We start from the raw sequence: 116949 nt of genomic DNA, 5'->3' as shown, positions 1-116949 counted from the left end.
GGCAGCTGATGTAGCGTTCTCATGTTGTCATGGTTACAGTGAGACCGTGCTGCTATCTCGCAATGATACAGAAATCTTTAACAAATCCGTGGATCCAGACTATAAGCCACATCACTGCCAAAATCTAATCAGGTGGTCCTTTGTGTTCTTTCTGACCTTCCCTGAAAATTTCATCTAAATCTGTTACTCTGTTTTTGAGTAATGTTGTGCACAGACATACTAACAGACTAACAGACGGACAAATGTATGCCGCTCGTCACAAAGCTACGCCATGTTCTTTGGCTGAGTAAATATATATGGCACAAGAGTAACTCCTTGTAACACTCTAGCAATAATATCAAAAAGTTCTGTAACACCATCAAGATCAGTAAGCTCATATAGCATTATTCTTGTCAGTTTTCCTTTTTTTGACTCCTGAGACAAATGCCTGATACTTTAACAATTCAGTACATTTCCTTTTTTGTATATTAATTTTACCTTCAAGAGCTGATGAGAGCTTGAATAAAGGAAAAAATCAAATAGAAGTTCAAGTAAGTTTAGGATAAACTACGTAGATAACACTCTACTTCTTCATTTTTCTGACTTTTCCTTTCTGTCTTTCACATGCTTACACTTAAACTCATATATCCACTTGCTCTGGGCTGTAAGATTCATAAGGTGCTGTTTTGTAATTACAACAACCCATCAACAAAGCAATAGCAGTATTTATTACATCTGTTTCCACAGAGAAATAACATGATGTCACTCAATTTTCTTTAATAAATACAACACAAGACATATGCAGGACAAAAACAAAACAACAAAAAATATAGCATGTGTACACGGTTACAAAAGTTACAGTTAATAACCTTGACTCGAAACAAAAAGCAAAAATTCACAGAGGTCCATCTGCCTCAACAGACAACAATCAACTGAAGCAAAGTGATATAAAAAAAAAAAGGAAAAAAGTGTTTTGTTATAAATGTCTTTTTTTTTTTTTTACTTTGTGAAAGGCACTCTCATTAGCACTTTTTTTTTTTTTTTTTAACTGAACCCTTCCTTCTGGAGCAGTGAGGTGCCTCTTTAGCAGGGTAAAGGAATCGATTTACAGCAGCTCATAATCAAGCAGCTCTCTTTGAAACCACACTATGAGGTTTCTCACTCAGAAACAGCAAAATAAAGAAGCAGAAAAAGACAAAAAAAAAAACATTTTCATGATTAGAATACAATCCACATCATTGTAATCAACAAAGAAATTAGTGGTTCCCTTTTTGGTTTGTTTTAGTCTCTTCATCCCTGCAGTCTTCCAGATGTACCAGCCACCTTCGTTTAGGAAGATCCACTCTATTAATCTGCACGGTTTAGTACGGTTTTTAACATTCAAATGTGTCCTTCCCTTCGAGGAGATGCAACTTCTTTTGGGTCGCTCCTCAGCTCATGATCAACATTAGCCGTTTCTGAATAAAAACAGTCCTGAGGTATGTGAATCAGCTCGTACAGACGTCATGTCATTTGGTAACTTCATCTGCATGAAATCTATGAAGTTTCTTTCACACAGGTAGAACACTGTCAGAGTCAACTGGATGAGCTGCGGCCGTCTGATTGATGGATGCTGTGTTGGTGTAGAAACTCGGAGGCGAGGAGACGTCCAGGCTGGAGGAGAGGATGTTGTACGGCAGCTCCACAGACTGACGGATGCTCTCTTCGTATGTCGGAGGAGGCTGCAGGAATTGCAGAAAAACGAGACAGGTTATTGAACAGATCAGCCTTTTAAAAATATACACTACAGTTCAAGAGGTTGTGGTCAACCAGACAATTTCATGTTTTCCATGAAAACTCATACTTTTATTCATGTGCTAACATAATTACACAAGGGTTTTCTAATCATCAATGAGCCTTTCAACACCATTAGCTAACACAATGTAGCATTAGAACACAGGAGTGATGGTTGCTGGAAATGTTCCTCTGTACCCCTATGGAGATATTCCATTAAAAATCAGCCGTTTCCAACTGGAATAGTCATTTACCACATTAGCAATGTCTAGAATGGATTTTTGATAATTGTTATCTTTCTTTCAAAAATAAGGATATTTCTAAGTGACCCTAAACTTTTGAATGGTAGTGTATATTACTCTCAAATCCTTGAACTGAATGGTTGGCATGAAGACTCATTTAGCCCAGAAAAAAAACAAGATTTAACCCTCTGAACTCCAAGCAGTTTCTGGGTGTTTTTTTTCTGCTCCTGTCAAATTTTTGGCTGCAATATAAAATCCTGCACCTCTGTGAATACAGCACAACTATGACAAGAAGTAAAGACAACTCAAAATTGTGTTTTTTTTAGTTTAGTAGTAGTAGTTTAGTATAACATTATAACAAAGTTACAATGCCATAAACCATAAAAAAAGAAAAAAATAATTTTGATTTGCCTTTTTTACACAATTAACTTGCAGCTCTGAGCTTTGTGGAGTGTTTAAGCAGCTTTCAGCTTATTGTTTTAGTTTTCAGATGTACAACTTAATTGTTCTGGGTTTTTTTTTTTAGCAAGTAGCTGCTTGAAATGAACTGCAGACAGACATAGTTAGCAACTTGCTGGTGAGTCCAGAACATTTCTGTGGTTCTGCTCATGGTTTTTTCCCCTGTTTTTCCTTGCCATTGTCGCCTTTGGGCTTGCTCTGGGGGTTCAGGCATATGGGTTCTGTAAAGCGTCTTGAGACTGTAATTGGTGTTATATAAATAAAATTGAATTGAATTGAAATTGAAAATTGAATTTCTCTGGAACATTTAGCAGCTGAAGAGCAAAATATTTGATATTTGAAGTGAGGATCAAAACAGCAAAAAGGAAAGTGAATACTTGACTCTGAATTATTGCTGAATTAAAACTATGTAAAGGAATGCTTTGCTCGCATGTTTACCAAAACTTCATAATTATAATCAGAAATACTTTTTTGATCCCTGAGGGGGAAATTGTTTACGTTACAGTTGTTTCCATTCAAAGTTAGAAATACAGTCAAGGAAATATTTTCTTCAATTTCTTGTTCATTTTAACGCCTGGTACCACTAAAGGTATATTGCCTGAAGAATACAATGAACACAACAAAAAAATGCAGCTGATTATATAACACTTTATGTCCTATTTGACATCCATCCATTATCTATACACCGCTTAATCCTCATTAGGGTTGCGGGGGGGCTGGAGCCCGACTCTGCTGACTTGGAGTGAAGGCAGAGGACACCCCAGACAGGTCACCAGTCTGTCGCAGGGCTACATATACAAACAAACAATCACACACACATTCACACCTATGCGCAATCTAGAATAATCAATTAACCTCAGCATATTTTTGGACTGTGGGAGGAAGCTGGAGTACCCGGAGAAAACCCACGCATGCACAGGGAGAACATGCAAACTCCATGCAGAAAGATCCCGAAAGGCCAGGAATGACTGGGTTTTCCAACAAGGCAATGCTCCTTGCCGTGTGTCAGTTAAAGCCTGGATGGAGGACCAGAATATTTGAACCATACCTTGGCCTGCTCAATCACCAGATCTAATTCCAATTGAAAACATGTGGAAAATCATCAAATGCAAAATGGAGCCCAAAAACTAATTAAATTTGTTTGAATTTGTGCAACAGGAATGGACTGCTGTGACAACAGAACAATGTCAGAAGCTGTGGAGAGCATGCTAAGATGCATGGCTGCAATCATCAAAAACAATGGTTATACAATCAAGTCGTAACTCCTGTGTGTGTCTTGTGACTGAAACAGACAGAAAAGAAAACATGGAATGCCTAAAAGCACTGCTTTTGGCAGTACAATGTCATAGCAATCGATGTAAAAACTGAATTGATTTTGGTTATTATGTGATTGTCAGCAGACAGCTGACGTCGTGTTCACTTGTCATAGTTGCAGTAACAGCATGCCACAGTCTCGCAATGATACCGAAATCTTTAACAAATCCTTGGATCCAGACCATAAGTTGCATCATTGCCAAAATCTAATCACTTCATCCTGTGTCATTTCGGACCTTCCCTGAAAATTTCACCCAAATCCGTCCATTTTTGAGTAATGTTGCACACAGAGAGACAGACAGACAGACAGACAAACCTACGGCGATCGTCACATAACTCCGCCGCGTTCCTTAGCAGAGTAATTGTGATGATAGTGATGGAAACTAAGGCCATACTTGGCCCTGCCACTCAGAAATTTAAACTGTGTCACTTTTAAAAAGTGGCTCATTTATGTCAACCAAGATAATTTTGTCATTCCTTGGCTGAGTAATAAGATGGTAGCCTCCAGGGAAATGGTTAAAGAAAGACAGGAAATCAGGATTTGAGTTTCATTTGGTAACGAGACACAAATAGATGACATATAGTGGATTCACTACCAACTTCACAACCCTTTGGGCTTTTGAGGAGCATTTCCTGACTTTGCTAAAGTCCAGCCAAATTTTTTGTTGTTATAAAACAATATGAGACAGTTCTAGTAATGTTTTCAGATGGATTTTTTTTTAGTTCCCAGAATGTTCTTCTTAAAGGCAGGATAAAGTTCTCTAGAGACATTTTAAAAACTTCCTTCCTTTGTTCTATGGAAGAATGTTCTACAATGCGTTGCCTCAACAACGTCTTCAAAACATCCTCAGAATACTTCAGGGAAAATGTTCTACTTTTGTTAATATGTAATATTACAGGAGCATTTCATGAGCAAAATTCTGTCATCTTAGGCCTCATAACATCGTGAAAACATTTTTTAAATGTTCTTTGTTGTGCTGGACTTTAATCTGACAACTTCCTCCAAACATCCAAAATCATCTGAATGTTCCACACATTAAAACATTATGCCTTTGTTAAATTTCAGTTTGATTATTTTAATTGAGAAATGGCCTTAAAACATCCTTTGAACATTAAGATATTTTCTTTAAAACATTATTGGAATTCATAGGTAATGTTAGCTAATGTTTTGTGATGCTGGGAGAGCCCATCTGTCTCATATGAGGGTGTGAAGTCTTTTGAAACATTAAAATAAGCAGCACACTTTAAGGCAGAAATACTGAAAGTGACATTCACAAAGTTCTTTGTGAAAATTACACGTTGGCAGACAGATAATGTTATTTGTGGTTGGTATTACGTTAAGAACATCCTGAGGCATGAAAGGCTTTGAATTTATCCCAGAGAAAAAGTAGAACTTGTTTGTATTTACATTACCAATTAATCTGTCCCCTCCTCTGCTGCTTCTTTTCAAATACATTATCTTTCTGATCACATCTGGCAGATTCACACTTCCCTGACTGAGTCCTCTTATCTTTTAATTGCTTGGGGACCCTCAGGTGACAAGAGCAACCCTAAAACCCCTGATACCTACACCTGACACACATCAGGCTGCAGAGTTTTACAACCACCTTGCCTCCGGCCGCAGGACCGACGAGGAAATCAAAAAGCCATCATCTGAAGAGTTCAACTGAGGGGTAGACGCTTTTCAGCGACTAGTAATGGGATGACTGGACAGTAGTGTGTGTGAATGTGTTTCCATATGTGTGTAGAAGATGGGCAGTCATGCTAGGGAGTGTTTAATTAAGGAAAAGGAGGGAAGGTCAGAGAAGAGAAAACAGTAGAAGACTTTGTGCAAGAATGCACAAAGCTGCATTCTTGCCCACTGTTTGCACTCAAGATGCAGGCTTTAATTATGTTTGATGTGCCTTTTTCTCATTACCTTGTTTGCTCAAGCGTTGTGTGAACCAAGAGCTCAGCGAAAGATCAACACGGTAAAACCTTGAAGCGCGGCCGACAGCACAATCCAACGGCAGGCATCAGATGAGCTGATAGCGCAGCCGGTTTATTGCTCTCTGAATCTAATCTTTGAACAGGGTCTTGTTACAATATTGTATGACAGCACAGTAATAATAGAAAGACTATTGTTATCTTAGTTTATTGTGGAGCTACAAATGATAGGCCTCAGTAATAAGCAGATGTGTTTGAGCGTCAACATTCTTTGAAACTATAAAAGGAGTAAAATATCTTCCCTGTTTCCAACCACCTGAAGTGCTTCATTGTCAAAGCGTCTGTACCAGTTGCTGTGACACACTGTTAATCCCTGATATAGCCTACCTCAGTCACAACGGGTCCATTGAGGCCGAAGCGGTCAGCAATCATCATGTGGATCTGCCTCTGGCGGTCCTTCTTTCGGACGCTCTCGTAGGAAGGGAGCCTCGGCAGGGGGGGATCCATGGTGGGGAGGCTGTAGCTGGAGGGCAGGCCGACGTAGAACAGCTGATGGACACATGACACAAACCAGAAAGGATCAAACATAAACCACTGAAACAAAAAAAAACAGTGAGCTGCAGACTTCAGAGGTGAGGGATAGACCAATTATCAGCTTGGCTGATTATCGTGGCCGATATCTGGCATTTTCACCATTATCAGTACAAGGTGGTCCTCGACTTAAGTCGGGATTTCGTTCCTACGGCGCAACGTAATGCGATTTGTGCGAAAAATCGAAACTCAAATACATAAATAGTGTTATATCTAATTTCACTTCCATGGAGATGGCTTTCCTTTTCTTTGAACCACTGCCATCAGAAGAATCTGACTTATGCTTGGGAGCCACAATGAAGGGCGAAAAGTTTAAAAACAAACAACACAAATGAAAGAAAGCAAATGTAGCACAATTCATTGTGGCATACAACCGGCGAATGTAAACAAAGCCGTCTTCCTCGTATAGCGCAGCTTGACGATGTATTCATCCGCTCCGCTCGTCAACTAGTTCACGTGCAAAATTTGTTTTAACGTCACAAACGCCATACATCAGAATGATGGAACAAGACTTTCTTAATAAATTTATGGGAGATAGCGACCCAACCACAAAACGCCATAGGTTGAGGACGCTGTAAACCGAGGACCTGATGTATCTATATTCTTATTAACCAATTACTGATAAACTAAATACTTCAGGTGTGATGCAGCCTCCTCTCTCTGTCTGTCTCTGTGGTCTTAGACTGTGGTCTTTACATTTAATGTGTCCAAATATTGGTTATTGGCCTTTCTTGATCATCAATAAACTCCCCATATCAGTCAATCCCTACCATCCAGTCAACTGTTTTGTACAGAATGTGTTAAAAGATGCCGTCTTCATCCTCTGCAGCAGCGGAGGAGAAAACTGATGCTTCGTCCGGCTTGATAACACATAATGCCGACGCACAGCTGGACTCTCACCTGAGTGTCGCTGTCATTGGCGATGTGAGTCTGTTCGAGACAAGCTGATCCCACCAGCGTCTGCCTGCTGCTGTAGTACTGAGGAGGTGCATCCTGCAAAACAAACGGGACTGATTGTAAAAGAAGACGAACCAGACATCAACTAAACTGTTTCTGTGTTACAAGAGTTATCAGTTTACATCCTAACCAGGTGATCTGTCTGCAATTAGTCAGAAATGCACTAATTTCAGCCTAATTGACCAATTTTCATGCCTTGTTTAATCACTGTGGGCACTGGCTGCTTTAGTCGTACCATAAATTATCTAATCAATAAGGCGACCACCCTCCGATTTCCGTGCCTCCTCCCAACTCCCACCCCCCTGTAAAACAAGCCCCATCAGTGTCTCACTGTATGAGGTGCAGGAATCCTGAAAAAAGGCCGCCAGGAAAACTAAGTAATTGCCTTGGGTCTAAATGAGTCTCCTTTGTGTGAAGAACAATGTGATGTCCTACTGTGTCATCAGGGTCCCTTAGCAACAATCCGCACCGTGTGATCTTTTCAGCGTCTCTCTATTCCCCTTGTAGCTGCAGCAGGTACCTCTTAACGAGCACACTCCAATACACACTACAGCCTTGTTTGTCATTTGGGTCGGCATTACAACAAAGTCAATTTGTTGCCCGACTGAAGTTTAAATCCAGCAAGAAGCTGCTTATACTGAGGAGGTTTCTTCTACCTTGGAGGCAGCAGGAAGCTACACTGGGTCAAATTTAAATAATTGATTTATCATTTTCCCAGGCCAGTTCCAACAATGACATCACTCACACTTTGGATGACGCACTCCAACGACCTTTGCCATAACCCTCACATCATTTCAGAGGCAGACGGCCAAAAAGGTGATGTCAAGGTTCACTTTCTCTCACTGGTTTGTACTTTTAAGAAACGTCCTCAGGAAAGCAAGGAAGAAAAGGAGAGTTGTGCTTTTGTTGCCTGCCATTGACTCAACCAGTGTGAAAAAGCACAACCGTGTAAAATCAGCGTTGAAGTCGGGGGAGGAACCCAGCGGCAGTGCGCTTTTTTTTTCTCACCACCGCAACCTAAAGGAGATCCATTGTCCCTCTTGTGTCCCCAACACCCACAGTGGGGTCTGAGCACTATTCATGGAGCAAACTGAAGCAGGGAAAGGTATGCGACTATGAAGTTGAAGACATGAAAAGTCCCACAGAAACACAATGGAGGAGAGTTTGTGTGCGTTTCCCTCATGGGGGGAATGATCTCCACTTTCTCTCACTACTTTCTCAACACAATTAAATGCAGGAACCATAAAAACTATCTCATAACTACTCTGTTTACAGTCTGTCACGTGTAGTTTATTGCCCTGACCTGGCAGTACAGTATGCCAGCCAGCGTTGTCTTATCAGTTGTAACTGGAGGTCAGCATGTCCAGTTTGTACCAGCGCAACGGTCTGTTCTTTCCTTAAATGGGAGAACAGAACTTCTACATTAAAACCACAGAGCTTCCTGGCTGTTACAGGAGCAGAGCTATGAGTTGTGTATCTGCAATCCAAAGATAACACTCGAACCTCACTCCTGGGACTAATGGTGGTGAGACAAGAGTCAGGAAGAGGAAACAGACAGAATGGGCATCCAATGATAAGTTACCACTCTGGACTGTTTACATTTCCTCTTCACCTCATCCTGCATCACCGCCTGCAGCCTTACAGTAGCAGCTATGTGGAATAGATGGAGAGATATGCACTGTTAGAGGTGGAGCAGCTATAAAAAAAATGACTGATAGTGATGTGAAATGTCAAAACTCAAAAAAACTCAAAAAGACCTCAAAAAACACGTACAAAAAAATCAGGCCGGCTTGCTCCACTTGCCAAAATTTGATTTGCAGTGATTTAATTATATCGAGGCATCAATATGCGTGCTGAGTGCTAATTGTGTCCAATTCCATTAGAGTTAGTGTGGCACTCTGAGATATTTCTGGAGGGCAGCTAGTTCAGCTGATGCAAATCCATTTGCCGGACCATGATCATATCAAGTTTATTCTAGTCCTTTTTCCACAGCCATGCAAATTCATTCTGACACTTCTTAATGGCGCTGCAATGGGTGGCGTCTCTAAGCATGCAGGTCACTTTTTTAAAAAAAAAAAAACTCAGCACAAAAGACACTTTTTGTTTTTCTCTCTATAAGGGACTTACCATATCTGCATGTGGCCCCTGATAGGAGCGCAGCTTGCAGCACTGAGGATCCTTGCGGTAAATAATGGACAGCAGCACCACAATAACCACAAAGAACACCAGAGAAGAAACTGTTTGAAAGCAGGAGAGACGGACAAAGTCACTTCATCACACCTAATCAGGCACTTTGTCTCTTCTCAAGTTGTCCACTTAAGCAGAACAACTTAATTTGTAAAAGAACAACGTCACACACATACTTTTCATTGTGTAAACGTTTGGTTAAGTTTTTTTTTTTTTTTTAATGGGATAGGAGTAGTTTTGATTGACAGTTTATCTCTGTTATTTGAACACTTGAAGGTGTAATTTCCTTCTTTTGCTTTAACTGTCAAGAACAAACCTGATAATTTTAATTAACTGTACGCATGAAAAAATGTATCTACAACCCTTATCACAGTGCTGCAGTATGAACAGATGAAAGGCAAAAATACCCAGCAAGCAGTATTCAGACAGATGTTTCTCTCTGAATAATATAGTTAAAATTATATTTTTCCCTGACAGTTTTAAGGTTTTACTTACAGGAGGCAGCCAGCACTGTGAGCTGGTCCGAGGTCAGCTGTGAGGAGGGGATGTCTGGACTTGTAGTTGTGGACATTTCCTCTGTGCAAACTGTTAATGTTCCCTTCAGAAATCCTCCAGAGCTCACCAGCCTCAGCGCGAAGGCTCTCATCATCTTAGAACTGCAAGAAAAGGAGCCCAGCTCTGCCGCTCCTCTTCATTGTCTGACAGTCCACATGCGCTCTGCAAGTCTAAACTCTCTCCACTCGGTAAACGGCGCATAAAAAGGCGCACTGACGCCCCTCTCCAAGCGGCGTGACGTCGCAGCAGGGTTTGGTTTGTGGACTTGGCACCGGCCGGACGCACACTTATCACCGAGGCTAATTGACATGGATTTTTTTAATTGGTTCCCTCCATGTGCAGAAGAGAGTCCAGACGCAGAGAGGCTTCATAAAACAGCTATGTCAGGCTCGATATGTGTACAGAAACTACAAGCAGACAGCCGCTGCTTCCTCCACCGTCTAATTAATGGCATCCAGAGCATGAGGTTAACTCACTGGATGCCTGAACTGGAGTCCCGTTACCCTGGAGACTGCAGGGGTCCCGTCCGGAGAGCGTTTCTATGCACACAAAGAGCCAAAATGTAGCATTAGTATTCATGGATGGCAACTATGAGAAACATGACTTTAAAAAACTGTTGCACATTTTAAATATTTTGGTTTCCCTATCCTAAAATTTGGAGAAAGGTGTGATCAAATGATCTGATGAATTCAGATCTAAGCTGGGGGAAAAAAAACACGGTGAAAAATTGGAGCCAAGGGTGCCAAAAAATTAGTTAAAAAATAGCAATTTACTGTGATCTTTAAAAACAGTACAAACAATTTATAAAAATAACTGGAAATATTTGTAAAAGTATAATATTGTAGCTGTTTTTTGACACTTCAAAGTCTTTACTGTTGTTTTATATTAGATATGCAAATTCACACTATTTTTGTAATTTTGCTGATATTTTCAGGTATTAACAAAAATGTAAAACATGAATGTTTGGCAGTATTATTATTTTTTAAAATAGTGTACATTTAGTGGTGTAAAAGTAAAAAGTAGTGTAAATTATATTGCTATTTCGTGGATTCAGATAACGTTACAAAAATTAAACAAACATTAAAAAAAATACATGACTATCTGACAGCAAGGGCGCCAGAAAAATATTTTAAAAAGTAAAAAATTTGTAGCATTCTGTAACATTCAATCACAGCAAATATCTGTGAAATAAATAAATTTTACCTGATTTATTTACAGCTCTGGGTCATCAATCTTGTTTTACAATAGACATGTAAATTCAGTCTATTTTTATAATTTTATTGTTATTTCATGAATTCAAATGATGCTTTTAAAAAAACAAATCAAAACAAAAACAAACAAAAAACATTTTAAAAAATAAATATCTGGCAGCAGTGGTGCCAGAAAAATATTTATAAAAAGTTCAAAAATACATGTGAAATAATTATATTTTACCTGAAATAATTATACTTTAACTTATTTAAATACAGTAAAACTGTATAATTTTACAGTCATACATTATCATGCATTTGTAAACTGTTTGGTGCAAACATCATCAGTTTTTATATGTTTTTGTCATTGAAGTTAATAATTTTTCTATGATTTTACTAGATATCAATTTAATAAAACACAGGCAATCAGTAAACTAACAGCGATACATTAATGAGCATTTTTGAATCCTGAATATATATAGTTGTTCTTTAAATAATAGCAAATACCTGGAAAAAACTGTATATTTGCTGATTTAAATATCTTTTAAAAATAGTATCAGTTAAAGTCCAACATTTAATAAGAATGACTTACTACTTATAAAAACACTGATTCTTGATGTAGACATTATTTACAGTTTTGGTCTGTTTTTGTTGTTTGTTTTTTCATTAAACACATAAATAATACTTATTTCTGAGATATTATTATGTGTAATTTTTTTTAAATTAATAAAATAACAGTAAATTGTTCAAAGAAATTATAGTTACATTTATTCACAATCTATCCTACACTGAACAAACATATGAAAACATCATGCAAATGATCCTCAAATCATAAAAAAAAAAAAGTTCAAATGGTACTGCTAGTCACAAAGTGGTTAGTTTAGACAACTGTGCACAAAAGGTCTCCGAGCTGTTAAACTGGTGACAAATTCTCAACCATTGAGTTAATCAGCACCCTGACAGGTGAGGCTTTTTAGAACAATGATCTAACAGTGTGACCAGCACACAGACTTTCCTTTGACCAGTAACTTCAAAATGCCAGCTTAAAATGCAGCTTTGTTTATATGATAAGAATGAGACAGACAAGAACTGACTGTTAGCTGCTGTTTGTCAGTTAGGTTCATTGCCCTTACTTGTATATCCACAACTCCAACATTTGTGATCTTAGATATCATTTCAGACAGAAAGGTGCAACAGGAAATCTGCCACATGATGCTCTGGATGTCTGACAACACAATCCTGTCCCCAGAAATGTCGTCCAACTTCTCCAAACCCTTTGGAAGGAATAAAGCAACACTCCACAAGCAGCATCGACGACCTCATTAACTCTCTGAGTCGCCCATGTGTGACTCGTTACTGACTTGTGATTTCTGGTCTAAGACCTCACTGTCTGTTATCTTTTCCAGAACATTCTTTCATTGTTTCATGATGTCCACTCTGTTGTAATATGGAGCAACTTTAAGTCCTTTTAGAGTAATCTTAACTAATATAGAGCAACTTTAACTAATGTAGAGTAACTTTTACTGATCTTGAGCAACTCTAACTCATTAAGGGCAACTTTAACTGATAATATCAACTTTAACTAATTTAGGGCAACTTTAATTCATGCACATTACTGTTCAAAAGTTTGGAGGATAGAAATATTGTTATTTTTGAAAGAAACATTTTTTTTCCCAACAAAGATAACATTAAATTAATCAGAAATCCAGTCTATTGTTAATGTGGTAAATGACTATTCTAGCTGGAAACAGCTGATTTTTAATGGAATATCTCCATAGGGGTACAGAGGAACATTTCCAGCAACCATCACTCCTGTGTTCTAATGCTACATTATGTTAGCTAATGGTGTTGAAAGGCTCATTGATGATTTGAAAACCCTTGTGCAGTTATGTTAGCACATGAATGAAAGTGTGAGTTTTCATGGAAAGCATTAAATTGTCTGGGAGACCCCGACCTTTTGAATAGCAGTGTAAAAACAGGGAATAATGTGCAAGAGCTCTAAGTCAGTCATATGCGCTATATCTGGCTTTATATAATCATATATCATAAAGCTAGCAGAGAGAAATTAACTCTGCATACTGAGTATTACCAATTGTTAAAAGACGAATGTAACTATAATTTGGTCTGATGAGAAACAAAACTTCAGCAAAATTATCAGGCCTGAACACAGGTGAGAAGCATAGAGCAGGGTCATATAGAGCATTTTATGAAGTTACACTGAAAAACAAAAACAAAACTGTTGTACCCCAACAGCTGGGGTGTGGAAAAAAAAAATACTGGAAAATTAGGTTAAAATTGAGTTCTCATAAAAATAATGTTTTTGTTTTACATGATGCATTACATAAATATGATAAAAGCTGTATTTCGAATAAAGTATAAGAGACTACAAGGGAATGTTTCATGATAAAAACAAGTTTTGTTGACATATAGGAAATTACACAATTCCTGCAAAACTAAAGAGGCCTGTTACATTAGAAGAGATCAAGGAGTTTGCTGAGGTGAACAAATTCCATGATATCAACACATTCTGTCATTTGTCATAAAAAAATGCTGATACAATCACGGTGTGGATCTTTTCTGGAGACAAACTTTATGTTGGGTCTTCCTCTAATTTGCCATCCATCTGTCTTGCATATGCCACTTATCGATAGGTCTGTAGAAGTAGGCTACATGGGGAATTGCAGAACTGAAGCAAAAATAAAATTTATAAAGCCCACTATAAGAGAATGTCACCTTGTAAGGATTGAATATGAAGGTATATTACATTTTTGCTTCCCAAAACATATACATGAAGGGCAAATACTATGGAGCAGAGATGGGCAAGATCCTTGGATTTTTAGCATGAGAAGGTGAAAACAATCACCAAGGAGGGATGAAAAACACATTATTTGTTTTAACTAAATTATCTTGGGGCTTGGTTGGGAACCTCCACCTTAAATGATGGACCCTTTTCATGACCTTTACCAAGAGGAGGTGACCAAATAGCATGATCCCAACACAGCAGAAAGATGCAGTAAAAATGAGCAAATATTGTACTTTAATTGTGTTATATGATATTAAAGCCAATAGAACTGCATTGTGGATAAATTCTGCAGACAAACTCTCAGTTGGTTTATCCTATAGGTCCATTCAAGAATCTAGGTCTGTAAAATTGCAGAATTGCAGCAAAAATGGAGACATTTACTGTAATAGGATTTAGATGTTTAGGTACTAAATAAAAGGAGCACTACATTTTTCCCTGTGTTATTATGATCTGTGGAACTGAGTTGACTAGGATTTGTGAGTTCTTCAACTTGAGGAATTCTTAGCCTGAAAAGGTGAAAACGTTTTCAAGTAGGGACCAAAGGCACCTTATTCCTTGGATCAAAGCCATCTGGCCTTCAGTTGGGAACCTCCAGGAAAGATGTACTGAAAGCAAGCAGATATTGTACTTTAACTAGATTGTATATGATATTAAAGCCAATAGAACTGCAGTGTGGATGAATTCTGCAGACAAACTTTCGGTTGGTTTATCCTATAGGTCTGTTCAAGAACCCAGGTCTGCAAAGTTGCAGCAAAAAATTAAGGATTTAAATTTTTAGGGGCTAAATAAACGGAACACTACATTTTTGCTTGTGTTATTATGACCTTTAATTTGAAGGCTCAACAGCACCTTATTTTCTTGGAACAAAATCATCTTGGGTTTGGTTGGGAATTGCCACCTTAAATGTTTGGCCTTTAAATCGCCAAGAGATGGTGACCAACTTCTTTGATCTCAACACAGCAGAAAGATACACTTAATATGAGAAAATATTGTATTTTAACTTTGTTGTATATGATATTAAAGCAAACATGACTGCATTGTAGGTAAATTTTGCAGACAAACTTTTGGTGGGTTTATCCTATAGGTCTGTTGAAGCCCCTAGGTCTGTACCTACTTGCATATATAGAAAATTGCAGAATTGCAGCAAAATAAAGACATTTAGTGTAACAGGATTTAGATTTTTAGGGGCTAAATAAAAGGAACACAACATTTGGGCTTGTGTTATTATGACATTTAATTTGAGGGATCAACAGTGCATTATTTCTCGGAACAAAACCGTCTTGGGGCTCGTTTGGGAACTTCCACCTTACATGTTCGGCTATTACATGGTCTTAACCAAGAGAAGGTGACCGAATTCTTTGATTCCAACACAATGGAAAGATGCACTGAAAATGAGAAAATATTATACTTTAACTGTGTCGTATATGATATAAATCGCAGAGTGGATTTTCTTTAGAGCCGAACTTTCCACCAACCTGAGGACGAGGATGTGAGCGACCCCACGCGGGCGCGCAGTTCAGAATGCGCCCTGCACGCGCTCAGGAGTACCGGAGTCGGAAAAATGGTGGCCAGTGCTCGAGTGCAGAAGCTCCTCCGACGGTACAAACTAGCGATCGCGGCCGCGTTAACTATCCTCCTGATCCAAGGGCTTGTAGTATGGAGTCTGAGAAGTCTGGAGGAAGGCGAGGCGGAGGTAAGGAACGGTCTCTGCCGTTACTTCTGCCATGACAGTGTTTTCGCCTGGGTTTTAATTGTAGAGCTAGCCGTTAGCGCTTAGCTTAGCTTTCTGTGTGTTATTATACAGCGGCGGTAGCTGGTGTTAGCCGTTAGCAGTTGGAGAAGAGCGCTACTCCGAAACATTTTAGTCCAACCAGACCAGCCCCGTCCTGCCTGTCGATCTGTCTGTCTGTCACTGGCCACAACACCTCTGACAAAATCCACTGAGCTACATGTTCACAACTAACCAATTAGTGCTACTGATGGGATTAGTTCACTGCTAGTCAACTTGTTTAAGAAGCAGCAGTGGCGATTGTCACTGTTTCATTTGGAGAAAATGTGATGAAGTAGGAAACAGAAAAGCTACACATCCACGAAAAGGAGAATGTGAGTATATGAGAGGACAGGAAGTATTACAACTTTGTGAAAGCACTTATTAAATAGTTCATCATATTGAGCTGGACTATTTAATTTAGAAATCCAGGATCAGCTCTGCCTCATTTTTTTCTGTGTTGTTCTTATTTATATCCAGCAGTGGCCTTTAACAGTGTGAACCTAATGTCTCTGTGACCTTCACTGTGCTTTGAATCATACCAAAACACCCAGGGAGAATATCCCAGCAGTAAAGGCTAAAGTTAACCAGCAAGCTGCCTTCCACTACATACCACTGAAACAATTTATTTAACAGTTGCCAAGTCCTCTGTGGGAATTTTATCTCTGCGTCTCCCTCGCACACCTGGAGCGCAGTACCTTGAGGCAGCGCCTGCTCCAGTTTTGCCTCTAAGTAAGGTGAGGTGAGCTGCTAACAGATGTGACCTGTGAATCACTACACGAATCATTTTTGAGGCACACCAATGCTGATGGAGCCACAGGAATGCAAGCTGAAACCTGAGGCGGGAACGGCAGTGCTGCCTCTGTATCGTGATGTGACAAGCGTGCTGCATAATATTCCCTTCAACGTGGAGAGGTTGAAAATCTGCGCCTGGAGGGTTTGAGGCAGGCAGCAGATGTACAGTGGCTTAAGTGGGGAAAAGATGTTTGACCCTTGCCTCAGAGACAGTGATTATATTCTGTAGACAGCAGCCTCCCTGGAAATTATGTGCTGCAACCCTCAAGGCAACGAGTAAACTCAAATTATAACTCTCAAGTCTCTGGCCCTTTTTTTATTCAGTTGATATAACCGAAGCCACCCAAATAAGGTAATCTGTTTCCTTTAAGTGTGTGGTTAAGAGAACTGGGACATGGCAGGAAATGTGACATGTGATTCATCATTTTGCAGAAGTGATTTAAAGAGTCATTTTGATTCATATCACCTGTTTGCAGTAGAAGCCCCTAGGCTTTCTGTTGCCTCATCAGGTGTATTCAAGCTTAAACTTGCCTCAGCACAGATACAGAGAAATGTCTGGAGGGTAGTGCGGTTAACTGTAGCTCATCTGAGACTATGAAGGAGCAGAAGCGTAGACCTTTAAAATGTCAACTGCACATAGTACTTGCTGTCCAGTGGCTCGGACAAAATCATATTGGTTGTAACGAAGAAGATGTGCAGCAGGATTTAGTCCCAATGTGGGGAACAAACCAAACTAAATAACTACACAGATTGCTCACTCTAATAAAAACAATCACATTTCCACATTATTTTTTTCTTCGTCTTCATTCCCTGCTTCAGAAATGTGACAGTACCGCTCAGTGCACATGGCAGTCTGATATGCAACTGTGTTGGCAGACATCTTTGCAAATGTCAGCATGAGGTCTGTGTGTTTGCAGACTCACAGATGTAGAATCAAATTTCAGACTTGAGAATGCATACTAATAGTCATTTCACCTCTGAACAGTTCCTCCACACTCGGCGATCTCCACGTTATCGTGCATCTGCTCTAATCAGTGGCTTGCTGTGCTTGTGTGAACACAGTCACACGTGTTACATTAAAGCCTTCGCGCAGAAGAGTGAGACGATTGTGAGGACAGAAGAGGACGACTCTGTCATCCTTGTATCACCCTCTGCTTACCCGCGTTCTCCTGCAGAGCTGAGTGCTTGCTGCTGCCTCCCGCTTCAGCAGATGGCAACGCTGATATGGTTTCACTCGACTTTAATTGGAAAGTAAAGAGGCTGCCTTGCTTGCCTTTGAATCAATACATTTTTGACATGATGGTGTTAATTAAAAGCTGTGAAAATGACTGATAAGGCAAATTGAACCATTAGCTCCTACTGCATGCTTGGCTTCTGCATGAGAACATTTCCCCTGGCAGCCGCAAACTAAACAGTTTCCTTATGGATGTTAGCTGACAAAATGCTCAGTGATCCCTGTGTTTTTAATAATGTTGCATCACTAAAAAGACGTTGTTTGATGTTACAAACAAAAGTTTGTATCATTAATTCCAAAAATTTAAACAGTTTTCTTGCTACAGTTTCCATTTGAGGAGAAAGTCAGAATAGCCATCGCATTCAAGTAAAATGACGTTCACCGTACTCATGCTTAACAGAACTACAGAGACAACACTCCTATTTTCTTTTTTAAGCAGGCCTTTTTCAGCACAGATTGGGTTTACACGCACAAAAAATAGGGTTGTTGGGAGAAGTCACTTTGGGACAGGCACCTGATTACTAATACATATATTAATACATACATGCACTGCAATTACTTGTCAAGCCCGAAACAGGTGCAGATGGTCAGCAAAGAGTTTTCTTCCTACCACTTATTCCTACTTACTAAGTTCATGTGCAGTTGTAGTTGAACTTCGGGTATTTTGGCGAAAAGAGCAAAGCTGTCAAATTGACACTTCTACATGTGGAGTCTTTCCAATGCACAACCAAGTGAAACCAAATTTGTAATGTTAAGAGATTGGATTTCTTCAGCAGAAGCCAAACTGAGTGTCTCTTTAGCCCTGTCTGAAAGAGTGAGAAACGTCAAATTTATACAGAAAGATAACCAGGTTGCTTAAGTGCACTCCTTGAAAGAGTTGCACTGCGCTGACTGGTATGTTTCTGCGCTTCACAATGCCTCTTACTGTAATGGCTTTAAGAGCACAGTTGGCAATCAGTACTTGACTTTGCTGTATTGGTTGGCAGCTAGTGTATTGGCCGTGCATTATCTGGCTCCTTGTCCAACCACGCAGTCCTTTCTGTTCCCACCATCTCTGGGCTGTCGGCATGCCAGCGGTGTGAAGCGAGCAAACCCACATTCTGCAGTATCGTCTGACAGAGGCGGGGAGCTCTCAGCCCACTCGCTGTTCCTCTTCCTCTTCTCCAAGTGCATATTTTGAAGGGCCTTTTGTGTGATCCAGTAATCTACTGTGCCAAAGCTGTGATGCTGTTTGGCTAGAAGACTTAAAAATGGCTTAAAAGTGTTTTTTTCAAAGCCTGCCTTCCATTTTTGGAGGTGTGATTTGTACTCCGTTGAAACTCATTCTCTCTGTGCTCCTGCTTTGAAAGCAAATGTTATGCTTGAGAAACGAAGAAACACAGATTTGTGTGATGGTGGCTCATAATTTGGTCATTTTATATTAATACAGTACCTTTGTGTGCAAAAACAGCAACATAAAACCAATATTTACATACATTTTAGGTGGTGGCACAATACTCAGACTGATGTATATTTGAAATTGTGACACGATTTTCCTGTTGGAGAGAAAACACAGCTCAGCACATCCCTTGGAGCACATCTTGCCATTATAGTGCTCATTTTCAGTGAAGCAATTTATGTGAAAAATACTTTATGGACTTTCAGTTTAGGGATGTTACAGCCAAAGATTCCAACAATGGGATACTTGAGTGATTTTATTACACAAAGCGGTAATAAGAGGAGCATGTCTTGACATTTTAGGGAGTCTAGAAAGTCTCAAAGGGCATTTTTTTTTTTTTTTTAAAAAGCTGCAACTGACACACACTCTAATACACACAATATAAAGCACAGAGTGAAGATAGTATGTTGTGATGTTGCTTTTAATCATAGTAATTGCAGTAATCATAACAAGGAAAAAAATATGATTATTCCCATTTTGAAATAAAGAGGTTGTACACATATGTCTGTTAAGTTTAGTATTGTGCAGTTTCAGTTTCAGATAACTGGCCTATCACAGAAAAACCATGAGTTTATCTCATCTTTCCACTACAATGCCAACAAATTTGCCACATTGTACACAAAAACAAACATACTAAGTAGGTGCCTGATAACGATTTGTCTGATTTTTAAGCTCCACTGCTCTGTGTGTATGCAGTGTTTGTGAACATGTGACCTTACGTGTACTTGTGTATGCATTTTTTTTTTTGTGCAATCTTTGCCAGAGGGAGCAGACGGAGGTTTGTTGAGGTCTGAGCAGTGAATCACTGGATTCATAATGTGTGACTATCCACTTTTTGCAGATTAGCTCCACAAAAAGGCAGAGGCTCAGCTAAAAATAACCCACATGAGAGACATGAAAAAAACAAAAGCATGTAAACACATCCTTCCCTCTGGGACTGTCTCTGCTGTTGTCTTAGTGGAAGTCTTTGTTTACCTTATGTCATTTTTGGATTATGAATCAGCGCCTCCTCTCAGTAGTGTTTGTCCAAGATGTTCTTATGGAACGACTGGCAACAGATATGGGTTTACAATGCATGACTGTCTGCTTCTCTGCTCTCTTTCCTCAGAGAAAAACGAGACGATCTAAGCTGCCTGACCACAACAGTCAGGACCCCAAGAGAGACGGTGCACTCTGGGAGAAACAAAATTCTTTATCGGGGAAGAACAAGGGCAGATGGAGCGCCAGGTTGGAGAAGATGGGGGGCACAGCAGCCAGCGCATTGAGGAGAGGGAACAGCCGCCGAGGAGGAAAGCCCAGCATCAGGCTGAAGAGTCCCCAAGCTCGGGGGATGACGGGGGCGGGACTAGATGGTGTTGTCCTCCATGATCTGTCCAGCAGCCGTAACTTCAGTGATGCCCGCGGCGGCGCAGATGGGGCAGCTAAGTTACCAGCTGTTGCGATACCAGGGGAGCCGGGCAGTGTGGACGGAGCGCACCAAGCCCCCAACAGTGACTTTGTACCGAAATGTGATATCATAGGCAAGGACGCGCTGTCTGCCCTCCATCGTGCCGGGTCACAGCAGTGCAGACAGGAGATCGCCAACATCGTGTGCCAGCATCAGGCCGGGCAACTCATGCCAGACGCGCTTCCTCAGTTCTGCCCACAGCTCGGTGAGAACGCTTTAAAATTTCCACAGAAATTTAATCAATTCATTTCTCATTGCCAAATTATTTTGACTATTCCATTAAATTTCTTTCTTGTGTTACCTAAAGCTACCTCAGGCAGTTTTAATATGTGTCTTGATCCGTGTTTTGATACATCAAGTAAAATATTGTTTGAATGCAAAGCTAAAAACTGAAACATTTTTTTAGGATGAGCAGTAACAAGTGAATTCATCCTTTTTTTTCTTCACATAATTTTGATATCACCCACATCAGATAGTATAGGCAGTCAGTCATCTCTGACTTTATAAATGGGAACTTGTGTATAACTGTAGTATAGTGCAGGAGTTGCTCGGGGCTAAAACACTCAACCTACGCCTTTGGCTTGGTTTTGCATTTCAAGCAACACAGTTGGCAGCATTTATGTGTGGGAAGCTTTGTTGAATGGAAAGATAAATGAACAAACATGAACCTTCTTTTCAATCCTATATAGTTTAAACCTAAATGTATTATCTTATAAGCTGTTGAAGCTGTTTTCCTTTTCTAAATCCATCCTTAATGTCCTCTTCGTCCAGGTATATCACATCCGGTTCAGGCCGTTGGTGAGCTGGACAACAGCCTGTCCAAGGTGGAGAACCCTGTCAGGGTGGCTTTTGTTCTGATGGTCCACGGTCGTGCTGTACGGCAGCTCAAGCGTCTCATCAAAGCCATATACCACCGTGATCACTATTACTACATCCACGTGGACAAGGTAATCAGACTCTCCAGTCTCTCCACTCACATACAGAAGCCACGTCCTTGTTATGCTGACTGAACAGGATTGCCACTAATGCTTTGGCTAAACACTGAGCAGAGTATTTGGAACCTTGTTGGGTACTGGATGTAGTCTCCTGATTAAGTGGTTAATCAATATGCTGTCAAATTAATTGGAGTTACTTTCTTAAGAAGAAAAGCACTAAATCAACAGCTGCCCAGCATTAATCTTTTATTTTTGGCAGTGGGAGGAACAGATTAGCTGTGAACACCCACATGCTTTTACAGCTTTGAACTTACATGAACTAATGAAGGCTATTAGTCCTGATGTATTTAACAATTACTGAATATTTACTTGGAGTTAAATCCAATCTAACTGACAAAAAAGGCACTGTCAAAGAAGTTGTCAGTGTGACATCATTTTGTTAAAACTGATTGCCACAAAGTGTACATTTTGTAAACAGCAGTTTGCATGTCACAACTCAACCACCAAAATGGCACAACATCTATGCACAGTAGGCTAGCTTGTCTGAGTTATGTATTTCTCAATTATTCTTATGCCGCCATCATGAGCTGCTATCAATATGGTCACTTGCACGCTGGTCTACTTCAGGTCTGTTATCATTTCAGTTTAAAATATTGCAGTTAAGCATTTAATATTCTGCAAGTTCTAGCTTTTTTTGTTTATTTACAATTGATTTAGGCTATAAAAAAAAAGGCCAGCAGGTAGAGTGAACTCATTGTACTCTGGTGATTTAGTTAATCTAGAGATAAAGGGCAGGTTTGTTTCCCCGCGATCAATCGATTATTTGAAGAGTAGACAGGATTTCAGTAGAGCTCTGGGCTACACTGAACTCAAAAATGGTTTTACCGGTTAAGTCTTCATGCATTATGAGGGTTAAATTTATTCCACGGGTCTCACAGTGTGGTAAAGGGGATTAGCCTGGATTGAGTAAAGGGTGGTTGTTCTTAGGGGCTGGATTTACTGGAAGAGGAGTCTGCTATCATGTGCAGCTGGAAGGAAAAAGACAAATGTACGACTGGTGATTGTGAGTTAAAGACCTCAGGTGTGCTGAGCAAAGACAGCAGAGAAGCAGGTGCCTGTTGTCAGTGCACCTGTGTAGCCGGAAAGGTTGTCGAGTCGTGGGGAGCTGCTCTGTTCTTCTGCCAAGGGATGGTGGAGCAGCTCACTGGAGGCAGTGATGAATAAAAAGTCAGTGGGACAAATCACACACAGACCAAACCAACCTCATCCATCTCTGAGGCTAAAGCCTGTTTGAGAGATGAGGGTCAGGTTGTACTGGACTCTGTCTACCAGCTCCTCTGCACTCCCTCACACAAGCTTCTTTTATCTCTCCTGTCTACAAATGAGGAGTGAGTTTAGATTACGCATTTTCTCTGCTCTTTTCTAATTAATGAATACAACCAGGGTGGGCCTAGATTCTTGGAAAAAGTCCTTATACCAAATTGTCCACTCATTTTGCTCTGTAATAAATACACAGGACAGAATCAGTACACACCGTTTGTGCTTCACCAAACACCATTGGACTTTATGGCCCTGAACAATTAATTTTCAAGTTTCTGTTTTTCTTAAACTGCCCATTTATCGCTTCAGAAACTTTACTAGCTGTGTTTATTTGGCAACAGGCTGCTTGTTAATTAGTTGGTAATTAATCTAATTTAACTCCAAGGGCAGACGCTTGCAGTCGTCACAGATGCTTATTCGCATGATTTTAATGTCTTTGCATAAAGCTGGACTTCAACTGTGCTGCGCTGTAACTTTTTTCATCTCATCCTCTATTCCGTCCTAATGTTTAATCCCTGCTCTGCAGTTCACTCCAGACTATCTTTTAAGCTTAGTTCTTTTATTTTTGTCGTGAGTCACTCAAAGAAGGAAAAACAGGCAAAAACAACAGACTTTAGATTTTTGTCCCTCTATCATCATAATGATCCACAGTACAAAGCACCATGTGGCTGCTGTTCTTCTCAGATCAAACGCTCTTTCAACATGAGCCAGCTTTATGCGATGGTTTTGGCACAGTGGCAAGATCTGCGGGAACAAAGCTAAAACTAGATTATGCTTTCGATGCAGAAACAACTCTTCCACATTTAGCTGTTTAACTGACCTTTAACTTCAAAATCCCACAGCGATCCGGCTACATGCATCGAGAGGTCCTGCAGATAGCCCAGCAGTTCCCAAATATACGAGCCACTCCCTGGAGGATGGTCACCATCTGGGGAGGAGCCAGCCTTCTGAAGGCCTACCTACGCAGCATGCAGGACCTGCTCTCCATGCTGGATTGGAAATGGGATTTTTTCATCAATCTCAGTGCCACGGACTTCCCCACTAGGTTGGTTAACAGTGAAAACTCCTCAGTTATCCAACACAAAAAATGTTGTTTTTTTACTAGTTGTATTTAAGCTTTGTTGCTGGTTTGTAACTATTGAAATGTTACGCATGTTTTGTTTGAACCACTTAATCTTAACTAAACTTACTTCATGTGTTTTTTTGTCCTTGCTTCTTACAAATTTTTGGAGCTGAATAGAGATTTGTGTCTCTTTCTGACCTACAATCACAGTGACTTTTACAGAAACAGTAGAAAGTGGCAGCTATAGCTTTGCAGGATAAAAAGAGCAGTCTCATAGCAGCATTAGATTGTTAGACTGTTTTGATCACTGAATCACAGAGTTGGCAGTAAATGGTCTTCTTTCTTGCTCTTTGAACCTCTATCAAAGCAGCTGCTCGTCTACCTGAACCTTCCCAGAGGGTAATAGCTTGGATGCAAACAGACAAGCCTGCGCTTTCTAAATCCTCCCTAAAGCAGCTAATTTCAGTCAGCACTTTACCCAAACTAGTGTTTTATTCCCTAAACTCTTCAGGACATCTTTTTTTTCTCTCTTGGCCTCACCTTTCTTCCTTTCACTTCTCACTAAAATGCCCTCCTGCAGGACCAATGATGAACTGGTGGCGTTCCTGTCGCTGCACAGAGACAAAAACTTTCTCAAGTCCCATGGGAGAGAGAATGCACGGTGAGCTCTAAGATAAACAACCTGCCAAAACCCGCATGTGGATGGCATTTGGTTAAATTCAATCTGACGCTTGTTAATGTTTAGTCCAAACTTTTGAAGATGTGTTTTCCAGCAATGAATTCACATTTAGCAGAAATTTGCAGTGGCAGTGCAAAATGATGGATTGACAAAACATGACTCTGTAAATCCTGTAGAGATAAATCAGTCTGCATTGGCAATGGCACCACATGTGGTTTATATTAGTGCAGACACACATAATAAAGAGATCTGTTCGAGCTATTCATGTGCCGTTGTTAAACACAGTGAGGCAGCTCAGACAAAAATAATGTGTTTGATCCTTTATTTTGATGAATGCTGCAAATAGCGCCACAGTGTCTTTTCTATCCGTCACTTGCAACGTGTCTTCTGTGCTCAAGGTTCATTAAGAAGCAGGGTCTTGACCGTCTCTTCCACGAGTGCGACAACCACATGTGGCGTCTTGGCGAGCGCAACATCCCAGAAGGCTTAGAGGTCTCAGGTGGCTCTGATTGGTTTGCTCTCACCCGCCGCTTCGTGGAGTACGTCATCAACTCCCAGGATGACCTGGTGTCGGGGCTGAAGCAGTTCTATTCCTACGCTCTGCTCCCTGCTGAGGTAAGCGAGCCTTAGGCGTTGTGTTTATCTCCTGCTGTTGTGACAGACAGTTTCATATACAAGTCTGTCTGCGGCTCGTCCTCCCCTGCCAAGTCAGAAGAGCCTAGCAGCGAAGATAATGTAATACTTTAAGCTTTGCGGCACAGTGTGCAGCAGAAGTGCCAGATGAGAGGAGGGTTCACTACAGTTTATCTGACTGTGTAGTTTAGCCTCAAAGAAGGAGCCGCGGTCTGTTCAATGCAATAGAGCTGTGACCTTTTGTAATTTACAGTCTGTGGTTAGAAACTGTTTGTGCATGTCAGTGACAGTTTACAGTGACTTGACTTTGAAACAACACATCCTTTGTTTTATTGCACAGCTTAGAAGAAATATTGTACTTAGCCCTGTCCTTTCTTCCCAGTCCTTCTTCCACACAGTGCTTGGAAACAGCCATATGTGTGACACCCTGGTGGACAATAACCTGCGAGTCACCAACTGGAACCGTAAGCTGGGCTGTAAATGCCAGTATAAACACATTGTTGACTGGTGTGGCTGCTCTCCCAATGATTTTAAACCACAAGACCTCATTCGGATCCAGGTCAGTGCGCCAGAGGAGGGCAGTGTAGCACAACAACTTATCTGTTTCACTCTATTTTTTTGGCTTGGTTTATAGAATCCCAGTCTCCCATGTTTTATCACCACTCGTCTGATTCAGCTCTTTTCCTTTCTCATTCGCAGCAATTAACTCGTCCAACATTCTTTGCCCGTAAGTTTGAGTCAGCAGTGAACCAGGAGGCCATAGACATCCTGGACACTCACCTGTATGGCCAGTATGCTCCAGGAACTGTTGCTATCAAGGCATATTGGGAGAGTCTGTTTGAACAGTTGGATGGTGTGGGCTCTCTCAGTGACGTGGCTCTCACTGCATACACTTCTTTCTTTCGCCTTGGCCTGAAAAGTCTGGTGACTACTCAGAGCAATGTAGAGGCCTGCAGGTGAACTGTCTGTTTATTATTATTTTTTTTTAATACTGTAACTGATACAGCAGCTTTATGACATTGCTTATTTTGTGTCATTTATTTTCTCACTGCAGGTTTGAACCAGTCGGCTTCCCTCTCTCCATACATTTGTACTTTTATGATGAGCGTTTCCAAGGGTACCTGGTTCGTCAAGAAGTCCAGGCTGTTGGGTCAAAAGCAAGGGAGACGATAGAGATGTGGGCAGTGCCTCAAGCAACACTTGTCCTTGAGACAAACCTTAAAGAATATGAAAGACTCAAGAACCTGGAAGTAAGCACTCTTTAAGCTGGAGCCTTTTCTTTTCTGCACAAACTCACTTTTTTGAACAAGATCAAGGTACCCCAAGAAAGCTGCTATATGAGAAGATCCTCTGCCTGATATGTTAAAATTGGGGTTGCATTATCAGGGCATAATCTGACCAACTCTGAACTTTGAAGTTTAATTAGTTTTAAAAATATATTTTAATATTGTAAGGAAAGCATTTTCACTCATCTCAAATAAAATATGAAAGTCAAAGACACGGGTGTCATATACACTTTTATTCTGCTGGTTTATGTTATAAAAACCATTATTTCAGGACTAACACAGATTGTGTGTGTGGGTTGTTTTTTTTTTCTTTCTCCATAACAGATCGGTACAGATTGGGATCCCAAGGAAAGGATTTTCCGTAACTTTGGTGGGGTGATTGGCCCTTTGGATGAACCACTGGCAGTCCAGAAGTGGGCTCGTGGTCCAAATCTCACAGCCACTATTGTGTGGATCGACCCAGCTCTGGTGGTCGCAGCATCTTATGACATTACTGTGGATGTGGATGCAGAGTACACCCAGTACAAACCGCCATTGCAGCACCCTCTGCGGCCTGGTACATGGACAGTACGGGTGTTAAAACAATGGGAGCGTATTGCAGAAGTTCGCTTCCTTGTCATGCCATTAACCTTCAACAATAAAGAGCCACTACGCAAAGGTGAGACAGCACTGATGTATCAGAACTTGATTTTCAACTAGTTTTCATTTGGCACTAGTAAGAATAAGACTGGTGCTGTTCTTTGTTTTTCTTACTGTGAGAAAGTCCCATGAAACAACCAAATCAACAAGGTACTACATTGTCCCTCAGTGCTTGTTGGGGCTTTCAGGTTCAGTTTAGGTGTGACCAGCAATTATTGTCAGCACTAGGAAGGTATGAAAACTAAACATGTCACCTAGTGCAGTTATGTTCCTAAACTGAGGTTTATGGCAAAATAAGTCATTGCAGTTATTGGGATTAGTATTGGCTGAAGTCTTCATAACTGTAGGTCTAATACTTACGATTTGCTAAATCTGAAAAGTTTTGTTGATTGTTTGGAAACTAATTTCTTCCCGTGACTTGTCTTTATCTGCAAATATCAATGTTCCTTCCAGAGGAGGACAACTGGCTCCATGCAGGACCTCCCAGTAACTTATACCTGGAGCAGAGCTTCCAGCAGCTGAACTCTGTGCTGAAGCTTCCTCCCCAGGAGCCCGCCATGCAGCTGGCCCAGCGTAACGCCCAGCTGGTGGGTCAACCACTAGAAACATGGGTAGACAGCCTCGTGGGGATGTACTGGGTTATAGGTGACCTGTGCACCATGCAGACTTCCTCTTGCCTGGCCTTGGCGTCTTGCTCCAAGACTGCCTGGAGCTCCCTGTCCCCAGACCCGAAGTCCGAACTGGGCCCAGTCAAAAGTGATGGGCGGATCAGGTAGCCCCAAGAGAAGAGGAGCTTTGGACTCTATCACATACACAGGAAGACTGCAGGCGAGCTGGACCTACATTGGAGACTTCTAGAAGAACCTGTGTGAACCAGATGTCGTCTGTGAGGTCGGCTAAGAGATCAAGGGCACATAAACATCCACAAGGCATCTTCCTGTACCGAGGAGTCTAACATCCTCAGTGAAATGGTAAAACAGACTTGAGGGTATGACTGCTGGAAATTTGCACATGTGTACTGTGAGCGCATAAATCCTTGTGTCATTGTTTGCTGATTGGGTACATGAATGCCAGATATATTGTTGTTTTCAGCTGGCACACAGGCTTCCAGTCGGGGTCTGTCTGGGTCGGAGTCTGTTACTAAGCCTCCGCACATGTTTGAACTCTGTTTGCAGTTTTCCTCTGCTTTGAAAGAATCAGGAAGCAGGTGTCAAAACTCAGCAGCAGGCTCTGTGCTGTGTTCTATCTTCATTTCAAGGGAGAGTGGAACGTCTGAATCATATTATTGTGCTTATTTTGAAGCATTATTTTGTAAGCATGTGGAACAGACAGATGAAGTGCACTTTACTGTAAGACTGTGACACACAGGTCACTTGGTTACAGTGTGAGGAGTAGATTGTTAATAAGTCATGGATGAGGTCACATCTCTTTGTCGATTACCAGTAGGCAAATACCTGCACCTCAGTCCCTATTGCACAGACACATCAGTAAATACTTGGGCTGTAACTTGGGTAAGCAAAGAAGGTGAGGGTCTTAGGTATAGAGTCTTATTTTGTATTCTGTTTACTGTGACGTATCACTTTTGAACATGTCATTGTTTTATGCATTTGTTGTGTCTCTTAGTTTCCTGAACTGGCTGTAAAGTGTTAAATAGTTTTTCTGTTGTTGCAGAAAAGCCACTCGGTGTTGTTTTTCTGGTCAGAGGATGTGCCTAGACAGCTATCAACAGTACGGATTAAAAAGTCCTCTGAAATATTTGACAAAACAACCTCAACTCAAAACATGCACAGTTTCTTGATAACTGGGCAAACATCACTTGCTGATAGTGATGTGCAACATGCTTTAAAACTCCATAACAAAGAGAAAGCGGACCTTGAGCTGAGATTGTTTTATTTGTGCTGTATCCACCGTAAAGAATCAACTCTCACGCTGAGAGTATATGAATTTTGTGTTGTATTTGACTCTACTCTGAGTACAGCCAGTTTAGCAAGGTTAAGAAAATGTGGATACAAATTTAAAGGAAAAGTTTTGGAAAATATATTTTTTCACTTTTTTGCAGTTGGATGGCAAGGTTGAAACCATTCTCATGTTAGCTTAGCCTGGCATTTAGAAGAAAAATCCACCCACTAGCACCTTTAAACCTCACTTGTTTGGTTTATCTTCACAAAAATGAAGCAAATGAAATAAATAATTTTTTGTGGGTTGATGGGTCAGGACTGTTGACTCCCAGGTCTCATAACCTCCCATAAAATGATAATTGGTCGGTTTTATTAATGGTAAAAAATGTTGTACAGACTAAACAAGATGAAACTTGTTTAGTGAGCCTTACAGGTAGTGCAGGTGGATATTGTTACCTTTACTACAGATCTTGCTCTTCTACACTTAGTACTATGCTAAACTAACCAGCACTTGGTGGTTGCTTTTTTCCCCACAAGTTACATGTGTGACAGTGGTATCGATCTTCTCTTGGCAAGAAAGCAAATATATTTCCTAAAATGCCAAACTTCTCCTTTAAATGCAAGGCTTTTCGATTGCAGACTATTATACCTCCTGTGTATCTGTTCATATGCAATATTGTCTCGCCCTGTGTGTTTGTGTGATCTGTTTGCCCTCACAGGTCAATTATTGTTTAATTTCTTAAGGTTCAATTCATTTAAACTTTTTGCGTCCACCAACCAAAAACAGTACACTGCATGTTTGTGTTCATATTTTAGTGTGATCCAGAGAATCTAAGCTGCCTTCATGTCAAAAAGATGAATTGTTTACTACGGGATAATAGCTTCCAGAGATGTGCAATTAATGCCTTGAATAGTGAAACCCCCAAATCTGTGTTTTAGTTTGTATTTTTACTTATTTTTATGTTCTTAAATAACAGTTGGCCACCATATGAGTTTTCAAGTGACCTTGTTTAGGTTGCACAGGACAGTTGCTTCAGTGAAGCCCTAGTTTAATTGGGATGAGAGAGCAGAATAATGGGTGTAACAGATGTTATTTTTCTATCCTGTCTGAGACGAATTATGTATGTTGTCCGTTCATCTCTTAGCACTCTAAACTATTAGAACTGCTGTCTAATTGTGTTACAGTCAACAGTCCACCTGTTGGGTGTCATTTGAAGCAGACCTTCTGTGTTTTGGGAGGATGGGAGGTTGAGGTTTCCGTCCGTGCTGCTGTGATAAGCGGCAGCAGTCTGGCTGGTGAGTCATCCAGGGGCTCTGTGGCTCTTATCTGAGTCGGGGGCTTTAGCCTGTCACTGTAAAAGCCTCTGGTAAAGCTCATCGCGTGGACATCCTGACTGATGACTCAATAAAAACACTTAGATTAAGGTTTTATTTACTTTTCTCTTTCTTGTCTTTGCCATGTTTGCATTTGAATCTAGTTTAATTACAGTGCTTATTCTTGGGTTTTTTGAATTGCAAATTAACAGCTTTTGACACATTTAGAAAGGTTTTCACTTTAAAAGCAGATGATGGGATGTATTTACGAGGGGGAGAGGCGCTCTCCAAGGTGCTGACCGCCTCTTTCTCTTCCTTGTAGAAAAGCTCGACATGGTTCACTTCATAAATACTGTAAGCTACATTTTCATGTTAGTCTCTGACAAGAACATATAAATATGTAGGTTTCTGCATGCTCACCTTCACAGAGGTTTGGCACCATATATAAACCACACAGAAAAAACAGATGCGTGGATGGAGGAGTGGAGGTAGGGGCTGCACACAAGAGGTGGAGAGGGAAGTTTTAAGGTTTACTTCATCTACAGAATCTCGCCTGTCTGTAGCCTAAAATCTGTAGAGATTTAAACTGAACAGGATGTATGACATCTGTGAAACAAAGAAGCAGGAGGACATGATGATGGTTTCCTCGGACAGCGCGTATGGGTCGTCAGCGGTGGACTCGGACACAGAGGATGGACAGACGCCAACATCCACCAGCTTCCCGTATAACGAAGAGCTAACACATAAGGTACATTCATGACTCTATTTATCATTCGGGAAACTGTTGCAGAAAACTTTGTAAAAGTAATTTTTATATATGAACGTGTGTATGGTTTAAGTAAGTCAATGTGCCTTATTTAGTAACTGTAGTCCATGCACTGAAGTTCCACAAATATTCAAAAAAGAAAAAAAAATATTTGAATTGAAACCCACAATTTGTAAAATTATGTAAGAAATTGTTACAACCCATTGCCCCGAAATTATAAGTTAAATTGTCCTATTTCAAAGGTCTGTTTTTAAAAAATATTTTAACGTGTCAAGGTGTATTTAATAATTATGCATTTGTGGGAACCACTGCTGTAAACCAATAATATGAAAGTACAGTCTAATTTAATCCAGTGCATTGTCTCTGTTATAAAATGGGCACCTCAGTTAGCAAAACGATTGACACAAATGACAGCTGTTTCAGAACTGTTTTTCAAAAAGAATGAGACAGCAGTGCATTAATTTTGCTGTATATGGATAAACAGTATTTTTAGATTGTGGAGATTTCTGCCCATCAGCAGAGGTTTAAAGGTGTTTCTCTAAAAAATTTTCTCCGTATTTTGTTGACATTTTCACTTTAAAATCCTTGCCTGAAGCTGTTTTATTGCTGTTATTGATACGCCACATAATCCTGTCTCTGTGTGACCACATGCCAAGTCATTCCTCCCTTAGATGCACAAATACACTTGTACACATAACACAGTAAGAGAATACATTAATTATCTGGTAGAAGAAGTTGGCAGACAAAAGAAGTTGGTTTTATGAGAACAAATCTGCAGTTAACATGCAAGATTTGGTTTTGCTTATTTTCCTTATTGTTAAGGAAGTAAAGTTTTGCTTTTTGTAAGACTCAGATTGTGGCTTTTACTGCTACTCTCATAATGCGATCCCTCTCTATGTTTCAAGAGCCTCAATAATTCAATTACTGAATATTCGTGACTCGAGTATTGCATTGTGACGAGCAGAGAACAAGTTCCTGCTTCAACACTAATTAAATTCATGGTTGTTTTTGTCATTTTGCCCAGTTTTAGCCTGCCAGAAACTACAGCGCACACTAGATACTGAAGTCTCCAACTCTTTGCAGGCTGAAATGAGCCAGTTGGATCCCAGCTTCTTAAATATCCTGTAAAATTTTAAGTCCTACATGAAAATGTGCAACAAAAAACTGCTTCAAGGGGAAACTAGAGAATACACGCTGTAACATGCAAAAACCAGCAGTTCAGTCTGTTTTTCAACTGCTCAGAAGAAAAATAGGATGATGTGCTCGACTGAGTTTTTGGATGGAGGTTCTGTGACGGCTTAATGTACAGTTGTCAGCATGTACAAACAGTTGCAGCATAATTACATTGTCATCTACTGGTTGGGAAAGATGATGTTTTTAGGCGGATACAGACAGAAATTCTGAATGAATGCTGTTAAAAATATAAAATGTGTAAACATGGAATAGCAAAGAATTAAAATTCATTTGACGAACATGAGGAAAAGTACCAAAAATAAAACATCCTGGTTATGTTGGATCCTTTATAATTATACTGTAAATGAGAGTCTTGGATTATGGCACATCCCTGATAAACTCATCATCTCATGTTGCCATGGAGACATCATCTGCATCTCCACCCCTCTTGCCACGGCAAACCCCCACCTCCATCCAGACATGCCATCCGCTCCCATGTGCTTTGTGGAGACAGGCTTCCTCTGTGTTGTTATTCTCCTCTAGCAACAGTCCTGATGATGTTTACATGTCAACATCAAAATTTGATGTAAGAGGCATGAAATAGTAATATGTTGATTTCACATTGTCCAACTAAACACTGCACAACTTCCCTTTCCCACAGAACCTCGCCTCCAGTTTGCATCATTTGTATTTTAACAACAATTTCTGCTTGTTCTTACTCCCACTGTGGAGCAACGTCAGCAGTCGACCTCCACAAATACTTCTTTTAATATCTGTTGCTTGGAAATAAAAAGCCTCATTTGCAAGGATTGTTCATATTCTGCATGTTAAGTTTGATCAGTCACTGTCTATTTGCTGGATTTTTGAAGCTTTTTCTGTATTTGCAGTGTGGAGATTTATGCTTTACTCAGCGTTTTAGAAGGCTGCATCCTCAAAGAGCGAGTGAGCAAAATCCACCACGATAGCCTCATCCTGTATATCTGCTCAAACTGTCACCGAGTTGGGTTTTTAACGGGAGAGCAAATCGAATGTGCAGAACATGAATGTCAGCGATTAAAGTAAACGCAGTGCAAGCGGCAGAGAGCTGCAGGCTGTCACTCTACACACTATGTGGGCTCTTTGAGACTGCAGATAAGAGGCAGGCAGCAGAGTTGGGCCTGCAAATGGAGGCAGAGTTATGTGTGCGCCGGGGAGGAGGGTGTTGAGGTGATAAATGTCAACAAAAGAGGCAAACATCTGCTGCCAAGGAGCTCCAGGCTGGGTACACCACAGCCCCCAGTCACACAGTGAGAGATCCGTGGCAACAGGGCCAGTCGAAGCTCACATCCAGAGCTGAGGTGGCAAATCAGCTGATCCCTGCTGGAGGCACGGATGACCCTCAGTCATGAGCGCCGATGGTTGTCACACCAGCACTGACTGTTGTTTTCATTTGGACGCCACCCCAAAATGTATTTTACTTACTGTTACCTCACTTATATGCTGAATGTGCATAGCTTTGGAGGCTGATGAAAGTGTGCAGCTAAGCATTCATTTCAGCAAATTCTGTGATACAACAACTATTTTGGAAGCCATTTGTGGTCCAACTTCAGTAATATGATGTGCAAACCTCCAGGTTACATACAGTGAGAACAGGGTTGACTATAACAGTTTACCATAATCAGGATTATGTGATTGGATTACAAAAATCCAACAATGAATAATTATATTCAGCCCTGAACATATTTCAGAAATTTATAATCGCATTGTATTTACATTGTTTACACCTTTAAAATATGAAAATTTCAAAATGATACTGATTTTTATGATACTGCAAATCCAAGTTTGTTACTTCTTTCAGGCTGCAAATATTGTTCATGACTTACCCTAATATTTGTTTTTGTTTTATGGCACATGTAAATCTGCCTAGAGCTTGCTGTCCTCAAAAACTGAGTGACTGTGCAAGAAAGAGACTAGTGAGGGAGGCCACCAAGACACCTGAGACTCCTCTGAGGGTCTAACAGGCTTTAGATGCTAAGGATTCACTGTTGCTAGTTCCTGACCAATCAAAGCCTTAAAGCAGAGTGGCAAAGAGAAACCCGCTGTTGAAAAAATTCTCATATTAAATCTCGACTACAGTTCACTAGAAGGCACATGGAAGACTCTGAAGTAAACATGAAGGAGGTTGTTTGATCTGATAAAACCAAAATTGAGCTTTTTGACCATCAGACCAGACACTATGTTTGGCATACAGCAAACACTGCACATCATCACAAACACACCATCACCCACCAAAGCAAAGTGGTGGCAGCATCATGATGTGAAGCACGATGGTGGCAGCATCATGATATAAAGCACGGTAATGGCAACATCATGATGTGAAGCACGGTGGTGGCAGCATCATGATATAAAGCACGGTAATGGCAACATCATGATGTGAAGCATGGTGGTGGCAGCATCATGATGTGAAACATGGTGGCAGCATCATGATGTGAAACATGGTGGCAGCATCATGATGTGAAACATGGTGGTGACGGCATCATGATGTGAAGCATGGTGGTGGAGGCATCATGATGTGAAACATGGTGGTGGTGGCATCATGATGTGAAACATGGTGGTGGAGGCATCATGATGTGAAACATGGTGGTGGTGGCATCATGATGTGAAGCATGGTGGTGGAGGCATCATGACGTGAAGCATTGTGGTAGCAGCATTTTGATGTGAAGCATGGTGGTGGCAGTATCATGATGTGAAGCATTGTGGTAGCAGCATTATGATGTGAAGCATGGTGGTGGCAGTATCATGATGTGAAGCATTGTGGTAGCAGCATTATGATGTGAAGCATGGTGGTGGCAGTATCATGAAGGGAAGCATGGTGGTGGCAGCATCATGATGTGAAACATGGTGGTGGCAGCATCATGATGGGAAGCATGGTGGTGGCAGCATCATGATGGGAAGCATGGTGGTGGCAGCATCATGATGGGAAGCATGGTGGTGGCATGCAGGTAAAATGATTGGAGCAGTGCATCCTGAAGGACAGCCTGATGCTGCCTGCAAGAGAACTGTGATTTGGGAGAAGATTTGTGAATTGGGTAAAATTACAGTGTTCAGAAGAGCAAGACAGGCAGCATATAGTACTTGAGTTAACGTACTTTCCACCACTGCTGGTGAACGTGTGAGTGGTGGAAGAAGTTATAAGTGCTTGTGTATATAAGCAAAAGTAACAATAACAAAACCACAGTGTAAAAATACAAGTTAAAAATACTGCATTCAAATGTTTACATATGTAGGAGTGCTAAAGTATTGACATCGAAATGTGCTTAAAGTACCATTTCAGAGTCACAGTATAAGTGGTTTAAAATTGCTGATGTATTTGTCATTTTAATCTTGCTTGTGGCAAACGTAAAGCTGATTTTAATACAGCTTTGTCTTCATCTTACAATAACACATAATGTAGTTGGTGATTACATTTTTAGCATTAATTAGAATATGCAGATAAATCAAAGTTATCAAATATTTGCAGTGGAAGGACAGATGTACCATTTCACTCTGGATTGTTGAGGAGGAAGCATCAAAAACAAGCCACATAGAAGTCTACTTGAGACTTAGTTGTTTTACACCACTGAAATTGAGAAGCAGAAGAGAGATGGTGGGGGTCCGTCTCCTCCCGAAGGTACAAGAACATCAGTCCAAAATATCATAGGATTTCAGGCCTAAATCCAGGCACACTTTCCCTTTATCGCTCCCAGGTCACCCATCCACATTGTCCTTCTCTCTTGAAGATACTGATCCGACCTCCAGCTGTCACAAAGCATCACAGAGGACAGAGCTATAAACTGAGCAGCAGATGAACACATACAGTAGCCTACACTATGTCCAGGCCTCAGGCAGCAGTGGATCGCTGATGTCGCCTCCCTTTCTTTGTGCTCCTCTCTGCAGACGATCCTAGTGGGCGACAGTGGAGTGGGCAAGACCTCTTTGGTGGTTCAGTACGACCAGGGCAAGTTCATCGCAGGGTCCTTCACCGCCACCGTCGGCATTGGCTTCACTGTGAGTCCACACGCTTCCTCTCCTCCACACACCCTGGATTTGTTTGGGCTCACTCATCTTTCTCCCTTTGCTCACACTTTCCCCTCATCTGTTTTCTCTCCCTCACTCCCTCTCATTATGCTGTTGATTTCACCCGGGTAAGAAGGACATGTCACCATGATGGGCTGTTTGTGCAGAAGTTGTGACATAACAGCTGAGCAAATCTTCTCTGTTTCCGCGCCGTGGAGTGTTTGACTTCCTCAGTGTGTCAGTGAAGTGAATCAGTGCTGCTCTCCAGTGTGGGATGTTGCATTTTCTCACGGCATTCATTACAATCCGTAACACTCTGATTGGGGGGGAGGGTTGCTTGATAGAGGGTATGTTATTATTATGCTTAATGATGCCAATGCTATGATTAAATTACTGTGAAGAGACCACAACTAATGAATGTCATGGCAGTGGGCTGTTTGCTGCTGGATATGTGCAACAAAGCCATTTTAAACAAGACTGATTTTATGCTTTGTGACAAGTTTTGGGTGAGGTTTAGGGTGTGTGGCCAGTGGAGGCCAAAACAGGAGAGATGCAAAACCCCATTTTGATTTTTTCTGCTGCTACCCTGATAACTTTGGGTGTGTGTCATTGGTATTAGTGCAGCAAAGAGGAGCCAGAAATCTGTGTGAAGGTATAAAATTGACTTTGCCATTTCATATTAGCATAAGTTTGCATAAGTGCATGATTCAAGGTTCAAAAACCCTGCAGCAAAATGCACTGTGAAAAAAAGAAGTGCTGTATATGTCTGATGGGTTTAAAGTCAATGGGAAGACGGCGCCAGCAAAAATGCCTTCATAATGTTTCTATTGGTGTCTTCAGGTGTCACTTGGATAGCGTCTGGTGGAGATGATCAAAATGAAGTTCCTTGAATGCACACAAGGGCGTAATTTCTCCTGCCTTCATCCTCGCTGTTTCATGAGTTGTGCTTAGCCAGCTGGAATACATTTTCACCTTCTATATTTAAGGCTTTTTCTGCCTCTTTGCTCATTCTGAGATACTTAAGATGTAACTCCTACTCACTGCTTCCTTACAATAAATAATAAAGCAGAAAAACAGGCAGATACAAGAACACACAGCATATCTGGGAGTTAATTTGCTGTTGTGTGTGAGTGACAGTTTGGTTGATATCATCTGAAATGCTGAATTGACTCACCTTGTTCACAGCGCATCTTTGAGCTCGAACATCTCTGTGACCCTTCTCAGGATGAAATCACTCACTCAGCTTCATACACAAATACATGTTGTGCCATTATTCATGCCAGAGGGTGAGATGTTGCCTGCAGATGCCGCTGACAGGGAGTGATGAGTTCATGTATGAACAAGCAATTGCATGGCGGTTATATAACATAAATGATCTCTGACCATGTCTCATTGCTCTTGTCTCCGCACAGAGTGGAGACGCTCATTCTGTTGAATTGGACACTAGGGGGAGACAAACACTGCAGCATTTTCAGACTTACTTGGGGAAAGGACTCTGTGAAACCATTTTAGACATGTATGACATGCTAATTAAATGGTGGTATTTATAGAATCATCTCAACAAAAGAGTCTTGGATGGTTGTTAATTTGTCTGTTGTGAAGAGGGATAATTTAGGAAAATGGGTTGATGAGGAAAATAACCAAGGATTGGAAACACTTTATGATGATATAAAATGGTTTTGAGGGCATCTCAGCAAGATAGAATTAAAGGACGCGTAATTTGTGGCAAAAGATGTTTGGTTAAGGTTTGCGCATAGATTGTGGAACATCTTTACGCACGGATGTTGTGTTTTGTTTTTACCTCGATGAACAGTTTATCCGTATTTATGATCAAATTAATGTCATTTATTATTGAAATTGATGGGTCATAGCTCATGGTGCTGCCACCTGTCCGGGTGTGTGACTCTTTGATGAACCTCTCAATGAGCACCACCTGTGGCAGATGAATCAGCCGTAAGCGCCACTGACCCCTGCAGCCACCGAGGGGACGGTGTCACCACGAAAGACGCGCACTTGCTCTTCCACTCCTAAGAAAATTCATGCCGGAGCTGTCGACGTCCTTGCACAGCTACTCAGTTAATCATCTGCCCACGCCAGGATGCACCGCTCCGCTCTGCAGATTCAGAGAAATGTTTCCGCCTGTTTGTCATTACTGCTTTCTTGACTGCTGGATGTAGACGCCGAGTCGCCGCCGAAGCCGCCGCTGCTGCTTCCGTTCAAGTTTTGATCATCGCCTCAGTCTTTTGACAGTGTCAGCAAGGTGTGATTTCAGATTTTTCTCCTTGGAAAGCGCCCGGTGATAATTTTTGTGTCCACGACCAACGCAGTATGCGAGCAGAGGGGCTGGAGGTTGGCGGACACCGGGACTGAGTGCTCGGCGGAGATCTCAGACACCGTGCGCGTCTTTCTTGGACACATCTCGGGAGATAACTGAGTGTTGGGCTCTCACAGTTTTTCTTGGCATTGCAATGTCCACGAGAAAGGCATCGTTGACGGACAAGCAGACTAAAAACGGCACATCAAAATATGTGTTGGAGAGATGCGCTTCTATTAACGAGTATTATGATATTGCTTTCAAGGTGTGTATTTCCTTTTTCGTCTTGTGTGTTGGGTTTCTTTTTGTTCTTTGTGGTTCTTCTGGTGGAACAGGTGTGTAAAATTGACACTGTAGGTTTGGCACTGAATCCAACTGGGTGTTCCTGCAGCAGCAACAACATGGTTATTGACTCTTCACATCTGGAGAATGTGCAGCGCTCCCTGCTAATCTCAAGTGAAAACCATTAAGTACCAGTTGATTGGTGTGTCTTTATTCATTCTGCTTGTTAAACAGGCCATGTTCACTGTTTGTACACTGACAACAAAGCCAGTCATCGACCTGATGGTTTAATTTTATCACTGTCAAGTCTCTCTGAGCCTGTAAATCTCTTTGTCTGCCTTGACTGATGCAAATATTTGCCATGGGTGGAACTTGTTGCTCCTTGCAAACCTTTCAGTTGAATATTTGTTTTTTTTTAAAAAGCTGCACATGCACACATCTAACTGTTGATTAAAGACACACTGACAAATGGAAAAGTTACATAGAAGTTTTAATTGTATTATTACCTCCATTTCCACTTCATGTTTTATGCAGCTATAGGACTCTGAGCTGTAATATTTTCATCACATGCTGCTGAATTGATTGTGTAATTGCACATCCTGTTGTTGTAATTGTATTGATTAGTTTTGGAGAAGGGATGCATGCTGAAAAACGATGAGAGTAAAATTACAGAGTTGGCTGCAAACATCTTGAATCCCCTCTCCAGTGCTGGCAGAGTGTCACATGTTGGTGGCAGATAAGTCGACAGTGGATCACAACACTGTCTGTACTGAACTTTAGCTGTATTTGCCACCATTTCTTTTAAAAAACAGAGCCGACATATAACAGCTTACCAAAGAGACAATATGGTCATCAAATATTATGATCCCATTTGTGAAATATTCTGTTCTTGTTTGCAAAATGATTTATGCAACACATCTGTCAGTTTTCTTTATATCTTCAGGGTGTTTTTAATGTTTATCCACCTTCATGTATAGAGTCAGTCTTGTCTCTGACCAGCTGTAACCTGTTCTTCTCTGGTGTTGGGTTTGCTCCAGGTGATGCTGCTGGGAGATTCGGCCGTGGGGAAGACGTGCGTGTTGGTGCGCTTTAAAGACGGGGCATTTCTGGGAGGCAACTTTATAGCCACCGTTGGAATAGACTTTAGGGTGAGAGAGATGCTGCAGAGCCGTCCTAGTCTCACTGAATGAGTCATTGTGATGTTCATTATTTCTGTGTGAGCCATTAATGGCTTGTTGTTTGTGTCATATTCCTGCCGAGGAAATATTTTACATTTGAAAAACAACCTAATGATATTTACAAAACACCAAGAGATCCATTTGCACAGAGTGACATTGGGCCAATTATCACATAATTTCCACGATGAACACTTCATCATTCCGCGATGATGGCACCCGATGTACGAATCCTCTCACCAATCAGTCAAGTTCACAGACCACTTGTGCTGCTAGGCGCTGTGGATGGCCTCATAAATGTCTTGGCAGATTCCTGCCCACGTCTCTGTCTCCTAGAAAGATTGGCTGCAGCTCTGTTCAGTCCTGGAGGAGTCACCCTGCTGACAGACATCCACCTCATATGTGCACACACACATACCCACACAGTGACTGTTGCTGAATTTTAAGCAAATGTCTACTGTATATCTCCCTTTTACTGGTGCAAACAGGCTGTCGGGAACAAGTGGACACGCTCCCCCCTCAACCTTCCCTTTTCCTCCAATCAAAGCAAAACACTCACGCTAATGACAAGTCAAGTAAGAGTGCCTGGTTTGAGGAGGAAATTGTGTTGCATTAGCCAAAGTGAGGCAGTGCGTTCGTTGAATGGCAGTGACGGAACATAATGGATGTCTGACAGATATATGGACACTCTCTATTCAGTGGCATGAACATTCCACTTTCTCTCCACTTAAGCTAAAGCAACAGGTTACACAACAGCTAGAACAAATTCATAAAATGCATTTAAAAGACAAGTAACACTGAATCACACATGCATTCATTAAAAAAAACCATGATGGATTCAGTGTCACACTGTTCATTCAGAATGGCTGGTGATAATGGAAGCAATTACCCTTTGTGTTTGTTTATGAAAAGGAGGCGAAAGCTTCAGAGTAATCTGAGATAACAGTTGAGTCAATATGCTGAGGTTGTTGTCTGTGCATAGATAGGCAGGCAGGCTGTTGTGGCAGCTTGTAACATGGCCGGTCTATTTTCAGCATGCTTCCTTGTAGCAGTTACTCAGCATGCAGGCTCCTCTCGCGTCATAATTGGGGGAAAAATGGAAACCCATGGCAACTAATGCAGGGGTTGAACCATGTCCATTCTGCCAAGGCGGAGGATTCAGCAGGTGGCAGCTCGAGCTGCCAGTGATGGCTTGGTACATGTCGCAGTGGTTTCTGTTGTTACTGTGCAGGTTTTTCTGCATTTCTTTGAAGGCCTGTTTGCGCTTTTGTGGCGGAAGGGCAGGGGCTGTTTGTCATGACCTGTCACTAATGCAAAGTTATGAAATGATTCAGGAAGTGCATTCGCTAGTTTCACTTCCTCTCCCTGTTTGGTGGTTTCTGCTGTGCAAAGTTGAAATATAATTGTGACCTGGTTTGTTGCTGCATGTGGCAATAACAAAAAAAACCCCAAAACAGTCCATGAAACAGTTCACATGGCACATGGATGTTACCTTACTGTTACTTTCACCATTCTCTTATACCCTCAGATTTTTTTTTGTTTTGTTTTCCTCTTTCTGCACATACAACAGTCACATGATTGAGTCTTTTTTTTAGCTCAGGTTCCTAAACTATTTCAGACGTATCTTTGCTCCAGGAAATCAGAGGGCACCCCTACAGGGCTGCAGGAAATTAACGGGGGAGTCAGTTGTTATGCTGCCAGTCGTCTTTCTCACTGTTGTATAATTAAGTCTAATCCCAGGACCTTGTTGTTGTGTGGGTGTTGCAAATTACTTTCTCCACCAGCATTCAAAGACACTTTTAGTTGCTTTGTGTCTTTTGCCACACACTGAGTCTCTGAGCTTTTTTAGTCTGCTGTGATGTTCATCATTCTTGTCTGTGCCATTTTCACAGCACTCCAGCCTCTGAAGCATATGGTGAATTGTCTCTCACAGCTCTTCTTGTTTCCATAGAATAAAGTGGTAGATGTCGACAACTTTAAAGTCAAACTCCAGGTGAGTGCATGCGCCTTTTTTTTTAAGACAATGCCTACATTTTAGATCAATGTCATGTTTCTGGCAGCTGTTGGTTAAAATTGTCTGTGAGGTAATTTTATAAAATGGTTAATCCAGATAGGGCTGTACAGTGGCGTAGTGGTTAGCGCTTTCGCCTTGCAGCGAGAAGGTCCCTGGTTCGCGTCCCGGCTTTCCCGGGATCTTTCTGCATGGAGTTTGCATGTTCTCCCTGTGCATGCGTGGGTTCTCTCCGGGTACTCCGGCTTCCTCCCACAGTCCAAAAACATGCTGAGGTTAATTGATTACTCTAAATTGCCCATAGGTGTGAATGCGAGAGTGATTGTGTGTCCTTGTATGTAGCCCTGTGACAGACTGGTGACCTGTCTAGGGTGTCCCCTGCCTTCGCCCGAGTCAGCTGGGATAGACTCCAGCACCCCCCGCGACCCTAGTGAGGATTAAGCGGTGTATAGATAATGGATGGATGGTTAATCCAGATATGCTTTAAATTTCACCACCATCGTCGCCGTTGCCAATCCAGTTATAGCCTGATATTGTGGCAGCATGAAGTACTCTGCAGGGTTATGTGCCAACAGCATGCTGTTAATCTAAGGCACATACACATCTATCATCATGACCTGTTCATTCAACACTGAGTGGGAGATGACAAAATTAGATTCCTCTGTTAGCTTGAGTAAATCCTCAGCTTCTCCTGCCTTGCACGAGCCTTGCACCTGAAAAAATCCTATGATTAATTCCAAGACCGACGCTGCCACCATGAGTCGATGCTGTCCTGCAGAGAGAAGTTACTACAGGAAATCTGCAGATGTAAGAACAGGGTTGCAGCAGAAGGATAGGATGTAATAAATTCAGTTTTCTAATTTCCTGGATCAATTAATTTATGCACTGACACTGTTAGTTGGCTAGTTAGGCTACTTTTTTTTTTTTTAAACTAGGCTGACTGTTTCTATTCTATACGGTACAGATTTAAGGAACAAATTGATTGATTTTTTTTGTGCAGGGGGAAATGGTAAGAAAGCAAGTAAGCTAGCTGTTTGACTGATTTGTAGCTGTTTTGTTAGAAATAGCCTGATAGCTACTGTGTGGCATAATTTTTTAAATATGTTTAAGCAAAAGTTTAACAAGTCATATTCGGGTGCTTGTGGCCTAATTTTTGTTTTATAGGGTGGCATAATGCTACACAGTGACTGAGAATGTTGCTGTTAAGCTAGGCTAAGTAGCAAAACTAGCAGAACTGTTATGTGTGATAACAAACTGAATTACCAAGATTTAAGTTCATTTTGATTTCTACGTTTCATTTACAGGAAACAACTGAAGCATTAAAAAAAACAAAACAAAGAACACTAACTTTTTACTGTAGTGGCAAATATTGAGCTTTTTTGGTTTGCTTAGAAATAGCCTGATAGCTAGTGTGTGACAAAACTTTTTTATATGTTTAAGCAAAAGTCAACAAGTCATATTCTTGTGTTAAGTAAATTTTGACTAACTTTGTAGCGTCATTTTGGTTTTATAGGGTGGGATAACGCTACACCGTGACTGAGGATGTTACTGCTAAGCTAGGCTAAGTAGCAGAACTAGCAGGACTATTATTTATGTGTGATAAACTGAATTGCCAAGATTTAAGTTCATTTCAATTACAGGAAACAACTGAAGCATTAGAAAACAAAACAAAGAACAGTCACATTTTACTGTAGCAGCAAGCTTTAGGCTAACTAAATTTAGCTTTTTTTGGTTTACCTATTTAGTTTCTTGTCTGTTATTAGTAATAGAAGAGGGGTAAAAAGGGTGAACAATCCCAATTCGGGTTGTACCTAGATTTTGACTAAATGTGATGCATAATTGGAGCTTTATAGGGCAGAATAATGCAGGATTTTTTTCAAAGTGATTCAAGATGTTCAGTTTTCTGAAGTAGCCACTAAGCTAAGCTAAAGGCTGAACTAGCAAGGCTAATTGTTAATGTAGGATGACAAAATGAAGTAGTTCATTAAACTTAATATTTTATATATTTATTTATTCATTCATTCAAATAACAGGAAACCAATCGAGTGTTAAAAACAAAACAAACACATCAAGAACAAAGACTTTAGCAGCAAGTTTCAGTCTAATTAAATGTAGCTCTTTTGGTTTGCATTTTTGGTTTGTTTTTTGCCTGTTATTAATATTATATTTAAAAACAGTAGTCATTATGATGTCAAGAACATTTTTGACTAAATATGTACCTTAATTTTGGCTTTATAGGGCAAATAAATGCAGGATTTGCTACTGGGTGATTCAAGAAGCTCAGTTTTCTGAACTAGAAGCTAAGCTAGGCCAGCTAGCTTAATTAGCAAGATGTAGGTTCAATACTTTGTATATCTTTTAATTACATGAAAAGAAAACAAAAAATGTATTTATTTAGTTTTTTGTATGTTAGTATTAAACACACAAAAATGTGAACACGTCAGATTCTGGCATGAATTAAATGTTGACTAAAATAAGTTGCTGCGCTTCAGCCTTGTAGAGCTGTATAATTTTATGTTTCTGCTTTAGTATTGTGGATTTACTGATCGTTCAGGATGTTTTTCCATGTTGACTGCTGTGTAATTATGTGGTTTGCTGTGCAGATCTGGGATACAGCCGGCCAAGAGAGATTCCGCAGTGTAACGCACGCCTACTACAGAGATGCCCAGGGTAACCTTTGCTTTTTATATTCCACTTCCTCATGCTCCCTGTGTGGGAAGGTCTAGTGTAGGTAAAGGAGCAACCTGGTTCAAACATATACTCTTTATTTATGTGAACAGAAAGCATGTCTTCATGTATGAATGAGTGACACCTGCGCTTCTGTTTCCTTTTACAGCTTTACTTTTGCTTTATGATATCACCAGCAAGCCATCGTTTGACAATATCAGGGTAAGACTGTTTTTAAATTACATTTCTACTTTCACTCTACCTCTTTGCGTCAGCTCTCTTCATTTTCACTTCCTCCTTCTAAACCCTCACAGGCTTATACTTTGTCTATTTACATGCAAAGTATAATGGAGGCCGCTAACATTTTCTCACAGACCTTTTTAGAAATGACATGATGTCGTCGTTTGCTTGGCTACACAGCCACTAGTTTCTGTAATGAAAAGCAATAAAAGTGTTGCAGGATAAGAGTGACTTGGTGTCATTGTGATTTATTGGAGGACTTTAATAATGCACACCTCAGGGGAGAAAAAGAAAAATGCCTTCAAGTGGTGGTATTTGTTTTGTTAATCCACCAATCCCTCCTTCTCATCCCCTCCTCTATCCATCCGTCTTCTCTTCTTTTGAAGGCTTGGCTGACTGAAATACACGAGTATGCCCAGAAGGATGTGGTCATCATGTTGCTCGGCAACAAGGTGAGCATAGCTTCCTTTTTGTCGTTACATAAAAGATCGGGAGGATAACTGGTCCCTTAGCACAATTTTTAACACTCTTATCGCGCTCCGGCAGACGTGAATGCTTAAAAGCCAGAAAATTCTTCAACTGTGCTACATGTGCAAGACTGCAAAGTCTCCCTTGCTTACTTTGACATTTACAAGTGAAACATTAAACATTATCTTAATTGTGTTTGTGTGTCTTCACAGAATTGTGATTTTAATGCGTGCATTTGTATGTGAAAATAGAGTTGGTCTGTTTAAAGAAGTGCTGCTTTTGAATGCACACATGTATGTATTATTTTTAATCCATCACCTCGTTTTATTTCATCATTCTGACTGGGAAGAATAAATTCAAAACACTGTCTCGCTAACTGCTGTTTATTTGCTTCAAGCCCTCGATGCATGAGACATTTTCTGTACAGTGCTGCTGGTGATGAAGAGAGAAATGTTCATGTCTCATTGCAACCAGCAGTCACTGCTAATATATCTAAAAGCTCCCTCTGGTGGCTGAGAGAGGACTCACTTGTCTCAGGGGTCGTAGATGTCACGTAGCAGCAGCTCAGATCATTTGCTGTGAACGCAGCAGGCCTGGCAGCATCCGTCTGTGGGAGTGCTGCTCTTCTGCTTTAGGTGGAGTTTCTGACATCTCATAAGTATGAAGGAGCTGTGGGTCTGCAGCTGGCGGCAGATAACAGGATGTGCAGGCCTGACACAGTGGTGCATCACAGTAGCTAATGGCATGTCCAATCTGTGACCCCTCGCCTCTGCTTTGTCTTCCTGCTGCTGTCTTACAGTCAGACATGGCTGCAGAGAGGGTTGTGAAGACGGAGGAAGGAGAGAAGCTGGCGAAGGTAATGGAGGATGTCGTCAAGTCGTTATTTTCTCCACAATAGACACTCCTTGCGCTTCTAATGTTTTTCCATCTTAGGAATATGGAGTACCGTTTATGGAGACCAGTGCGAAGACGGGAGTCAATGTGGATCTGGCTTTTCACGCTATTGCAAAGTAAGTCTTTAAACTGTTGCACTTGATTTTTTTATATTAACAATGGATGAAATGAGGGCTGCACAGTGGTGTAGTGGTTAGCACTGTCGCCTTGCAGCTAGAAGATCCCCAGTTTGCGTCCCGGCTTTCCCGGGATCTTTCTGCATGGAGTTTGCATGTTCTTCCTGTGCATGTGTGGGTTTTCTCCAGGTACTCCGGCTTCCTCCCACAGTCCATAAACATGCTCAGGTTAATTGGTAACTCTAAATTGTCCATAGGTGTGAATGCAAGTGTGATTGTTTGTCTCTATATGTAGCCCTGCGACAGACTGGTGACCTGTCTAGGGTGTCTCCTGCCTTCACTGCCTTCAATCAGCTGGGATAGACTCCAGCCCCCCTTAATGAGGATGGAACAGTGTATAGATAATGGATGGATGAAATGACCAGAAGAAATGTAAAAGGAGTCAACTGTAACGATGAACCCACATTAGGCTACACAGCTGCCATCCAACTCTATAGTTCCTCTCAGGACTGCTGAGTATCTTTCAGCTGATAGTTTGCAGTTTTACTGTTTTGACACTCATAACCGTGTTGTACTAAAACTTGTTTCTGTGACAACAATTTCAGATTATGATACACTGCCAGTCAAAAGTTTGGACACACCTTCTCATTTAATACTTTTTATTTATTTGTACAGTATTATTTTTCTACATTGTAGATTCATACTGAAGATGAACACTTTTTTGTTTACAACATAATTCCTTATGTGTTCTTTTATAGTTTTGATGTCTTCAGTATTAATCTACAATGTAGAAAATAATTAAATAAAAATCATTGAATGAGAGGGTGTGTCCAAACTTTTGACTGGTAGTGTATATCATTGGTATTCACAACTTGTTGCACTGCCCTCAATAAAGATCAGTTAGTACAGGTTTAAGAGATGCTACGATTTCTCATATCTTGAACATTTTATGCTTTATTTGCAATGCTATTCCGTGTTCCATAAAACATTTGATAATTGGATATGGATTTTTTTTAGGAGAGAGTGATCATTCATAAAACGTAGGCTTTGTGTACTTTTGATTTGCTGCTAGGAGAAATAATGCTACACATTAAATTATATTTTTTAACTGCCGGGGTTAGAGTTTGGTGTTTAAAAAAAACAAAAAAAAAAAAAAAATCTGAACTTGATTAACATGCATGGAGCAAATTCCTGCAGCCAAAATTTAGAGGAAAGTCTTTTCAGAAGAGTGTTCACTTTTATTGCAGTTACCCATGGTTTTAGAATAATGTTTATTAATCAGATATGAGTGGAATGTCAGAGTGTGCCTTGTAGTGTAATTTATGTTGTACTGTGATTGAAAGTACTGATGCAGTAGGTTACAGGCAGAAATGGGCTTAGCTTACTCAAATGTGTCTTTCCCACCCAATCAAAAGTTCAGTCAATGTAAAAATAGCACAGAAAATATCAGTAAGTTTTTAACTGGGTGCGCAGGCTGCAGCCCATCTCCAAATTCACCCACTGCATAGTGTTTCCCAGAACATGCAAAACAAGTAAAAGGACAAACAGGGTCCCACAGTTCCAGGGAAATCACTCACTCAAACTCATTAACTGCTCAAGTTTATGTATGAATCGGAGCGAATGTTCTATGTGTGCGTTCAGCTTTAAGTTTTAGCTTTTATCATGCTTATTTATGTCAAAACGCATCTGCCCTCAAACCAGCAACACTCTGATGACTCATCCACTTCACTAACCTTCTGCCCAAGTTGCCCACCTCGTATTTCCACCTGCCCACCATCATCTAGCAGCCAGAACTGGCTCTGATGTGTCACAATATGTGCATCCCACAAAAGACTGCATGAAAATGTTAAATGCAATCAACTACAGGAGAGAAAAGCCTGAAAGAGTAAGATGTGATGTTTTCACTTTTGGAGACATTATGAGTCATCTGTACATCTTTATTCAATTCCTCATAGCTTTTTTTTTTTTTTAATGCGAAACCGAATTCATGCAGATTTTACTTGGGGATAATATAAAGAAGTCATTTTCTCATTTCTACAGTCGTCCACAAGTGATTCTCACAGCAAACATTTTACACTTCAATAGCTGCGTCTCCCTTTCAAAAAAAAAAAAAACTCTCTCCAGTGAGATTTATCAATAAATTGCATTAAATCGTGCAACTTTCTCCATTTTGTAATAGAAAAGTTAAAAGCAAATGAATTCAATTTAGTATGGCTCAGGCCCCTGGAGTAATAAACGTTGAGAATCGAGCTAGGGGAGTTTGTGTTTTAATCTGCTTTGTGCACACAGACGCCTTCTTGTAAACACTGAGTTTAGTCTGGTGTTATTTTCTGGATTGTGTATTTTTATACTTTTCTCTGACTTTGCGTTGATGCTATCAAGCCCCCGTCTCACTCCTGCAGCTAATACACGCTAATTGTTTTTAGCTAATTTGGTGTTTGTTCCTGTTGTCTTGTTATAATGGGATTGTGCGACTGAGGCTCCCTGTGGATCCCAAACATCAACTGTGTAATTTGTGTTTTTGACTGACTGCCTTCTGCACACACCTTTTTTACTGAACAGCAGAAGCTGCTTATAAAGCACCTTCCCAGAGCTGCAGAACAAGCAAGAGGAGCACTCAGAGTGCACCAAAGCTGTTCATTCTGCCATATGGCATCATCACAAATGCAGCATTTTTTAAAATGCAGCATTTCTTAGTTATTGATTATCAGAAATCACGACAACATAGAATGTAGCCATTGTAATATAGATGTACCCACAAATAAATGACCTTGCACTGAGCACAGGTGTGTAATGCATGTGTACATTATGTACGGATACCGTATCGCATGACCTAAATATGTAACAGGCTGCGGGAATTGATGGGACTCGGAAACACCCCCACAATTTAGTCAACTGTTCCTTGTATAATTTCCAACGGATAAGTCCACAGCAGTTGATTTGTAGAGATCTCAATCATGTGATGTCAACAGGCAGCTGACGTGATGTTCACTTGTTGTCATAGTTACAGTGACGCCATGCCGCTATCTCCCAGTGATACAGAAATCTTTTTAAAATTTGTGGATCCAGACTATAAGCTGCATCACTGCCAAACTCTAATCATTTGGTTCTTGTGTCATTTCTGACCTTCCCTGAATATTTTATCCAAATCCGTTAGTCCGTTCTTGAGTAATATTGTGAACGGACACACAGACGGACAAACCAACGGTGATTGTCGCATAACTCCGCCGAGGCTCTGCCCTTACTGCCTAAAATGACACTGAAAAAGAAATTGAGACATTACATGGCATGAGAGCTTAAAAGAACAGTACACGCACAACTATAAGCTGCAGCCAAAGACAAAAACTAAACCTTCAACTGAGATGCCATTTTGATTTCCGTGACAAAGGAATGGAATCTAAGTATTACTACGAACTAGTAATGATGTAGGGGATATATTATCTTCGTGTGGTGGCAGGTTTAAGTGGAAGTAAATGATATCATGCCAGCAGCATTTTGATAAAATCTATGAACACGGCAGTTCTGCTTTTTTTTTTTCCCTCTTCCTTTCTCATATTTCTTGATTTGCTCGCCCTGTCTGTGCTCCATCCCACTCATCCACCCCCTCTCTATCTAACTTCCAGTGTCTCCCTCTCTTTCTCTGCCAGGGAGCTGAAGCACAGAGCAACGCAGCAGCCCAATGAGCCCAAGTTCCAGATTCATGACTACATTGAGTCTCAGAAGCACAAGACCGGCTGCTGTGGCCTCATGTAGCTGATGCTGAACACCGGGCAGAGAGAGACACGCATAGAAAAAGAAAGATAGGGGTGGGGGGAATGAGGTAAAATCGTCTGCTGTCTCTTTTATGAAAGCCAATCCCAGCACCAAACCCTGAGAAGCAGACGCCCTCGTCTTCTCCACTGAGCTTTTTTGGCTGAATGAAATCTGGACTGACTGCCATCCCTTAATCTGAAATGTGAATTTAAATCTTTTATGTCATGCGTAGAAATGTTTGTGGTCTTTGTGGTGACAGTTGTATCAAACTACAAGTCAGGAGCTACAATCTGAAATGCTATACCCATCTGCAGGGACTAAAAAAAAAATTTGAAAATGTTTTAAAAAAAGACACATTTATTGTTCTACTCTTGATGAACTGCAGGTTTCTATGAGCCATCAGTATGACCGTCGACATGGATATAGCATTTTGCCATGCAGCTCTTAGTTTGTTTCATCCTAGTTTTACCAGGCTGTGAAATGAACCCCTTTTGGCCTTACAGTCTTTAATCCTTGAGAATTTAGTGTGTTTGAGAAGTGGACTTGAGTCTCACAGTCAGATTGTAGCTAAAATGATCCCGTCTGTTCACGTGTACTGCTGTTAGATAGAATAAAGCCAACGTTTTGAGGGCGCTCACCCACTGTGTGTCTGTCTGTACATTCAATTCAGGGCAAGTGAAACTTCATCCAAAGTACTGTACATGTAACTGTGCTGGAGGATCATCCTGCTGTTGCAACAGGCTACATTCAAAGAGATTATTTTTTACTGCCTTCATGTCTCTGCTTATAGATTCCTCGGCATGCCCTTTTTACCGTTACCTTACAATTCACACTGCAACAGCACAGCACTCCCAGACATTCCTTTAATGATGGATGTTGTTGTCTAGACTGTACCTGAGCTGTATTTGTTCACGCACCGCATTGTGCAACTTGTTCTTTGTACAATGTTCATTATGAATGTTTGCTTGTCAAACTTGCTCAATGTCATGTTTGTCCTTCTTCACAGTGATCACAAAGTGCCACGAAAAAGTGCTTTGTTATCATACTATATATATAAAAAAAGGTATATTTTGTAATGTACGTGGTGTCGTTTTATTGTCTTGTCTGTGTTTATCTGTGTGTGTTGGGGTTTTTAGAGGAGAAGGGAGGGAGTCGGTGATGGGTGACAGGATGCGCTGAGGTTAATAAGCCACTGTGTGGCAGCAGCTGCCCTGTTTATTCTCCAGTGTGAACCACTTGAAAAAGTAAAGTGCTGTATCAATTAGACGAGTAATAAATGTTGATGCTGCACTTTAGAGTGTATTTTATGCCATTATATAAGCACTCTGCTGTTGATAAGGATGCAGAATGTCTCTATCATGGGGTTTTTGTTCATACTGTGCTTGCAGTGAGGTTGCATTAATGTGCTGGGGGAAGTTGGAGGACATAATATACTTTGAGCATATTCATGATTCACTGTACACCTGAACACTGCTCGCCTTCTCTCCCACTCACGTCCATCTACAGTATGAGTCACTCTGCAGACTCACTGAGGAGTCTGTGCTCTTTCTGTCCTTCACTGTGAAAAAAAAACAAAAAAACATTCATTATTTGGATAAACTGAACTCCTGCTGTCTGTGTTCCACAGTGGGGAGATTCTCTTTCTGTCTTATCAGGTCTGGAAGTCTTCTCAGCTCACAACTCAAACCCTGCACAAGGTTTTAGCAGCTTCCTATCAGGATTTATTTTGACTGTGGTGTCGTTCATATCTTTGAGGGGCCAGATGGGCTGTGGGGTGACTGGATCCAGAAGACTGTGGAGTTTAAAACTGACGGTGATAAGAATCGTTGATGGGAAGGCAGATAACCAGAAGTGAATCTCTAGTTAGATGAAAGGAGGAATAAAAATGAATTCAATTTGATTTGATCATAAATACGTCCATAATTAACCACAACAAAGTCCTACTTCATTGCTGGAGCTAATTAAATTGGGGAAAATCACATTATTTCAGGCAGTATGCTTATGTAGGAATCAAGAATGTTGCAACTAAATAAACAATTAAAAATGTATTCTACAATTTTATTAATTAGATTAAAGAAACTGAACAGGATGATTTTTTTTTCTTTTTAAAAGCAAGAGAATGGAAAAAATAAGAAAAACAGCAAACATGCACTGGGATAAATGGTGTTTTTATGGCAGATTAGAGAAAATCTGCCAGGAAAAATAAATCATATAATATGTAAAAAATAAATAAATAAATAAATAAATAAAAGTTTTAGACTGTTTTTTAAATGAATTAACTGTCAGGTGACAGAGTTTCCAAGTTATTTGAAATGTAAAAGTAACTAAGAAAAATAACACCAAACAAATGTTGAGTTACATAAAAAAAACATGCCAAAACTGTAAATAATGTCAACATGAAGAAAATGTAATTCATTCTTTTTGCAATGTTTGGAGGTAAAATTACCTTTTTAAAAAAAATTTATGTAAATCAGAGAAGAAAAAAGTTATTTAACAGATATTTGTCATTATTTAAAATAAGAATTTTGCAGAATAAGGACTGAAAAATCATAAATTTTTAAAAACTTGTATTACAGATTTTTCCTGTTTTGTTAAATTACAGATCATATTTAGTAAAATCAATTTAAAAATACTGTCTGTAAATAACAACAAAATATGCATGAAAATACAAACAGTAGTTTCTTTTTTACAATGTGTAACTGTAAAATTTGTTTTAATATATTGTATTTAACTCAGAGAAGAAAAAGCTATTTAACAGATATTTGTCATTATTTATAATAAAAATTATGTATAGTAAGGACTGAAAAATCATATATATATTTAAAAGCTGTTATATTACTGATTTTTCCTGTTTTGTTAACTTACAGATAACATTCAGTAAAATCATAGAAAAACATATATGCTGTCTGTAAATAACAACAAATGTACAAAACTACAAATAGTAATTTGTTATTTTACCATGTGTAGCTGTTAAATTTGTTTTATTTTACTGTATTGAAATCAGGGAAGAATAAAGCTATTTAAACTACAAATTATGCATAGCAAGGATTGAAAAATCGTATACATTTTTTTAAAAACTCTTAGATTACAGATTTTCCTGTTTTATTAAATTACAGATAATATTTAGTAAAATCAGAGAAAAAATTATATGCTGTCTGTAAATAACAAAAAACATACGAAAATACAAATAGTAATTTATTATTTTGCAATGTGTAACTTTAAAATTTGTTTTATTTTACTGTATTTCAATCAGAGAAGAAAAAAGCTATTTAACAGATATGTGTCATTATCTAAAATAAAAATTATGCACAGTAAGGACTGAAATATCATATATATTTTTTTAAACTGTTAAACTACAGATTTTTACTGATTTGTTAAATTATAGATGATATTTAATAAAATCACAAAAAATGAGATGCTGTCTGTAACAACAAAAAAACGCATGAAAATACAAATTATTATTTTAAAATATGTAACTGTAAAATCAGCTTTGTTTTACTGTATTTAAATCAGCTAATATCTATTTTAATCAGTTTTTTTTATCAGCTATATCTATTTTCCAGACATTTGCCTGTTATTTTCACAGCTTTAATATTACAGTTTTCATCATTTTTAACATATTTTTGTCTTCTTTGCTTCCAGATTTTTGGTTTGTTTCTCTGCAGTTTTTTTTCTTTTTGTAGTGTGTGTGACTGACAGACTTTGATGAACCCTGCAGTGTTTGGTATCTTAATGATGATAATAATTAAATGTGTTTAATTATAATCATAAAGTTGTAGAAAAAGTTTTTTTTTTTCTTTAAAAAAACCTAAGTTAATTGGGGGGCGGACACAATTTTTAAAAAATCATTTGGACGAGAGAAGTTTTCACAACAAGATTTCAACGTGTCTATGTTTACTGTGTGTGTTTGTGGGTTGATCAGGACTTATTTTTCATCTTCCTCCTCCTCCTCATCATTTATCTTCCTGGACAGCCTCGGTTAGCAGGAGTTCCTCCCAGCTCTGAACAGCAGCCGGCGGGGCTGTTCGTGGACGCACCTCCCTCTTCCTGAGTGGCTTTTCCACTTTAGGAGCAGCTCTGAAAGGCAGAAACGGCTCAGAGTTTAATCAGCCTCAGCTCAGTCTCCGGGACAGGACCCTCCGAGCTCACAGGAGACCCACGGAGGAGGATCGGACCGCACCGGACCGGGTGCACAAGTGGACCCGAGTGGCGCCAACACCAGGACGCACCGTTTCCCACGGGCTGATCTCCCCAGCAGGGCGGGGGTTGGTGTGTTTTTTTTCTGCAGGGGGACCTTTCATCCACACCCCCTCCTCAGCAGCATCCTGAGGAGCTTCTCTGCTCATTTCCACTGTGACCGAGCAACAGGTTGAGCAGCGCCGCCGAGAGAAGCAACCATGCCGAGCAAGAGCCAGGTTCTGCGGCCGCGGCTGTGCACGCTGGAGAAGGGCGACAACGGCTACGGCTTCCACCTCCACGGGGAGAAAGGTAAGACCGGCCAGTTCATCCGCCTGGTGGAGCCCGACAGTCCGGCTGAGACCTCCGGGCTCCGCGCCGGTGACCGCCTGGTGTTCGTGAACGGGGAGGACGTGGAGAACGAGAGCCACCAGCAGGTCGTGTCCCGGATACGAGCCACCGAGGGCCGGCTGGAGCTCATCGTGGTGGACCCGGACACGGAGCAGCTGCTGAAGAAGCACAACATCAAGTGTCTGAAGGGCTTCGTCACCGACGGCGTCCCGTTACCGTTCGACGAGGAGGAGGAAGAGGAGGAGGAGGCGGCGGAGAAGGAGGTGGTGGTGGTGAAGGCACCGGAGGAGGAGGAGGAGGAAGAACAGGAGGAAGAACAGGAGGAAGAGGCGGCGAAGGAGGTGCCGGAGGATGCGGAGCTGGACGGGACAGACAGCGGGGATGAGCGGCACGCCAAGCGGGAGGAGGTGGAGGAGGAGCAGGAGGAGACAGCCCGGGAGTCCATGCCGGTCCCGGACAGTAACGGAGAGATCCACGGACACGTCGAGAAGAAGCTGAGCATCAGCTCCGAGAAGGTGAGTGGAAGTTAGTGAAGGTGGAAAGTTTCTGCATCAACTCACTTTCCGAAGTCTTTCCTTGATTCACAAACTTGTTTTTGTATTTTTTCTACACAAATCAAAGTCTCACCCTCTCAGTCTTTGTTGTACATATTTAAAGGCACAAACACAACAACACAGCATTTTAATGGGATTTTCATGAATTTATGGCATCATGATTTTCTCTGCTGATGACGTTATTTTGTCTAAAGGAACCTAGATGGAGACAAGATGATGCATACACACTTGTTTTGTATTTTATGCTTCTTTTTCTCACAAATTCATTCCACAAGTCTCACCCTTGCAGGCCTTTTGTTCATATTTTGGACACAACCACAAAAACATAACATTTTAATGAGATTTTCATTCATTTATGGGATTAAGATTGTCTCTGGTGATGGTTTTATTTTGTCTAAAGGGGCCTAGATGGAGATAAGATGATGCATATCCAACTGTTTTAGTATTTTGTATTACGTATTGCACATATTCTTGTAGCAAGCATGTCTGATAATTGCGCAGCACTTAAATGTGAACAGATCTGATTCAGTTTACAGTTAAACGGCTGATAGTGGCATTAATATTGTCCTGCACACCTATAATTACAGTGCAGATAGGGACTGCTGTTTTCAATGGCACCAATGAAAGGCCAACATTTTAGCATTTTAAACTATTTAAGTCTTACCCCGTCTTGCTTCTTGCACGTATTTTTGTTGCTGCTTGTCTGATCATTTGTGCACCACTTAAATGTGATCAGATTGGATTCAATTTACATTGAAAGTACTGATTGTTGCATTGAAAATGTACTTACACCTCTGTGGACACAGTGCAAACAGGGAATGCTAACAGCTCATTCTGCATACCTTTAATGGCACCAATGAAAAGCCAACAAACCAGAAATTAGACTAGACTAGAACTGGACTCAATGGAGAATTCTGACTTTTTAATGGGATTTAGAGTGATAGCATAGTTTTAATTTTTCCAGAGGGCCCTTTTTAGAGGATAGTGCATGGTTGTGGCACCTCTTTTAAACATTTTTTTCTTCAAACTGAGTGCACAAGTCTTACCCTGTCCAGGTTTTTTGTCAACATCTTTGCTGCTGTCTGTCTGATCATTTGTGCAGCAGTTAAACATAATCAGATTTGATGTGATTTACATTAAAAGTACAGATTGTTGCATTACATTTGTGGGTACAGTGCAAATAGGGAATATGAACAGCTCATTCTCTCATTCTGCATACTTTTAATGGCATCAATGAAAAGCCAACAAGCCAAAAAGTAGACTACAGAGTGTCCCTAAAGTCTGGACACATAGGAAATCTCATTAACTATATATTTTTTTGCCTCCACAGAGTAAATATGGCTGTTATATTTAATATATATTTGGTTAATTATCAAGTGTAGAATAAATTCAATATATTAAAAAATTAGTTAAAGATTCCATTTCTTGAAAATATGTATTTTTGCCTCTGTGTCCAGACTTTAGGGACACAGAACTGGACTCAGCAACAGTATACTTTGAATTTTTCCAGAGGGCCCTTTTTGGAGGATAGTGCATGGTTGTGGCACCTCTTTTAAACATTTTTTCTTCAAACTGAGTGCACAAGTCTTACCCTGTCCAGGTTTTTTTGTCAACATCTTTGCTGCTGTCTGTCTGATAATTTGTGCAGCAGTTAAACGTAATCAGATTTGATGTGATTTACATTAAAAGTACAGATTGTTGCATTACATTTGTGGGTACAGTGCAAATAGGGAATATGAACAGCTCATTCTCTCATTCTGCATACTTTTAATGGCATCAATGAAAAGCCAACAAGCCAAAAAGTAGACTACAGAGTGTCCCTAAAGTCTGGACACATAGGAAATCTCATTAACTATATATTTTTTTGCCTCCACAAAGTAAATATGGCTGTTATATTTAATATATATTTGGTTAATTATCAAGTGTAGAATAAATTCAATACATTAAAAAATTAGTTAAAGATTCCATTTCTTGAAAATATGTATTTTTGCCTCTGTGTCCAGACTTTAGGGACACAGAACTGGACTCAGCAACAGCATACTTAGAATTTTTCCAGAAGGCCCTTGTTGGAGACAGGATAGTGCATGGTTGTGGTACTTCTTTTAGTATTTTTATTTTTTTGCCCTGTCACTGTTTTCGTCCACATCTTTGCTGCTGTCTGTCTGAGAAATTGTGCAGCACTTTAAATGTGATCAGATGTGATTTGATTTACAATGTAAGTGCTGATATTGGTGTTAGAAGTGCACTGCTTTACTCTGGAACAAAATATGTGCTTTGTGTCAATATCGTGGGCAGCTGCAGCTACATGCAGAGCTGCCAGGTTGCGTTCGAGGTCAGCTGCTGCCTGTACAGCTGCTGTGGGCGTTCAGGACAAACCTGGTTCAACTTTGGCATCATAAAATCAGGGGCCAAACTGGACCATGACCTCTCCCGCTATCACTCTGTTGCTCAACTTTCCTCTTGATGTTTTACGTGTCTCAGAGTGCAATGGCTTGAAAATGTGAGGCCATCCTGCCCTCTGTTATTGCATTGACACGTTAAGCATTAAGTCAGCGACAAAGACAGGCTTGCGGGTCTGTGCCAAAGCAAAAAAAAATGTGCCTTTGTGCTGTAAAGTGTAGAAAACAACCAGAACAAATAACTTACATTGCTAAACCCTCCACAACAAAAAACAGGAAATAGTTTGGTGCTGTTTTTTTTTTTTAAAGCTCCACAAAAATGAATCCCACTAAGTGATTTTTTTCACCCCTTTGATCTTTGTCTGTTAAACATTATGGGCACATTCTCACTCTGCAGCAACTGCTTGTTGGCGTGTTTGCCCTGATTTTCCTGCTGTCACACTGTCTGTCCATGTGTGTGGAGCTCAGCGTCCCTCCAGTCTGGAACATCTGTGTCCTCCGTCCTGCATGTTTACCCCCGAGGCTGTTTGTGTCCGAGTCCCAGCGCTCATCCTCAGAACATTACTGTAGGTGGCAGCCGGCAGCGAGGAGGCAGAGAGCGACCTGCTGCTGAGGGTTTATTTTTACTTAATGTAATACCGATTGATCCGCAAACATCCGCTGTGCTGCTGCCACTGCTGCTTGTTTGTGATGATTTCCTGAAGCCGACAGGAGGTCAAACCTTAAGGTTAAAGCGATAAACAAAGCAAATTGGGCGTTTTCTTTACGATGGTGGCAAAAATGGCTACTTAGCTGTGATTTATTTACACTTTCATGCTGAGATACAAATGCATGATTGTCCCAAAAAAAACAGAGGATTCATCAACATAGTTTGACTTTAGGACCTGCTCAGAGGTGAAACAGATGAATGTTCTTGACCAGGCAATATGACCTCAATCCAACTGAGAAGCTGTTGAAAGTTGATTGAACCCCTAAAACCTCATATCTTCGTATTGAAGTTGCATATTTACTCTTCTCACCTTGACGATGCCACAGTGTGAAGATTTTGACTTTTCATAAAACGCTGTTGCTGTGGCAACGCATCGTTGCCGTGGTAACGCATCGTTGTCGTGACAAAGTACTTTTTGACATGTTAGGAATGCTCAAAAGCTCGCCAAAATTGCTTTACACATCAGAACTGGCAAAAAATGTTGATCTTTTAGGGGAATTGCACACGTGTGTGGCAAAATGACTCCATACCACCCCCTGGAAAATTTCAAACAGGAGCTACGGCCAGTACATGTCACCTACAGTTATGAAATCTGGTAACTCGTCAAGACGCACAAAAATGTGACGGACACCCATGCCCGAAACACAACAGAAAGTCAGCCATTTTTAATTATGTGTGATATTTTGGCCGGTTTTGAATAATTTTTGGACATTTTCAAAAGCTATAAGCTCAAAGAGGGTAACCTTGACATAGTTCAAATTTGGTCAGGATGTACACCAGGCATGGGTGATTATCAAAATGCTCCACAAAAAACCTGAGGGCCTGGAAATGGCAGCCAGCGGAATATCGAGATTTCGCCATGAAAAAGGAAATGCTGTGAACTACCCTGTACATGCTCCAGTCTCCCTCAAACTTTACATGTGTGATCAGACTCTGGGCATGATGGCATTCGCAGGCCAATGTACAGTCACCGTGATAGAGCCACCTGGTGGATGGACAGGAAGTGCTGTCTAAATAGCCTGTACATGCTCCAATCTGCCTGAAACCTTACACCTGTGATCAGAGTCTGGCCTTCATCAGATACATAGGCCGAAATACACTCTCAGTCACAGCGTCACCTGGTGGACATGCTTGGATTCGCTGGCCAGCAACGATGTGAGGACCCGTTCAGTGTTGCTTGCAGCTTTAACTAGAATTTCTGTCCATGAAAGTAAGCCTTAGATGTACCATTACATTCTGCATAACAGAGATTTTTCATCAATTTCTCGCTACATTTGCCTTTTCAAAGGAAAGTTAACAGCGTAATGGGGCAAAAGAGAGAAGGCAGAGAGAAATCAGACGTTTTACAAATTTTTTGATCACGTTTGGGTGCAGAGTTCCCACAAAGCAGGAATATGTTTAATGTTGCACTTTATTCAACACTAATAACAACCTCCAAATGTGCAAAAAGTGACCTAAAGAGCAAATAATGGGCATAATACTGGAGTAATCTTACTTTACATACATTTTAACTGATTGACTGTAATGTGATTATAAACAAAGAAGCCCCAAATTATTCATACTGCTGTTTCTATAATGGGCAGATCTATCCACTCTCCACTCTCTGTAGCTCGAGCACACCAGCTCACCTCTGACTTTGGTTCAAGTGCAATATTGGAGTAATTTAGCCACACGTGTTTGAACTGAAAACCAATTCCAAAGAAGAAGAATGCCACAGAAAGCACCACCTAATAAGTCAACAGGATTAGTTCCTTAAGTTTGTTATATAATTAACCCTGGAAGTCTGAATCTGTGCTTTTAAGATTGTTATTGTTGTGCAGCAGTTTAAAGTTGGAAATGCTCTGCTGTTATGTTGACTGCTGATTTCACTCATAGTTGCCATGTTTACATGAGACCTTTAATTCCTCTTTAATTCGGAATTAAAATTAATTCCGCTTTAAAGTCTCCTGGTAAACACTTAATTCTGAATTAAAAAGTTAATTCTGAATAAACTTAATTCCGAATAAACTACCTGGTTTATTCCGATGTTAATTCCAAATAAGCTAATTCTTGTGTACGTTCTATTCATGTATGCAGTTAATTCCGCTTTAGTTAATTCCGGTCATTCTGCGCATGCTTGGCTCCTCATAGCGAGACGTAGCAACGTACACAGCTTGGTCTTCTGCCTCCCTTCTCTGGTATTCTATCTCTCTTCTCCTTCTCAAGTGACGCAACAGAAGTAGTACGCCATTGTCGAGTTGCTGTTTCAAAACGACAATAAAAAGCAAAGCAAAAAGCGTGCTTATTAGTTGTTCCTCCATGTTGTTGGGGAAAAGAAATGCCGTGGCAAATGGAGTTTGTTTTCTTCTGGTAAACAGGGATATGTCACATCCACTCCCTGTCCAATCAGAATCCTTTCCAACGCCCAAGCGATAAAGCGGAATTAAGGAAGGGGATAAATGTGCAGTCCATGTAAACCTTAATTGGGAATTAATATTTCCATGTAAACGCGAAGCACAAAACTTTAATTCTGAATGAGTAAATTCCGAATTAATTCTGAATTAAAAAACTTCATGTAAACGTGGCCAGTGTGTCATCTAGCACAGAAAAAGCAACACTTAAGCACATTGACAGGCTAAAAAACAACTCAGGTTACACCAGTGAGGGTCTTTAATTTGCAGAAGAGCAGATTGAAGGCCCTAAAATCAGTCTTCATTCTTCAGTCTGATGTCATCAATTAGCTTGTGTTGTTCTACCAGCTGTTCAACACATGCAACATATAACACAGAAACTATTCTTAAAAGCAGATAAGCACTGATAAGTTGACTAATTGATGAATCGATTCCAGTGATTTTGAAGACAAGTACAGTATGCTGTCATTAGTGAACATCTAAGCACATGGGTGGCCACTTGCTGCTTCCTTCCATCCATCTTTTTTCAAAATAACGGCGTAATTGTAGCTTTTGCATATCCAGTGCATGCAGTGCTTTTTGGAATCGTGTTTCTGGTATTTAGGAGATTTTTCTTTTTTTTCCTCACATGAAAATAGCAACGGCCCACGCTCGTGCACAGCACTTGAGCAGTGCCGGGTTCTGTTGTTTGTCCTGGGAATATACAGCAATTGTTCCTGTGTTTACTCTCGATGCTCTCCACAGACGGCCTAATGGAACTGGGGCAGTACAAGTCACACTGGCACGTAACCCGCAGAGAAGAGGCATAGAGACAAACAACATCACTCCCAACAAATTAGCTTTCACTCATTTAGAAGAGGAGAGTTAAACACATGGAGCAGAAATCCAGTACGTGCTGAGCTGTGAGCCCAATTGGGAATTTCTCTTCTAAATAGGGGCACAAACTAAGATTTCACGGACCGAGGAAGTAACTTGGGGACTGAAGACACAGCAGAAAGTGTAAATTGGGCTCGAGGGATACAGTTTTAGAGTCTGCTGTGTCTCAGCGTTACAGTTTGGAGGCACCTCAGGGTGTGTTTTTCATTGACTCTACTGTTTTTGAATTTTCTTCCTACATCCTGTCCGGCATTCCTGTGCCTGAGCCCTGTCGCCCAGCCAATGACACACACACACACACACACACACACACACACACACACACACACACACACACACACACACACACACACACACAAAAAAAGCTCAAAGACACTAATGTACAACCTTGGGGAGACGCACACGGTGTTGGTTTTTGCAGTTGTACTGACGTCTGCTCTCCGCCTGTCTGGCTTCATCTTTGAAGCGACACAAAAGAGGGTTCAAAGAGCGACGCCCTCTCCGGAAGCTGAGGAGCCTCGGTTGCTACAGCTACCCTGATGGCGTGTGTGTGTGTGTGTGTGTGTGTGTGTGTGTGTGTGTGTAGGCCATATGGAGTTTGTGTGTCTGTGTGTGTGTATATATATATATATATGTGATATGTGATGAAGGTCAAAACATTCGGCGCTGGTGCAGGAAAAGAAGAACAGTCGCTGTCGTCATTGTGGCACAAAACACACAGAAAAACACATCATCGGTTCCAAAGGTCAGTGTTCTATTTACCAGGCAGTAAAATTTTTACTCTGCCATTGTGGAGTGCAGTGAAGTGTGCCGAGGAGATTCAGTCTGAGCTCGTACCGAAAGACTTGTGGGAATACGTTTGATGCTGTGGCTCAGCTGGTGTCTGTTTATGAGTGTGTGAACAGAAACAAAACAGGAGCTGAAATTATTCTTTGCTTGACCAACTGACAGAACATTTACTTGCAACAACTCTATTTTGAAAATTAACTAATCTCTGAGTCATTTTTCAAGCAAAAATCACAATTTAAATGCCTTATTTTGGCTCTGGGAAACTGTTATGGACTTGGTTATTGGTTTCTCATCCAAAAAATGATCCCACTGTGTAAAAGAAGCTGTTTACGGAAAGCGATTCAAATTGTACTTAGAGATGTTTTTGGGATCTCCCTTCATGATTGCCGGCTGCTTGCTTGCATAAGCCTGTCTTTAAACGCTAATTACAGGAGAGGATGTGCGCTCGTGTCGGGTGAAATTGACTGCGTCTAGATGAGATCTGGTACTTGGGAAAGTGTTTCCGAGAGAATGTGTAACCTCAACTGTGTGTGATTCTACAGTGTAGAATCTACACTAGATAGAAAACCACAGGGCATGGAACAGGCCAGGACGGAGACTTTATGTCGATGCCGTCGCTGTTTGTCGCTTCTCTAATCTGCACGTTCGTATAAAACCTGCTTATTACAGAGCTTGAGACTGTGTTCAGCACACATGCTTGACTTTCTAAACTTGGCTTTACATAGAAAGCAACGTGTTTTCCCTAAACAAATCATCCTGGAGCTGTTATGTGGGAGGATTCTGTCTCTATTTGTGTCCTCTCCACTGTATGCTGGATTAACAGTGCTCTTTTTAATTGTTTCCTATGGGCTGGCCATAGACCACTTGTGTTTTCACACTTAAGACGGCAAAAGACTTCTTGTGTAACAGAACTTGGCAGAAGTTATTCATTTAACATTCCATTAATGTGGCATTTTTGCCTGTGTGCTATCACATCTAAAGTTCTTATGTCAAATCTACATTCAACGGCATCTGATGTAATTCCTTGAGGAAGAGCCGCTGGATAAGGCTTTCCGTTAATAGAACAGACGTCATCTTCCAGTGATCGTTTGTCATGTATTAAAGGCAGAAGTGGCCACACCTACAGTAACTATGTGAGCCAGGATGGTTGCGGGTGTGTTTCTGGCTGTCCAGGGTAGTCTTGGCCCGAGCTCAGACCCCAGGACGTTTGTGCCGGTTTCCTGTCATTGTTGTTGGTGGAAGATTCTCCAGTTTTGTCATCTTGATCCTCCTTTCCCCTTCGGCCTGCGAGAAGAAGCCAGGCAGCTCATATCAGGGCAGTGAACTGGACTTCACTTTGCATTGAAAACAGAATATAAATGGTAACAGCCACTAGTTAAATAGTGTGTCGTCCCAGCAACAGTCAGTCAGTGATGGTTTAAAGCAAACAGAGCAACCAGTTAATAGTTTGCAGTGTTTGTCTGTCGGTTATCATTGAAGCCATTGTGACAAAGCCAGGTACTGTTCAGGCTGCGTTTAGATAATGAAGTGCGTGTCATTGTGTTTGTCTGACAGGATCAGATAGAGCCCATGATTCATTCTTCTGCCGCTTGACGTTCGCTCATATGTTTGGGCATGTGTTGGATTTGTATTTGTTCTGTGTGGGTGTTTTTGCATTGATTTTAGCACATGAAACGGTGTGTCTATGTGAGAGGGTTTGGAAGTCAGCCAATCGTACTCTTTGTTGAGTTAGAAGGTCTTGAAATTCATTGTGCTTCAACTAAAAAAATGTGTATTAATAACAGCAACATGTTTCCTTATGAATATCAGTTTATGTGCAGTCTTAATGCTACGAGGAAAATTTTGCTATGGCGATGTATCGTATTGCTGCCTCTTTTTATTGATATGCTGGTGCCAGATTTTTCTATTTTTATCAAAATATGCTGGCGATCTTAAAAAATTCCCAAAACCAGTTTGACTTACCTGAGTCACTACTTAATGTCATCTCAAGGAACCACTTATGAAATAAATGAGGGTAAAGTGAAGAGAAGTTCACTAACCTGCAGTGAAGAAAAAGAAACTTTTGAAAGAAAAATGTCAGGTTAAAACATTAAAATCGAATAATAATGATAATGCACATACAGTGTTACGACTGACACTGAAATGCAATAAATACATAATTAAGTCCTCCTTTTTCCCTGATTAGAGACATTTTTTCTTCTTCAGTTGCACAGATATCGTGATGTATAGCTGATCTGTCTTTCAGTGTGTTCAATATCGCTGCATCACAGCTTCACTGCTATCATGAGTAATGATTCTATGATTCTAATGCTAAAGCAGACATGGCTGTATTCATTTTATTGGTCTGTAGTAGCTAAATAAAGATAAATGCACTCAATAAATATGTCTTATGCAATTATAATGAAGCCAGGTCAGGAGCAGATCACTTTCAGCTATCATTTTAAGTTGGTTTAGCTTAAAAATGTGGCTCAAGTTCATGTATTAAATATAAACAGTAAGTTTTTATCATGTCTGTTTTCCTACAACTACAAATTATCTGCAGAGGTTTAACTCTCATGTTTCATTAAAAACTTACTTTGACAAAGTGTGCTGATTCTCAGCCCTTTTATTCATTCAACTAATCAAGTTAAAAGATTTCAGTTTAGAAGAATTCATGACGTAGTTGAAAACTGAAGCTTAGTTAATTCCACTGAATTCTTCTTTGATGTTTTACAGTATGCCAACATGTTAAAACAAATACACACAATATCTTCTACAGTTACATTAATAGTCTAAAGCCACATGCAGAGGCCAGATTCTGTGTTAATGTGGCTTCATTTTGTGTCACCATACACTGGCTTTCAGTACACTTTATACAGGCCTCTGTTGTCCGACAGCTTTCATTGACGTAGTTGTTTTTGTGTGTCTTATGGGTGGGAATCCCAGGGAAACTCAGAGTATAATGCTATCACATAACACTGGCCAAGATGTCGAGAGTATCATGCACGAGTCATTATGATTTAGGATTAACAAAGAAGTAAAGAAAGCATGAAACACACTGAAGACAGACAGCCGACTTCTAAAAATGTGTACCAAAATGCATTCTTTTTTATTAGAGAGCAAACAGTGGGCTGAAGACAGGAAATGAGGGGAGAGAGAAGCAAGTGGAGGCCATGAAACAAAGGTCTGTGTCTGGCCTTCAATCGGGAACATTGTCATGGTCATTGTTTTTAACCCTCAGGCCACCAGGACAAGTCAGTTTTTAATACCAACACATGCTCACATGCACTATTGTTTAAATGTCACACTGTGATAAACTGTCTGGCAGGATGCCAGTTTAAATGTCTGCAGTAAAGGACGGATCCATGTGTATCGCAGCAGAACAGCACGTTGTTGTATCGATCAGGGTCGTAATAAATATTTAACGTTGACAGCGTATCATGATATGTTGCGGTTTACAGTCTCACTGTCCAAACAACGGCGCCACTGTCCCCTCCGCCGAGGCCACTGTGGCCCAGGTCAGGGGTGGAACCTGAAGCCTTTATGTGTGGGTGGTGGGTGGCTGCTCACTGGATCCCATGAGATGCTGGATGGAGACTCTACAATGCCACATTCCATTTCCCGCCCCGTTCTGCCAAAGGTTCACCACCCCGGCCGGACAATGAGCCGGGGTGCCGCGCCCTGGCCGGGGGTGGGGTGGGGGGAAATGACTCGCTGCTTACCCTGAAATAGACTCAACTCCCCCCAACATCCACCTCACTTCCCACCGAGCAACGCAGAGACCCTGAATATAGATATATACAGCAGAGACACAGCAAATGAATGCATGCTGTTGATGTGCATATTTACACAACCCAGTTTAAAGTGTTAATTTAGCCAGAAAAGGTTAATTAAGATCTTTTTTACAAGGCAGCAGCATAATTTAAGATGTACATACATATTAAAATTTAAACAAAAAAAGCACTCGGAGACCGCCAAGATTGTCCAGTCGTACCATTTCGGACAGATGAAATCTTTAATAAAAAAGATTACCTTGCGGTGAGCACAGGTGTGTGTTATGCATGTGTACGTTATGTATGGATACCAAATCGCATGATCTAAATATGTAGCGGGCAGTGGAAATTGATGGGACTCAGAAACACCTCCACAATTAATCAGTTGTTCCTTGTATCATTTCCGACAGATAAGTCCCGATAAGTCCGCAGCGGTCAATTTTTAGTAGGATTGCAATCATGTGATCATCAGCAGGCAGCTGATGTAGTGTTCACTTGTTGTCATAGTTACAGTGATGCTATCTCGAAATGATACAGAAATCTTCAACAAATCCGTGGATCCAGACTACAAGCCGCATCAATGCCAAAATGTAATCACTTGATCCTTGTGTCATTTCTGACCATCCCTGAAAATTTCATCTAAATTTGATTATCCGTTTTTGAGTAATGTTGAGAACAGACAGACAAACAGACAGATAAACGTGCGCTGATCGTCACAGAACTTTGAATAAATATGAGATTATTACAGTTCTCCACTAAAAGCAGCTTCAACAGTGCAACACAGCCTAAAGGAATGTTTTAAGTAGTAAATCTTATTCTCTTGCACCTCCTAATGCCTTTGCCATTATTGTTGCCCTCCACCTACATGAAATGTAGAAAATCACTATATGCATACAGTAAATATGCTGCATTGAGTTATAAAAGTACAGTGTTCGTTAATAGACACTGATTATAGAATGGCACGCTGATGTTTTTGCTTTTACAGTTGTCACTTCTACTTCTATGTAACAATGACGATGTACTGAGCCTTCATTGTTTTGTTGCCCAACTCCTATTTTTTCTACATTTTCTTCCCCTCTCTCTGTTGATGAATGTTCTACACCAGGAGTGTCAAACATAAGGCCTGCGGGCCAAAACCGGCCCGCTAAAGGGCCCAATCCAGCCTGTGGAATGACTTTGCAAAGTCTAAAAATTACAGAGGTGAAAATGAACCCTTACTATGAAAATATTTAAAGACACTGAACATTGTGCAATATAATGTGATTCAGCAGCTTCAGTAGTACAGAACTTGGTTTGGTGGAACTCTTGATGATGTGTTGCCACAACTTTTATGCATTTTTTTCTGCATAAATTTTATACATTTACAAGGCAAGGGGACAGCTTAACCTTTTCCTTCTTACTCCACAGATGTGTAAATGGGTGTAAATTTTAAAACATTTCCAGATCTTGACAAGTTGTAAAATATTATGTTGTTGAGTTCCAGATACCAGTGACCAAATGTTTTGTGCCTCTGTAGACACACTGTGATCTGTAGTTGTAATACACAAATGATAAACAGAGGCATAATATTGTTGAAATTGCACTTATCTTCAAAAATTTCAGGTTGTTCATAATTAAATGTCTACATTTTCAGAATGTGCTTTTTTGCACTAAAACAGAGGAAACATTTGGAATTGACGTTATTTATTGGTTATAATGCTCTGATTTTAGTAGTCCGTCCCACTTGAGATTAAATTGGGCTGTATGTGGAACTAAAATGAGTTTGACAACCCTATTCTAGACATTAATCTGTGCAGTGTGTTGTGTTGTGTGTTAAAGGAGGGAGAGAAACTTGTGTTGGAGTTTGTTCAACTCGTGCGGCGTTCAGGTCTGTAGGGGTGGAGGGTCAAGGACAGGAAGACTGGCAGAGGAGATAAAACTTGTTGACTTCTTGGTTTGTGATAGGACCAAACCGTGAGGCTTAGGGCTGGGCTGATCTAATGCAATCGTGATTTTTAAAAATGAAAGCTGTATGGTGAGACTCTAGCTCCATTTTCAAAGTGATGGTTTGGCCTCTTTGGTAATCAAGACCACTCCATTTGGACTTATCAGTGTCCGAATCCCTGCTGTGATGACGGACGTTACTTTTCTGTTTTCAGGCCTTCCCCCTAAAGAGCCTATTGTAACGGGAACCCTCGGCAGAACCTTTCTTTGGTGTCTTTTGTAGAGCCAGTTAGTCCCATCCTCAGATGGAAGTAGGGGGGACAGTAGGGTGCTTTGTTCAACCCCTGTGCTTGCCTCGCAGCTGGTTCAGGGGTCCAGCTTGAAACCCAACACCCCCGTCCTGCCTGAGAGAGTGGTGCGCTCCATGCACTCAACAGGACAAAACTTGTGCTGTGGTTAAAAAGGAACCAGGTTTACATCAAACATTTATTAAGTCTGCCCTTGAGGCTGTTAATCTTCGTCAAAAAACTACACATGACAATCACAAGGGCCCCGAGGCTGGAGATTCGTCATGTCACTGAGTAACCATGGTGCCTGGCAGTGTGTCGCTTTAGTGGTTATACTTTATGCTGATCAAAGAGGCCAAACTCATGGGAGAGCTGCCGTCTCCTATTAGAGCGACAGAAGAAGCAGGGATGAAAGAGGGGCTGCTTGAGATGACATATCAGCATTCAGAGCTCAGCTGAGTGTGACAGGTCGCAGCTGATGATTCGCAGGACGCTGTGAGTTTGTTGGATATCATCAGCAGTCGAAAGCAGCTGTTTGAACAAAATAGGAACCGTGGAAATACGTCAGAGAGGCATTTATGTAATAGGAAATTTAAGCATGTGACCTTTTATTAATTTTTCTACCCTGCTTAAGTGAAACAAAAAGAGCGGTTGAGTCAGTGGGCCAAGTGTGAGGAAAATATGAAGTACCTGGCAGCCTCAGTGGCAGAGCTGCAGCTACTGGCACATCTAACACACATTAAGTCCCACACACACACACACACACACACACACACACACACACACACACACACACACACACACACACACACACAGAAACACACAAACACACACACAAATTGCTCCCTGCATGCCAGACAGCGAATGGCTTGCAGCTCCAGCTCTCCGATGTCGAACATTATCAGCAGAGAAACTGGCAGATGCAGATCTCCAGTGGGCGAGTTGGAGGGTGATAAACATGATGGATAATGGTTATGGAGGCTTGTTGCTCCCTGAAAGGAAGCAAATTAATCAGTCTGGCTTTTCACTCAACTGTTGGTACCTCCAGGGCAAAAAATGAAATCCTGAGCACCTGTTGATGTTTAATCACCTTTATTCGGAGTGGGGCATCATGGCAATGTGGATGGCGAGCCCTGACTTGGAAATGTCTCTGCACAGGGCTCCTTTGCAACCTGAAAAAGTATGGATTTAGGAATAAATGTAAGTCAGACTTTCTACAAATATATTAATCATGCAAGATATTTTTACTGGTGTTTGTAGCAGGCAGCCAGTGCTGCATAACCTCTTTGTGAAAACTTGATGTTGTTTGAAGCAAGTCAAGAAGTCTGTCTTGCCCTGGATTCCTACGCAGAGCCGAGTACGTCACTGCCTGCAAAACAGTTCTGCCCCAAGAGCCTCATAACTGCACCAAAACAGGACATCCACCACCAAATTAGTCTGACAAAAAATCTTTTGAATTGCACACACACACGCACACGCACACACACACACACACACACACACACACACACACACACACACACACACACACACACACACACACACACACACACACACACACACACACACACACACACACACACACACACACACACACACACACACATTCACACACACACACACACACACATCAAATCAAATAAAATCAAATCAAATCAAATCAAATGCCTGTATTGTCATTGGACATATGTACAATGAAATTTTGAATGCCTCTCCTTCGTGGGATAAAACGATAACAGGTAAGATAAAAAAAAATGTACATATATATATATATATATATATATATATATATATATATATATATATAGATAGATAGATAGATAGATAGATAGATAGATAGATAGATAGATAGATAGATAGATAGATAGATAGAGATATTACTGTTTATTACTGATTAAACTGTCAAACAATAGAAAAAATACCCGTATAAATTCCCACTATCCAAAATGAGGTAACTTGGTTTGTCTAATCAAAAGTCAAGAACCCAAAGATGCTCAGTTTATTATCATGTATCACAAAAAAATCCATCAAATATTTGTTATTTTTGTTTTAAAAAGACCAAAAGGATTATTATATCATTAGAAAACTTCCTAATTAATAAATCTAGCTGTCTCCTAAAGGTCACACGATAAGTATGAAGGACCTTGAGATTAGTAACTGGTCAGAAAAAATACATTTAGATTCTGATACACAAATCTGTAATGGATTTTCTGATTTTCTTTGCCTTTTTTGTAATCTAATAGATAATTTGATCTCTGATTTATTTAAATTCCTTGTTAGTGGAGCTGATAAAGAGCTCAAATGTGACAAGAGGCTTCACGTCAGTGTTTCAGTGTTTTTATGTAAAATCCTAATCTCTCTAGTAATTATAGCTGCTAGATAACTGCAGTGCTGTCCAAAGCACATACAGTGTGTAACTACATGCACAGTACTAATGACTGTAACAGTAAAAGCATGAAGTAGTGCAAAATAAAAACTATTTCCAAATTCTACTTAAATACACACTACTGTTCAAAAGTTTGGGGTCACACAGACAGTTTCATGTTTTCCATGAAAACTCACACTTTTATTCATGTGCTAACATAACTGCACAATCATCAATTAGCCTTTCAACACTATTAGCTAACACAATGTAGCATTAGAACACAGGAGTGATGGTTGCTGGAAATGTTCCTCTGTACCCCTATGGAGATATTCCATTAAAAATCAGCTGTTTCCAGCTAGAATAGTCATTTACCACTTTAACAATGTCTAGACTGTATTTCTGATTAATTTATGTTATCTTCATTGGAAAAAACTGCTTTTCTTTCAAAAATAAGGACATTTCTAAGTGACCCCAAACTAGTGGTAGTGATAAGATGATTGAATGCAATATCTTTTCTGTGTGAGGGAACCATACACTGTAAAAAAAAGTTTAAACAGGGCAATATTTCAAAAAAGTATTAATGTATAATAGTATTGTAAAATATAGCAAAATAACCACCCCCATTTCATTGAGAAAATTTTTTTAGCTTTATTTTTCATTAGCACATGTATTATCTCAAATGTTTATATTGATACAAACTGATGAATTGCAATAAATTTGCAAATGTTTTTAAGTCTCTTCTGTCAAAAATAAAATCCTTTTTTTTCTCTTCACTTTTTTCATTTTAGGGTTGTTTGAAGTTACAGGTTTTAGAATGTTATTTTATATTGAACACGAAGATTCACTTTCTAATATGGGAATTTTGATGTATTTTTTAAAAAAAATGGGAGAAAAATTTTTAAACTCATTTTTTAATGGTTTTTCAAAGTTATGGGTTTTCAGTTTTATTTTACATTACTTGACAATTTGCTTTCCAGTATGGGAATTTCATTGGAATTTTTGTGTATTTTTTTGATAATATGGGGGGAAAACTCGTATGCACCAGAAACTCAATTATTTCTTTTTTTTGTGAACTCATTTAATTTGTCATTTCTAAATTTGGCTAAAAAAATATGGAGGAAACAACAATATATTCTTTGTTGTTCAAAATGTTAATGTTAAGGGAAAGCAATAGTATAATGTAGTGCATGTAGCATGTTTCCTCTTTGGACAGAGATGTTGTTGTAGTTTGAATAAAACCAAACACAACTGTAGGAACTTTGTCTACACCAACTGAATTGTTGAATTGTAATAACTTCCTTTTGAGTCATGGTGATATTTTGCTCTCGTGTCATCATTGGTTTAACATTTAAATTTGCTCATGACTTTAGTTTATGACTAAACAGTGCAAAACTAATAATGTTCCCCTGAAGCTCAGCTCAGCTTATATTGTCTGCATTTTATGCTTTTGCTACATGGCTAAATGCTATGATAATAAAACAGAAAAACGGCAGCAGTTTGCAATTTCATCTCTTGTCATGTGTACCAATTAGGTTTAATTTTCATTTATATAGACGTCTTGCATAGTAGAAAAAAATGATTCGTGGACTTTTTTTTACACATCTGTGACCTTCTGTGCAAGATATAAAAGTGAGATTTTCAGCAGCATCGTTTTGTCAGATGCCTGTGAGTTGAACTTTGCTTCTGTATCTTATCTCCTAGTTATCACAGCTTCCTGAGGAAAATCCAGAAATGAGTCTTCACCAGGGTCACACCAGTCTGGGTGGAGGGATTGTAAACTCTTAAAAACACTCAGACCAACTGTGCCGGAGCAGCTCTGAGTTCTGTGTGACTCAGAAGTGTGTTTGAGGAATATTAAAATGGGACCTGGTGTTGTTTGGGAGTGATTGGTATTCAGAGCAAATGCTTATTTTTTAGTTGCCAAACTCTTTGCAGTGGAGATAGAAACTATTCTCACATGTCTGTTTCCTAAAAGAAGGTGTTTCTGGGTGAAAAGCTGCAGCTCACTCTCAGCTGAAAGTGAAAATATTATGCAATTCTGCTTTCTGCATGATAAAAAAAATCTTTTATCGGCACTGCCCAGTGTTACTTAACACTGTGTCACCCAGGTCACTGTTACTGCTAAGAGTAGGAGATCCAGTGAGTTTAACGTTAACAGATTCATGAAATTAATTGTAAAAGTCATTCAAGGTCAGATCGACCACAAATTACAAAAGTGTTTTAGTGCTGAAAAATACAATCCAACTCATGATACATCCCCAGTGAATAACAGTGATATTGCAATAACCAGTGCACTAAAAGATAGTTACTCCGCCAAGGAACGGAGTGGAGTTACATGACGATAGGTGTACTTTTGTCTCTCTGTCCATCCGTCTGTCTGTTTGTCTGTCTGTCTGTGCGCAACATTATTCAAAAATGGACCAACAGATTTGGATGAAATTTTTAAGGAAAGTTCAGAAATGACACAAGGACCAAGTGATAACATTTTGGCAGTGATGCAGCTTAGAGTCTGGATCCACGGATTTGTTTAAGATTTCTGTACTGCGAGATAGCAGCATAGAGTTTGCATGTTCTCCCTGCGCATGCATGGATTTTTTCCGCGTACTCCAACTTGTTTGTCTGTATATGTAGCTCTGCAACAGACTGACGACCTGTCTAGGGTGTCCCCTGCCTTCACTCTAAGTCAGCTGGGATAGACTCCAGCCCCCCATGACCCTAATGAGGATTAAGCGGTGTATAGATAATGGATGGATGGAGATAGCGGCACGGCGTCACTGTAACTATGGCTGCAAGTGAACACTACGTCAGCTGCCTGCTGACAATTGCATGATTGTGGTCCTACTACAAATCCACCGCTGCAGACTTATCGGGACTTATCTGTCAGAAATGATCCAGGGGCTGAGCAGCCTTGGTGGAGTACTGCCCTCTCTGAGTGCTGTTCTTGTTTTACACTTGTAACGCTAGCATGGCTAGCGGCTTGTCCACACACCACGTTAAACAGTCCTTGTTTGGTTCAGGTGAAAAAAGAGAAACATGCAGAAATATACATTATTAAGATCATATGGACTTAAAACATTACCAATTTTAAACGTTTTCCTTTTTTTTTTTTTTTTTTTTTACATTAGCTTGTTTTATATTAGATTATTGTTCCCCTCTTTGTGTTGGATAAACTCAGACATCCTGTTGGAATCTGTCAGGTTTCCAGACTTTGTCAGGCTGTTTTTTCCTTTAAAAATAAAACTGTAGTATTAAAGAGGGTTCAGAAACTGATTAAACTTGTTTTATCTGTATCATTATTCATGATTCTGAGTGTGACGAGGTGTGCATCTAATCAAAGTGTTTCACTTACTGCCTTCATTTTTTAGCTGCCAAACACAGCAACATAATCTGTTTATCATCCCTTTATGGACACTAAAGGCTCCTTTTGCTCATTTTTAATTCACTCCATCCTCTACATGCAACCTAATTAAAGTTTTTTGTACCATGGCGGTGTGTGTGAGTGCATATGTGTTGCTGTGCATTTACTTGCATGTCTTTGTGTATTGATTTTTTTTTCATGTTAGGAAGTTACGCCAATGCAGAGGGAAGCATATTGAGGGAAGATGTGTCAACAGTTCCTGTTCAACACTTCCCTCCTCACAGGGAAAGTTTGTGTCACTGAGAGTGTGTGTTCTCGAAACACTGTTTTGTGTTGTTTCTTTTTTTCAGAGAGGGCAGGGCAAAAGGAATATTTCACACAATAGGAGATTACAGAGTGATCTTAAAGTGATGCAGAAATATTGATGATGGTGAGGAGTGTGAAACAAGGCATGCACGGAACTGAGCTTATTTTATAAATGCCCAAAGTCCCCACAAAGATTTACAAAGATTTGCTGGAATTTTATTAGATTGATGAGCAGTAACAAAAAAAAAATAGACACTAAGCATAATATAAATCTTGTAATGAGTGTTTTTACAGTGTTCAAAGTATTGAAGTATAAACAAAATCAAGAATCCTGTAGTCACTCAAGTTCTCTGCAGATTTATGCAGCAAAAAAAAAAAAAAACAAACGTCTAGTATGCTAGAAAATCTCTGTCTGTTCCCGTTGATTTCTACTACAAGATGTATTTCTTGAGAATTCTGGACTTCCACGGCCCTTCTGTAGAGTCTCTGTAACCAAACAAAATCTGAAAAAGCAGCATCAGTAGATAATTTTATCGACTTTGCTTCCATAGATCATGTACTCGCACATGCTTTAGGGTTTGGGAAAGTCTCTAAACTAAACAAAGTGTCAGAGGAGGCACAGAAATGTTCCTGAACTGACCTGACCTCAAGACTGAGCCTGTCTGTAGCGAATACTTAGCACAGTGTGAATGAGAGCAGATAAGGCAGCTGAATATATCACAGTCACAGCTGATTGCTTGAGGAGGAGTTATGATATGAGCTGGGAGTTTACGGAACGTCCCATGAATGTTCTCTCTGGTGCACGCAGCATATCAGCAGTTCATTTTCTGACTGTGACGTTATGAAGAACTTAGATCGCATTTGATGTTGCAGAAACACACACATGCGTGTGTCTTCGGTTCCCATTCAGGCTTGTGTGTGTTCAGCAGATTCCACAGATTTCAGACCCGCGTGGAGATTCTTCGGCCCTCCACTCCTCTCCGGCACAAACCCTGCTCTGTTGTCGCTGCCAGGGCCTCCCTCACCCTCTCTCTCTGAACACCAACCAGAGCGACAGATGAGTGTCAGGGAGTGTGATGCCAAGACTGCAGGGTGTCTGGGTCAGTGTTGCATCTCTGGAGTTTCAAAACTGTGCACGTGGTGATCTGACTTGCTCTGAATCATACTCGGTAGCTTGCTGTGACAGACTGAGAACTCCTTGTTCTTTCAAAAATGCAATCGCATTCACAGCCTTCATGCAGATAAGGCTTCGCTGTGGCATCTCACAGCTCACAGTTAACTCTGTTAGGTGGTTTCAGGCTTTCAGACGAAGGAAAGTCAGTAATAAGAAACGCTCAAACACTCACACAGCTAAGCTAACCGTCAAGGATCAGCAGAGACTCTAGAAGGCTCAACAGAGACTCTTTTTCCTAAGTAATCTGAAGAAATTTGGATTATCCCCCAAACTCCCTAGCAACTTCTACAGATGCAAAGTGGAGAGTGTCCTGACCATTTCCATCACGGTATGGTATTGGAACTGCAGAAGTAAGGACAGGAAGGCTCTCCAGCTTGTAATTAAGACTGCACAATTCATCTGTGGAGCAGCCTTCCCCCCACTACAGGACATTTACATTGACTGGGTCACAAAGAGAGCACACAGCATCATCAAGGACCACACCTACCCACAGCACACGCTGTTCACACTTCTGCCGTCTGGCAGACGCTACATGAGTGTGAAAGCAAGGACCACTGGACTAAAAAACAGTTTCTATCCACAAGCCATCAGGCTACTAAATCACTGACTCACCTACAATATCTTATAAATAGCAATATTTTGCAACATATCTCCTGCCTTTGCACATATCAATGTTTGCACATATCAACGCCTGTTCACATATGACAGTATTGTATTGTTTACATATGACAGTATAGCACAAATTGCTAACATTTGCACAAAAAAATTTTTTTATTTTATTTCGTTTTTGTTATATTGTGTTTTATGTCATTTTATTTTATTTCTTCAATTGTGTGAAGGGAATTCGCAAAATAAGAATTTCATTATTCAGGGTAACCACAGTGTTTCTGCTGTGTATATGACAATAAAGTTCTTGGATCATTAATCTTAAATCCAACAGAATCAAAGATATAAAAATCAGCCTCCACTTCTCTGTTTGGTCTGTACTTTCACATTTAAAGGGCTCTTTGAGGAAGGGTGTTTTAGTCTGTTCTCGTTTGGGTGTGACACTTCAAAAAGAGCCATTTTTGTATAATGACTTACCACCATGATGAAACTGCAGCTGCAGGGCTCTTATCAGAAAACATCTAATCAGCTGTTCAGCTACTCAGCAGGCTCTTGACAGACAAAGATGCTCAATGTGCATCACTGATGAGAACAGGTTACAAAACTGCCTGCATTTCAGATATCATATCTGAAGAAGAGTGTGGCATGACAGTGTTAGCTATCATAGAGCCTTTGGATGAGAAGCTTTGGGGCGTTGTTCATCTAGGTTTTGTTAATACTCCTGATCTGCATCTTGAACTTGGGCGTGATCCAAGACAAACAGATTAAATCCTTTGATAAGGGCTCTTTTTGTTTTACCTCTAAGATTAAAAGAATCCTTTCTTTGACAGATACACACATAGTCCTTCATGCTTTTCATTCATCCAGATTGGACTACTGCAACTCTACTGCAGATTGCATTTAACTGGTAACTTTACCTTATTATTCCTATTTTAGCTTTGCTTTTCTGGTTGTCTGGTCATTTCAGAATTGATTATAAGGTTTTATTGTTTGTGTTTAAGTCTTAAGCTTCAACAATCCTTTCCATTTATTCCAAAATCTGGGTTATAAACAAATAGGAATTGTGCATTTTCTTTTACTGCCTCTAACCTTTGGAACAGTGGACATCTTTACACCAGACTTTTAAATTCTTGGTTAAGACATTTTAAAGACTCTTGCTCAAGAGTTTGTTAATAATTTCGTGGTAGGGTGCAAAACATTTCTGGTTGCAAGTCACTCAACTGGTTTTGCACTTTTGTTTCTTTGTGGATTAAACAAATAAGATATAGCAGGTTAAATATTGAGCTTTAGAGTGGCTTGTTGTGCAGCCAGGCGGTTTCAGTGGTGTTCCGTGATCATGCAAAGACTGATACTGGATTTTCAGGGCTGATAGAGATTTTTAGGGAGTAAAAACTAACAATATCAATATATTTGCTGATATTCTTTAAACATATACACATAGTCATTGTTTCTTAACTTTCCAGTAATCTATTTCACAAACTAGTTACTGTGAAGACAGTTGGACTTTAACTGTGACGTGTGCTCTGTTACATGTGCTGCAGACTGTGGCGAAAATGTTGTAAACACTGGAGTTGGAGTCGCAATCTGAGGGAGTAACTTACACGCCGAGTGGAAATTTCCTAATTTATTTGAAATAGTCTTTTCAGCTTAGTCATGGCAGCATATTTATGCAACAGTAAAGCTTTTCTGCCTCAAGACACAAATGGTTTGTAGGAGAATGAGCATCTTTATTCATTATTTGTCCACAATTTTAATCTGTTGGCTGGAAATGCATCTGAAAGTACACCATAAAAGTGAAACTGCAAGTTTCTTGGACTCATCAATTTAATTTCTGCCTCCTTTTTGGTGTGCTGAGTCCATAAGTACACTTGTACTAATAAACAGTAGTGCAGTTTGGGCAGTGTGCTGTTGTCACATGACATGATTTCTAGGAAATGAAGTTCCCTGTTTTGGAACCATCACTGTGCTCACATCACAGTGTTCTTTTTTCATCCCCTAACTAGTTGCATAATGTTAACTTTAACTGTTTTCCTTGTTTTTCTGAAAAAGTTTAATTGGAAATAGCATATTTTCCTTGGTATCAGTCATTCCTGGAAACAGGACCAAAGGCAAAACTTTTTTCAGGTGTTTTATTGAGAGAAAAGTTATTTTTGTTGGAGGTGGGATGTTGTCAGCTGAGAACAATCATCTTACGTAGCACAGCAAAGTGACAGTCAGTGCCGCTGTCAAGTTGTATTATGAGAGAAAATGTTGAGTCAGGCTGGCTCAGTTTATTAAAATGTCCACAGTTCATTTATGTTTTAAGTGCTTTTAATCCACATGGCCGCTGCCAGTGTTTTCTGTAGAAAGTGACTCATTCACACTGACTTATTTATAGGAGCTTCATTGTCTTGGAGTGCTCAGTTGACCGAGGGTGGGAGCTCTGATGTGGAGGGAGTGTCGGGTCAGATCTGGTCACACTGACAGAGATTATCCCGACCTGACTGTCCCTCCAGAGCTAGATGTGGCTCTATACACTGAGTTAACCTCTTGATGACAAACCCACTAAAGTTCCCCCTCTGCTAAATAAAGAAACCGCTTCATCCATACAGCGGAAGGGAGGTTCTGGGATCGAGCTTGAGTTTTTTCCTGAATGACAATACAGCTCTAACTCTTCCTGCCATCCCAGAGCAGGCCAGGGTGAGGGGAGGCGGTCAGAGGTCGACGCCCAGCTTCCATTGTCCTTCATGGAGCCTGAAGCGAGCTGGGCTGCGAAACCCACCGGAACCGGTCCCTTCCTCAGAGCTCCCCCTCCTCAAATTCTCCACAAACCTTCCCAGCAGACTTCCAATCACATGCCTCCAAGACCCGCTTCCTTCCTGGCGAACAGTCGGAGTCACATGGACTCAGCGAGCAGCTTCGGTTTACTCATGATTGTTAAAAATACAGTGCACAACACAGCAGCATGCCGCAGCTGGCTGCATGTTCAGCCTCGGCTTCATTTTCATGGTTAACGACTCGCAGGAGCTCTCCGTGATCTTTGTGCCTGTCGTTCTTCCTGACCAGACACCCATGGTGGAGGTATTTTTTAAGAAAGCTAACATTATGGTGTACTCCATACAGATTATTAACTTTTTCTTTTTCTGCTGCCTCTTCCAGGAGGTGTCCACTGAGCTGAGACCTCGTCTCTGTGTGATCCAGCGAGGCCCCAACGGATATGGCTTCAACCTGCACAGCGAGCGGGCGCGGCCAGGCCAGTACATCCGAGCTGTGGATGAAGACTCTCCAGCGGAGAGGGAAGGCCTGCAGCCCAAAGACAGGATAGTGCAGGTACTTTCATAACACTGAGAAGCTGTAATTCTTCATGCTGTATAATGAGGAACATTATTTAGCTTAATAATAACACTTACTTTAAGATCATTTTCCAGTTGAGAAACAACATGCATGGTGTATTAGTAGCTACAGCAGAGAAGATACAAAAAAACAAATCTGCCTGGACCGATGAATTTGAAAAACCAGGACAAGTGGTACAAAAATTACCCTTTTTCGTGACGGTTTAGATTTGAACTGAAAGACAGGCAAACAGTAAATTTACGTGTCTATTAAAATAAATGTTCATGCTATTTTTGCAGTTTTTTTTAATTGAAATAATTTACGATTGGATGCTCAGCTGAGTTTTATCTAATTATTTTTCTAAAAAGATTCCCAGAAGAAGTTCCCCTGTACAGAAAGTGGAAAAATACACAACTCTTGACCTTTTTTTCCTTCTTTTCACAGTCAATGAATATTTACCAAACAGGTTCACAAATTAAATATTTGTCTTTTGGGATCAAAAGATTATCTGCCAACCTGGAAGCTCCTTGAACAAAATGGCATAAAAAGTACCATGACATTTATGAGAACATAACTTTACCCAATAATATGCCCGCTGCTGGTGTATCCTGATTAGTCTGCCGTACTTCCGCTCTAGACAGCCTCTAGTGATTTTCTTTACTTGTGTAAAAATAGAGAATAATGGCGTGGCGTGTAATCAGGCCTCCTGCAATGTTAAAATAGAAAGTCTTTGTTGTCTCTGTTCATGCCTGTCCTGTGATGCAAGAATTAATTTTACAGGTATAAAGTATGAAGTAATCAAGTAATAATGATGTACACAAAGACTGTTAAAATCTTTGCATACATTGTTTTCATTATTGACATCTGTAGCCAAATATGTAAGAAAAAATGACTGATACCTAATTTAACATGGGAAATAACTGATACAAAGTTCTATGTACGAAGTACATCATATCCACTTGATAAAACTTAGAGACAAGTAAATAGTCCACCTTTAATTGATCGATTGGACTAATTTGAAACAATGCAGCACATCTGAGGGTTTAAACTTTTATGTCAGTGCTTTTACAGATTCATGCACTTTTAATGCTCCATTATGTTACACAGTGAATATTGAACCAATGCCTGACTTTTTAACTCTGTAATACAGTGCACCTGACTCAAAAACCCTCACAGTTCTACAAACAGCCCAGCAAACCTAACAGCTAACTGGATGATTCGCTAGTTTCAGTGCAGAGAGCCAAAAATGTTGCTTAAGAAATACTAGAAAAGCACTCAGAGAGCGCAGTACTGCACCAAGGCTGTCCATTCCCCCATATGGCATTGTCAGAAATGCAGCATTTTTTTGTAGCAAGGCAGCATTTGTTTATTAGTTACTGATTATCAGAAATCTCAGCTACATAGAATGTGGCCATTTAATATAGATGTACAAAGAAGCAAATGGACCTTGCGCTGAGCAGAGTCGTGTGTTATGCATGTGTACAATATGTACGAATACCGAATCGTGTGACCTAAATATGTGGGTGGCAGGAATTGATGGGACTCGGAAACACCCTAACAATTTAATGAATTGCTCCTTGTATCATTTCTGATAGGTCTGCAGCGGTGGATTTGTCATAGGATCACAATCGTGATCGTCAGCAGGCAGCTAGCGTTCACTTGTTGTCATAGTTACAGTGACACCGTGCTGCTATCTCGCAATGGGAAATCCTTAACAAATCTTTGGATCCAGACCATAAGCTGCATCACTGCCAAAATCTAATCATTTGGTCTTTGTGTCATTTCTGATCTTCCCTGAAAGTTTCATCCAAATCTGTTAGTCTGTTTTTGAGTAATGTTGTGAATAGACAGACAAACCAACATGGATCATCACATAACTCCACCGCGTTCCTTGACAGAGAAAATAGACAAGTCTCTCTTATCCAGTCCAGCCTTGTTGTATTTCTTTAAACCAATCATCTCGGGTGCAGCTAAGCGAAGGATGCAGCTTCAGTGTCTCTTTACAATTGTGATGAGTGGAATTGTTTTGGTTGCACTGTCATTAAAACAGATTATCAATGGATAAAACTAGAAGGGAATGTTTTACTGCATGATCCAAATCCTCAGCAAAACTTGAAATTTGCCACCTTAGTAAAGTGAATTTTGAACCCACAGATAGTGAAGTGGGAGAACAAAGGCTTCTACCTGCAGCCTACATCCAGTGAGTCAGACTAAAATCAATCTTTCTTTGGTTTCTGACTCATAAAAGTCATTGCTGCATCCAATAGTAATAGAAAAGTGATCTGCGTTGCATTGCTTTTTAGTTGGGAATTCTTTATTTTCCACAAAGTCAGTCATTGTCAGTGCTGCCACTAGTTAGCTAACAAAACCGATCTAGGACCTCCAAGGCAACCAGCCAGCACTAGAACAAAGTAGAACTTCACTAATCTGTAAAATAGTAATTTAGATTTTTAATCAAGTTTCACAGACAGTGTTAAATCTGAAACCGAAACTCGATTTTTCCCAAATTGCTCATCCCTAGTGACATACAATCCAGCAGGTTTTATAAATACTGTTCTCAGAGGTGAAGAAGTAGTTTCCCAAAGTTAACTGTGAGCTAAGAGGAATATGATGTGAACAACACACATGACAGCCTCTGTGTGGGGTCTTAAATCCATCAGAAGTAACAGCCTCACACTGGGATGCAGAGATTGTGTGTGTGTGTGTGTGTGTGTGTGTGTGTGTGTGTGTGTGTGTGTGTGTGTGTGTGTGTGTGTGTGTGTGTGTGTGTGTGTGTGTGTGTGTGTATTAGCAAACAATATCACTCAATATGCTGTCATAAAAACAATAACATTACCAAAGTATTAAATAAAAAATTGAAAAAGAAAAAAATACTATTGATTGTCTGGACTAAAGAAATGAATAAGATGATAAAAGGAGAAACAGAATGGCAACAAAAAGAAGAAATTATAGAGTGTGCCACGTCTATAATAGGTTGTGTCAAGATAATTGCCATATTCAGTGATGTTTTAATTATGTGTCACTCATCTTCTGACATGCAGTCACTTATTACATTCCTCCGCTAATAGAATCAATTCCTTTTTTGCTGTTGTCTTGCAGTCTAGAAGTTTAGAATAAACAAATCAAACATTTCAAAGTGTTCCTCTCTTATACCATTGGGTTTACCACATTTACACCACCGTTCAAAAGTTTGGGGTCACATAGAAATGTCCTTTTTTTTGAAAGAAAGCATTTTTTTTTCAGTGAAGATAACATTAAATTCATCAGAAATCCAGTCTAGACATTGTTAATGTGGTAAATGACTATTCTATCAAGAAAGGGCTGATTTTTAATGGAATATCTCCATAGGGGTACAGAGGAACATTTCCAGCAACCATCACTCCTGTGTTCTAATGCTACATTGTGTTAGTTAATGGTGTTGAAAGGCTCATTGATGATTAGAAAACCCTTGTGAAATTACGTTAACACATTAATAAAAGTGTGAGTTTTCATGAAAGACATGAAATTGCCTGGGTGACCCCAAACATTTGAATGGTAGTGTAAAAACAGGGAATAATGTGCAAGATCTCTAAGTTAGCTATACCATATATCTAGCTTTGGACGAAGCTTTCTCAATTGGATTAATATATCATAAAGACAGCAGGGAAGAATTATCTCCGCATACTGAGTATTATCCATCTTTAGAAGAGAAGGATGTAACTATAATTTGGTCTGATGAGAAACAAAACTTCATTAAAATTTTCAGGCCTGAACACAAGTGAGAAGTATGGAGCAGAGACAAAAATAATAAAACTGTAAAATCCCCACAGCACATGAATAAAAGTGTGAGTTTTCATGGAAAACATGAAATTGCCTGGGTGACCCCAAACTTTTGAACAGTTGTGTATTTGCATCTCTGATAATAAAGAGATATTTTGACAATGAATATTACTGGTTTAGAGCCTGATAGCAAAGAAATTTGTTTTGAATTTTGCTGTTGATTCCTGCTAAGTTCTGCTTACGCGTCTTTTATTAATGTGATGACGTCGTTGACTCTGATTTGCAGCGATGGTATGGGATTGTTATCTAATCAGCAAGCCTCAGGACCAGCTGACAGAAGAGACTTTTTGGTGTTACGGCTTGAGGGTTTGTAGTTTCTGAAATCTCAGTGTCTTGGATGCTTGATTTGAGATGGAACCACAATTTAACCTTAATAATCAGTGGGTAGCGGCCTTAGTCTGCCCTGAATGCTTTGGTTGGTATTTTCCTTTGGGTGTTTATTATAGCCCTGCAGAATATAGACCACTATGTGATGCTTCTGAAGCCCTAATCACTTGGGTTTAATGATGCTGTCAGATATTATAGGCCAAACTCTAACTGGTATTTCTGTCTTGTTAAACGTTCTCCTAATTGCATAAAATGTTCTGCTTGCTTTTTGTTTCACTGCATTCACTGTCAACAACTGCACGTGTGTAAATGCAAAAACAAATAAGATTACATGCGCAGGAGAAAAAAGCCACCGACACACAATGAACGCCTCTGACTCATTCAGTGTAATACTTTTTATAACACACGGTGAAATCAGTGTTGCTTTGTCCTCCACCTCCTCTCCCTCCCCGACAGAAAGTGAACAGACAGCATGAGAAAAAGAGTAAAATGAAGGAGGAGAAAGAAAAGAATATACAGAAGGATTAGAGGGACTGCAGGGTCTGTGTGGGAGCCTGGAAAGGGGTTTCCAGTCCCCGAGAGGGCCCCAGACGTCCACACCACCCACTGAGGAGCGGTGCTTTGTGAGGAGTGGACAGCCATTGTTACTGCTGTTACTGGCCGAGCAGCTATTGTCCAGCTTCCTCTGTAGGACTGGCTTAGACGTGCAGGTCCACCCTATGACCTAAACACACACACACACACACACACACACACACACACACACACACACACACACACCCTTTGAGACATTTCTCACATGCTTTCCCATGGAGATTTTACACCAGAACACTCGGCTGGTCTCAGTAGAGCCACCTGACAGAGTTAAATGGCAGCAGATGTAAATATGAGGAGTAACGAAAAGGGCGGTTGAGGACTTTGTGAAGATTGTTTTGCAAGTCGTTGAAAGTATGCGAGCGTGCGTTTGTGTGTGGACACACAGGATTTCCTCCCCCGGAGCCTCTGGCAGACAAAGTGATAATATTGAGAAAGAAACCCTGACAGTGATAAAACAGTTTGCTCACTCCGGTGTGGGAACAAAGACAGGCAGCCCAGAAAGAGAAACAATAGTGACTGAAGGATTTCCAGTCATGCCGCACAGTTTAAAAGATGTAAAAATAATATGTCCTCCTCCCTTCTCAGGTGAACGGCGTGTCGGTGGAGGGGAAGACGCATTCAGAAGTAGTTGCTGCCATTAAAGCCGGCGGCCATGAGACCCGGCTGCTGGTGGTCGACCCCGAAACGGACGCCTTCTTCAAGAGGTGCCGAGTGACCCCCACCTCCGAACACCTGAGCGGTGAGAGGATGAATTCAGCCTCTACTGTGAGGGATGGAGTGAATGACTGCAATTAGGTTGTAAAGTCTGACTCCGGGTTCATGGTCAGTCAGTGTTCACAGACACGTTAGAGACACCAGACGTACCCTCATCTCCAGTAAACAGCAGTAAATTAAAAGTCAGTCACACATTCTTGGCTCTGCTTTTCTCTCTCCTCCTTTATTTCTTTCTGTCTTTCTTTCTCTCGATCTATTCCTGCTTTCTTTCTCTGCCAAGGATCACAGACAGACACAGAGAGCCACTTCCTGCCCCCCCCCACCTTCATCCTAATATTGATGCCCTGCAGGGGAAAGTTAATCTTTTAGACATAAATAGACCACATCAGAGTCAGACTGCACTGACTGAACGTATTGTTTTTAAGGTTTAAAGGCTTAGCTGTGGAGCTCACTCACCAAAGTTTTGCACTGAAATTTGATACTTAAAAACAACTATAAATTGCAAAAGTTACAAGATGCATCTGAAAGTGCCGGCAAGAGGACGTGGTTTTATTAGTTTTTTCTTTTTATCTTAACAACAAGGTCAGGGAATACTAGATGGCATTTAACCCTCTGAACTCTGGGATTAAAAGGCTTGTTGTCTTAAAGAAATGGCCAAAATTAGACCATTTATCAGATTTCGAAACTGTCAAAACAAAAAGAATCATCAAATCTTTTGCTTTTCCATCAGGGAAATGAACCACATATAAGCTTAAATTCACTTTATTCTACACTATCAGTCAAAGTTGGGACACACCTTCTCTTTCAGTGGTTTTTATTTAGTTATTTTCTACATTGTAGATTAATACTGAAGACATCAAACTATAAAAGAATAAATATAGAATTATGTTGTAAACAAAAAAGTATTAATCTTCAGTATGAATCTACAATGTAGAAAATAATACAAATAAATTGAAGTATTGAATGAGAAGGTGTGTCCAAACTTTTGACTGGTAGCGTATATGTCTTGTTTTAAAAATTTGCTAAAACACATTGTTTACACTAACTTCATTCTATAAAAAACAAACAATTCTGCTTTCCTCAACTGTGAACGTATTAATGACTCAGCTGCAATCAACAGTTATGCCGAAAATACAGAGAATTTTCAGCAGAACTTGGTTAAACTGCAGGCTGTGTTGACACAAAGTAGTTAGTAGACAGGTATGGACATAGGTTGTATGGTATAGATATACAATTTTCCAGTGTTGTGGGAAAAAAATATTGCACATGTTGATTCCTGGTTCAATTGTTGCAGAATAAATAATCAAAGGAAATCAACTTTACTTTTTTCTTAGCTTTATTTAGGATAAATGGCATTACAACTATATTCCCTCTGTCTCTAGCCATGGTTGTGCTGTTTCCGTAGAGGTGCAGGACCTTGTACTGCAGTGAAAAATGGTCACACGGTGACTAAAAATGCCCAGAAACTGCCTGGAGTTCAGAGGGTTAAGTCTGATCTCGGTGTCCCTGCTGAGGCCCCCAGGGGGAGCCCTCATACAGCCTCTGATCTGGCTGCTCCCCTCACAGTGCAGCAGCTGGTCCTCAGGAAGGTGGGACGTAGGGGTTCGGTGGAGCGTCTAAGCACCAAGAGGCTCCTCATATAGATACGATTCTGCCATCCGTCGGCATGGCAACAACAGGGGTATGAAGGGAGGAAGCTGTATCCGTGTCATAGTCAGAATAAGGAAAATTATTCACTAATTATACTTGTTTATGATCTGTAATGTTTTTCCAAGTGATTTTAATGAATTAGCTGAACAGTGGCGAAAGAAATATCCATATCATTCATTCCAAATGTAAAAGTACTCAGTTAAAAACAAAATTATGTATTAAAAATCAGAATTAAGTAAAAGTACGTAAATATAGTCTTCAAAATGCACCCAAAGTATTTGCAGGTTGAGCAGTAAAATTGCTGCTGTTGCTGATATACAGTACTTGGATATATGACATTACTGCATTGGAAGTAGTGATACATCATTGTGTAGCGGCAAAGCTAATATTAATGAGGGCTGCAAATAAAGTTTATTACTGATTAAACTGTCAAACAATAGAAAAAATACCCGTATAAATTCCCACTATCCAAAATGAGGTCCTAAGGTAACTTGGTTTGTCTAATCAAAAGTCAAGAACCCAGAGATGCTCAGTTTATTATCATGTATCCCAAAAAATATCCATCAAATATTTGTTATTTTTGTTTTAAAAAGACCAAAAGGATTATTATATCATTAGAAAACTTCCTAATTAATAAGTCTAGCTGTCTCCTAAAGGTCACACGATAAGTATGAAGGACCTTGAGATTAGTAACTGGTCAGAAAAAATACATTTAGATTCTGATACACAAATCTGTAATGGATTTTCTGATTTTCTTTGCCTTTTTTGTAATCTAATAGATAATTTGATCTCTTATTTATTTAAATTCCTTGTTAGTGGAGCTGATAAATATCTCAAATGTGACAAGAGGCTTCACGTCAGTGTTTCAGTGTTTTTATGTAAAATCCTAATCTCTCTAGTAATTATAGCTGCTAGATAACTGCAGTGCTGTCCAAAGCACTTACAGTGTGTAACTGCATGCACAGTACTAATGACTGTAACAGTAAAAGCATGAAGTAGTGCAAAATAAAAACTATTTCCAAATTCTACTTAAATACACACTACTGTTCAAAAGTTTGGGGTCACCCAGACAGTTTCATGTTTTCCATGAAAACTCACACTTTTATTCATGTGCTAACATAATTGCACAATCATCAATGAGCCTTTCAACACCATTAGCTAACACAATGTAGCATTAGAACACAGGAGTGATGGTTGCTGGAAATGTTCCTCTGTACCCCTATGGAGATATTCCATTAAAAATCAGCTGTTTCCAGCTAGAATAGTCATTTACCACATTAACAATGTCTAGACTGTATTTATCATTCATTTAAAGTTATCTTCATCGAAAAACTGCTTTTCTTTCAAAAATAAGGACATTTCCAAGTGACCCCAAACTTTTGAACGATAGTGTAGCTCTTGGGTAACTGTAGTTGGCTTTTTCCTCCACTGTAGTTGAATGCATTGACTCTTAAACCAGCAGTGTTTGAGTCCAGGATTACAAATAATAACGCTCTACAGGGGAGATTCCACAGAGGAGTTTCCCAGGTAACTGCCTGCACTTCACATGCTGCCCACTCACAGGGCACCTGCACACACTGACTCTTCACATCCAGACACACACAGCATCTCTGCGATCAGCCAGGCCGGCCAGAACCTTTGTTTGGTTTCCAAGGTGCTCTCTCCAAGTGGCCTCTCAGGCTTGAGCTGGAGCTGTATTAGGACCTGGAGAGGCTCCTCTCAGAGTCAGGGACACAAACACAACAAAGAACCGAGGACTCACAGCTCAGATTAACTCTGAAGGACCAGCTGATATCTGCAATAATTAGCTCAGAACACTTTTTTGGCTGTGCAGAGGATCAGAGGGATGGAAGGTAGGCTGCAGGCACCGCATATCTAAATGTGGTTTAATATCGCTTGTAGTTATATGAGAATGTCAGTGCATTTCTATGTCAAACAAGATGGAAAAATGTTCCACTTTAGCTATTTGAATGGTTTATTGGAGGAGGAGGGAGAGGTAGAGTGGACCAGGAGCTTCTCATAGAAGATGACCCACACATGCATAATAGATAATGTGCTCATACCTGTGCTATGTAATAGAGTAGGTGTTGGTGGAATGAAAGGTGAGCTGCAGGAAGACTCTTGATCCAGCAGAGGGGATCTCTCTGCTCCAGTGGTGCCTCGCTGGGACTGAAGGACATAAAGTACTATGATGACAATAGGACCAGCGAGTCAGTGAGGAAGAAAGGCAGGGAGAGCTGTATTTCTGGAGACCATGAGTGATTGTTGTGTGATTTCCTTGTGAACAGGTCCGCTGCCAGAGCCTGTCATTAACGGAGGGATGGAGGAGAAGGTAAGACTCACCAGCAGCAGCAGGTCTATCACACAGAGGGACACTTGGAAGTCTGCAGAGACATCATTTGGTTTGAAAATCTGCTCCAGAGCAAAGCCAAAAGTAGGACTTGAACTTTGAAGCGAGGGGAGATTTGTCAGTCTCCCGCAGAGGCCACTTCCCTCCTTGCCGAAGCAGCATCGATAGCTCAGTCTTAAAAGTTCTGCCCTGCAGCTCCTCGTGTGGCGCAGTCGTACAACCCAGCAGGGATCTTATTTTTTTCAGGTGTGGTGTGCCACATCAGAGCTATTAATCACAGACACGTACTGAACACACTTTCCTGTGATTGTCTAAACATTCTGGTGCTCATTGTGTGGCGCTGCATAGAAAACTCCACCCAGCTCCATTAACTTGTGAATTATTTAACAGAGAGTTTACACAGAAATAGTTCATAGTGTAGCGTGTAATTGGCATATTAAAATGGAACAGCTTCATGATAATCGTGTAGAGGGATTTGAGTTTAATCCCAACGAGACACAACAGCTTCCAGAAGGAGTAAAGGAGCAGTTTGACATATTGAGAAATACTTTCCGGTGGAGAGTTAGGTGAGAAGATGGATTCCACTTTCGTGTCTGTGAAAGTTCTCATTGTTAGTTGTATCGCAGGAATGCTTTCTAAAAGGCCTCTCAGGTTACCGGAGTGTCTCGTTCCCCTGCGAATACTTTTATGTAAATCAGCGTTGATGGGTTGAGATAATGGCAGCCTGGATGTGAACAAACTAAAAGAAAGTACTGTGTTTACAGTGCGTGCCGGCCTCGCTCTTGGGCACCCGGCCAGATATGCAAAGTGAAGCCTGACCCGGACTTCCCGTTACTCGGGGAACTGTATGTGCACCAGCAGAGTTACATGTTCCACGTATTGTTGCGTAACAAGCGCAAAAGGTTGGAGGAGCGAGAGGTCAGGAAGAAGTCAGGTGGGAGACTGTAGGGAGGGTTCAAAATCTTAACTGCAATCAGGTTTTCAAGGTTTATGTTTGTGATACTGCAAGTAATTGAAATTCCTCATCCTGCAACCTTATCAGCTCATTCAAACTGCTGCACATTGCTGGGGAGAAAAATTAATGAGTGACGAGTAGTTCAGCCAGCAGGAAAAACAAGGTAGAGTTACTTGGATTTCACAAATCTCTTGCAAAACAAAGTTTAGATTCCATGACCTTTTCCACAGATATTCTCCACAAGAAATACCTCTGTTTAGTGATTCCTTGATCATTAAACAGACTTAACTGCAGAAATCTTTCATTTCTTTGGCCTTTTTATACATTTATTTGTGGAGATAGGCAGTAAGGGAAGGCATTTTTATGTGTACAGCAAATTTCAACAGCAAGACAGTTCAAAGTGCTTTATACAAAACATAAAATGCAGCAAGCCAATGTGTAAAAGGAACATATAGCAATATAAAACAGACATTTCAACACAATTAAGAGTTATGTAGTCAATAAAAAATAAGATAGAAAGGAATTAGTGCACCTTAAAATATTCAAGAGCCTCAGATTTGGTTTGATGAAAGGCAGAAACAAACAGAAAAAGTCTTCAGGCGTGATTTGAAAGACCTACAGTTTTCTGGGAGTTTGTTCCAGATCTGTGGTGCATAAAAACTGAAAGCTGCCAGAAAGTAGACCTGGAAGGTCTGAATGGTTCAACAGCAAATCACAAATATATTTTGCCTCTGAAACATTAAATGCAGAATCAAATCATGAAACTCACTGTTGAACTGAAGCTACTTGAAGACATGTTTAACAGTAAAAAACCCTCCATCACATTTTATTTCTACTGTTCCTGAACAATCTTTTGTTTTTGTGAAGCCCATTATATGTCTGAAAGGCTGGTTTGAAAATAGTTAATCTATAAATGCCACTTTTTTAAATGTACACTTGTGTTTAACAGGAAAAAAAGCAACTCAAATACAAGTCTGCCCCCTTGTGGTGAAGTCTATAGCTGCATGAAGGCTAGATAAGGCTCATAGTAATGAAGTAAGGAAGTAATGCTGATAAGTTTGTCTCTGCAGGTGAATGGTAGAGTGGCCAAAGAGGCAGAGAGGGACTCAAAGCTGTCCGTCAGTCCTTCTCCATCCAACGCCTCGTCCAACGCCTCGCTCACAACCCCGCCAGCAAACACCCCGCCTGAGGTACGACGCACAAAATACACCACAGCAGCATGTTCTCGCCAAAATCTGTTCTCCATCAGCATTTTGTTGTCCTTGTTTCTTCAGGGTCCGATCACAGATGCCATCCCAGCTCTCAATATGACACTGCAGCAGGTCAAAGAGCTCGCCCACCAGAAACGCTCCAACAAGAGAGCCCCGCCAATGGACTGGACCAAGAAAAATGAACTCTTCAGCAACCTATAGGGCTCCTCACCTCACCTGACACACACACACACACACTTTTATTTTTTAGGGATTCTTACCAGAAGACATCAAAAAGATCATTTTGTTAATCACCATGACGGCGAAAGAGAAGTTTAACTAAAGGCGCCAGACAAGCCATTGTGTAAAATATATGATTTTTCTTATTATTATTATTGTTATTACTCCATGTGTTATTATAAGCCAGATATTAAACGGTATAATGTGCTACTAACATGAAAGATACATTGGCCAATGAAAGAGAACTGGACCGTGTTGAAAATGTTCATACTAACATTTAAAACACTGAAGTGTCTTCTGTTAGAGTGACAACATTAAGAAAAAGACAGCCAGACAATCAATTCATTTATCTCTATTTTGCTTTATGATCAGTTTTTCACTATTAAACATCTGACAGAAGAGTTAAATTCACTTTCATTGCTTTTATTTCATTTGTGTAGTAATCTTCTCTTATTAAATTTTTGAGAAATATCACATTAGAGCTCTATTTGTTGTATTTTTGAAGAAATATATGATTCCAAAATAAACAATGTCGCTTCCTTTATAAACTGATTTCTAATATGAATCTCTGATCTCTGTTTTGGGAAATACTTGCTGATGGCTTTAAACTGGAAATAACTGTATTTTAATGTATGTATATATATAAATATATATCATATATCATGTATATTTTTACACTTTTGACATAAATTCGTCTCTGAAATGAAGGTTAAAGCCCATGCTGCCACTCATCTGCGCTTTGTCTGGTCCACACTTTATTGAATGTGAACTACAGTATATTGTGACTAACTTATCCCACTTTTTATCAGCTATCATTGCTGCTGTGAATGGCTCCTCAGTTCACATATTTAGAATACTGAATATTTTTATTGCTCCAACAGAAATGAGAATTTATGAGATTTTTACATGTTTCTGTTGATGTCTTAAAAACGATAACTGTGTAACTTTTAAATCACCAGAAGGAATGTCTGTGCTTGGGTAGATTGTATGCATTTGTCCAGTATTGACAACAGTGATCATTTTAAAACCGAATGGCTGAATCTATGAAGAGTTTTTTGTAGTTACTGTTAGCAGTAAACGATTTCTATACTGTAATGTCAGTCTTGAACATTATCCTGTTATTTGAGAATTAATAAAACTATTCTCCAGTGCTCGCATGGTGTTTTCTGTGCATTATACACTCACCGGCCACTTTATTAGGTACACCTGTTCAACAGGTGCCAATCACTTGGCTGCAACTCATTTAGGCATGTAGACGTGATCAAGACAACTTGCTGAAGTTCAAACCGAGCATCAAAATGGAGAAGAAAGGGGATTTAAGTGACTTTGAACGTGGCATGCTTGTTGGTGCCAGATGGAGAATGGGCAGACTGGTTGGAGATGAGAGAAAGGCAACGCTAACTCAAATAAATACTGGTTACAACCAAGAAATGCAGAATACCATCTCTGAATGCACAACTTTGAAGAAGATGGGCTACAGCAGCAGAAGACCACACTGGGTGCCACTCCTGTCAGCTAAGAACAGGAAACTGAGCTATAATTGGCACAGGTTCACCAAAATTGGACAATAGAAGATTGGAAAAACATTGCCTGGTCTGATGAATCTCCATTTCAGCTGTGATATTCAAATGGTCAGAATCTGGCATAAAGAACATGAAAGCATGGATCCATCCTGCCTTGTATCAACAGTTCAGGCTGCTGCTGGTGGTGTAATGGGTCCCTTAATACCGACTGAGCATCATTTAAACGCCACAGCCTACCTGAGCATTGCTGCTCACCATGTCCATCCCTTTATGACCACAGTGTACCCATCTTCTGATGGCTACTTCCAGCAGGATAATGCACCATGTCACAAAGCTCAAATCGTCTCAAACTGGTTTGTTGGACATGACAGAGTTCACTGTACTCCAAGGGCTTCCACAGTGTAATGGAAAATTTGCTTTGTGTCCTTAGTATAACCTCTGTTCCAGTTAACCTTAGTATAACCTTTCAGTGTAACCTTCACTCCAGTTAACCTTTGAACTCATAGGTTTTAATTTTAGGTATAGCTTCTGCTTTCTGTCAGGTGAAGATAAGGTCATCATGCCCCCCGATGTAGCGGTTCCCCATCGACCACTGCTAAAGCAGGAACTTCACTAGATGTGTAAACCACAAACTCAGACTTGATGCCAAGAACTGTGTACCCGGTACCAGGAACTGTGCAAAGGTGTCAGAACAAACAATGACTTAAGTGTAGCCTGCCAAGCAACAGCATGAGTTTGATATCATTCACATTTTTGTGTAGGAGAACGTCTGTACTATGCATTGGACAGAGAACCTCACCAACAGCTTGCGAGCTGTGTGTTTGACCTTCTCCCTCTTGCAAGATAATAAATAACTCAAAAACAGATCCAGTCAGATAGAAGCTTTTGTTTCTTACCTTGAGCCTGGTTAAACAGAAAACTCCAAAACAACAGTCACCAGATCTCAATCCAATAGAACCTTTGGGATGCAGTGGAGTGGGAGATTCACATCATGAATCAAATCTGCAGCAACTGTGTGATACTATCATATCAGCATGGACCAAAATCTCTAAGGAGGAAAATAAAGGCATACTACAGTTTATATTACTCATCTCTCTGCTTCCTCAACCACTTACATTCTTCCTGTCAGCCATTTCTGTCATGCACAAAGCTTTGTTGGTTTTGTGGAGTTTGGAGCAGTTGCTCCTGACCACATTTTGTCCTGTTAATAGTAGACAGAGAGATGAGGATGAAGTATTGTATTGAGGTTATCTTGGCTTGTGACCCACCCTCAGGTTAAATTCACTCCTTAGATGTGTAAATATCTTGATCAGCAACAATAAAACAAGTGACAGGTAAAGTGTATGATTTTAGATTACACCGTGATGTTCTGCTGGATAAATTGGCTCCTGGTATTTATGTGGATGTTGGTTTGATATGCATCCACATTGTTTAAGACTAAACACACCCCAAAATAGCAACAGCACTAAGTGATGGCAATAGCATCACCCAGAAAAACAGTGCACCTCACCAGACCACAAAAACTACTCAGGAAAAGCTCAAGGAACCTGACAAAAAGCCTACAACATTAAAGCAGCATCCATATTCCCCAAACGTTACACACTACGGGAAATCCATATCCAGTAGGTCCTGTTTCCATGCCACAGTGGGTTAAAGCAGTTTTGCTATCTACATATGCAGGGATGGAAATAATGTGCTGAAGCTTTAATTGTTTTATTAATCAATAATTCACCAAATGCAGAGAATTATCTAAAAAAAAAAATATGTTTATTATACTAATGTGTTTTAAATATTCAAACATTAATCAACATGGCCATCCATCCATCCATCCATCCATCCATCCAGTATCTATACACCGCTTGATCCTCATTAGGGTCGTGGGAGGCTGGAGTCTATCCCAGCTGGCTTGGGGTGAAGGCAGGGGACACCCTAGACAGGTCACCAGTCTGTCACAGGGCTACATACAGAGACAAACAATCACTCTCACATTCACACCTACGGACAATTTAGAATAATCAATTAACCTCAGCATATTTTTGGACTGTGGGAGGAAGCCGGAGTACCCGGAGAGAACCCACGCATGCACAGGGAGAACATGCAAACTCCATGCAGAAAGATCCCGGGAAAGCCGGGACGCGAACCAGGGACCTTCTTGCTGCAAGGCGAAAGTGCTAACCATCCATCCATCCATCCATTATCTATACACCGCTTATTCCTCACTAGGGTCGCGGGGGGTGCTGGAGCCTATCCCAGCTGACTCGGGCGAAGGCAGGGGACACCCTAGACAGGTCGCCAGTCTGTCGCAGGGCCACATACAAAGACAAACAATCACTCTCACATTCACACCTACGGGCAATTTAGAGTAATCAATTAACCTCAGCATATTTTTGGACTATGGGAGGAAGCCGGAGTACCCGGAGAAAACCCACGCATGCACAGGGAGAACATGCAAACTCCATGCAGAAAGATCCCGGGAAAGCCGGGACGCGAACCAGGGACCTTCTTGCTGCAAGGCGAAAGTGCTAACCAGTTCAATTCAATTTTAGTTATGTAGCATCAATTGACAACATATGTCATTTCATGGGATTTAACATTGTAAGGTGAAGACCTTACAAATTTAGAACAGAGAAGCCAACAATCCAGAGTTCTCTTTGGATTCTGACAGTGGGAAGGAACCAAAACATAACACAAAGTGCCATCATAATTGATGCAACAAACGTCCAGTGCAAGAGCTTTGTACTTTACTGTGTGTGCATGTTTCTGCATATGGTTTTAAGATGTCAAAATTAAACAATGGACCATATGATTATTTGTAGTTATTATTCTGCAGACAATCATCATCCTGTTTCTATGAGTTTCATGGCATTTGACAGCATCTTTCAGCTCACGGCTTTCATTTTTTATACTTCAATTTTACAGTTTTTGATTCACTCAGCTAATTTCCATAATTCTACAGTTTCGTGTAGCAGATGCTTTTATCCAAAGCAACGTACATCTGAGAGTTGATACAACACAAGCAAGGATCTAGTCAGGAGAAAACAACAGGGATAAGAGCCATAAAACAAGCTCAAGTGTGATCCTAGGATGGTGGTGCCTACAGGCAGCGCAGACGTAATAGGAAATCTTGTATTTATTTATGTTTGCTTTCTTACAGTACAAAGTACAAAGGTGTTCAATGAAGAGCTGGGTTTTTGAGAGAGATTCTGCAGATTGAACAGTTTGGTGACTCGTTCCACCACCAGGGAACCACAGAGAAGAAGAGTCTTGCTATCGACCTGCCCCCTTGTGGTGGTTTTATCAGGAGCCTTTTGTTGGCCAAACATAGCGAGTGGGAGGGAGTTCGAGTTTTCATTGTAGTTTTAAATGCAGGTGTTAGGGTTCTGAATTTTATATGGTCAGCAACTGGAAGCCAGTGAAATGGTGACATGCTGTTTTTGGCTGACTGAACACTAGATGTGCTGCTGCATTCTGGATCATCTGCAGAAGTTTGACCGTGCATGAGGGGAGGCCTGCCACGAAGGAGTTGCAGTAGTTGATGCATGATATTACCAGAGCTGGGACCAGGAGTTGTGCAGCATGTTCAGACAGGAAGGGTCTGAGCTTCCTGATGTTGTACGGGGAGAATCGACAGGACCAAGCAACAGAGGCCACATGAGCCTTAAAAGTTAGTTGGTCATCGATCATGACACCCAAGTTTCTGACAGACTTTGTGGATTTGAGTTGGGTTGATTCATAAATCTGCCATCTTTCAAGTGAATTATTTATCTAAACATCAGCCAAACTGAGTCATTCCTGAAACAATTCCCACTCACTGAAGTTTGCTGAACTTCCCCGTCCAGTTTGACACTTGTGATTCTGTTCTCTTCGCATTTTGCTCATCCGTTCTCAGACTGCGTTGATGTTTATTTATCACATGACTGGTACAGTAGCTGGGTGTCAGTGCTGCTCTTCTGTCCTCCAACATGTCACTCTGTCTCCAGCAGCTGTCTCTTACTAATGGCCTCGACCTTCCTCCTCCTCCACTCTCCTTGTAGCTCCGCCATCATTATCACAGCTCACTGTCACACTCTGTCCATCTCTGAGGGGTCATTAACCTAATTGGACTTCATGGCATTGATGGACATCAGGATGAAATGAGGGGAAATGGTGACTCGGTATAGAAATATAATATTAAAGATGATGGTTGTCGTAATTGCTTATTATGAGATCTCTGTCAAAGATGCAACAGCAGTGTGATTATTAATAGAAGTGGAAGGATTATGTTCAGAATAGTTGTAATAGCTTGAAAGATAGAGATAACGATTCCACTGGAGTAAAGAACATTTTTATATCATGGAAGCAATTAGACACCTTTACTGTGCACAGAAAAAAGAGAGTAATCATCTTTAATAATGCATATACTGTAACTTAACTCTAATGGTAAAATTTACACTAATTACAATAACAGAAAACTTTGTGTGTGGCTGGTAAAGCAAACGTATGTGCTTTCTTGTGGGGATTGGATTAGTGCCACTAAAAAAGCATAAAATCAGAATCAGCTTTCTGTTTCTGTACCAGTCAAACAAACAAGATATTATGCGTTAAATACACATCCTGGCAGGTACGTTTAGTCACGTTTGCATAGATCCAGGTTGGCTGTTCTCCTGCTTTGGGGTACTGTGCTAAGTTTTTAGATATTGCTGCGTATTAACAAAAAATATGGGAACAGTTGTCATCGTGCCATGTAACTCTCTGCTGAAAAGATGAGGAGCATTTTTCCTGGTAATGCTATATATACATTTCTTGCATATGCAGTATTTGAAGGCTATTTGGGCATTTGAACTCTCTGAATTTAAAAAAAAATACTTAAACAGATATTATTAATTCTATTATACTATATATTAATAAATTACCTCTATCAAGTTAGCAGCTGATTTTTGTCAAAACTGATAGTTAAAAAAAGCACCTAGCCAGGTAAATGTTTCCACTGTATTATTTCTTATCTTTTTCATTATAAAGTATTATCTCCAAGCCCAAGATAAATTATTAGAGTCATTGTTATTCAAACTAACAAAGTGCCTTCAGTGCTTCACAGAAGATTTGTACAACTTTAAGGCAGAACTCAGTTAGTTACAAACTGTTCAGAGCAGGGGTGTCAAACGTAAGGCCTGTGGGCCACAACCGGCCCACCAGAGGGTCTAATCTGGCCAGCGGGATGACTTTCCAAAGTTAAAAATTACAGAGGTGAAAATGAATACTTACTGATTTGGTACAACCCTATTGTTGATGCATCTTTTTATGTATAAATTTTATACATTTACAAGGCAGGGGCAACTTAACCTCTTCCTTAAAAGTTCTCACTTTAGTTTGTGTGGTGTGATGTGTCAGTTCAGGTGGTCAGGGTTACTACACAGATGTGGAAATGAATGTAAATTTAAAATAACTTCTTGATCTTAAAAAGTTGTAAAACGCTACATTGTTCAGTTGCAGATACCTGTGACTAAATGCTTTGTACCTTTGTAGGTACACTATGATCCGGAAGTCGTAATGCATATATGATGAAATGAGGCACAATGCTGTTAAAATTTCACTTGTTTTTCTATTAAAAATTCAGGTTGTTCACAATATTTTGGAAAAGATAGTTCATTAAATGTGAACATTTTCAGAATGTACTTTTTTGCACTAAAACAAAGGGAAACATTGGGAGTTGTCATTATTGATAGGATATTTTGTTATGATTTACTAGTCCGACAAACTTAATATCAAATTGGGCTATATGTGGAACTAAAATGAGTTTGACATCCCTGGTTTAGAGACTCGTGACTCCTTTGTGAGCTGCAGAAATTCTGTTAAACTGCCACAAGCTGTAGTCAGCGATTGGTCTGATGCAGTTCCTTCAGTGGCCACATCAGGCTCCAAAAAATCAGTCCTCAGACCCTCATGTTAAAATGTCTAATTTTACAACACAAAATAAACATGTTTATTGTGTGGTGAAAAAACAGCTTTGGTCTTTAAAGCAAATTTCCCTCTTCATGACAACCACAGATTGTTTGAATTTTTATATAACTCACTTGTTTAAATTGAAAAGCTTAAAGTTATGTATAATTAAGAGCATAACTGCTTTGAGTGGCAGCCTTGTAGGCAATGTAGGTGCCTGGTTTTATTTAGAAAGAAGATGAACTACTTCTCTGATTTTAATCTTGTTTTTGTTGTTGTTGTTTTGTTTTGTTTTTTTTAACTGAGATGAAGCTTATATATAAGTTCAATAAGTATAGTTGGTTCATTTACACTGTCTCCATATTTTTTTGTAAATATGGGCTCTTCCTTCTGCTCTGTTCTCTTCAACGGTTCCATTTTCCCAAGTTGTTGAAATCACTCCTCTCTCAGTCTGACCTTCATTGATCTATTTGCACATGTTCAACAAGCCTGAGCATGTCAGCCAGAATTTATCAGCCATCCGCCAACTTCACTCTTCAAGTCATGTTCTCATCCGCTTCCTTCATCTGGGACTTCACCAGCGTCTAACTGCCTGATGAAACATGATAGTATTCCTGCAAAAAGTTTCATTATCTACTTTAATATGAGCTCTCTCCTTGTTGACCTGTCTATTGTGAGACTAATAGAAATGCAACACTAGACAGTCGGAGCACATTTTCAAGAGAAAACAATTGAATTTCCTCATTAGCCACTGATGACTGAGCTTTCTCTGCTCCAGAAACTCCTTGCATACTTTAAAGCAGTGTGTTTTCAAGAACTCATCACACATTTCAGAATATTTTTACTGATGCTGTCAAACACGCCAAATAAATTGCCAAACTTGGCATCAGTGCAGCCCTGTTTTAGGCTGAATGCACATTTTCTCCACAAACTTTTCATTAATTTCACATCTGGATTGCAAATGTTTTAACACCTCACCAGACCGTTACATTCAGATTTTCATCTTCCAACGTTTACCTCCACTCCCTGAGATTTCCTCCCAAGACATAGCAACACAACTTCACTCCTCTCCTGCCGCATTAACACCCCAAGCTCAAGATAACGATGACGATATGAAGGAGGACAGGGGGCGATGGTGACGCCGATAATTAAGATGATGAAGGGCAGGTGTGGGTCGAGCGCTGGACCTTCACAGCTTAGGTGCAAACACGGCCGGTTGCTAGACAACCGTGTCCACCAGGGGGTCCTTGTAAGGCCTGGAGCTGGGGTGAGACAAGGGGTCGGCACAACTCTACCTTCAAACCCCACAGGTGGCTAAAAATAGACCCAGGGTGTGAGTTTGTGTGAAAGCACAGTGGAGAAAAGCTACATGGAATATGTGAGGAGGAGGATGGAGGAGAAGGTTTAGGGAAAGCGATACAAGGCAGTGAGCGAAAGCAAATTGTGACGCATGAAGCCCAGCAGCGCGTAAGGCTGCTGTAATACGAGCTTTTTCCTATGTGTCTTCTCTGAGAAAGCTTCATCCCCTTCTGCCTTACTTTCCTCATGGCACACACTCACACTCCTTTTATAAAAATACCCAAGGACAATCCTCACTATTAATAGGAAGTGTTGTCAACTGGCTCTGGAGAAATGGGACCTTCTGTTCAGCTAACTATTTTTGCAGTCCTTTGTAGTTGTGACCCCTTACACTGCCAATTACATCTATTTTCCAGACTTTTAAATACAGTATAACACAGTTCCCATGTACTACATTCACAAATTGCCCTTTTATAGTAAATTTCAACAAAATATATCAAAACAAACCTGAAAAACTGCATTTTTCTCCATTTACAAAAACAACTAATACAATCTAGTATTGCAATATTTAATTTTTGTTTTATTTTTCTAAAATGGACATTGCCATTGTTTTCTGCCTCAGAGAATAGTTCCAGAGCAGCAGTGATGGACTCAGTGTTATATTATTTACTTGGCTCCTCTTTCAGCACTCGGCTCTTTTGGTTGCAGCTCTGCAGCGGTAATCAAGCACCACGCATACTGCAGGTGATTTACAGGCCTCGGGTTCGACATCCGCTGGTCCTGCCCCCAGCTACCCCCCAGCTCTGACTGCAAATACAATAAATAAACTGCAATTAAACACTGAAATACAATAGCAATAAGAAGAACTCTGTTTTACAGTTCTACACCTGTACTGCATGGCACTAACTTTGTGTCTTTGCTGGGTTTTATTCTCTCATTTCTGATCTCTGGCTACTAAACTCACTGACCTCCTCAGTGTTTATTGTTATGCATTGTTTGCCTGTTTTCTAAGCTGTCTTTTTCTCTGTCCTCTTTACTCTCAACCTAACCAGTCATAACAGATGTCCTCCTTCCCTGTGACTTGTTCTGCTGACGGTTTGTTACTGTTTATGAGGGATTTGTTCTTCTCACTGTTGCCAAAGAGCTGCTCCAAGAGAATACTTGGATTTGGAAGTGCCTTGAGATGATTTATGTTGTGAAATGATGCAGGTGCTACTTATCTCACATTGATGATTTGTATGTACACACATTCTTTGAGCTGTTATTATACCTGGGGAAATTGCTTTAACATGACAAAAATAATATTTTGCCTCTATTACTTCAAACAAGATTCACTTGTCATTGTCATGATTTGTGTAATATGCACAGACTGTGTTTAAGCTCACTACACCACGAAAAATACCACTCTGCACCAAGAAAAAGAGTCACAAATGTGTGTATAAATCAGTTTTTAGTCAAGAAAGAACAAGAGGACACTACTTGAAGCAAAGAAATATTTAACATGAGCCAGAAAAGAGAAGAAAAATTATTTCTGAAGAAAAACTGTTGTATTGGAATGGAAAGAAATTATGCCAGCAGATAAACCCAATATGATAAAAGCTTCATACACAGAAAGAATTCCAAGTTGCACATAGGTTGACTCAGGCTTGTCTCAGCGTCTTTGTTAACATTCATAAGTTGTTTTTTTATAGTGTGTTTTTTATGCTAGAAGACATTTCATGAGTGAAATAAACAGCCAGCATCATGACGGAGCAATTCAACCCTGAGACTGAGTATGATGATAGTCTCAAAAATACGGATTGAGACATTTAAAGTTTTATACGTAACCAAACCAAAGGAAGTAATCCTTTCAGCTTGCAGACTGGGTATTTCTGTATCTTCTTCGGAATCAGTTTTAGACGTGTATGGCTCAGTTACTCCAATATTGCAACTTGTCATTATGCAGAGCAGTTTTACAGTGTCTAAGCAGAGTGAGCTGATGGACTTGAACTCCAGCAAGTTGCAAAGACAGTGTGTATAGGCATGGACTGCATAGATCTAGAGCACAGTTACATCTAAGTCATTTAAGGCAGGAAGACACTATTTTCATTGAAAAAAAAACTTCTAAATCTTTAAATTTGAAGTGAGTTTTTAACAGTTAGGGGTTCAGGGGATTAAAGTCTTTCTCTAGGTGACTTTTTAATGTTTCCACCAGACTAATTTTAAAACTAAGATGTCTGCGAAGGTGTCACAAAAATGCCCTTGGCGGCTAAATTCATGGTATACCAAAGGCTTCAGGCAAATATGTGACACCCTCACATGTTAATGATGCACACGAAAGACCGGTAATAAAGAAACAGCACTGTTGTTGTGTTTCAGTTTGCAGTTTAGTATTGCAAGTATATTAAGAAAAAGCCAGCTGCTTACTAATCTGGCTCAGGAAAATGGAAGCAAAATTTATTATTACCGGTACTTATTATTTTTCAAGTTTAGGAGAATTTTTTTCAGCGATTGTTTTGCAAAAACTAATGTAGATATTGCTTTCTGGTTATAATAAAAAATATATATTGTGCAATTGATGGTTACTATTGTGGTGTTTGCATGTGTGTGTGAGTGTGTGTGTGTGTGTGTGTGTGTGTGTGTGTGTGTGTGTGTGTGTGTGTGTGTGTGTGTGTGTGTGTGTGTGTGTGTGTGTGTACACCAGGAATAGGGCTCGGGTTGGGACAGCACTTAAAGCTTAGCACCATTCCAGCTAAACACCTGTCGCACACACACACACACACACACACACACACACACACACACACACACACACACACACACACACACACACACACACACACACACACACACACACACACACACACACACACCCTTGCATGTGCACTCACACTTGTCTGATGCATTCCATACACTCTGTCTGTCTGTCTGTCTGTCTGTCCATCTGTCTGTCTCACACTCACACTTGAACATACTGTGACATGCTCAGAAATGTTGACGCTTGTGTCTGCAAGGTCACATTTGGACATTAGCTCCCGCGGCTGCTTATTATTATTGTCTTTTTTAAATTATTATTCCAGCTTGCATCCACGGCTCTAACATCTTTTGTCAGACATCTTTTGAAGATGTTTTGTGCAGCATGTGTGTAGTGTAGTGTGTACATGAGTGTATTTGGTGCGTATTTAATCGATAGCAGCTTTCCCAGGGGCTGTACCTGCTTTCAATATCCGAGCTCATCTGAAGAGTGCAAACAAAGAGACTGCTCAATAAAACACAAGAAAAGGAAGTGATAAACTCTGAGTGCATCTTCATAGTGGATTCCCTTCACCTTGCTCTAAACTCATCTGTCACCCTGTCATCGCTGCAGCCCCTCCAACTCTGTGCACCCAGTCGTTCTCAGCTGGGCCCGTGCTCAGGCCCCTATATGGAGGGGCCATCCGGCAGGGGAGCCACAGGGTTAAATATACTCTGAAGCTCCGAGAATGCCAAACTCCTCCAACTAACCTGCCAGAGAAAGATGCACTGTGGAGCAGAGGGGCACACAGTGGGCACTCCTGCTTGTTGTCTCATTAGCATAAGCATTTTCTGATTGTTGCAGTCACAACTGGATAGAAAATGCTCTACTCTTTCTCTCATAGAAAATATAAGAAACAGTAAGTACATTAATCAGGAAAACCCAGGGAAAAGCTAATATAAGTGCTCAATTTTCCTCATTATAACTTCAATACACAAGTTTAAGGGGAGGCTCAGTAAATGGAAGAGCCACACAGAAAAGCTTAAAAATGTTATTTGTTTAAACAGATAGTTGAGAGATACAGTAGTGTTGAGGACTTTTACTGTTTTTCTCACTTTCGGCAAGTCAGAAATATTTTGTGTAGTCTGAAGTTATGTCAATAAACAGCAATATTAGACTATCTTGTTGAGTTGAGGAAAACTAAGTCAGTAAAATAAAGGGGAGCGAGGGGTGCTTTTTGTCTGCAGAATTAAAAAAAAACTCCGGAATATACCAATCCTAGCATGAGGTGCAGATGAAAGCATATGGAGGCAAGTACAAAGGTTTCCAATTGCAATCATTTCCTCAAGTTTTCCCAATGCAGCTTCAATTTAGAAGCCCAGAATCTTTGTGGCAACAGTACCTTTATCATCGATGCATTTACTTCCACTCATCACTCGTCCAGTCACAATGGTAGCAGCAGCCCAAGCATTGCATTACAAATATCCCTCTCCACAGTGACACATTCCAGCTGTTTCTGGGGGATTCCGAGGTGTTCCCAGGCCACATGATATATATAATCCCACCAGCGAGTTTAGGGTACCCTTTGCATGTACCCAAAATGTAAACCATCCTAATAAGATGCCGGAACCACCTTAGCTAGCTCATTTTTACATAAAGACACAGCAACACTACTCCGAGCTCTTTATCAGTGCATCAGTAAACAAGAAAAGTGCTCAGAGAGTGCAGTACTCTGCTAAGGCTGCTCAGTCGCTGTATGATTTCTGATGGATGAAATCTTTAAACAATCCGTGGTCCGCAGCGGTCGATTTGTATTAGGATCGCAATCATGTGATTGTCAGCAGGCAGCTGACGTAGTGTTCACTTGTAGTCATAGCTACAGTGACACTGTGTCGCTATCTTGCAATGACACAGAAATCTTTACCAAATCCATGGATCCAGACTATAAGCCACATCCCTGCCAAAATCTAATCAGTTGGTCCTTGTGTCATTTCTGACCTTCCCTGAAAATGTCATTGAAATCTGTTAGTCCATTTTTGAGGAATGTTGCGAACAGACAGACAGACAGAGAGACAAACAAACGCCGATGGTCACATAACTCCACTGCGTTCTTTGCCGGAGTAATAAACTGATAAACGGAGCTCAAACTCAGTGTTTAATATCTGCGTAAGTATACAAATGAATGTGTAGCATATTTAATGTGTCGTGCATAATTTTTCTAAACATTTGTTGTTACTAACCAACAAATCCCAGCTTATTACAACTCGTAATTTATGGAGACACTCTCACTCATTTCAAAGCAACATAAATATTGACTTAACAGCGCCCTCTAGAGGCTGTCGTAATAATGGCAGGATGAAAGCAGTAAGTCAGGTGATGCTGCCATGCAGCCATAAAGCCGTAGCGACAAGGTTGGGGTGGATGGATGGGTTGACAAAACTTTGGTCTCTGAAAAGGTATTTATTGTTGTTACTAACCAGTAGTTATTTCTGTTTCTTTTAATTGTGTTTAATCTGTTTTCTTTTATTGTAACCATGACAACAAAGGCCCTCTACCTATGATTTTACCCCTACCTTGCTGATTATACACCATTTGAAAGGACAAAGCCTCATTATCCAAACAATGTAAACCATTTTGAGATAACAATACCACAGCAATAGCAGCAGCAGCAATAACAATAGTTACTTACTTTGTGATTAAGGGGCGTACACAGCATCGCAGCAGTTTCTTAACCCTTTTTTAAAGAACAACATCCAAGAAGAAATTCTGATGCCTTTATTTTTTTATTTGCTGGTTTAAACATTAGAACATATAACTTGAGATTCAAATGAGTGCAATAAGATTATAAAAATATCCAAGATGTCTCAGTTCGTTCATCGTAAAATGAAATCTATAGTAGCTAAAACCAACAATGTCACAGAAAGGGATAATCTCAGCAGCAGCTACAGATCTATTACTTTGGAAATCTTGGCATCTGGGCTGCAATTAAGAATGAGACTAAGTGTGAACAGCACTTGTCTGCACACCATGAGCTGAAACAGAAGGCGTCATCCAAAGACTCTGTGACTGAAGAGGTGAGAGACATTGGTGTAATTATCTGAGAGAATTAATGGACATTCTGACACAAACTTGACATTAGACGTTTCCATGTGATGTAGTTTGAAATTACACCCAACCCAGATGAGAGCAATCATACGTCCAAGAGATTTGACGGTGTAACACAAGCAGTGCTGTAGCTGCTTCTGACCTAATAATTGATGACATCAGCCTTGTTCCTGACTGGACAGGCTTCTGCAAACAAAACCACAACACACATCCTGGAGGCAGAGTGCAAAGTTTGTATATATAGTTTTGTGTTTGACTTGATTGCTTGGCTCAGCCTCACTGCAAAGCCGATCTTCTGAGGAGGAAGTGGCTCTTTATCAGTTTCCAGTTTCTCCTTGGACCAGAGAGGAGGGTCAACGGGGGCTCAATCAGAGATTTGGTGACATAACAGAGGAACATGAGAGCCTGGAGTGTGTCCTCACTTCATGTTCTCAGGGACGCACTTACTTAAAGGAGCCTGGCTTTGATTTATTGCCAGGGGTAGTTTTTAAAGGCACGTGGCAGCAAAGTGAGGAGGCTGGAGCAGGAGAGGCAGGAATCATGGGCTGGTGAAACAGAATAGGGAGATTTCAGGCGAGACATTATTGAGATGGCAAAAGATGGGAGCAACTATGATACAGCAGTCACTGTGAGAAAAGCTAACGGTGTCTGGTTTTGCATTTTCAGATCACGTTTGCAATCACAAAAACATTGTGAGTGAAATGAACACACATAGTTGCATCCACATAGTAACTGATTACTGTTCAGGTTAGACAGACACACTGTTCACACCATGTTAACAGGCATGCCGCATTAGCTTAATTATTGTAAAACCCCTGACTGCTTGACTGTTAATGTCTATGTTTCACTTGCAAATTACAACATTTATCAGCAGGAGACTGTAAATTGCGCACTGTCACTTAATAAAACCACCACTTTCCAACTGTACCAACTGGATTCAGCAATTAAAGGAATGACACTGAACAAGGTGGGGCATTTGGCAGCCAAAAAGTTTCCCTCAGATGGTGGTAGAGACCAAACATTGAGCAAATAGAATGAATATGGGATGCACAAGTCCTAATGTTGGACCATATTGACTGGCAATAAGCAATAAGTAACGAAAAATACACAGAAAGTTTGCCATATTGAACTAAAAGGTCAAATTTGTGCTGTGTTCGATTTCTTTCTTCTGCCCCAAATACAAAAGGAAAAGGTTTAGGTGACCAATTTAGTGGTTTAATCAGCAGAAAAAGCTGCATTAAACAAATAAATCTAATTTTTGTTTAGTTTATTTTACTGGTTTGCTCTTGTATTGCACAATTTTCATGTCTGCATGCTAAGTATGAAGGTTTGACAGCAGGTCGTTAGTTTAAGTATGCATAAGGACTGAAAACAAGGGAGAAGACACTATTTAAATGCAAAAAAGGTCACATTTTAAACTCACTAATGAGCACAAAATATCTTGTTTTTTTATACTGTGCAATAATCTCAGTGTAAAAATGAAAATGCAAGTTTTAATGTGAGGTTATGGTACAAAAATAAATAAAACAGCTAATTGTTGATTGTAGTCTTTGGTTTTTGCATGGCTCTAGACATGAAACCGATCTTTTGATCTAACTGTCAGCAAGGAAGCAAAAAGACATATTTCCCAAAAATGCAAAGCAGTTCCTTTAATTACTAATTAATACCCAGACTGCAGGCTAACAGCAAGACATTCAGGTTACTACAGTGCATATGAAAGCCTTGCAAACTCATCCCCCACCTTGAGGTAACCTTCAAGCCTCGGCGCAGCATCTAGGGGGGTCCTCGCCTGCAGGGTGTCACATTCTCAAACCTCCCTGAAAGAACACCGAAATTCTGCCATTGTGTCATAGCTGCCTGCCCACATGCCCAGCACACTATTTATATCAGAGGAGCACAACTGCTGCTATAGGTACAGTTACAGTGAGGCACTTCAAACCCCAGCTGCCCGGCCTTAGCTAATAATACAATGCAGTATACTACCTACACACACAAACACACTGCTGCCTGCTCTGCTGCTACTTTTGGCCCTCATCATCCTCCCTCAAAGTGCTTCCTGTATCTATCCCAGTGATGAGCAGCCACAGGCAGGCAGCGCTGACATACCCACCTCCCACACCGAGCCGCCTGCCAACAAGCCCTCACACACACCGGTTACATCATGATCGCATCTGTCCACATCCCAGCTACTAATCATTATGCACATAATCATTTCTTGAGAAAGGAGAATGTGGAAAACACTCCACTGTCCAAAAAACCCCCAAACAAACAAATGGATACGGAAGGAAAGTTAAGAAACAGTCACAAATCTGAAGTTGTTACCTTCTCTAACTTTTCTAATGTTATTTTATTGTGCATACTGCAGCTATTAGGACTAATATTTTTTCTCATTATTTATGCTTCTGCTTTTGAAAATCTTTGCATTATATTTTGATTATGATTATTTGTCTTTTATTTTGTCCAGAGCTTACATTGCATGAAGGCTGGCTTTAAGACTTAGTAAAGAGCTGCAACACTTAGTCAATTAATTGATTAATCAAGTGACAGGGAATAAAACTATTTTGTTTATCTAAAAATGCTCTTATTTACTTTCAAAACAAAACTGACACAGATTTGCTGTTTTTAACTTCTTATATATAAGGATTTGTTGCTTTTCTTTGTCTCACATGATCATTAATAGAAACTCTTTGCATTTTTGATTGTAAGACCAAACAAGATATTCTGTGACATCACTTTAATGGAGATTTTCCCTATTTTTGATCAAATTGTTGACAAAACATTAAACTAAGTCAAAAAATAAATTACACATTAATCAGTAATGAAAAGAAATTGTTAGTTGCAACCCTAGATAGGTGTACATTGATTAAAAAGCAGTATTACAACTTAAACATTAAAATCTGCAAAATGATTTCATTTCTTATTGTATTCATGCCTCCTATCTTCATATAAGTAAATTCATAATTGCTGCATTAACTAAATGTTGAGATAACAGTTATTTAAACGTTGGTGTGAGGTTTTGGACAGACTGCGGAGCGGTGAGGGGTCGACACTGGAGGACGTCCTGCTTTAGCAGTTCTGCGTCCTCGCCTTCATATCCCATGACTTAAATATCCTTAAGTCAACAATCGTGACAGAAAAACATGACACATGTCGGCCCGCTGTGAGTGACTGCACCTTGAAAACATGAACTTACATGCGGAAACTGTCAGCAGCTGGATTAGCAGCTCCAGCATGAAAGAACAACTAAATAGAAGTGATGACAAAAGTCAGCTGACTAAGGATAATAGTTTGTTAATGGAGGAATGATTTCAGTTGTTTATGTCAAGGTTAGGAAAGTATCATGTCATGATTAAGCTTTGTCAGTACAGCACTGTGCAGATGACTGACCAGGCTCAAAACTGCTTTAACTTGGCAAAATGCTTATTTTGTAGTTCAGAACGTACACAACACACAAGGAATTTGGTTTCAAAAAAAAAAAAGTAATTAAAAAAATAGCAGAGAACTCCACCAAGACTGCTCAGTCGTTGTAATTTCTGACAGATAAGTTCTTTCTTAGTAGAATCGCAATCATGTGATCGTCAGCAGGTAGCTGACATAGTGTTCACTTCATAGTTAGAGCAATGCCATGCCGCTGTCTCGCAGTGATACAGAAATCTTTAACAAATCTGTGAATCCAGACTATAAGCCGCATCACTGCCAAAATCACATCAGTTGGTCCTCGTGTCATTTCTGACCTTCCCTGAAGGTCATCCAAATCCATTAGTCCATTTTTGAGTAATGTTGCGAACAGACAGACAGACAAACAGACAGAGAAATGTACGCTGATTGTCACATAACTCTGTTGCATTCCTTGGTGGAGTAATAATAGTAGTAGTAATGAAAATAAATTTTAAAATCATATACAGATATTTACACATCTCAGAGAGACTATATAAACACAGTAGTGCAAAATGACAATTGCTAGAGTGATAATACAGCGAGAAAACTCAAGTATTTTTTACAAAGATGTCAATTATATTTTTAGCTAACATTTCCACCTTATGGTTGTTTAGTTGTAGTTTACATCTATGTCTATCCAGATTTATATAATCCGTACTACCATTCAAAAGTTTGGGTTCACCTAGACAGTTTCATGTCTTCCATGAAACTTGCACTTTTATTCATGTACTAACACAATTGTACAAGGGTTTTCTAATCATCATTATGCCTTTCAACACGATTAGCTAACACAATGTAGCATTAGAACACAGGCGTGATGGTTGCTGGAAATGTTCCTCTGTACCCCTATGGAGATATTCCTGATTAATTTAGTATAATCTTCATTGAAAAAACTGCTTTTCTTCCAAAAAAAAAAGGATATTTCTAAGCGACCCCAATCTTTTGAAATGTAGTTTACGTGACTTTGACTTTGAAGTGCATCAGCTTATGCAGAGAGACAAAGAAACAGTCAAATTCTTGTATGTGTCCACATGTTTTGCTAATAAAGCTAATTCCTTTTTAAAATAAATATATACATGACAGTCCACAATGCTTCAAATGAATGAATATTACTGCAAAGAAATTCCAAATTCTAACATGTGGATACCTAGCACAGATCTTTATCTACACAGCCAATGGACAAATTAATAGCATCACCAATTCAGTATCCAACCAAATGTGAAATATGGTCACAGTTCCTCCTTGATGTTGAGTAACTGCAACAAAAAAAAGTAGTTTTTTGCAGAACTTTATGATGCTGCAGAGAAGTTGACCTTTGACCTTTTGGCTAAAAAATCTAATCAATTCATCTTGTTTTGCTATTAAACAGTATGAAATGTTAACATAATTAATGCATACATTCTGCCATAAACATACTGTGTGAGGTCATAGTGACCTTGACCTTTGACCTTTGAGCATCAAGCTTTAATCCCTTCGTCCTTGTGTCCGAGTGAACGTTGGTGCCAAATGTGAAGACATTCCCTCGAGGCATTCACGAGACATCACGAGATTAGACGTGCGGACAACCTGAAAACAAAGTGCCTGCAGCCGCGTCTGTCACTGTAATCTGTCGCTGCGATCTCATCACACACAGCCAGCTCAAATGGTTTTACATGCAGGACACACACCTAATCATTCTTTCCAAGTAATGATACCAAACCGGTGTTTTAGGAATTGCCTTCTCACTGTGCAAGAACACCAGTACCAGTGTGTGTGTGTGTGTGTGTGTGTGTGTGTGTGTGTGTGCGTGTGTGTGTGTGTGCAGGCGGTGCAGCATTATCACTGCTGTGTTTTATTAGCATTAGAGCACAGTGCTTAGAATGAGCCACGGTAACCTGATCCCAAAGGGAGATTGAGCTAAATGTCAGTGAGCCACCTTGAGCTTTGCACTGCTACAGCCGGACCCACAACACCACCCACCGCGGGTCAGCAGGGAAACACACAGCAGAGTGGCTTTAAACTCAGACCACGGCCTTGAGGGGGAGTCGGACAGAAGCAGGAGTGGGAAAGGTTGAGGCGGAAAGAGGGACATTAAAGCAACAGAGAGTGCACCTGTGCAAGATGCACGGCTATTTAGCCCCAGAAATTATTTTTGTTGGATGCTAAGAAAACAAAATGCTACAAAAGTGTTTTAAAACACTACATAAATTTACAAAAACAACAAATTTTGTCACCTTTTATTGACAATATAATCTAAAAACTAAAAATTCCAACATTTTCTTTGTTTCTCAGCTGATTATAGTTGAAGATGTAGGCTGTTAAATATATAAATGTTAGCTTATGTGTGCAAGCAATCAAGCCAAAAAAGTTATCTTCAAACTATTCAGTTCCCCTCAGCTCTTAAGAGCACTTCAGAGTCTTTTACGTCATTGTTTAGCAGTATGGTGGCTCATTTCCATCAAAACTGTCTGTACATACTGTATCTGCTCAGCACCAAGCAGAAGTCAGACAAAATTAGAAACTGGTGTGACAATTTACAGTCAGATTTGTGATCTGTCCTACAGTGATGCACATAACTATACTAGTGTATATTTAATATTTGAAACACTTGTTATTGAAAAGGATTGTGGACTGTGGAAATAACAGTAAATGGGGTCATAATGAGAGATTTAGCACATAAAGAGCTAAATATGTCAGTCAGCAACTGTTTGCTAATTAATTTGCCATATCAAGCTAAAAGGTTGTGCAAATGTTGTGTTCACCGGTTGTTTCTGCTGCACTAAAAACATGTGTATTGTACATTTTAAGTCTCTCTAGGTATTGATTTGACCCCTGAAATCTCTGTGTTTTACAATCATATATAGAGTTTTTTTCCCATGTAAATAATGTCTTCTATCCTTAAAATGGCTTTAATTTATGAATTTAGATTCATGAAATCCCCCCATCCTGAACAGCTTTGCTCAAAGCGTAAAATTACTCAACAAAATGACAAGTTGTATTATTGGAGTAATTCAGCCTTGCATTATTTGAAGTGGAGATTCTAATATATATATATATATATATATATATATATATATATATATATATATATATATATATATATATATATATATATATATATATATATGAGAAGTCCTATCCTGTAAGTGGACAGGATTATTACGTGTTAAACTCTGGCTGGTGTTTTTAACGCTGTTGTTGTTACACTGCAGGTCCAAGACAGAAATGCTCAGTCATGATATTAACTCCTTATTTTGCTCATGATGTGTTTTCTAACATGAAAAACACCATTTGGACATTTAATCAAAGTTTTTTTTTTTTTTTTTTAAAAGAAAGAAAGAAGAAAAAAAGGACTTTCATCACAAGGCATTTTTAAAGAGTCAGTTTGCAGCCGTTAACATTTCCAGCAGGGTTCCCCTTTGTTTATACTTACTTATGTGTTTCCAGCATGAACATACACATGTATTTTCACACCTTTTGCTCTGACATCTGGTGCGGTCTGATGTGACGACAAGGTAACTGAGACCAGGCACATTGGGACTATGGATGCATTACAAGAGCTTGATGCTGGACTTAAATATGGCACCTGCCCACTCGAATGAGCCAAAATAATCTTTCTAGCTTCCATGTTCTGCTCCCTGACTATATCTATGGTTGGGATTGGAGCTATAGTCTAACAGAACATGGCCTGAGGACTAAGGTGGTATTCAGAATGGGGCTCATTGTTATAAATTTGATTTTACATGGCATCACACAAAATGATGGAACATAAACATGCAGCAACACATGCAGCTCTTTGTTAGAATATTCCCCTGTCAGTGCATTACCGCTGATATTATAGCATACAGGTGGTGGGGGGTAACATAAAAAATCCAATAATTAGCTGTAGTAATTGTTTTCTGGTAATATATCATCAGTAAAAGTGAAAGTGACAAGTTCTCCACTGCAATAAATTGTGCATAAATGAACTGGACTTCTTCCTTCTCCCAACACTACTCCTTATTTTCTTCTGTTTTCTGTGTTTGTCTGCAGGTGTGCTTGTGCAAAAATGAAAAAATCTGTTTATATCACTGTCAAACCTTCAGGGAACTACACAGCAACCTTCCTTCAATCTCCCATAAATTGAAGAGGAGAGTAGAATTGGACCTTCATCCTAACTTCACTGTTGTTGTTCTTTCTTTGACATTCTTATTATATCAAAAGTCCTCAGATGTTTTAATTATGAATATGTATAAATGAACCATTCTAAGTCAAAATTACAAATTCCTACTTTGAGCCAAATCAGTGTCATAAAAATATATTAAAAGCATCAAAAGTAAAAGTACTCATGGCAGATAATCAATGTTGGGATCATTACTCCCCAAACAGTAATGTATCACACATTATTTGATATTTTTTTAAAACAGAGATGAATTTCTTTCCTTATCCTGTAGAAAGTAGGTCATTACATTAAATTACTTTTGCGTGACTCTGCAACATCGTCTTCCACGCATTATCAGATTATAAATCCAGTCTCAAAATAAGAGAAGTAAATGATTAGTAACTGCATTGTGTAATTGAAGAGTAGTAATGTGTTGCAGTTACTGCATCACAGGCAAATGTATTGCATCGTGATTTCAGTAATTTATCTGCAAGAATGCAAAGAATATATTATATATTGTTAGATTGTTTGTGATTTATGAATATATAAGTAATATTTTACTGCTGTGGAGGCTAGTTTATCAGTTTATCCACAGCTGTGTATTTTACTCCAACATATGGTCCTGTCTCCTCAAGTCTGTGAGCCAAGTAATAATAGGAAAGAAGAGAAGAAAAAGTTTAATTTAATTTTAGGAAAACTTTTTGCTTTTTGGACCTTTATTTTAAAGTGCAAAGGAAAAATGCAACAGGTTATACTCATCAGAAACATGATTGTTTGTTTGTAAAGGGTCATAAGCCAAAGGTTGGAAATAACTTATTAGATCTTTTTGTTTTTAAAATTTTGACAACTACAACTATCAATGAAAGGCAAGAAAATAAAGCATTTCAGAAATTTATTTAGATTAAAGTGCCATAAAGTAGAAATCCAGTAAAGTACTTCCAATGTTTACTTAAGTGTTTTCGTAAATGAGCTTCTTCTGGAAAGTCTTTGTTGTTTTCAGAATTTTAAAAAATCCCTAATAAAACATTCTGTCAGATGCATCAAAATGAGTATTAAAAATGTTCAGTCTGGAACATTGGTTCAGCAGAGCTGCACCTCAGACAGAAAACTTCCTTATTTTGTGCATGCACACCTTTTAAAATCCTTCTGTGACATTTCTTTTATTCCTCTGCTGAGTGGGCGAATGTACAGACATGTGAACCCACATGTGCCCATCAGTGTCGTCTCATTCAGGAAGCCTCCCTGCTTTGTCCCGGCCATGCACGCTCTCTTATCCACATCTTATTTCCAGCTTGCTGGGCAGCAGACCCCTCTGCAGTTGTTGCCCACCCCTCCTCACCTCCCTCTCTGCCTATTCTTTACCACAGGGCCATCCCTGCCCACCGATTTGTGACGTCCTCATCCAATGAGGGCTGAGTGCATGGGGGGGCAACGCACCAATGAGGCCACTTTTTCAGCTGTATAAAACTTTTCGGGACAGTTTGCTGGGTTGCACTTTCTGTCAGTCCGGGGCTCCGAGAGGAGAGAACAGCCCAGAGAGAGAGAGAGAGAGAGAGAGGGGGCAGAGAGAGAGCAAGTGTGAACACAGGGGGGTTGCCAGTTTCTTATCCCAATCCCACACTTCAAGAAAGTGGTGGGTTGAACACAGTTTCACTGAGTTGCAGTATTCAGTAGGCCTGGCTGGGCCGCTCAGATTGATATTTCTGTGGGGTTTTTTTCTGTGTCCTGAAGCCTCTCCGTTTCAGCAAGGATGGAGAACGCACACACCAAAGAATCACCGGACGTTCTGTCCTACTTTGGCGTCACTGAAGACACCGGCCTGACACCTGAGCAGGTGAAGAAGAACCTGGACAAGTATGGCCACAACGGTGAGAAGGATGGATGACTAGAAGGAGCGGTTGGATGGAGAGTAGCAATGAATGGACTGATGAATAGTGGGATGGGAAGGAAGACATTACACTGGTTTTGGAGCGAGATGAGGAGGAAAACACAGAGTACCTGAGGGTTTGACAAGTTAAAATGTCAGAAACAGACACTGAGAAAGAGGAGGTGAAGGAGCAGAAGTAGACTGACAGATGAAGCAGCGCTCTGTGTGATGATGGTCTCATTAAGGGAAACTATCTAAGAGACACAAAGAGGGAGTTATGTTTGTGCAGCAGGTGCAGCAGTGTCTCCGGTTTCTGACAACTGCTACTGGTTTCAGTTTTGATTGATAATTTGCATTTTGAGAATATTTAAGCCCGAGAGTTCATCCTTGACTCAAGGTCATCTTATAATCTCTTGTCTCAGGGCCTTCCTCAGAGTTTGCTCAGTTGTCACAACTCACTGATCTTTGTATAGAAGCTGTCTGCAGAAAGAGGCAGTGAAATGCAAACTCCATGGTCAGCAGCTGTATCCCAGAGGCCTGTTTCACTTTATCTTGTCACAGCAGGTGTAAATATCGCTAAATACAGCTCCACCATTGGGACTAAGTGTCCCAGTAAGCCATGGCCCTGAAAATGGGACATCCTAAGGGAACAGAGCCATCGTTAATGGTATTAATTACACCTGTGCTCCGTGCAAAAAACATTTAATTCACTGGAGAATCTTCCAAATAGTAAAATGAATGGCAGAAATTGTTTTGTGAGCACGCATGTTGGGGTAAATTTTAGTTTCACAGTTGCATTAAAGGCTGCAGTGACTCTATTTTGTGCAGAGATTGAATTTTCTCTGATGAAATATACTGTTAATTGTGTGTTTTAATTTCTGTTGACCTGGCTACACATTTTCACTTCCTACGATGCGCCTCATTAATACTCTGTCTCTCTTTACCAACAGAGCTGCCAGCGGAGGAGGGTGAGTCCACTTTAAGCCTCAGACACCTGCTTTTCAATTATTAATGTCTGAATTGTCCAGTTGATCATCTTTTAATGTGTGCACCATACGGACACACCTGTTTCCCCTCACTTCCTGTGATGACAAGTCATTTGTTAAACACCTGTCATTGGGCCGTTTCTAATGGTTAGGGATAGACACTGACCCAAACAGCTAATAATATGTCCACACCACACACTGTTAAAAAAATGAGTCCATACGATTTCTGTCAAAGTGTCACTGTAACTGACAGAGCATGCACAAACAGGCACCATGGCATCCAAGCTTTGTGAGTTATACATAGGAAGATGTAGAAAAATAAGCTTTATGTTGCGATGTTCTGGTAAAACTAATTATCACATATCAAACTGCAAATGCTCATATTCACAGAAATTGCTGGACTTAACAAAATTTCAGACAAAATTAGAAACTGGTGTGACAATTTACAATCAGATTTGTGATCTGTCCTACAGTGATGCACATAACTATACTAG

The 116949-nt window shown here is 40.1% G+C and overlaps 5 protein-coding genes across 6 annotated transcripts; 4 read left to right on the top strand and 1 right to left on the bottom strand.

Annotated features, from left to right (window-relative positions):
* Positions 1-686: 686 nt before the first annotated feature.
* Positions 687-10513, bottom strand: si:ch73-364h19.1 (uncharacterized). Its single transcript, XM_023265435.3, has 5 exons — positions 9924-10513; positions 9369-9478; positions 7185-7277; positions 6081-6242; positions 687-1700 (listed from the first exon to the last, which is right to left on the bottom strand). Exons 1-5 carry the CDS (start codon positions 10075-10077, stop codon positions 1530-1532), a joined length of 690 nt encoding a protein of 229 aa, XP_023121203.1. The 5' UTR covers positions 10078-10513; the 3' UTR covers positions 687-1529.
* A 4999-nt stretch (positions 10514-15512) lies between these two features.
* On the top strand, positions 15513-30535 carry xylt2 (xylosyltransferase II). Its single transcript, XM_023265424.3, has 11 exons — positions 15513-15669; positions 20320-20863; positions 21430-21605; positions 23756-23958; positions 24557-24637; positions 25054-25270; positions 25671-25847; positions 25988-26244; positions 26343-26538; positions 26899-27232; positions 27667-30535. Exons 1-11 carry the CDS (start codon positions 15538-15540, stop codon positions 27987-27989), a joined length of 2640 nt encoding a protein of 879 aa, XP_023121192.2. The 5' UTR covers positions 15513-15537; the 3' UTR covers positions 27990-30535.
* Positions 30536-30644: 109 nt separating this feature from the next.
* On the top strand, positions 30645-37254 carry LOC118469962 (ras-related protein Rab-26). The gene is made up of 3 exons (XM_055005321.1): positions 30645-31173; positions 36280-36390; positions 37240-37254. The coding sequence occupies exons 1-3, from the start codon at positions 31021-31023 to the stop codon at positions 37252-37254; spliced, it is 279 nt and encodes a 92-aa protein (XP_054861296.1). The 5' UTR covers positions 30645-31020.
* Positions 37255-38126: 872 nt separating this feature from the next.
* On the top strand, positions 38127-51399 carry zgc:112183 (uncharacterized protein LOC550410 homolog). Of its 2 annotated transcripts, XM_023265367.3 has the most exons (9): positions 38215-38978; positions 40033-40143; positions 42122-42163; positions 44785-44851; positions 45018-45070; positions 45475-45540; positions 46356-46412; positions 46490-46566; positions 50214-51399. In XM_023265367.3, exons 1-9 carry the CDS (start codon positions 38868-38870, stop codon positions 50317-50319), a joined length of 690 nt encoding a protein of 229 aa, XP_023121135.1. In that variant the 5' UTR covers positions 38215-38867; the 3' UTR covers positions 50320-51399. The 2 variants fall into 2 exon arrangements, with proteins under 2 accessions (XP_023121136.1, XP_023121135.1); XM_023265368.3 differs by lacking the exon at positions 40033-40143 and having other exon boundaries at positions 38127-38978.
* Positions 51400-54329: 2930 nt separating this feature from the next.
* On the top strand, positions 54330-92639 carry nherf1b (NHERF family PDZ scaffold protein 1b). Its single transcript, XM_023265416.3, has 6 exons — positions 54330-55361; positions 79473-79643; positions 84975-85128; positions 89042-89085; positions 91129-91248; positions 91333-92639. Exons 1-6 carry the CDS (start codon positions 54717-54719, stop codon positions 91468-91470), a joined length of 1272 nt encoding a protein of 423 aa, XP_023121184.2. The 5' UTR covers positions 54330-54716; the 3' UTR covers positions 91471-92639.
* Positions 92640-116949: the final 24310 nt, after the last annotated feature.

The sequence above is a fragment of the Amphiprion ocellaris genome, chromosome 19 (assembly GCF_022539595.1).
Source record: "Amphiprion ocellaris isolate individual 3 ecotype Okinawa chromosome 19, ASM2253959v1, whole genome shotgun sequence".
Taxonomy (NCBI): Eukaryota; Metazoa; Chordata; class Actinopteri; family Pomacentridae; genus Amphiprion; species Amphiprion ocellaris.
Note: the sequence above shows the minus strand (reverse complement) of the source record. Positions and strands in the feature narration are given on the sequence as shown.

Excerpts from the sequence above, each read along its gene's own strand:
- si:ch73-364h19.1 (XM_023265435.3), bottom strand. The coding sequence starts at position 10,077 with ATGATGAGAGCCTTCGCGCTGAGGCTGGTGAGCTCTGGAGGATTTCTG. Across the intron at positions 9,479-9,923 it reads CACAGTGCTGGCTGCCTCCT|TTTCTTCTCTGGTGTTCTTT; the intron begins GTAAGTAAAACC and ends GCTTTCAAACAG. Across the intron at positions 6,243-7,184 it reads CCAATGACAGCGACACTCAG|CTGTTCTACGTCGGCCTGCC; the intron begins GTGAGAGTCCAG and ends TGTGTCCATCAG.
- xylt2 (XM_023265424.3), top strand. The coding sequence starts at position 15,538 with ATGGTGGCCAGTGCTCGAGTGCAGAAGCTCCTCCGACGGTACAAACTA. Across the intron at positions 23,959-24,556 it reads GCCACGGACTTCCCCACTAG|GACCAATGATGAACTGGTGG; the intron begins GTTGGTTAACAG and ends GCCCTCCTGCAG. Across the intron at positions 27,233-27,666 it reads TAAAGAGCCACTACGCAAAG|AGGAGGACAACTGGCTCCAT; the intron begins GTGAGACAGCAC and ends TGTTCCTTCCAG.
- LOC118469962 (XM_055005321.1), top strand. The coding sequence starts at position 31,021 with ATGTATGACATCTGTGAAACAAAGAAGCAGGAGGACATGATGATGGTT. Across the intron at positions 31,174-36,279 it reads ACGAAGAGCTAACACATAAG|ACGATCCTAGTGGGCGACAG; the intron begins GTACATTCATGA and ends TCCTCTCTGCAG.
- zgc:112183 (XM_023265367.3), top strand. The coding sequence starts at position 38,868 with ATGTCCACGAGAAAGGCATCGTTGACGGACAAGCAGACTAAAAACGGC. Across the intron at positions 40,144-42,121 it reads CCGTTGGAATAGACTTTAGG|AATAAAGTGGTAGATGTCGA; the intron begins GTGAGAGAGATG and ends TTGTTTCCATAG. Across the intron at positions 46,567-50,213 it reads GCTTTTCACGCTATTGCAAA|GGAGCTGAAGCACAGAGCAA; the intron begins GTAAGTCTTTAA and ends TTTCTCTGCCAG.
- nherf1b (XM_023265416.3), top strand. The coding sequence starts at position 54,717 with ATGCCGAGCAAGAGCCAGGTTCTGCGGCCGCGGCTGTGCACGCTGGAG. Across the intron at positions 55,362-79,472 it reads TGAGCATCAGCTCCGAGAAG|GAGGTGTCCACTGAGCTGAG; the intron begins GTGAGTGGAAGT and ends TGCCTCTTCCAG. Across the intron at positions 91,249-91,332 it reads CAGCAAACACCCCGCCTGAG|GGTCCGATCACAGATGCCAT; the intron begins GTACGACGCACA and ends TTGTTTCTTCAG.